General features: G+C 45.7%; 2 protein-coding genes across 5 annotated transcripts; one reads left to right on the forward strand and one right to left on the reverse strand.

Moving 5' to 3' along the window:
• Positions 1-4642: 4642 nt before the first annotated feature.
• LOC135908674 (endothelin-converting enzyme 1-like) lies at positions 4643-54743 on the forward strand. 2 transcript variants are annotated; one of them, XM_065440523.1, is made up of 7 exons: positions 4643-5145; positions 5485-5817; positions 11700-11872; positions 23207-24260; positions 29758-30189; positions 39633-39815; positions 53921-54743. In XM_065440523.1, the coding sequence occupies exons 1-7, from the start codon at positions 4732-4734 to the stop codon at positions 54107-54109; spliced, it is 2778 nt and encodes a 925-aa protein (XP_065296595.1). In that variant the 5' UTR covers positions 4643-4731; the 3' UTR covers positions 54110-54743. The 2 variants fall into 2 exon arrangements, with proteins under 2 accessions (XP_065296595.1, XP_065296604.1); XM_065440532.2 differs by lacking the exon at positions 53921-54743 and adding an exon at positions 43812-43947.
• A 1555-nt stretch (positions 54744-56298) lies between these two features.
• On the reverse strand, positions 56299-118763 carry LOC135908654 (glucoside xylosyltransferase 1-like). Of its 3 annotated transcripts, none has more exons than XM_065440503.2 (7): positions 118581-118763; positions 87204-87412; positions 85385-85532; positions 82187-82318; positions 76294-76486; positions 65432-65745; positions 56299-59104 (listed from the first exon to the last, which is right to left on the reverse strand). In XM_065440503.2, the coding sequence occupies exons 1-7, from the start codon at positions 118656-118658 to the stop codon at positions 58928-58930; spliced, it is 1251 nt and encodes a 416-aa protein (XP_065296575.1). In that variant the 5' UTR covers positions 118659-118763; the 3' UTR covers positions 56299-58927. The 3 variants fall into 3 exon arrangements, with proteins under 3 accessions (XP_065296575.1, XP_065296584.1, XP_065296577.1); XM_065440512.2 differs by lacking the exon at positions 118581-118763 and adding an exon at positions 96633-96834; XM_065440505.2 differs by lacking the exon at positions 118581-118763 and adding an exon at positions 92099-92216.
• Positions 118764-144179: the final 25416 nt, after the last annotated feature.

Genomic DNA, 144179 nt, shown 5'->3' on the forward strand with positions numbered 1-144179 from the left:
TCGCCGGTATGTCGACAAATGAAAGCGGACGAAACAATCAGATGGTGATGGTATCTCGAGCTCATCAATACAACGGATGCATAACAGCGGCTGTCTGACGAGAACTCAGTGACGATGATGGTTTGACAGCGGCGGCATAACCACGATTGAATTAACGAGCATGATTACAATAAAATGACGTCAATAGAACGACGAAGTTGTTATGATGACGATGGCGTGACGATAATGGCGTGGCGTTTCCGAGGTGATGACGTTGGTAAAATAACAGGGAGACGATCGTGGCAGAGTACAACGGCATGACGACGATTTTCTTCCGCGAATATAATGGCAAGGTGAGAATGACGATGGAATGAACATGAAGTATGACAGCGAGTGCACGACGACTGTATAATGATGATGACATGAAAACGGCATGAGGACAATGGAATGACGACGCTGGCGTGACGACGACGTATGACGAAGACTGACAACGATGGCACGAAGATGATGTTACCAACACGACAGCCGACTCGACGATTGCAACAAATGCATGACGTCTATATGACGAGAATGGCGAGACGCGAATTGCAGGACGGGAGTCAGATTGCGAAGGTCGAGTGACGACGACGGAAGAATCACGGCGGCATCGCTACGACGAGCCCATACCTAGTGGCCCATGCTGGCAGACAGGCCACTGGGTCTGCTTAAGATTCTAGATAGATATATAGATAGGTTCAAAGCACGTAAAGTAATAAAATAATGTTAATCGCTTTAAAAATCGACGTGACCTGTTCGCATTTCGTTTTGGTAAGAGACACTATTTTGGTAATCCGATGAGGATTCTTTGAAAACTTCACCAGTTTGCGGCCCGTGTGGGTGCGTGTGTGTGTGTCCTCAGCTAACGTCTTCATCTTTCATTCCAAACTGGGTCACTGGATAGTCCATGGTATAGACTGTAGAGCATCGACCTGTTGTGCTGATTTTATAGAATTACATTCTGAAGGACTGTCGGATCCACTTGAGTCTATGAAGTGACACACTCCTAAATTAATCTCTTTAACGCCAACGTTTCTCACTGCGTGCGGGCCACTGAGTATGTGCCTCTCTTAAATGCACGAGTTTCACACCAACTTGGGTCACTTGGTTGTGTCACTCCAAAAAAGCCTCCTTGATGCCATCTTGGGTCTCTGGATATGTTTCCCTGGGTATGTGTGCAGCACTTAAACCCCTCTGATGCCAACTTGGCTTACTGTGCATGTTGCATTTGGTATGTGTCGCTCTTCACAACAATCATCATAAGATATTCTCAAGAGCATTCAGAAGTACTCTTGAGGGTTTCAGGAGCAGCTGGCTCTTAAACGCGGGTCCGTTGGAGCCGGGCTCGCGAGCAGGAAAAAGGGTGGTCTTCTCATTCTTTTCGGCTAGACCCGCTCTTGCCTTCGACCCACTAGCTACATGTAGCAATATAAAGCATATTCATCAGCAATTACAAACTCATCACAATATAGATTGTTAATCGCATTAACGTTTTGAATTATTTAAAGAAGACGCCACATTCGCAAATTAAGTCTTTCTCACTCGTCACGCGTAACAAGATATACCAACCATTGATATGTATCCCGGCCGCGAACTTATTATGGACTGCAAGCATTGCGGTATATCCTTCCGAACACGTTGAATAACTTTGAACAGAGCGATGAAAGTTTATGCGTATTATCGACAAATGCTATTTTAAATGATATCAGTAATATTTTTGTACCTTGACAGGTGAAAACTGTGAATTATACATCTAGATGATACCATTGCTTTGAATTGTTCAGAGTGAGCCTGTTTTCGTTTCTGCCTTTGTAAGCAGAGGGAGGGCGGGCTAGTCACTGTACTAAAATGTAGCTTTTTCCCGCCATCCTCATCATTTAGGTACATTGCTATGTATTGATGTGCCAACTTAGCGGACATAAAGCTGAAATGTCAAAACGTAATACTACCGAGTTCGTGGTGTATCTCCCGCGGTGGGCTTGTGCCATTGTTGATGTAATTATCATCATCCCTGTTTTTTTATTGAAATGAAAATGACAGAAAGAGACGTAGTCACCTTATAATGGTTACGGTTACTCCTTTTCTTATAGCGGCAACAACAACATAAAAAATATGTAGGAAAATGAAAAGAAATCACTTCATACGGTTAGAAATCCACAGCACAGTCCTATATGCCCATGAACATAACATCATAAAAGTCATATGCAAGTTGCACCAAAATGAGTTCGTAAACAACGTCACAAGCACATACAGACGGCCGTGATGTTGGCTTCGATGAGCATATAAACATATGAGGAATTACACGTGTTAAAATAAATACCAGTGTTAAAACATTTCACGCACAGAACAATATGTATAACACGTAATATACAAGCACTAATAATTACAAATAATAAAGAAACCCTATAGTAACATCGTGCAATACCTAGTATTTGTTAAGGATGCCTGTCCATAAATATGTTCAAGTGCGTTCAATGCTTTTCGCTGGGCTATTTTCGATGGCCATGAGATCAGCAATTTTGTGAGGAAGAAAGGCTGGTGAGGATTATTGGAGTGTAGCTCTTGTTCTAGCTGCAGTCTTTGCATCTCGTATATAGGGCATTGTATCGTCAGGAAATCGCCCCGGAGATTAAATTTTCCAATTGCGAAATTGCAAAACCTGATGGAATTCTGAGGTTTTACGTGCCGAAACCATGATTCGATTATGAGGCACGTCGAAGTGTGAGACTCAGAGTTAATTTTGACTACCTTGAGATTTTTAACGTGCCTCAATGCACGGGACGTAGGAGTACTTGTATTTCGCTCTTTCGCCCCCAACGAAATGCGGCCGCCGCGGCGGGGATTCGATCCCGCGACCTCGTGCTTGGCAGCATGACACCAAAGTTGCTGAGCCACAACGGCGGGCTGCCAAATGTCAAGGCAACGTGCTCTGTAGCTACGCTTCGTGGCACAGCCGAGCACCTACGTTGTCCTTTACGTAGCCCAGGTGTGTTCGGCTCATACTATGTTACGATGTACCATGTAGACCATGTATATACCATGTATATACCATGTATATACCATGTATATACCATGTATATACTATGTATGTTCGGCTCATATTGAAATTGGTCGTGCCCTCTCTTCGCGTAGTTCAGAATTTGAAAAAGTAGGTCAAAATGCTAATAGCAATAACAATCGTATAACAACTCTAGATCCGGAGTTCCTTCCGATAATGAAAGTATGAAACTCTATGGCTGCAAAGGCTATGTGGGTACTAAGAGTGAACCTAGATGGCTGCTTAAAGCACACTGTGTTCCCAAGCACCTTGTGCTGAAGCTCGCGTAATATCTAAATTTCCGAGACCCGTTGAAACGAGATTCGAAACCAAGCGTTCGCCCCCCGTTGCTGCCGCGCACCAGTAGCGTTGTGATAGCGAATGTTCGCGGTCATCGAGTGAGATCTGTTCACGTTTGCCCGCGGGCGCACGACACCATCTTTCTTAATTATTTGCTAAGTAAATGTTTATTCCTGTTTATCTTCCTAATAAATCTACGAACCTTACTTTCGTGTAGTTTTCGAGTAAACTGTTATCGCTATCAGTGGTTCGCCTCTTGGGCGACACAGCAAGATTCTGTTACGGCATGTCAAAGTAAAATAAAAGCTTCTAGATTTCGCATGAACTATTTGATTGAGTAACAGGAAATATCTTTTGTTTTCGTTGTCCAGAAGCAATATACACGGCATTGTGCTTCACTGATCAAAAGACCATTAAAGTCTCAAAGAACACGCGAATTTTATGGTTTTGCGGGTTCGTCCGACGCGTTTCACGGCTACACGAAGTGTCACTTATAATTACGTAGGTTCCGAAATCACCTTCGGTTGTTCCTTCACAAAAAAGAAAGAAATAAATAAAATAGAAAGGGAAAGAAAGTATTGTCTCTTCGGCAGCTATAAGAACTCTCATGGAGACGGAAATTAATAACTGCAGTTTGTGGCTCTTAACAGCCTTGGCAACAAAGCCTTGCACAGTAGAGGCATCTTCTGTGCTTTTGCAACCCTCTCCCTATTGCTTGGCGCGTGTCAAGGTGATAACGTTCCGAAGTAATTTCTGGCTGGTCTTCGTTTCATTAGGTGATGATGATTGCATAACCAGAGTTGACGCACGAAGATCGCAAAAGTTTTTAAGGAGTTTATCTGTTACTGCTATCATTAGAGTAAATTTCAAGGGGACTAGAGTCGAACTTTTTACCTCCAAACTTAAACTTTAAACTCCACATCCATGACATTAGATGTGACTGCCCGAAACAAGGTGATTCATGAAACAAAGGCAATGACACATAAGAGCAATTATTTCTTTGTCGCTTACTGTAATGTCAGCACGATCGACCATAATGGAATATGGAGAAGTGCAGCATGGCTGCTGTCCCGCGGTCACTATACATCGTTCAATGCCCATAGTTATCATTGTTCACAGCATACATGTCTGAATCAGCTTCAAGTCGGAAATTTTCGTTTGCACTTAAATTTATTTGAATTAATTATTCCTATTATTCATCGCCTATGGCCCAGAAATCATTACCACCGCTACCTCGAGGAACCACCAGCCCCCTTCCTCGCGCCTGAGCGAAAGCGAGCGCGTGCACAAGGAATGCGCAGAAGAAGAAAACGTCAGATCGCAGGTCGCCAGCGTTCTTCATCTGGTCTCCCCACTAACCCGAGTAACTGAACCTCGCCATGTCGTCATCGCTACAGCAAGGTCCAGATGGCAGCCAGTCTCCTCCTCCTGCCATTCCTCCTGCTACCGTCGCGGCAGATTCACCCGAGGAAAACGCCCTAACCACGGCAGCTGCAGCAAGTGCTTCAGCAGCTACTGTCGCAGAAAGCCCGCCGCCCTCCAAACCCTCACCACCGGAAAAAACGGCCACGCGAAGAGGGAACAAGGAACGGCACCAGAAGCAGAGCAAAGCCCAGTCACCGGCACAGCGTGGGATCTCACCGGTGCCGTCATTTTCCCAAGCCGTAACAACAGCCCACGTGCTTGGCATCGGCACACAGCAGGCAACGACCCCGAACCTGTTGACCAGCACGGCAGCAGCTCCTTCGTCAGCGCAGACCGCCGCTGGTTCACGCGTCGTCAGGATAATGAGGGTATGCAAAGCACGCTATATTCGCTGGCTCTTCTATAAGGGTTGCTTCATGTCCACTTACGAATTTTCGGTCTATATTAGAAACTGAACATACTTTGTTTCGTGTGATCAATGAAAGATTCAAGCAACTCGCAACTGAACTTTCAGACTTTTCACGTAGAAAATTTTAGAATTATCGATCCGCAAACGTTGGGCATCCATGCCAAACTCGTGTTGCGTGCACATACAGGTAGGACGTTGAATGATATTCTTTCCGGATTCCTTAGTCGTGAGACTTATTTAATCACTTTTCTTGCTAATTGCACCTTACTAATGATATCTGAACAAACTAACCTTTCAGGCCCAGAAGAAGAAACGGGACAAAGAAGACTTCAAAGATGATGCGCCCCCGTCCACTGTGCAGTTGAAAGAAGCAGCCGCCGCCGAACCTTCATGTGTGCCAGCTGACGCGGGACCCGTGTACTCGGCGAGCCTCAAGGGTCTGAAGGCAGCGACGTCCACACATCCTCCCGGAAAGCGAAAGCTCAAGCAACGTTCAACCTCAACAGGCCCTGACATCCTCAAAGCCCTTGCGTCGTTGAAACCCGCTCCGGAGGAGGAAGCCGCTAGGAAGCACTCTGTCAAGGGCATGAAAGCGTTGCTGGACGTTCGCGCGGAGCCACCCTCTTCTTCGGTGAGTCGATGACTCTTTGCTGGTAATGTTGGTGAGCACCTGGCTCAGTTTCACGCCAATGACCCGTGCGAAGCCAGAGATGTGAGCGATAGAGGGGAGAGAGGCGCAAGAACGTGCTTCTACCAAATGCGGTGGAAGTGCTCGGTTAGGTAACACAGACTGCGGGCGGCAAAACGGTTTGATTGCTCCCGCTGTACCGTGAAAGTTCAGCCGCCATCGCGGTCATACCTCGCGTTTTTTTTTTCGCTAGTCGCTAGTGGCACGAGCGCTTGCCGTGGCGTCGCCTGAGCCAGATGGTAGACAGTTGGGCGTCCGCAACCATCCACGTACGCAGCCCGCGAGGTTGCGTGTACGCAGAGAAGCGCGCGCTCACGAAACGGCAATAGTTGGCCGGACGCAAAAGTTGAGAAGTGGATTGCTGACTTGCACGCGCAGGACCCGGTAGTGTGCTACTCAGCGTCACCATACGCCAGCTTCTGCAACTGTATAGCCAGTATGAGCCACCACTTAGTCAAACCTAAAGCAAGTGAAGCCACAATTGCTCGATTCACGCCAATGTGGTCATGTTTTTCAGCGCTACAATGCAGCCAGTGCTGTCGAGCGCTCTCTGGGACCTTCACCTGGTGTCGGTTTTGTCATAGGGAGAAATAGACGACCTTATGTTAAGCAGCAAGGAACAACGGCTTCTCAAAGGCGACGACTCCTTGGACGACATCGAGTACGAACAGAGGCGCAGAAGGCAGCGAGAACTGTTGCGGTACCGTTCACGATGCCGACTCTTCGACGTTGAGCGGATTGATGCTACGCTCTTAGAGGTGCAGTTTTGTTTAGAGAAAGAAGATTTCGGGGAACTGGCAAGTGCTATTTTAGCGCCGGAAGCAGTGGTCAGCGTGCAGAACGTCACTCTTCCGGGCGCACCACATTGTTTCTTGCTCTTCGGCGGCTCGCGTACGCGAACAGGTGGTGTGATATAAAGGAAAAATTTTCGCCTGCACCCCTCCCGGATTTCTTCTGTGGCGACAAAAATGTTTCGGCACATTATCTCCAATTTCGGCCATCCTCTGGATGACTGCAATAACCACAGTGGGTTACCTCGCCGCTGCCTCGGTGCACTTGCAGATGTAAGTCCACTTTTTCGTTTTCTATTCGCGCACTACTGCTCCCCAGCTTAGCACGCTGCTAATTTGACGTCGAGTCATAGGGCGCAGTTTGTCTCGCATTTCATGTAAGCAAGTTGATTGTAACGTTCACCTAACAAACCTATCCTTAAAAAAACACTGTGGTAGACTCTCAGCGCTTGGTTCGTCGTGTTGTGTTTCTCTTTCGGCCCTCGTGAGTTTAGCGCTGCCTATTAAACCTGAACGAATATTAACTTGTCCAATTTACTATTCTAAGAAAAGGCGTCTTCTTTTATGATTAGGGAAAAAACAATCACTATACCGAAAGCAGCAGGTCGTTTGTTCTTAGTTATTGAAAATGCCGCCGGTGTCATGCCCTGGAATATTCTTGAAAGGATGTTTTGTACCACATTGACACATGTTTTGTCAGGGCACTTGTTAGAAAGCTATAGCTTGTTTGTGTCAGTAGATAAAATAAATTGAAGTGACAATCCCTTTTCATTGTTTTCCGGTGCAGGCTGTGAAAAGGAGAGGACCACCTCTTCACAATTGTTGGGGGTTCATCGACGGAACGGCTAGACCGATTTGCCGACAGCAACAAAACCAGCAAACCTACTAATCTGGTCAGAAGAGATTCCACTGTGTGAAGTACGTCTCTTATGTGCTCGAATGGCATGATTTCCCAACTAGACGGGCCTTGCCCCGAAAGGCGACACGATGCAGGCGTGTAAGCTTTTTGCTCATAGCACGAAAAAAGAGGTAGTGTGGTGTGTACGCCTGCATTACAAGAGCGACGTCACCCCTACATTACTCATTGAGTCATGGCAGTGGATCGTGCCTCTTCTTTTCGTCCAACGAATCACACACCTTACTTTTTATCTCGTTAATCATTAGCTGAACCTTAGGGTTTTCTGTCACATTCGCACTTCTTGCATGAGCATTATACTAAGTGAAAATTATATTAATCTGCTTTTGAGGCAATTGTTCACCCATAAAGCAGTTCAACTTACTATGGCATTTGCGTAGATTTATGAGCGTTTACTATATTTTTTTCGTTTTGGTGCAGGAATTCTTGGAAGCAGTGGCATATACTCGTAGCTGGAGCGGCTGGTTAAAGACGAGGATTTCGTCATATAGGCGTTCACCCAGCATATCTCCTGCTGCCACTTGTAATTATACCATACGCTGGAATCGTGCTCACGCCAGCGCAGCAAGCATTCAACCATGGGATGAGCTCCGTTCGCCAAGCTGTTGAGGGGGCCTCTGGCAAAATAGTCGCAGAAATTGCATTTCTGGACTTTCGGAAAAAATCAGAAGCTTTTAAGACAGCAGTTAGCTGAAATGTACAAAGCTGCCACAATTCTCGTTAACCGGCACACATGTTTGTAAGGCAACCAGGTGTCGCAATATTTTTTCCTTACAACCACCTTCTCCACAGCAGTACTTGAAACAACGCTGCACGTAATTTAGGGTACATGCACATTACTTATTTGGACGCCAATTGGTACGTGCGCACAGGTGTCTTAACCCAGGATGTAGCATATTTTGTGATTTTCGCTAATGTAAGTAGGTGATCAAAGTTTACTTTTAATGTGCTCTGGTAGACTTGTGTCAGACCGGAAGTTATCAGGTGCGAAAAAAAGGACGTTTTGTATACTTTTGCTTCGTTTCGAAATTGCACAAATGGGCACATTTATGCATGCAGGGTGTAACTACATGACCACAATACCACCTTGAGTGCTTGCTAGCAAAATTACACTAAGGTCATAACAGTGTGTATCCACCTGTGTGCCACTGCCTGAGCTATAAGTATACATTGTGTGAGCAGCAGCTGGCCAAAACTGCTATACTGCTTGTATGCACTTCACAATGTACCATCACAAAGTGCTAAATTGCTATTCATGTAAGGAAATGCTTGAGACTATTTTTCTTGCATGTCAATAGGTTCGTGTCAATTGTGAAATAATTGTCCAATGACGAGGAAATAAATGCATTTCTTCTACTATACTGTGGACATCACCTTTTCGACGATGCTGGTGAGTGACTGTTGCTGGGCTGCGGCAAGTGCACGATCTTCAGCTCTTTCCTTCCTCTCCCGCTCTCGCTCCTCGGCTCGCAACCTCCGCTCTTGAGCCCACTGTTCGGCAAGCTGGCGCCTTGTGTCATCAAGCAAGTCAACTAGGTGACCCTCATTAAAAGTCTCATCTTTTTCCCAGGCCAGCCTGTCCTCTTCGAGTGCTAGATGGAATTCATAATATGCATCCTTCTCACTGCGCCTTTTAGCTGTGACGTTAGAAAAAGGAAGAAAAAGAAATTTTCACAGAAAATTAGAATGGAGTACGATAGCTGGGAGGCACATAAAGGAGTGTTAAGAACTGCGAACTTGAGAAAAAAGACAGTACTTCATTACATGAAGGTACACATGCAGTAATTCAAACGCACATACCACGTGGCACATTTCGTGCAGCCGGGAGGGACGTGGAACGGGTCGCCTGAAGCTGGCCAGTATCAGTTCCTGTGTCTTCTGTTTGGTTGGACGAAGCAGCTGTGCTGGGGCAAGCGAAGGGTGTCAAAGGCTTCTCACCGATTACGGCAGGCTGTTCGTCCATACTCTGGGATGTGGTGATGTCCTCAGAATCGCCGCTTCTGGCGTCTTTTATTGTTCAGAATTCTGCAAAAAGCTGCGTGGTGGCGTCTTCCGCATTGGCATCTGCCTATACAGTGACACGAGAAACAAAATTGTGCCAAAGGAATTATTACCATGACATTTGCGTAGCACACCGAGCACAGCAGCATAATGAAAAGTCGCAAGGAAAATTTACTATGGTGCGGCGTAACAGCCAGGCAGGTTGTCGACAGGCATATTGCCGAATACACTCACAGGCGCCGTCAACAGTGTTCCTGGTAACGTGCAGCTCGGCCGCGGCACCCTCAGCAAGTGCCGCCGAATTTCGTGCTGCCGCTGTAAGTGCGCCGTTAGGAAGGTGGACTCTTGCTGCTTGACGGGCGCTCGACGCGTCGGTCCTTCGTGGATCCCGAATCTTCACTCCTCTTTCCAGAGCTGGGTCGATTGTATCTTTCAAGAGGACCTGGCGCTGACCGTAGTCCTCCTCCGTCCCCGACCTAAAAATAGACACCAAAGAATGCGCATCAACTACTTAAGAGAACATATTTCGCGCAGTTAGCCGACACTCGCCTGCGGAGGGCTACACGGTATTTTGCGACGAACCGTCCGAGCAGCAAGTAAGTCGGCTCACGCACTGTAAGAATGGTGAATGGCTGGTTTATTAAATCCTGCATTTACGCTGTTATATGCGCCCACTCTCTCTGGTCGCACAAAGGGTTCGCGTTTCGCACATACGACAACATCTCCAGCTCAACTGCAGGACTAAATTCAACCCGGTTAGTAGTGCCGCCGCAAGAACTCGCACGACATAGTTCGGCTGAAGCCGTATCGAAAACTGCTCTCTCGTGGAAACGCGAGATAATGAAAACCACGCTCTCGTAGACAACCGAGAACACGCGAGAACGTCTCGCAAAGCCCGCAGAGCCCGCAGCTGATGCTAAGCAGCTTTCGAAAAGCTGCGAGCACACGCAAGAGACCATACGTGCTCCTGCGTGTGCATGCGCACAGTCGACTGCGCTGGTTTGCTGCGTACGCAGAGTTGTTGCGCATTCCCAACTGTCTGGTGTTTACCATTACGGCGTCGGGAGCGCCGGCGGCCGTACCTAACTCAGTGCCCTAATGCGCGCCCGACGCCAGTGTAAAAAGCAAGTTAGCGCACGAGTATCACAGGAGCGTAGTAGCTTAAAGTCGCGAGACATTTTTTGCTTCTTTTCTTGAAGTAGCGACAAGCTTTTAAGCACCGCTGACGAATCTCATCGGGCAGCGCTCATTCCGGCAGCCGTGTTCTTCCTAACCCTGTTCCCCTCGCATTCACTTGCATGCTGCTGCGAGCAAACTTCAGGGCAGACTGAAGACGCACTATAGTGAGCATGCAGTGTTTCTGTGCGCGTTTATCTTTTCGTTATTTTCCTTGTGCGATGCATTTTCCGCTGAAGGCGCGGCCGCAGAGACGCGGCAGGCGTCGTACTGCGCGACCGCGACGTAGCGCGGCAAGCGTCGCCGCAAAGATGAGTCGAGAACGGGTCACCATCGGTAAATACCGATGAAAATTGCGGCTACTAATTTAGCGTCCTGCCTCAACAGTGCAGCACTAAGCCGCTTTTGGGTTCGTGTTTCAGTGTCTCACCTCCTGCATGAAACTTACATTTGACCCATGCGGTGCAAGAGCAGCCGTTCACGGTCGAATGCTATCTACATGGTCATGCCGCTTCAGGACGTTAGGAAGAATATGGCGGCCGGTGGAGGCAGATGTCGCTACATAAAAAAAGAACAGACAATCCAGGCACTTTAACTTAGGTGAGAACGCTATAAGACATTACTTACCCCACAATATCAAGGAGTAAGCAGGAGCTCCTGACCCCCAAGTGATTCAGCGGGCTAGAAATTGAGAGCGGAAATAGCCCTCAATGCTTCCAACTCGTACCGTGAGTTTCTTTCTCGAAGACATTGGCATCACGAGATTTTCATGCATATACTCTGTTCAAATTGGTGCATAATGTGTCGCGTGTTTGCTTGAAATGGGCGCAACATTTTATAAGCTACTCTATTCTTTTTACGGCCACCTGTGCTAATTTAACGCCTTAAAGCACTCAAACCCTGTCGTTCGCACGTTAGCGCATTTTCTTTTTTTACCCCAGGATCGCACTTCCGGAACTTCTGTCCATGCGCACTTGAAGGTCTCCCTTGGGGCCAAGGTAGTGGCGACCGCGATAATAGCCATGACCATCCTGGCCTTTGTGTTCCTTCTGTACCCCAAGCCAAAGCAGGAGTCCGTGAAGTACTGTACGACGAAGGACTGCGAGGAACACATGTGAGCGAGCGATAGACTGCCATAGTACGGAAAAATGCTAAACTGATTTTGTTCCCTTTTTCGCGGGCTTTGAAGGTGCTGACCGCTGCTTCCTTGCTTATTAAGGAACAACTTGGAACGCTGGTTATGTGCTCGAAAGTTCAACTTCGGCCACTGCATATGCATGACAGGGAATGCGCGGTTGGGTGCGTGTCTGGGTAGACAACTTGGTCCGTTGGATATTTCCAACGGGGCTTGTGGCACTATCAGCAGAAACATCCGAGAGAGGACAAAAATGTTTAGTGAACGAAATGGGACGCTGTGCGTGCATGGAACAAGAAGCATCAAGTTGCGTAGCAGTCGAGGAGGAGAATTGAAGTAGATACACTTCGTTATACGTCGGGGTAAGCTTCGCGTACAGCCGAATGCCGCAAATGCGTGAGGTCCACCAGTTTTTAAAAATTTCTGCGTAATCAGACATGGCGCAACTAACGCAGTTCGTTAGTTCCACAATTTACGAATGCCGTTTGCATTCGATGACATTGACGCAATACGAAATATTCCCAGACATGACGTCGAAGTGGTCTGCGCAAAGCAGTGTTCAAATAAATTGCGAAACTTCTTTTCTTTTACATTTCGCCTGAATTCGACAAGTAATCAAGCTGGCATGGACCCCAGTAAATTACGACACAGCTCGCGCTTCGAGAATGAATACTACAATATGCAAAGTAACATGGCAGACGTGGCGAAGCACGATGAAGACGCTGTAAGGTTGTGCGTGGCTGTGTTTTTATTCAATTTGAAGCTTTGTATTTAAAGAAAGAGCGTATAAGTTAGTGTTTCGTTTTCGAAAGGGCTCATTACTTTATATTTGGTTTCGTATGTTGCAGCTATTGGGTGGAAAGTACAAAGTGGATCCTGTCGCCATCAAACAGGTTGCGTTACTCGTTTGATTGCTTATCAAGGTTAATAGCTGCAGACATGCCATTACTTGCAAACACATATCCATACTCCATAATATCATCATCATCATCAGCCAGGCTACGCCCACTGCAGGGCAATGGTCTCTCCCATACTTCTCCAACTACCCCAGTCATGTGCTAATTGTGGCCATGTTGTCCCTGCAAACTTTTTGATCTCATCCATCCACCTAACTTTCTGCCACCCCCTGCTACGCTTCCGTTTTATTGGAATCTAGTGCGTATCCGTTATCTTATGTGGAATCCAGTCCGTACCCGTTAGCTTCATTCCTCATTACATGCCCTGCCCATGCCTATTTCTCTTTCTTGATTTAAACTGAGATGTCCTTAACTCGCGTTTGTTCCCTCACGCAATCTGCTCTCTTCTTCCCCTTAAAGTTACAGCCACCATTCTTCTTTCCATAGCTCGTTGCGTCGTCCTCAGTTTAAGTAGAACCCTTTTCGCAAGCCTCCAGGTTTCTGTCCCACCCGCAGGTGAGTACTGGTAAGACGCAGCTGTTATACACTTTTCTCTTGAGGGGTAATGAAAACCTGGTGTTCATGATCAGAGAATGCCTGCCGAACGCACCCCAACCCATTTTTATTCTTCTGATTATTTCAATCTCATGATCCGGATCCGCGCTCATTACCTGCCCTAAGCAGATGTATTCCATTACCACTTCCAGTGCCTCGCTACCTATCGTAACCTGGAGGCTTACGAAAAGGGTTCTACTTAAATTGAGGACGACACAACGAGCAGTGGAAAGAAGAGTGGTGGGTGTAAGTTTTAGGGGATAAGAAGAGCGCAGATTGGGGGAGGTAACAAACGCGAGGTAATGACGCCTCATTTGAAATCAAGAAAAACAAATGGGCATGGGCAGGGCATGTAATGAGGAGGGAAGATGGTCATTAGGGGTTACGGAATGGATTCCAAGAGAAGGGAAACGTATCAGGGGGCGACAGAAAGTTCTGTGGGCGGATGAGATTAAGAAGTTTGCACGGACAACATGGCCGCAATTAGCACATGACCAGGATGGTTGGAGAAGTGTGGGAGAGGCCTTTGCCCTGCAGTCGGCGTATTCAGGCTGCTGCTGCTGATGATGATGAAATCCAAGTGGACGAGTGTTTTAAAAGCGTTAGCTCCTACTCATCACGTTGCTCGGTTTCTTGGGGCCTGCTACCACTTCACTTCGGGATGAAATTTTCAAAGTCCGAGGAACTCGAGATGGCGGCCGCCATAGTAAATCGATATAGCAACCCAATTGATGATTGATTGGTGACGTCATTCGTATGTAGAATTGTTGATAGATTAGTGACGTCACTGATATATCCGAGATGGTCACCAATTGATGGCGTCACCGATAAATACCAGATGTCGCCCCCATAGTAAATCAATAGCAACCAAATTGGTGACATCACGTGACTGTGACGTCATAATTCAAGATGGTGGCCAAATTAAGGTGCCAGTGATGACGTCATAATCCAATATGACGGCTAGAAGTAAAATCGTGTGATTATGACCTCATAATTAAAGCTAGTTTTAGAATCTGATATCCAAGATGGCGGCCAAATCCGGATGCCAGTGATGACGTAATGGTCCAGTATGGCGGAGAAAGCTGGAACCAGGTGATATGGGACGAAATGACGTCATAGTTTTGATTTCTGAAATCTAAGATGGCGGCTCTCGGCGTGATGTCAGAGCCGAGATGGCTGCCACTAAAATTAGTTGAACCCTTACCCCCGCCCTTACCCCCAAACATAGGTCCTATAACGAATCAGTAAAGCAAAAAAGTACGAAGATACCTCTGAAGAAAGGGGTCAGACAAGGAGGCACAATCACTCCATTGCTATTCACCGCGTGCTTGGAAGAAGTATTCAAGCTGTTAAACTGTGAAGGCTTTGGAGTAAGAATCGACGGCGAATACCTCAGGAACCTTCTGTTTGCCGATGACATTGTTCTATTCAGCAACAATGCAGACGAGTTACAACAAATGTTTGAGGCCCTTCACAGCGAGAGTGCAAGAGTGAGGTTGAAGATTAATATGTGAAAGATAATGATGAATATCCGGGCAAGGGAACAAGAGTTCAGGATCGCCAGTCGGCCTGTAAAGTCTGGGAAGGAGTACATTTACCTAGGTCAAATAATCACACGGAACCCTTATCATGAGACTGAAAATTAACAGAAGAATAAAAATGGGTTGGATCGCATACGCAGACATCGTGAGCTCCTGATTGGAAGCTTCTCGTTATCATTGAAAATAAATGTATACAATCAGTTAGTAAAGCAATGAAGGGGGCTAGTTCGTGAACGTTCATGGTTATATTGCGCTTGGTTTGCGTGGACGTGCGTTGCGTTACGTACGCCCACGTCCAGTCCTTCACTTAATATCGTCACTGTAAAACTAAGCGCAATATAACCATGAATATACAATCAATGCATTTTACCGGTGCTGACATATGGGGCAGAGACTTGGAGACTGACGAAAAAACTTGAAAACAAGTTAAGGGCTGCGCATAGAGCGATGGAACGAAGAATGCTAGGCGTATTTTTAAGAGACATTGAGAGCAGCTTGGATCAGAGAGCAAGTGGGTATAGACGATATCGACGTTAGGTGAAAAAAAAATGGTGCTGGGCAGGTCATGTAATGCGCAGATTAGATTAACCGTTGGAGCATTGGGGTGACATAATGGATACCAAGAGAACGGAAGCGCAGTAAAGGACGGCAAAAAACTAGTTGGTGCGACCAGATTAGGAAATTGGTGGGTGCTAGTTTGAATCGGTTGGCGCAGGACAGGGGTAATTGAAGATTGCGGGGAGAGGTCTTCGTCCTGCAGTGAACATAAAATAGGCTGCTACTGTTGCTGATGATAATACATACATTCATTCCGGTATATATATTACTCCGACAACAAGGAGTACCGACCCGGGGACAGTTGTGTACCGAATTTGTTATCTAAGTAAAACCCTGGGTGGTGGTCTATAAATAAAGCCATGATTGAATATTGCATAAACGCTGTATACATGGAATAACTAATTGAAACGTACACAGATGGCACCAAAAGCTGAATTATAGGCCCACCTTGACCCACAAACGAAGCAAATTGCAATTCCGGACGTATCTTGAGGGGTTCGTAGCTGGGCAAGGAATAGACGTATACAGATGGAACCGGTACCAAACCATTTTTCTTTACGAAGTCTATCGGAAAAGATGGATATATTGAACTAATTACGTGAGCGTAACTTCTGCTATAGTTGGCGCTAGGCGTAGATAGTTCCGATAGGCGGCGTGGCTGCACGCGTATGTAAAGTGCCGTCTGCCTCGGCAGCTCCGCTCAGATGCGCTCCTTTCGCCGAACAACATCTAACCCTCGTTACATCAACGTCTTCTAGACGGTGGTGTTAATTTTCTTTTTTTTTGCGTTTCGCAGTCACGAAGTTCGGCTGAAGCGGCCGCTGTCGAAACAGTCACCTCGAACTCATCAGAGCAGCTATTGCCCATGGGCTTGCGCGACGGGCGATTCTTTTGCAACGCCGTACAATTCTTCCGTTGAGATGTACGGATCAACTAGCTCCGAAGTGGCGCGGTAACAGTCATTACATCTTGAGGAACTAGGGCTTGACGTCCTTTTCACAATTTAGCGTGTTTACTCTCTTACCAAGACGATCTCACTGAGGTGTCTGGCGTTCCAAAACTGTAACTTAGAAATCCAACTTAACCTTAAACTTGTCCGTATTCAGAGCCGTTTTCAGCGAAAATTTATTCTCAAGACTCAAATGATGAGACAACGTTTTTTGAAGTCTCGGTGCGCCGAACGTTGGTATTCTACTGTCACTTATCTCACTCTTCTTTTCTGGTCTGAGCATCGCGTCTACCTGGCGTGTGAAACTTGATGCTGCTTTTGTTTTTGTCTACTTTGCCCATAATTTGTGAGAAAGACAAATTACAGTATTTTTTATTTTGCCTCCTAGTTCTTCTTTCGCATCCTTTCTCCTCCCGAAGCAAACTAGTAAGGAACCCTTTCAAACTTAACAATTAGCACTCTGTCGGCGGGTTGATGACATGGCCGAAGCTGACAAACTCAGCCTTATTCCTAAAGGCATTGCCAATTACTCATTTGAGTTACGTATACAAGGGCTGCCCGACCATGCACGACATCATTTTAGAGTGCCGAAGCTTTGAAGAAGCGAAGAGCCGTCGTCTTACACAACAATTCTTTCGGCCTCCTAATACCGCCGCAACCTCAACGTGGGAGTGCGTCGAGCCACCTGGGGCCAAAAACATGCAGTGGCCTGTACGGTGCGAGATCAAAGTTCCGTCTCCATGGATTTCTCATTCCCCTTTATGTAACGAGTTCTTCGCAGCATTATCTGTTATTCAAGCTGTCTTATGCGAAAGGTTGGCAAATGTAGGCATTCGTCCTATCTGTGTTATAACTAGGTCGCCTACCGGTCGGCAACTTGCTTTGACTTGAAAATTGATAATCAAAGCTCGTCTTAGACATCTGTTACCGGTGGCTGATCGGCCTGGTGACTGATTCTGAATAAATGTAAACGTTAGGTTTCTACTGAGGCAATAAAAAAAACAATAGGTTTGTCACTATTTGTACGTTACCCACCGACAAGAAAAAAATAAACTCGTACCGTAAGAGGAGGCTTGCTCAGCACTAACAGATTCCGAAACAAAAACGGTGGACGGCGCTGCCTTCAAGTTTGCGCACGAGCAAGCCGTGACGTCATAAATTTTGAAAGCGTCTTCTCGGGCCCCCGTCGTCTTTCATAGCCAGATAGAATATCGCATATTTTAAAATAGCCAGAACCTGAACTTCGGACGTTCCAAAAATATTCACAATGAGGCAATAGCCTACATACGAAAAAATAACGTATTTTAATATCCCCGGCGACACGCTGGCATGCAAGCGCTGTGGTTACAGTGCGAAAAATTAGAAGAAAATGAACTCTCACCTTCATTATATCTTCTCGCATTCAAAGTAATACTGCAAAATTAACGATATACAATTCTTGAATCATGCTTTATTAGCGTAAACAGACTTCGTGCATATATTATTTCTCCTGTTGTATCCTTATTATTATCCCGTCTACATGTTAATATTCCAAGGTTAGTTTCAGCTCGTTGACATCTTCAAATAGAGATGGGTTTGGAGGAGTGTTCTACAGCCGGTGCAGTATTGACGAGGCATTCATGCGAAATTCGGGGCCCTCCTATATAAATATTTCCCGTTAGCTGAGTGCACCCTCCGTCTTGTCGCCTCCTTCTTTCCTTCCTCTAAGATATGGAAATTAAAAACAATTGTTTTCCTTAAAAATGTTTCACCACCCAAGCAGCTATCTTTTTGAGTGCGTACATCAAGCAAGCGTATAAACGTTGTCAATTATGGACACCTAGCTGGAGGTAGAATACCGAGAAGGCTAGAGAAAGCGTTGCACTACAATTGTTGTGGAATATTGAATACTTTACACCAGTAATTTTTTCTTTAATTCATCGCACAGTTACCTTCAATGAGGTGTGCGGCAGATTATGTGTATTTACCCTGCCCATGCGAAATTAGGTTTGATATTCTGATTGAATATACTTTTAATATATTCTGAAAGGACATGAAATGGCGGAAATTTAAGGTTCAATACTACTAGCTCTGGCTGTACTGCGGAATGGCAACGAAGAACACGCGGCATGCACATAGCAGTGTATTTGTGTTGAAAAAATGTTTCTGTAAGATTTTCAATCATGAAAGCCGGAGCAGTGCTACTTGTTCAAAGTGTGACAAAACTGTCGTTGAGCCTAGTGCTGGCGTTTCATTTTGTCATGTAGAATATGTCTAGAATATGTCTAGACTAGAATATGTCTGAAGTATGTCCCCGTGCCGTTGAAACAATAAGCAGTATCCACAGTGATAAAATCTTGCATTTGAAAGTGGCTTTTAGCTCAATTCACGCGGTTGTCAAACTCAGTTAGCAAAGGACTTCAGCAGTTTCCACGCTGCGCTTGTTGGCCTTTGGCATCTGCCTACGTATCGCAAGTTATTCCTGGCGTAAACCTCGTGAACGAATGTGAAAAATAAAATGGTGGAATAGGAAAAAACATCACTGACAACTCATTTTGTTGAGTGCGGGCAGTTTACCTTCTATAATAGAGGGGCCAGAGGGCCGAAAATGTTTGCGCGCCGACAGCACACAAGGCAACAAAGTCATGGTATGTACAAAATGCGTTGTTATTCTAACCTAAAATCGAATAAGTGACGTTTGCTGCTGCATGAGGCCACAGTCGCATCTCCGATAGAAAATTTTTATTTCATTTTGCGGTAGTATGCCTCAACAAATATGACCAGTCACTGTTGCTTTTGCCTATGATGCGAATGTCATAAAAACTTCGCTCACACGTGCAGGAACTAACTTCTATTGACAAATGTGCAGTAATGTTTTTGTCAATACCTTTTGCTGCTTTACTCTCTCATAAACGCAGTGACCTGTTTTTCCAACATAAATTCCATTGCAAGAGAGCGGAGTCCTGTATACCGCGCCAACTACACTGCCCCCCCCCCCCCCCAACACCATATCGACTTTAATGTTTCTTCCAACCCAGGAACGGCTTTTGCGGTATTCTCGACTCCACGAAAATGCGCCCAGGAACAGTCGACCTAGGTTCAGCCGCAGGTTCTAAATTTTTATCACATTACAGTGTACTCTGCAACGTTGCCTCATAACTCTTAAATCATCGTGATACCGCCGCGCACAAGCCCGAAAGAAAAAAAAACAGAAAGAAACGGTCTCTGAAGAATTTTGCTGTGTACCATTATGCGTGTCATCGCGGTCGAAAGACCAGCAATTCACCATTTCATCATTTCGCGAAAGTAGCAGACGATGCGCAAAGCAGAGCGACATGGACAAAAAACTTGCGCAAACCACGCTCTTTCCAGATTTGGAACATTAGGTTTGGCCACAGCACCGCTAGTTTGCTGTCCAACACTGTGCATACAGCCAAATTTTATTAGAACTGGTCCGATTTATTTACAAGTGACGTATTTTACTAATACCAGTGACATTGCTAAGAAACCGTCCCTAAATTTCAGAAACCTACGGCAAGAAACACAACTTGGTCCGATTGGTGGCTGTTTTCTTGTCATGTCTCCCCGGAGTTTGAGAATTTCTACGGACGGGGGGTATCCGCTGTGTTTCCAAGCCACGACTCTACCTTGAACACTGCGTACAACGAGCATGAAGAAGCGCCAGTTATCAGACACAGGCAACCTTATCACACGGATCAGTTAACCTTAAAGACAAAGATACATCACGACTCACAAACGGAACTCACTATTTTTATCCGAGGACACATTCACCAGGTAGCTTAACAGCACTTAGCCCAGCTCCATCAGTGTGCAGTATCTGTATTTATGTTCTGCCTATAAATTGTGGGATGCTATGCGATATATATTGCAACATGAGTCGCAGTTCGGAGTTGCTTTGTAGTGATGGAGCAACGCCACCAGCAACCGCGGGCACCTTTCGGAGGCCCGCTAGGCACAAAAGCATGCATTTTTTCAAGCTGCGGCTCGCGTGAAAGGCTTTTTGTCTTTAACGAAGACTGATGTGGCTCGCTATGCAGACTGGAACTTGTACACGCACAGCGCAACGATTTCAGTGATTTAGTCACCGATACCCTTGAGACCGATCGAGATAAGGTAATTGGGAGCGGCGACCCTTTCAGCTTCGACGAAGCACCTAGATTCTACGCCACAAAAGATGAACTTGAACACAGCACCAAGCGAAAGTGCCACCGTGAACCTAGACTTCGTACAGACATCTTTGTTTATTTGGACAGTTTTGCCAGCGCCAGTAAAAGATTCTCGAGATGCCAAATGAAATGTTTGAGCAAGACTTTACCATCTTCAGCAGCGCCGACAAATACTAGGCGCATTGTTAAATATTAGCATCTTTTTTTCACGTTCTGAGCCGCAATGTGCACACCAGAGTCAAGCCTCAAACGACCTGCAACGATGTGGAATTCACATGTATAATTTAGTTCATCAAGCTCCGCTGGTTGAGGAAGCGTTGCGGGGAATCGTTCACCTCAGAAGTAACGCAGAGCTGGCTCCAAGGACTTGCCTCTGTGTGATGATTGCGGAGTTGACCTTGGCGAACGAGAAATGGTAAACAGAATATTTTCAGTGTGGAAACAGGGCTTTCAAATGATGTTTTTAACAATGAGAAAACTGGTTTCATTTTGTTTTCTCTTAAAACAAATGAATAGGAAAGGTAGAAGCAATCCATCCATGACGTGCCGTTTAGTCGTATTGATCACGGATTCTTTGTAATCTAGGTGCGAGGAGTATATGAAATTTCTGGAAACAGGAAAATGTACTTCAATCATGTTTATGCTATGAACATTGCGTTCGAAGTGTTTCATTGGCCTTTTCCTGGGTGATCATTTTATGTAGCCAAAGTGGGGCAGGGACGTTTAGGATGGTTGCAGGGCTGCGTGCTAGCTGACAGGAAGTATCTTGCCAAATATTTCCTGTCGTATTTGTGCGGTGAATGTAGTCGCAGACGGTGGAGCGTATACAGTGAAAGCGTATTTTTTTGAATTTCCGCTACGCATACAATGCGCCTATACCATTGTAACCCCATTCAGGAATCTCAGGCTCCCATTCTGTTCTCGATGTTTGAAAATGTGGAATGATTTTGGAGTCGTTCCCACTGCGTATTTGGCTCTCCTCGATTATAACCCCTAGACGTTGCTTTCAACGTGGTCGCAAGTGCACTGAATGCGCATTGCAGACAGAGAACATATCCTTGCACTTCACATTATACGCCTGAAAAGAGGTAAAAAGTTCTCGAATATAAGACGAAAAGCAAAGCAACGATTACCAAGTGAACTAATTCGCCAAAGACCAGAACGCCGAAGCTGCGCTCGAAAGGAATACTAATGAATGTTACTTATTTTGTTGCAGTTATAAACAGTGATGCGCCAAGTATCAAGGCAGTTTACTGAAGTACACTTCTAGTCGGGTAACTAGCAGAGGTGTACACATGCCGTAGAATCCTAATTGAATATGCAAGCGCGAGCTCGAAAGGAAATTGTAGATTACACAACATAAGAATATATGTCGGTGAAGAAACAATTAGATTGAAATTGCAATTTCAAGCATAAATTACTAGGATAATTTTAGACAGTTCCAATCTCAACACAACTAAATATGTCTGGTCACAGCTCATTTATCGTGTCAATAATGCAGTCAATGTTGGCTACTACTGCTTAGTTTGAAATAAATTATATTAGGATATTGTGCGGGAAAAAAGACAACGTCGCATATTTCGTCCAGCACGATATCTCTCATATTTTGGGCGCATGCGTTTTTCTCGCTGGTCTGAGACAACATGGTCGTCTAAGGTAGATGCTATTCTTACATTTATTCAAGACGTATAAAACAGAGTAGGAGAGCTTAACTTACTTCTTTACTGGCTTCTCTGTCATGCTTTCAATCCAGAAACATCGTTCGCTTCGGCGATATCGAGTTCAAAGTGAATATTGTTTGCTTGGAAATCTAGTTGACAGATTTTCTTATAGTCAATCTGTAATATCTTGGTGGGAATTACTCAGAACATTACGCGCGAAATAAAGCCGCCCAAGCGACTCATGCACAACTAGCCTTATATTTGTTGGGGTATTACGGGGTGTAGGCTTGAGAAGGTTGCGAAGGCAACAAGCTTTTTTAATGACTGTTTAATGGGAGTGGGGAAAATGAGGTTAACAAAGCACAAAGCCTAAGTTCTTCATTTCGTACACTCGTCTGCCAATGGTATTGCTAAGGGTGTAATATTTCATATTCTTGTGCCTGCTTTTTGAAAATGTGATATTACATTTGTTAGTACTTAATGTAATTTCCGTCACCTGATATACACTGTAACGCGGTTCGTGTCATCCGGCGATGCTTTTCTGTAATCACTACAACATATTGTCATGCACTCTGTGCAGTCTCAGCAAAGAACGTAATCGTGGTTGACAAGATTTGCGAAAATATCATTTAAGAAAATAAAAAAAAATAACTATGGGCCCAAGATAAAACGGTGTACCACTCAAGAAGCTGCTTCGTCAAAATCAGATGTCTGTATCGCCCACGACCACATGGGACATATTTTTACAGTGTATGCAGGCAGGAGTTTTAATTTTTTCTTGTGTGCCCTACAAATAAAGTTTCTTCCGTTTTCGAGTACTCTTCTACTTCCTGCTCTTTGCAGAAGTTCTTTGGCTGTGTCAGTGCTGACGTTAACATGTTACTCATGCGCCTAGACTGAGTAATCAATTGTTAATATCTAGAACTAATTTAGCTGTAATTTATGGAAGTACTGATCGAGGATGCAACACGTTCTGTTCTACTGCAGTTATCGCATTGCAAATCAGCTGGACAAAGGCATCGACCCTTGTGATGACTTTGGCGCTCATGTCTGTGGACGCTGGAGACCGCGCAATAAGCACACCTTATCACGTTCAGAGATGTCAGATATGTATCTGTCCTGGTTGCGCAGTCTTCCGGAAAGGTTGAACAAAGGTTTTAGACAATTTCCTGTAGGGAAAAAAGTGGCCGTCATGTATAACCGGTGCTTGATGCAGAAGGGGTCGCAGATCGATACCTTCAAAAAATTCATGCGCGCCCGAGGTATTTTCTGGCCGGAAAGACCACCCAAAACGGTTCCTCTAGTGAAGATACTGACCGACCTCGCGTTCAACTGGAACGTGAATTTCTGGTTCAGCTTGAAGATACTTCCATCTATCTCGAAAGAAAAACCAAGGCATATCTTCCTTGCACCGAACAAGCTTATGCTGCTGTGGAAGGACACGTTCAGTCAGCTATCGAAGGAAAACTTTGGGAGTGTCTACTCTACACTCTACAAGATCTTTTCTAACGACACGAGCAGACAACCCAATCAGGAAGGCATATCAACGACATACAACGTGCTAAAGTTAATATTCAACACCTCCGTACCACCGTGTCCTTGCGAAGCGCGCGTTCCAGGATTGTTCCCCTTGCGTGCCATAGACTCGAAATTTCGAATTCCCATTGGCTCGCACGTGATGGACACGTTAAATAACGCGGCGGGAATAGATCCGCCTGTCACAATGGATGACTTGGTGCTTGTGAGCGACAAGTCTCAATTTGCGAATATGTTGAGAATCCTAAACCAGTTCGACGACTTGTCCCTGCGGAGCCACCTGTCGTGGTTGTTTGTGCAGGAGTACGGGTCAGTGGCATTTCCGTCGGCCGTTCTGCTCGTCATTCACGGCAGTGAGAACCGTGCCGACCAAGAGCGTCCGCGCTTCTGCGCTGCTCAAGCAGAGTCGAGCTACAAGCTCCTTGTGGCTGCCATGGCCTCCGCAGGCCTCTTCTCCGAGGAAGAGCGGCACCGCATCAACGATCAACTGGCCAGCATTGTGAAGGCGAGTGAATAGATGCGTGCCGAAACAACTCGCTTCTCTCCACTATATGAACATGCACGAAGGAATGGAAGTAGGAAACCGGGTTCAATTTTTGAAGAGATAAACCATGCGAGAAATACTGATGGGGTGCACCACTTTGTAACAAAGAAAAGAAGCTTCCGTATCTTTCATGGTCTGACAAACGTTGGAGATGTAACGCTTTTGAAATGAATCTAAGGCATGGCAGTAATGTTTCTCCACTTGGTGCCATATGATCACTTGGTCCAAATGCATAGAGCAATAGATCGCACGAAAGTCTCATTCGTTTGCGGTGCCACATTTCCTTATAGGCGCGCAATTGCGCTGTATCATTTCGCGCGTAGAAAAGTGCGGAATTGCCATTTCAGTGCCTCTATCTAGCGCTGGTTTCGCATGACACTAATGTATTCTTATATTCAAGTTACTAGACGAAAATCATCATGCGCACATGAGTGCGTCAACAACGATAGATCACGGAGCGTCAATGGGTTGGTAAATAATTCAGATGTTCGTACAAGCCTACTGCTTCTTTGAGGCTACGTTCTGTCGCAAGGAATGCATGATTGGGATGAGCCACACTTCACGAATGGATCTGAGGCTCGTTTTCGCAGTATTGCGGATGCAAAAAATTCTTCAAGCAATTCGGTATTTCTTTATTGGTCCAATAAATAACTAAGTTAATTATTTAGCTGGCGGTAGTGACGCTTTAATATATTTTACCTGTTTAGCGACACAAACCTTTTAACCCAGTCGTTACCTTGTCCTCAATAAATACGTAATAAGGCAAACTAAGATGATCACGAATTAGAGACATTTAAGTGGAATGAAGAAAAGCTGGGAAGGAAGCACACAATGCATGTGAACCCGCGACAAAAGATTAAGTGTTGAATTTTAGCTATTTTGTTTCTAGATTTAGCGGCTGTACTCTCCGGTTAGCAAAAAAAATTTTCTGTTTAACCACTGGCGACATTTTTAACGAGATTTCACAAAAAATTGGCTACGTTTCAGCTAGAAAATGTTCTGAAGAAATCGCGTTCTAGGGTGCAAGTTATTTTTCTAAAGCTACATGTGAGTGGTTAGACCTGTGATGTAGGGGAGCGTGCTGATAACCTTTTCATCCGGACAGGCTACCACTGGAAATTGAACGTGCCGACATTTAACACGGGAACCCTCTCGACTGAAGCTACCTTAGCGGAAATTATAGCGGAAATTCTTTGAGAAAATCTGGCATTGCCCTGAATATTAGTAGCCTTAGTGAGGTTAGGAGAACAGTGAGGCTTATGTGGTGCTGATTATTCATGACGTCCTCCTTTCCGGAGGTTTTTATATAAGAGAAGATGCGGGGTAGATTTTCTTATTCGTTTGTACATAGCGGGCAGCACTGACCAATTCTACAGTAATAATTTGAGAGTAGCAGTCGTCATTATAAATGTAAGTAGGAGATATAAAATAAAGATAGTACACTGCTACGCTCTAACCACCAGTCATGAAGATGAAGGAATACAAAAAATTATGTGACGATGTTAAATTAGCTATGAGAGGAGTGCAAGCTCAGTATGCTGCAGTGTGGACATGGCATGGAGGGTGTCAAGCAACTGGTAACCGCGGCATAGACTCTAGAAATAGTAGAAGAGAGATTTTGGTAGAACTCGCGGAAAACAATAGACTCCGAACGATGAATGCCTTCTGCAGAAAGTGCAGTAACAGGAAATAGATCTGGAAAATGTCTAATGGAGAAACAAGAAATGAAATATATTTATTATTCTGTGCGGACTTCAGAGTGCAATATGTAGAATTGTTCGGTGTGGTATAGGGCAGTGATCACACGTTAGTTAGGTCTAAGATTACCCGCTCTTTCAACAGAGAAAAAGCAAAATTAGTTCAGAGCAAACTGGCCAACCTAGATGCAGTCAGGTCAACAGCAGATGAGCTGGCAAGACCGGCCGCGTCCGCCAGCTTCTCTTGGAGCGTAGTTGCGAAGCGCCTGTGTGTTGTGTGGATCGGTGATCATCGCGGTGTGATTATTCAGGACTCTAAAATGGAACAAGAGCCACCTTCAGTTTGCCCCCGCCTATCAGTGAAGTCAGGCCTAGTGGTTTTTGCATCATTGCATATTCCGTGGAATGGCATTTTCAAGAAGCGTACTGCTACTTTAAAACCGGAACCTTCACCGAGATTCGTTTCGCATTAACGTGGTTTCGGAGGTAAACACTCTAAATGATTCCTCATATGTTGTCAAATGTTTGAGTGACGCCTGTAAACAGCCCTCAGATTCCTTACGTCCACAAGACAATGAATCTCATGGAAGATCATGTGGATCACACGCACTGTGGGAATCGATAAATGCGCAGCCTTCTATGCTGTTTGCTTTGACTGAAAATAATTAGTGTTGATGTCGACGGCGAATGTTTAACTTCTTCAGCGTTTAAGGGATTGCGAGAGTGGTAAGTTGATGTTAAACGTTACTCTGCATGCACCACTGCTGTTTGTATGCGTAGTACACAGCACCCAGCGAGACGCGTTTGTTGAGGTGTTGTTGCACGCCATTGTTGATAACGTTACTCCGAGAGGGCTCGCATTATCGTTGCCTCACATGGCACATCGTAGCGTGGCAGAAGCGGTAAACTTGAATAAACTTGTTAATCTAGTTAAAGGGACTCTAAAGGCAAATACTAAGTCGATGTCGAGTGTTTAAATACCGTTCCAGAAACCTCGCAATGCTCGTTTCGTGCCGAAAAAAAAACTTAGTTTACGTGGAAATTGCATTTGATGGGTCCGAATACATTTTCAAGATTCAAATCTTCCGCCACCCAACCGGAGGAGTGCTGAAGTTGCACACGCCCTCACAACCCTTTGCTGCCATCAGCGAGTAAAACGGCGTACGTCAGACGGCGGTACCGAGCCACGACAGCGCGATGCATTTGCCACTGCAGCTACTTTTTGGTCAAGTAGGGCAGACCGCTCAGGCATTCCGCGACATCACGTGGAAGTTGAATTCTCCGCTGCTTGCAGTTTGTACGAGTTTTGCGAGCCAGCAATACCAGTGCAGCACTACACGATAAAGAAACTATTGAATAATTATGGGGCTTTGGGTGTCGATACCACAATCTGTTTATGAGCCACGCTAATGTGGCCGACTCCGGATTAGTTTTCACTCCGTGGTGTTCTTTAATTGCACCTAAATTTAAGTGCACTAGCGTTTTCACATTTACCTCCCGTCAAAACGAGGCTGTCACGATCGGGATTGAACCCGCGAACTCGAGCAATACCATAGCCGTCAAGCTGCCGTGGTGGGCACAAATGTGATGATTTGACGTGCCACCGCTTCCGTAATATCGTATCGACCCTACGGTGTTTTAATCCGGCTTTGCGTCTGGACACCCTGCGTCAGTTGTCCGGTTGACAAATTTGCATGGTATTTAATTTTCAGAAAAAGCAGAAACACGCCGTAACGTACCTCTAGCTTGCCTACAGCCATGGTTTCACTGCCTTGTCACGTCTTTTCCCTCTCCCGCTCTGTCTTCCTCTATGTGAACTGAGAGAATGGCAATGCTCTTCGCTCTTTTCGCGACAGCGTTGATTTTTCCATTCTCTGCCTCCTCTCTCCCTTCTCTCCCTGTCCATTCGAAAGTTCTATCTATGTGCCATCTGGCCTTGCACGTTAGTTGAAATGTAAGCGCCGCAATCTCTGCAGTGCTTTTGAGTGGGCTAATGGATAATTGCAGCTGTGAAGAGAATAATACGGCGGCACCTAGGGAGCTCTGGAGGGCATTGTGCAGCTACGATGTGATGGAAAGGTCGAAGCGAGTTTCTCGCTTTCACTTTCCTCTCTGCCGCACTCCTGCCATGCGCCTAAACGCTCTGAACCACCCCCTGACGCGGCTCACAAGACGACAGCAGCAGCAGCAGCAGTAGCAGCGCAAAAGTAGGAGGAAGAGGCAAATAAAACTTCGCTATAAAATTGGGAATATTGCATTTGTGTTGCGCGTGCCACCGGTGCGCTGATTGGGTTGCTTCTGTCATGTGACCTCTCACCGCCATACTCCGTCCAAGCTGATTCCAGGTACGAACGTTGAACACGCAGCATGGACAGACTTTGAGCACCACTTTGTCGCTTTATTCATTGTGTGCAAGCACAAGCGCCAGAAATTACCTCAGCATCCTACTTGGTTGCTACGCTTTCGGGTATAGCAACCGAACGGAGCCTAGAAACATATTCATTGCATTCCATGCAGGAAGTGCGATCAAACGCGACGTTTGGCGGCGCGCCCGTTTTCGTGGTTTTCAGCGATTGGTGGTCGGCAGTGGTTGCTGGTAGCGGGTTGGCCTTTGTAATACGAAGGCGCCGAGGGAAAGGCTGCATGCTTTTGCGCAACCGAGTTACGAGAAGGGACTGCGAGAGGGGACATTCATTCGCACGCTGTTTCGTTCGTCCTTTCGTTCGTTCGTTCCGTAGTTCGTTCATTCTACGTTCGCTCGCTCGTTCATTTGGGGCTATTCACTGGCATTAAAATTATCGTCGATGAGTTGTACACAATCGTTTGTTCAGTAATTACGCGCTGTTTGTTAAGTTTGCTGTCACGTCAGTTAATTTTTTTTGTGTGACCGATAAACTACCTGCTTGCTTCGCGCGGCTCACTATATGCCTCACGCTATCTATAGAAAACAGCGTGCACCCTGCTACATAAATAATTTGCATGCTTGAACATTGCCAGGAGGCAAGGCGTCTCTAAAGAGCTTCGTACGTCGTTTTGTGCCAACAGTGCAGTGACTACAGGGTGCGCTTTCAAATTAAAATGCGAAATCTGCATGAAATGTTAAGATTGCGCTTTTAGAGCTCGCTTTCATCTCACCTTAGATAGACCTCCGTCTAAAGTGCCTTTTTTGTGTTGATTATCTGATTCATATATATGGCCGTGTACACTGAAAAGAGTGCGATCAAAAAGATTATAGGGAGGTTGACTTGGAAAAAAAGCCGTATACCTGTTTTCGTACTGGAGACGTCAACAACAATATAACTTTGCACAATACGGGTAGCAGATCCGCAAGTGCACTACACGTTTAGTGACATCAGAGGAGCCTAAATAGAAAATATACAGCCCATATACATAATATTTGAGCCCTTATGCACACATTTACTTAGCCCTTATATGAAAATAGGCTTACGTCTCGCGTAAATGAAGCGCTCCTAAGGAGTTGCTTACAACATGTATCATGTTTTTCATAAGGCTTATTCCTAAGAATGAGTAAGAAAGCAACAAGCATGCATTCGCGAACAAAAAAATTTTGCAGAAAGCATCCACAATAACTGTCAATGTAAGCGAATAGCTTACATTGTCAAGTGATCGTATTGAGTATCTCGTGAGAGCGGCTTCCGCCTTCATTGTTTCTAGCGTATGCTAAAGTGACTGTGAGTGGGACTAATAACTGCCCAAGACTTGCGTCTTGTTGACAAGTTTTATTCGACAATCTTGCGCAGGAGGCCACGTACAAAACGTTGGCCGTCTCTTGGCTCGATAACGAAACCAAACAAGTTGCCGTGGAGAAGTTGGCGAACGTGCGCACTGTGTTGTGGCCTTCCAAGCAGTTCCTCGCGGCGGAGGCACTCCGCAAGGTTTACGCAAACTTCACCTTCAACGCTTCGTCCTTCGCCGAGTACTGGATCGAGACGCGTCGCAGCCAGCGCCTGATGTTCGGCTCCGAAGCGGCGGAAGAGGAGCTGCTCCTGGGTGACAGCACTCAGCTGCCATACGCGGAATATGAACAGGTGCTGAACCACCTCTCTCTCTCATTCGGAGCGCTGGCACCTCCGCTCTACTACAAGAATGGCACCAACGCCATGTTGCATGGCGGCCTGCTGTACTTTTACGCTCGGGCGCTGATCCCTGCCATCGACAACGAGGGAGTTAAGGTAAGGGGGCTTTGAATTGGACAAAAGGTTTGCTTGCATGTATCGATGATAGTCATGGACTGGCACTGATAGCACCACCAGACGATGGTGCTACATTATAGGTGACGAATAAAATTATTTCTCTACGCTTCTTTTGTAGGAGACTTCTGGGCTATACAGAGGCAGTTTTCAGTCCAGCGGTGTTGAAGTTAACTTCATTTTACAACATATGTAGGGCACACGTGACTCTATGCAAACAAATTGGGGTCAAAGTGCTTATGCTCACAGTGTTGTTGCACTGGAGTGTTTTGTCACCTACAGTGTGACATTTTATGGCGACTACGCAGGCACCCCAGGTGCTATGGATTGGCCTGCTACTACGAATGTAGCGCTTTATATGAAAATGGTTATAAAGTAAGCCAAGTTTTCAGTGTCCTTAAAACTGCCATTACTATGGATAATCTGTTATACAGCCCCCCCCCCTCTCCCCCACTCACAAACTAGGTCCATTTCTTAAGTGGCCACAGAAGGCTGTTTTTATGAGTTGTGCTGGTTTGGTTCCAATGCTGTCCTAGTGTGGGTGAATTGTCTCAGGGTAAACGATTCCTTTGGGTATTCGGCCAGAAAATTTCCCATTTTTTTTTGTGAACGTGAAGAATCGCGGCTTAACAGTCCGTCTGTCTAAATATCGTGACACTGGGTCGCGAAATGTTCATTATGCATGGTGTTTATTACAGAGTCATTGTTTATATAGGCATCAGCCACTCATACCATTCATTCCAGGGTCTCAATACTTGCCTCTGTAACACCATAGATACACGGCCGCGCTGACCGCTGTTAAGACGTACCTTAGTTACCGGACTGAAATATGGTTACCGGTAAATACAGAGAGGCATATGTTACACGGAAAACCGATCCTCACTCAGTGCCGCTGTATCGCTGTAAAGCAAGTCAGGGGATATTCAGTACAGCTAATAAAAACATATTTATTCGGCTTTCTTTCCAAATATATTGACATAAGAGCTGTAGTTTCTTTAAAATGTCCGTTGTCTTAGCATCTGGACTCTCTGATCATATTGATTCAATTGCTTTCGCGCTGTTTGGCAATAGTTAGAGCCAGTCCAGGCCAAAGTATTGTTCACGGCGGTCCGAAAGCCAAGACAATTCATTGCTGGATTGGTATTTTTACCTGAGTGTGTGCCCTGTGGTTAGTTGTGGTCCCTGCGCTTCCGGTACGTTTTTATTAGACTGTGTACGTTATTGCTTGTTCTTTTAGGCCGTTTCTGGCAGCTTTGATCTGGAGACGCGAACTGTTCGATGGCGTTGACCAAGATGTATTTTGTGATGGGGACGAAAACCACGAAGACTTAATTCTTAATTGTGTTGTCCGCTCAACGAACAGCGTCGCACGATAAGCAGATGAAAGTACTCCGTTCACTGCAAGGCATTGAGGTACTCGAATAGGAGAGAGAGGATGATGAAAGGCAATGTCGTCGACTCGTGGCCACAGCTGTTTGGCTTCTTTCCCGTGAGTGGCATGTGTGGTCGCACCCACCGACGCAAGGAAAACGTCTGACTCAATCGGCGTATACGTTCCAATGTATTGTGAGCGTGTGCAAAATCCATGGCATGGCAAGACACGAACATGCGCTGAGCCATCCCTCTGCAGAAGCGCTTGGTGATTACGTTGAATACACTGGCTACATCCGCTGAAGACAGAACCATGGTCATCTTCATTGCTGTCAGCAGTGCGTCGGTTAATATAATATGCCGTCAGCAGTGGGTCGGTGTTCTTGTGCGGCGCCACGAACCGCGGTACTTGCGGTTCCCTTCGGCACTAGGGCTGGCAGTGCATCTGTGTCAATTCACCGCTGTTACAGGGCATCCTCAAGGAACTGGCGCCCTGGATGGCTGTCATATAAGTAGATCATGTCACTGAGTACTTCAACTATAAGGGGTGGTACAGCACCATTCTTAGCTCTGCTGTTGATCGCCACTACAGATTAAAGTACACGAACGTTGTATCCCGGGTCCAATACATGATGCGGCCGTATTCGAGCGGTCATATCTGTCAAGTGTACTGAGCAGTAATTTGTTCAGATTAGATGCCAAATTAATTGAAGGCGTATCACTTGAGCTGGCCAGGCATTCCCTCTGCAGCTTCATTTGATGAAACGTTATGCAAGGCCGGGTCCTACTTGTTCAATATCGCAAATTTCAACTTAGAATCTGTAACGCGCTTGACCGGTTGTGCCACCTGAGTGCAACCTCACGGCCACCTGTGTGTTTTGATTATCCACATTTAGAAGACGCCATAAGGCAGTGACATACGGTCTGTCTATATCTTTATATGGCGCACAAATTCCATTTTGACAGTTTGTGAGAATTGTACAAGAGGTTGCATGTCTACTACAATGAAAGTACCCGCCGTGGTTGCTCAGTGGCTATGGTGTTGGGCTGCTGAGCACGAGGTCGCGGGATCGAATCCCGGCCACGGCGGCCGCATTTCGATGGGGGCGAAATGCGAAAACACCCGTGTGCTTAGATTTAGGTGCACGTTAAAGAACCCCAGGTGGTCAAAATTTCCGGAGTCCTCCACTACGGCGTGCCTCATAATCAGAAAGTGGTTTTGGCACGTAAAACCCCAAATATTATTATTATTATTACAATGAAAGTCTCGCTTTAAGTTCAGTGCTTGATGAGGAAAGTTTTTCTTATGCCAGCCATGGACAGTACTCATTACTTTCCAGTGTATTATGAGTATTATTTAGCGGGCAATGTAAATGTACTGTCTACTCTTCTTTTCTTTTACTCGCTTGGGTCTTGGTTTTAGTACTGCAGTGACAAAAGTGGCGAAAAGCAGTGCAGGGAGTTTCGTGGCAGTTGCACTTACACTTATAACTGCACTTTTGGTACCGTTTTCTATTGTGGATGATTGGTGGAAGAGGAGAAGGCGGGAGTGAATGACTGCTTTTTATTTTCGAAAGAGAGTTTTAAAATAGGGGCCCCAATAGTTTGGGGCCCCAAACAGCTTTGCGGGTGTTAGCGTTGGGGAACGAAATAGTGAAGAGTTTTAGAATAGGGTTTAATATTTGCGGATAGCGTCTTGCACTGACAGCGCCACTATACGGCGTCAAAGAAAAGCTATTAGAAATAATTAAATCAAATTTACCATTTTATGATAGGAATAATAATTTCTACTTGCGTGTATTCGCGTTTAATTACAATTTAGAGGTTATTCTGTAAGCAGCAAATAATTAGTTGCGCTTAGTTTTGAGCAAACCAACTTTCCTAGCCTTCACCAGCCAAACGTAGCCGTGTTAGGCCTACGAGCCATAAAATCCACAATCAAATTCAAAATCAGCGGCGTTTAATGAGTCAATCATCATAAGACACGCTAGTTGAGAGAAAGCGATAACAGAAGCCACTTCTCCTAGCTTGCGAACTTCACGCGTTACCGCGAATCGAACCCAGTTTTGTGCTAGGTTAGAACCGTCGCTTCGATGGGTGCCGCCATGTTTGCCGACGCAAAGCTTTTGGGGCCGCTATTTGGGCTCCCGCTAAACCGGTGAAATAGCGTTCCCAACGCAAAACCCAAAAGTTTGCGTCGTGCGCATGCGCAGTGGCTTCGACGCTATTTCTTTGGGGCCCCAAAACATTTGGGGCCCCTATTCTAAAACTCTCTAAAGTCATAGGTGCCGACAGATGGAAGCACATTGCATGAATGGAAGTTTCATAAACAGAGATAAAATGCCTCATAAAAGCAGGCTTTTTCAAAGCTTGATTTGCACGCAGTGTACTTTTTATATTGAAAACAAAATTGTCTTGTAGATTTTACACTGAAACAGAGCATAGAAACATTGCCTTGCCTATTCAGAAGAAAATAGTGAGAGGTCTGCTTAAGGGCGCTTTTTGTATAAGGGGAAATTGCCTTGTGGCTTTCTCACTGAAACAAGCGCATTAAGCAGGAAAACTTTGCCTCGCCTATTTAGAAGAAAATAGTGATCGGTCTGGTTTAGACATTTAGTGCCGCCAAGTACAGGCGGATGTATGGCACATAAAATATGAGTACTTTCATGAGCGACTCTGAGGAAAGCAAAACAAACATGATCTGGTGTCCCTCCAATTCAAGCTTTATTTTGCCTAGAAGCAAGATAGTCTTTCATGACCACAAGCATATTTTTGTTTGTCTCATTAGCCTACTTTTGGAGCTTCACAAGCTCCTTGTGCGGCTGAAGGGACTCTCGCGTTTATTGTGGCTGGCTCTTCTGCACGGCTGTGCAGCGCCATCACGTCTTTAATTACCGATGGTGGCCGCTTTCGCTTTCTGCTACTAGATGGGCAACAGGAGTTGCAGCATTCTGTATTGCTTCGCAGTTTTCATTTGTGGGCGTAAGGCTGTCTTCCGTACGTTCTGTGCTGAAAGATTCTTCCAGGACGGCTTCGCATGTAGGATTCCATGAGGTATCCACTTCAGTATCAGCAGGTGCCTCGTTAACTTTTGGCACCTGCGTATGAGAGGAAAAGACAATGGCGTTACATGTAAACTCAATGTGTACCTCTGCAAACTAGTTCATAAGTAAGCACCATATCTATTTCAAATCCAGCAGACCAACCAGCTGTGTTCTGACATGTTACATGCAGCATGATACACGTTGGAAGAAAGAGTTCTCTCCAGTTATGGCAACTACTGCTTCTAGCCCTTACATTTGAAAACAGACGAAATATTTCAATGCAAAGTACATTCTGGGAATTCAGTTATGAGGAAGCCCACAAGGTGGAGATAATTTCACGCAGGGAAAGACTTGTCATTCACTCGATGCAGCTTCATGCTACTCTGAGGTGGATGGCTGGTTTACTCTTTCCCTTCCTGTGCTGGGCGAAGTTTTTCATTTTCTCTGCCGCTTAAAATACTGATTTTTCCCAGCAATATAGAATCCTGACTGCGACATCGTTTGAGCAAATAATTTCTGCTCTTCACATAACACAAATGCGCTATGTAATGCTTACACATACATCTGCGTTCTATGCCATATTTAATTTGGTTTACGATAATGTCTTTCAATATTTATTGCAGCTTAAGAATCTTGCTTTCGTTGTCACTCAAATTATCACCCTCTGATGCATTTGTGCAAAAATATATAATGGTCTACCTACAACTTCAGGGAGATGTGGTTCGCTGTTCCCCACAGTTAAGGTATATGTCTCATCCAAGTAAATGTGCTGTAGGTATCTATTTTTATTGTTTCTCCTTTGAATAGCTTGTCTCTAATGATGGGAGAGCAGTTAGTCTACTTAAATGTCTAATTAAATTCTAAGTTACGACAGTGCACGTGTTACCATATTCTCGCTTTATAGTAATTCATTACATTTTGTGCTGGCTTTGTTTGTCGCTGTGTTCCTAACTCTGAGGCAACTTGCTGGTATTGCTGTGTGCCTCTCCAAGCAAAGCTGCATGCTTGGCAAGGTCAAGCATGCAGCTGGAATCCCTGAGATTTTTTTGTAAATTTGCAATTAAACTACTATTTTATATGCGCTAATGCATATACAAACAGCACATTTTTGCAGGCTGCGTATACTCACCAACACTCGTCGACACTCACGCCCAGTCATGCCCACCAACACTGACTCGCGCTCATAGCCTATTCACATTTACTAGCACCCATTCACTTACACTTGCGTCCGCTCGCACTCACCGGCACTCACTCACATACGCGCTTACACTCAGACTCACCGACAATCACGCCCGTTCATACTTCAGTTCACTCGAAATCACCGTCACTGAATTAGCTTCCTACTCTCATTAGCCAGCACACATTGCTATTCATCCTATTCAGTGCAGATCAAGCTCAACAACACTCATTCCTGTGAAATGAGTGGGGAGCAAGTACGAGTTACAGTACTCGTGAGTGAGTACACTAACCCATCTATAGCAATGCAATGATAAACAGTTCAAATTACCTCCACGCTCTTTTCCATAAGATCAGTGTCGTTGACAGGAAGCGTGCCCAAAAATGAGTGGAGCCGCCAATAAACAACCACTCAACACCTTTGGAGCAGGTCGTATGCCACTGCGCCTCAGCTATCTAAAAGAAACTTTCTTCTAGTGCACAAAACTTCTGACAGCATACGGATTTACTTGTTATACAATTACGCGCTTTATTGGGGAAAATGAATTGTGTGCACTGCTATTTATTACACAGATAAAAAAAAACTGCTCACAGATTGGCACTGCTTTCGGAATTTACATATCCCCAACCTCTTTGGAACTACCCAGAGAGTGTAGCTACAGGAAAGCGTAGAGCACTGCGGTGGCACTTGAACCTTTGGTGAACTGAGAATGTGAGCCATGTCAGTATAGCTCAATAGTACTTCTTGGGCAAGTTGATGAGCCTTGGTAAAAAAGATTTTGGCCACACAATCCTGGCCGTTGCGCCGCTAAAGAACACACATTTATTAATTCAGTTCTGCTAAACACCCTTTTCGATGGCATAGGCATATTGTCACGTAGTAGTGACGGTGAAAAACAAAGCAGCGAAGCTGTAAATACCTTTTTATTAGGCGAACCTGTGCCCAGTAAAGCAAGTTAAGCTCGAAGCACAACGACAGGCGGCGAATGCAGTCGGCAAGCACCGAAACCTGATCTGCCGGTCAAGCACGTCGACATTTGTACATGAGTCATCGAATTTTCCAGATTAATCGCTGGTTCCTGGGTGTCTTCCACAAAGTACTACACAATTTGCGTCAGGCAATCAGATTATACAAGCTTCGGTGACAAGAGACAACGCATACAAACATCGATAACATTCCAGTAAGGTCCAATCATGCAGGCGCGTCTTGCGCTGAGCGATAACTTTAAGTTGTTGGTGGTTGGAAATGCAGTCCCCGAGAAAATGGTAAATAAGTACGCGTGTCTGTGTGAAGTAAGAACACGTAGAGAGTTGATTGTTAGCGCTTTGTGTGTATGTCCTCCCTTCGTTTGTCTCCTTTTGGGCACATAAACAATGTGTACAATGCCAAATGTTTAGTGTGCACTCGGAAGAAACGCAGACTTTGTGAGGTCTCGGTTGCCAGGTATTTTGAAGAAGTCAAACAGATGTAACGAAAAGGTCGGTGAACACGCGGAGGCACCGAGCATAAAATGGGCACGCCTTGGCGCAGCTTTAGTCGCTTGGTTGTTCACTGGCCAGCTTCCTGTTAAAAATGATAGAATTTCCGTGGCATGAACGTGCTATCACTTTTCAAATACCTAATTCAAATTTTCAAATACCTTTTCAAATTTGCAAATAATTGCAAATTGCAAGGAGGTTTTCACGACATCTCGGGCCGCATTCGCGCGTTGCTTCTGGATGTGATCGGCAGTAACTGCCATGAAACAAAGAACACGCTATGCCTGTCTCTGGGCAGCTGCACCACGCGTACGTGGGAACAAGCACGAACATTGAGCAAACGGCGCGTTGATATTGGACAAGGGATGCACACGTATGGAAAGAACATACAGTCCTGGTGAGGCAGTGTAGTCGCACAACGGCAGGTAGGCAACACAAAGGCGAATAAAAAGGCTATGTTTACTGAAAATAAAACTCAGTGCCCTTCAGCTCTGTGCAAAGGGTGACCAGTGAAGCTGTGTATGTGGGCCCCTTAAAGGCGAACTGCGCCGCCGCCGCGGGTCGGCTCGACATTTCACTAGTTATTTCTTTTTATTTATTTTACCCTCAAGGCCTATCGGCATTACAGAGGAGAGTGGGTTGTTATGCGAAAAATAGTTGAACAAAAAGCAGTCAGTACAGTTCCTTCATACCAATGAAGCTCGCAATTATACGATGTACTCAGATATAATTGAACGAAATTACCTGAAGGAAAAGAAAAAGGCAGTCATTGCAGTTCGTACAAATAAAGCTTGCTAATACAATGTTGGTTAATGCATCATGGAACTTGTGATTATCATTATTAGTAACAATGTCAACGGGAAGTAGGATCCACTTCTTTGATGTACGAGGCACAAATGAGTTCAAGAAGGTCTTTGTGTTGCATAACGGAATACCTACTTTGTGATGATAATCGATGCGGTGGGATATATACTGTGGGCGAAGGAGTAGTTGGTCATGTAGGAAAGAATGGTGATACAACTTCTGAAACAATGTCAAACGAGAAACGTTTCTGCGACATGCTGAAGGAGGAAGGGCTAGGGAAGTTTTCATGCCAGATATGCTCGCAGTTCTGTTTATACCTTCGGGATCGGCCCACGTATGGGAAGTTCTTAACGCCTACTTCACCTCCGCCGCGGGTCGGGCCGGTCCTGCACTATCTCGGGTATCGCCCCACGTATAGGGAGTGCTTAATGCCTGCTTCATCTCAGCCGGGGGTCGTGCCACGTATAGGGCCTTTTTTTCTTAGCACGCCAATTACGGCAGGAAAATTCCCTTGGACGTTAGAGGCATACAGCTTCGCTGTACTACGCAATCACGCGGTTCTGTTATCCAACCTTACCCCAACAAGACCAAACCTTTCAACTATAAGGGCCATTGTCGCAGATGTGGTTACGGAGCAGCGAAACTTGGTAATTCATATCAAGGTGTATATAATCATGCATAACCCTAAATGCATATATATGCCCGTCTGCCTTCATTTCAAATGCATATTGATAATGCCATAGAAGTGGGCAAGTGAACAAGAGTTCAAGATCGCAAGTCAGCCTCTAGAGTCTGTGAAGGAGTACGTTTACCTTGGTCAACCAATCACAGGGAACCCTGACCATGAGAAGAAAACTCACAGAAGAATTAAAATGGGTTGGATTGCACACGGCAGACATCGTGAGCTCCTTACTGGGACCTTACCGTTATCATTTAAAAGGAAGGTATACAATCATTGCATTTTACCAGTGCTGACATATGGGGCAGAGACTTGGAGACTACAGTACAAAGCTTGAGAGCAAGTTAAAGACCCCGCAAAGAGCGATAGAACGAAGAATGCTAGGCATAACTTTAAGACACAGAAAGAGAGTGGTTTGGATAAGAGAGCATACGGTTATAAACAATATTCTAATAGACATGAAGAGAAAAAAATGGCGCTGGGCAGGTCATGTAATGCGCAGATTAGATAACCGTTGGACTATTATGGTGACAGAATGGGTACCAACAGAAGGCAAGCGCAGTAGAGGAAGGCAGAAGACTAGGTGGTGCGATGAAATTAGGAAATTTGCGGGTGCTAGTTGGAATCGGTTGGCGCAGGACAGGGGTAATTGGATATCCAAGGGAGATGCCTTCGTCCTGCAGTGTACATAAGATAGACTGATGATGATGATACAGATGATGATGACGACAATGGTGATGATGATGATTGTAATATGCTTCAGTGGCATCATTACGCTGCTTTTTGGTGGGACACTGTGCAACCATTATTACTTACGTGCTCTGGATGCATGCGTGTAATCGAATCAAGCATGAGGTAATCGCTTCCTGCAGATCGACCCGCAAGGCAATATCGTGCCGTCTTGGTTGAGTAACAGCACTCAGGACATTTTCGACCAGCGAACGCAACGCTGCCTACCCGGAAACACCAGCATCTTCCCGGAAGTTCCGGCAATGGAGGTGGCCTATGGAGCATTCAAGCGACATCACCTCGAGAATAATAGCCGGCTATCTGAGGTGGGTAGCATTGAGGAAGCAGCATTGCCTCCCTTACAAGCAACATGTGCTAGCCGTAACACCATAAAGCTCCTGTCATCGATGAAGGTGGCACTTACGTGGCGTGAGAGTATTTGTATTCGGCGCTGAGACGGCAAACTTTGTCAGCCCCCCATAATGTACCTATGGCGGCAGAGGGCACAACTTCTCTGTGCGCTAGAAACAACAACGGTAATGTTCTATGATAGGGTATGATTTCGTTTTCAAAAACAACTATAGGCAAAGCATGTAATTATAATCGTCGCTACCACTCTTATTGATTCCCATTATTTTTTTTTCGCAGCAACGAGCACAAAAATGTTACAACTGTGTTTCAAACACCCTAGATAAATGGTGTTGGGCTGCTGAACACGAAATCGCCGGCTCGACTCTCGGCCACGGCGGCTGCATTTCGATAGGGGAAAAGTAGGAAAACACCCGTGTACTTAAATTTAGGTCCACGTTAAAGAATCCCTGCTGGTCCAAATTATTCCAGAGTCTCGTACTATGGCGTGCCTCATAATCAGATGGTGGTTTTGGCATGTAAAACCCCATAATTTTTTCACCCCAGATAAGTTGCGCCACAGCCATAGTTCTAACGACGGACGCTTTTGCTTGCTTTACCCGATGATCTGGCCGGCACGGAAAACACAGGAGCCGATGCAAGCTACGAAAGGATGCTATATGTAATGCTAACAGCAGCGAGACCAAACTTTAGTGAGACCTAAACGTTGCCGTTTGGTAGGATGGGCAAAGTTATCGAAAGATCCTTTGCATACGTATGCAAATCTGAGCAACGCATACATTAGAGTAAACCAGCACAAGTGACTTTTCACATTTTTGAAAGTCTAACAGTTCTTACTTGGTTGTCGCTGGCAGAAATACGCCCAAGATTCGAACGCCCTTCATCATGTCCATTGCAATTCCTTCTTGTGTCCGAGTGTTTTCCAACGCGTCAGTATATCAAAACATATTACAGAGCTACATTGTCCGGTATAATGGATGCATGTTGCTCTATGCTGTGTCGGCTCTGCGACGGCGGCTCTCCTTTGTATAGGGCGTGTGTGCATCCTCGATAAGGATGACCCAATCACATGTTACCGCTGCTGCCACAGAAAAGCCGTCGTGCAAATCCCATGTGCGGCTTCTCCGTAGGAAACCGCTTAAAATATTTGTGCATATCGTAATCGTCCATATACAGTGTACTTCATTGTATGCATGCACTGCTGCCGTGTTCCTTTATCATTCTACGCGCTTGCGTTTACGCTGAAGCTTGTAAAGATATTCTGGAACTCTTTCCGCCGCTTAGACTGTATTGTTGACGCAGGACAGTCGACAAGAAAGGTTGGGACAGTGCATGGGAAAAGTGAAGTTAATATTGTTCGGGAGACGATGGCACGCACAGGGGCATTTTGGTGGTGGATGTTACTTACGCTGGTTTGCCTTGAAAACCTTCATCGCTTTTATGCAATCTAACCACGTTTAGCTCTAAATGCGACAATGTTTATTTGATCACAACGTGTTGTTGTGTTAGTTGTGTCATAGTTCGCATGTCGAAATCATGCCAAAACATATGGGAAATGACTGTACAGAAAAAAAGCATCAACGCCGCCAGGAAATTGCCAGCGTGCCCGAACAAACTCTAGCACCGAAATCCGACCAGATAGTAAAGGAAACAAAATTGCTGAGACGCATCTTCATTTAATGTACACTCTAAACATTGATGCTAATTCATGCGGCGATGCAACAGTATATCGCTTATACAGAACTCTCGCTTGCTTCTGATAGTATCCATATCTCATATGCAAGGCGACCGTTGTTTTGCCGAGTGTGCGGATGCTCGAAAGACTTGGCTCACACTTGGAGGCACCACAGTGGATAGGCAGATGTGCCGAACACTTTTTCTTGGTAAAAATGCTGATTCTCTCTTGTTTAGTCAATAATTTAGCTACCTATTTGGCCAATAATACAAGCCGTTTATCTAGAAATCACGCAGGCAACATATGCCCTAGCATGCTTCTTGCCGTGCACACAGAGGCAGCTTCAACGGTCATAAAATGAGCGTACACAAGCCAGCCAGTTTCCATGGCGTAGAAAAAGCAACAGGCACCTAGTGCCGCTTGTTCTTTTCCACTAAGCTTCATGGAATTTAATTAAGAGTGTTTTAGCTTCTGCAACCTTGACATATCACTGAAATCGGGCTTAGCCTAGCCGTGTGTCCTTGTGATTCAAACTTTCATGCATCATCAGACAAAACTTCAACGCCACCTCAAGACATAAGGAGCCTTCTTGATAAGTTCAGTATCGGCCGAGTAAAATGGGAAAAGCTGCTTACGTGTGCGTCAACAGTTGACTCGGCTGATGTGGCGCTCATGAAAGGTCAAGATCAGGTTTACAAACTTAGTTGTCATCTCTGGGAAACTCATTCGCAGCAACTTGCACATCACAGAAGAATGAGCTTTTAAAAGCAATAATTAGTCGTCAACACAGCATAAAACCTTGCATCTAGTATCGTTATAGCCTTGCGCGTATCTCGGTTAATAGTAGGTGGCGGCGCATGTGGCAGAACAAACTGACCAGTAAAGATGCCGGTACGTTGGATGTAAATGTCGTGATTGTAAAAATCTAAATGTCATGATTGTAAAAAAAAAACGTATGCGCATAAAATAATAAACTCCAGCGCTGTCAGGAAGTTATCGATCGAAATGCCTGCAGCCGTCGCAAAAGCGAAAATATAATTTATCATCCAATACACGACCTAGCCGTAGAAAACTGTTCTGCATATGGCAGAGAAAGAGCCTTCATCGTCAACTGAAAAGGCAAAGCACTAGTATCACTAGTAGTATCACTAGTATCACTAAACACTAGTATCAGGCGTTGGAAAAACTTCGTGGCATTTATCGCCTTTTGAATAGCCAACGCATTTTCCAACTCAAGCACACTATAATAATGAAAGTTCCTCTTGGGCAAGTTGGTGCGATTCGGGAAAACGTGATACTTAGGGCACTAAAGAAACACACGCAATTAAGGGAGAAACACGCAGAGACATTGAGCGCCAACTACCATCTGATTTATTGAGATAGAAGATGGGACACACTGCAACTCCTGCGCACACGCGCCACAAGACATACGACATGACATTGAAGTACTATCTCTGCTTTTATTATCTATGCTTCAAATAAGTGCATCTCAGCGGGATTCAATGTGACTGAGATATGGCTCACACACCCGGTAGCTTTCTTTTCTGATGTAGCCAGCCTCTCGAGAGTTCGCGGGCAGTTTTATCAGCCATGCTACCCTGTATGGCAACGCACGTAAAGTACGACTCGCACGCGCTGGCATTGCAATGCGCGCTAAGGTGCGCAGCATTCAAGTTGTTTAGTTTGTTGGAATTAGTTGCTTAGGTTATTGGTGTTGGTGCGCAGGAATTGCACCATGCCCCTTCTTCATTACAATGAATTAGTTGGCAGTTGGCGCTCCGTGCGTCTGTGTCTCTGTCTTGCGTCTGCCTCTTCAGCGCCCTAAAATCATGATTTTCAACCACATTATGTTGTCTCTATAAACAGCATGCTAACTTTTTGCTGTCATGCTGTCAGGTAACCCGCTCAATGACAGTACACAGAACAGCCATAACTGATTTAGGCTTCCTTAGAGTGAAATACTGTGTCGTATCACCATGGGACGATCCCGGAGATTGGCCCACGCGACTAGTTGCGGATAATGTGTGTTGACATGTTAACCCATGCACTGTGCGTGAATAATCGCACGCATCACGTGTTGACTCTATCGGTATGTTGCTGTCTGGCCGGGCAGGAACGTAATCAGTATTCTTGGAAACGCTGTGCAGGAAATGATGAGCCGAACACAATTTAATCACACGCTTTATATAGATTCCGATATATGTGGTGGGTCTGCAGATGTTTTATTTTCAAGAAACACTTTCGCAACACCTGTGCACCTTTTTAACCATTTTCGCAGGGCGCGGTAAGTCACAGCTTTGCGCAGGCGGCCTGGACTTCATGCCTGAATAAAATGAACTCTATGTAATCAGCGCATACGCCACGCGAAAATGAAGTCATTGGTGGATTCTCAGCCTGCATGGCGACTTCTGTAGGTGTGAAACTGTTCAATAAAATATGTATGACTGTATAAATGCCGCAACGATTATAAAGTTTTACTCGCTGCTAGAAAAGCGTGTTGCAGCCTTCGACGGCGTCCCAAAAATTTGCGGGGACAACCTGAACTTGCTTACATTGGTATATTTTAAGCATCGTTGCCATTACGGAGGCTTTATTGCTATAATTTCATTATAGTGATTCGAATATTTTAAAGACGTCCAACATTTTATTTTGCCGGCAAACTTAGAAAAGGGTCCCAATAGGCAAAATTAAAGTATGTAGGGTGAACCGGACCCATATAGGAGTTAAAAAATTTCCATTGAATTTGTCCAATGCATATTTTAGTCTAGCCAAGTTTCCTTATGATACTCTCTGTACTTCTGCAATAGTGAACAGTTTGAAGCGTCGTAAAGATGCATAGCGGATTTACCAGATTTTTTGTAATTATCCATAATTCCTCTATTAAACCAAGACCACATACGCTTCACACACACGCCTAAAAATTTCAATGAACCGGAGTACTAGAATTCATATATTTCTCAGTCATTTGTGCTTTCGCATTTATGGACGCTCTTGCTGGTTTTCACCTTATCGGCAATAACAGCTTCAATGCAAGAGAAGTGTGTTCCCATTTGTGGTTATTCTTTCATGCAGGTTAACAATGGGCCTTCAATGCATCGTGCTCAGTACAAGCTGCTTTGCATATTCTACCTCCTCAGGTAGAGAACAGAACACGAAACTGCAGCAAATATACCACGCATCTCCATTTTACTTTGTTCGAGCAGATATTTGATGTATCGCCTGTCACAGGTAGCGCATTCCTAAATAGGTCCCTGAAAGCGGCGAAGACTATCTGCAGCGCAATTGGCATTTGTCCGCACGCTTATTATAAAGATTCACTATTCATGATTCTACTGATACTGACACACGTTGTAAGTGGCGAACTAAAGCCGACGTAAACTAGCACTGAATGGCTAAACTAAACTAAGTGCTAAACTAAACTAGCACAAGCTTTGAGATTTGTTCCCAATGTTTGCTGGAAGTTGCATCGGCGTTGAAGTCACCATCGACGAAAACTTCCAGCGGAATCGATGCTATAGGGAAACTAGTCTAACATTAAAATATTTCGTTGCTCACATTAGTGATAAATGTCTCGAAAGCGGTGCTAGGGTTAGAATCTTTGCTGTGCAGGCATGGCTTGACTCTTGCTCGAGTTAGACTGTGTCATTTCAGCTTATGTCTAGAATTGAATAGTTAAGAAAGAAATTATTAAATGCGCATTGTCACGCAACAAATGTTCGCCTTTTTAGGCATAGTCCACTTCAAAACACGTAATAGTGATATGGGCTCCAAGCGATTCTTGGCAATGTGTTCAAACGAAGCAATAGAATATGAGACGCAGAGAAGCACGCGCATATATGAGCACTGTAAATTATTCACACACCGAAGCCCATTGAATCACGAAGCAGATGGTATTCTATTACGCCTTATATTATGCAAAATTTTACCGATCAACAACCGTGTCTTTCGCTGGAGTATTAATAGAGATGTCAATTTATAACAAAAGTTAAATTATGGGTTTTTACGTGCTAAAACCGCGATATGATTATGACACACGCCGTACTGGGGGACTCCGGAAATTTCGACCACCTGGACCTCTCAAACGTGTACCTAAATCTAAGTACACAGGTGTTTTCGTATTTCGCCCACATTAAAAAGCGGCAGCCGTGGCCGGGATTGGATCCCGTGACCTCGTGCTTAGCAGCTCAACACCATAGCCACTAAGCAACCGCGTCGGTTCATGTCGACGTAGTTCCATAAACGGACAGTTGGCTTAAAATTACAGTATTTCAGAAAAGCTGAAGTTCCGAGCCCTTCGAGACCGTAGGCAGGAAGGATCCATCCCCACAGGTGACTCTCCAAGGAGCCCCGAACAATTTAGCCACAAAGCGACCGGTAGCAATTGTTCACAATTGCTTGCTTTAGTCCATAAGCGACGTATTTGAGGGGTGCACTGTACTTTTGGCTCAGTCACTCACTACTAGATTTTTCACTGAACCAACCAGCAGTGCCGGAGCCGTGCCTCTGTACATGCTGTCGCTTATTTTACGTGGCAATGGCGGTGCGAGCAAATGTAAAGGGCATCAATCGCGAGACAATTCCGTGTCGGATCGGGTGGGTTGAGCTTGCCTTGGAGAACAGACGCTGTGAGTCGCTCCTTGGAGTTGTGGTTGGTCGCGCTATTGCTGTCAGTCACCGCTGTAAAACCGCCTTAAAACCAACGCTTTTGTTCATATCCAGAGAGGGTGTTTCAGCAAACACTTTCGAATTTTTTAGAGATTGCCTATGGCAGATAGCACAATTCTAGTTCTTGATCTGGTCCACTGAAAGAGGATGCCATTACCTGCAAAAAAAAAAGAAATTCATAATGAATTTATCAACAAAAACTCACTAATTATGTTTTTAACTAATTACCATATGGCACAAATTGTAATAAACAAATTATAGCGGGTGAGACAGCAACGCATATCCAGTTGAAAAGTATTTTGTGGATGCCATCATTTACGAGATATGCGGCGTCAAATTTGCGGCTAAACCTCACGGTCGTTCCGTTTACATTCGTAAAGTGGGAATGACACGGTCAACCAACAATTCGCCGTTGTTCGGGAGAAATAATCGGAGAGAGTCTATTATGGCCATACGCGTGTAAAATAAATTGCAATAAAAGCACATTTCTGTCCGAAATATGAGCTAGAACTCGTCGGCTCTCAGCGCCGCTCTTCGGCGCCGACCGCCATATTGCCATGCCATGTGTGACGTACAGTCGACCAAAAAAGTTTACGGACCATAGGGTCTCAGAAAATTTGAAATATACGAGCAGCCTTTAAAAACAGCCACTAAAACCATACATCACAATGTTGTTCACATATACCAGTAAAGGCTGTAAATAGGAATACCAGGCTGCGTTTTGAGGCTGCGGAAATATTCAGATTTTTGTCTGATCTCTTGGTCCGCAAACTTTTTTGGTCGACTGTACCTTGAGGCAAAGCGCAAGAAAGCACGTAAGACAAAAGAAGGAAACGAACACACCGCCTTCTGCTGCCCTACGTGCTTTCTTGCAATTTAGCTCAAGTTGCGCAGTACCAACAAGGCCATCAGTCTGCTCCCTGGATGTGTGACCTCATGTGCTGCTTGGAACCCGGCCTTCGTCTGCTACAAAATCAGCCACCGCACCACGTGAGGTCGGAGCACAGCTGCCGTTTGTTGCCGTCGATTGCTCCAGATATCGCTTGCCGTGTCTTTGAGACCGCCAAATTCCCATGGAAGCGACGCATCTTTGAGAAGCAGGATCAGCGATGGCGTCGTATACGCTGCGCCATTTTGACTTTGATCCTATCGCCACGAGCTCAAGTGACAAAACGTGGCCTCCGAGATTCGCGCGTGCCGGCGTGCGCACGCGAATCTCGGATGTCATGAACCAAGGCAGCGTAGTAAACGAACATAGATAGCTACATTGGCGTGGCGCGAAATGCTGCTGATACCATTCCGCACTGTCGGGTACTATAGATTTACCGCTTTGTTTTAACATATTTTATGCGGGCAGCGCTACTTAGCCAGCCGTTTATGAGAGACGAAGTCTAGCACTGCTTCCTACAATGCAAATTGTTATGCGCGTAGATTGTTTGCTGGCATGCCTTCCGTGCATATTCAGATCCGTACTCTCGGATCCGTACTCAACAAAACTATCATTTTGTCAAGCTGCCCCGCGTTCCCATCAGTTTTTTTTTCTTTTCCCCTCTGCAGTTGCATACGTAAACAAATGCCCTCTCAGATGCGTCCTCGACGCAAGGATTTTGCGCGATGTACGCTTTGGCTAAACCTTTACTGGAACTTGCTTTATTGCGCCCGATATTGGTAAAAAAGAAATGGCATGGCGGACGGTTAGCCGCGGCACTGCCTGCAGGATGGGTCGGTGCGCGAAGACGATCGACATCGCATCTGGCCGCAGCCTCGGCATTTTCACAGGGAACCCCAAACGTGGCAAGCAGGCGCATATAGTAGTTGTAGCTGTCTGGCCGGAAATGTTCCGAGAACCAAACAAAAGCTTCGGATGAGTGCCAATTCTTCAGGCCCACATTCATCTTCCAAGCCTTACGCTTGACGGGCTCCTTAGGGAATCTGAAGAACGATACGGAACAATCATTGTTCCGTTCGCTCTGGCACCTCGCAGCGCTACATCGGCACCGTGGTGGCATTTTTTAAGCCGCGGCAAGTTGAGTAATTATATGGCAAGCTGAACAAAGCAGAAGTTTCCCACATGCGCGCACAGTTGAAACACGGATCCTTCGCAGTAGTACACACGCTCGCTTGTCAAGCGTGCAGCTTGTAACGTCACAGCTCGCGAGCGTGCCAGTGTTGCGCGACTGTTATGCCGTTCGATTGTAATGTATACTCTTAAAGCATTTACACCCTTTAGGGTGAATATTTGTCCTGCAATGATAATCTACATCCGCCTTGCTTGCGTTTCCGTTCTTGAAAACACTGCGCTTGCCACTTTCTTGTCGAGAATGCTGTCTCACGGTGATAACGAGCAAGCCGGCCGCTACATCGAAGTACCGGGCTCGCAGCGTTAAGAAAAGGAAGTGCGGGCAAGGCAGATGGCGCTTATTGCTGTGGGACAAGGTACGACCGGCTGCGTCAGCCGCATTAAGATGGGGGTGAAATGCAAAAGCGTCCGTGTCCCGTTCATTGGGGCACGTTAAGTATCCCCTGGGGGTCAAAATTAATGCGGAATCTCCCACTACGGCATGCCTCATAATCAAATCGGAATTTGGGCACGTAGAAGTCGAGAATTAAATTCAATGTAAGCAAGCGTGTTGACACACTTTGCCAACGTCTAGATAGCACAGGAGGCTTTGGCTTAGCGCGTTTCTATTTGGGCTTACCGAGGCGCAGTTAGAACGCAGGCGAGAGCTTGCCCGGACAAGGAACGCGCGGATAACACAGCCATCTGAGAGCGAGGGTGACGTGGCGTCGCGGCGATGATTTTTGCCCTCACGCAACACATGGCGCGCTATTGCCCCAGCAGGTGGATTGCCTTTCGCCCGTTCTGTTCCGTCAATGAGAATTTAGGTGCTGTTTTACGCTTGTCCACACGACAGACGCCGCTTTTATCGCTCTTTGGGCCATTTCATGCATTCCAATCAACAATTTTAAACATAATTGTCGACTATAGTACCTGGGCCAGTCAGTCCACCAAAGAACTATCGAAGGTAACATATTAAGCGTAACTTTAGATATATGAACAGGGAGGCGTTCATAAGAGACCGAACACGAGTGTTCGATATTCTAGTCGACACCAATAGAGTTGGGCAGGTGATGTAGAGCGAAGGACATGTAACCGGCGCTATATTGAAGTTACAGAATGGATGCCAAGGGATGGCACGCACAGTGTAGGTCGGCACAGAACTAAACATTGTGATCGAAGTAGGAAACTTTCAGGCATAGGATGGTGTGAGCTTGCGCAAGGCGGGGTTGTTTTGAGGTCTCCGGAGCAGGCTTTCGTTCAGCCAGTGGTCATAGAAGGGCTGGTTATTATCATGAGGCCGATTGCCGTGGTGGTCGTACAAGAAACCCACCGTCTATATGTCGGTTGATGACCGAAGTAGCGTTGTGGCGTAAATGAGCATTTTCTAGTTCACGCATTACTTTCATTTATTAACTTTGAATACAAGGTATCTGATGACAAATATTTCAAAGGTTGGCACGTATGCTGTATATTTAGGAAATAGATCATATTTGTTTAGATTATTAGGGGGCTTAAAAGTGAGCTGAGGGTACTCTGCTATCACTGCGTTGTACGCCTGTCAAGCGGGCAAATGTAGTGTCTCTTCATACGAGTGCAGTTCATCGACAGTATCATTCACCTACTGTCACACAGAAAAGTTTACTGGCGCTGCCTGTAAAGCCCATTCGCTGCAAATTCGATTGCCGAACTCTGATTTGTAAGCTTGTACCCTCGAGAGAAGTGCTCTACAAATAAATAAATTAATAATCACTGCAGAGCAGGGCTGGCATTAGTAATAGAAAAATCTTTACCATATTCTAATGCTATTTACTTCGCCGTTTCTGAAATGCGGTATTCCTTTGTCAATGAAAGCCACCTCGTTTTGTAGACGCCTATTTTTTGCCAGTCTGAGCACCGCCAAACGCGCCGCATACCGATGACTTTTGAACATCGTCCCATGTTGTTTTTATTCATGATGATTGATTGTGATGTTTAAATATTAGATCAATTATCAAACGTTATATTGCGCAAGCTGATTTACTGATTGATCTGGAATCAGCTGCAAATGTTAACCACAACATCGGATCAACACCCTCTGTATGAAAATGCGCTTACTCGAAGTGTCATTAAATTAGTCTGCCTGAAAGCAGTATTACTTGGGAACCTGCCAGGGCCATTAAACCGGTCTAGCTACATGCAACACAACAGAATTCAGCCACAGTTAGACATTCACCCGCACAAGCTTCGCTTTGGAAGCTGCATACCGGGCGTTTCAGCGAACACTTTCAAATTTTCTTAAATACTGCCTGTGGCATATCGCATAATTCTAGTCCATGAGCTCGTCTACTAGAAGGGGCGGACACTACCTCTACCAAACAATTTTGCATCCACTTCGAACAAATTCTGAAAATGACACCAGTTTCGAGATATAATTCCCAAACTTTGCGTAGAAATACACTGGCGTTCCAGTTTTGTTCTCCAATGCATAAAACGACGTTTTGTTAAGAAAGTATGGAGAACGAACGTGCATTTTAACCGCAAGTTTGACGACGCATATCTCGTAAATGGCGTCATCCACAAAATTCCTTTGATGTGGATATGCCTCGCAGTCTCACCAGCTAGAACTTGTAAATTGCAATGTGTGCCATATGGTAATTTGTTGAAAACCTAATGATTTTTACTGAATAAGTCGATTATGAATTTCAATTTTTTTTACAAGTCCTCCTCTTCCAGTTGACCGGCTCATGGACTTCAATTGTGCTATCTACCGCACGCTTTTAAACAAAATGGGAAGTGTTTGCTGAAACATCCTGTATATCAGGCCAGATGTGGCACATTCCACTGTGGGTCCGATATATGCGGTTCACAAGAGAAACTTTGAATCCTCGGTGCTGTCTGCATTCGGAATCGGTAGCTGAGAACCCTTAGCACAAGCAACTTTTGTTGGGTTCGGGGGTCGTGGCCTCGGAGTCGGGCGTCAACTGAGAGTCCCTCTCACACACAGACTAGGCGAGCCCACGCCGTTGTCGGAGATCATGTCGAGAGTTGCTTCTTTAGCGAAGAGTACGCGGTCGAGAGGCAGGGCAAGCGGAACAGGTGCTGATATGCGTAGGAGAGGGAAACTTATCTACACAATAAGCGATACTCGTACTGGGTGGAGCACAGCACTGCGTGCTGTGCTCCACCCAGTACGAGTATCCTCCCAATACGAGTATCCTTCCTGTACGAGTATCCTCCCAGTACGAGTATCCTCCCAGTACGAGTATCTACCCAGTACGAGTATCCACCCAGTACGAGAATCCACCCAGTACGAGTATCCACCCAATACGAGTATTTCACATGGAGCGTGAGCTCTATGTGAAAGCAGACTGCATATTACTGAGGGCATACCAGGACAAGCTAGTATGGTACCAAAGGTGTCCTTTTTTTAAAGCAATCACTTCTCCAGGAGACTAGACTAGGTAATCTGATGACTGTGTGTTGGCCAATCATACTCGTCGAATCCTCCGCAAAATCCCTCCCATAACGTGGCACCGTCCCGCTAGGCTGCGCCTCGCGATCGCGCCCTGCATATGGTGCAACCACGTGGCAATCTCGGAACCTGATGTCGACGGCGTTCCCACGGAAGGCGTTGGCCCCTTGCATCAATTTGTGTGCTCTGCGTGACGGCAAGGTTTCGACGACCTGGGAAACCTGCACAGGTAGTCTGCAGAAGTCATGCTAGTGTACATGTCCATTTCGTCTGCTGCTGAAGTGCTGATTGGCTGTGGCACCTCGCTGCTGCGGACGTGCAGCCCAGCCAACCCAATAATAACTTCAACAGCAGACGAAATGCACATCTCCACTAGGTGGACTCTTAAAGAATACTACCTCTGGTCCATAGTAAAATATTTAGCGCGCACAATTCATAAGGACACAGTGAAGGAGGACACACGAGCGCTTACTCACAATTTTATTCTCGGAATGATACAAAATATGTATATATATACCCCAGCTATCTGCGCTCAGCATGCGCAACAAGAGTGGTCAGTAAAACAGAAACAGATTAAAAACAAATTAAGAAGGTTCATCCAGTATTAAAAAAATGGCTGTGGCTTAGCTAAGGTCAAGCCCAGGATGCGAAGCATACTAGCCTTTATTTTAATTGCTGAACCACTGTTTAGCCTTGTGAACTGCTGTTGCTTGGCTATATTTGGTTCGGCTAGACGAAGAAACAACTCATGCGTTACTCTGCTTCGCCTTCAAGAGTGGAACGCGACAGCGTTCCCGTCGACCCGCCGAGGGGTGTAAGACAATGGGCTACGGCGCAGCGACTACGCGCCCCGCATTGGACGCGGTGAGCGTCGAGCAACGCAGCGTTCGGCGCGGCAACGAAATGTGCGCCTGAGCAAGCGACGCACGCCTGAGCCTTAGAAACAGCTCGTTTCTAAGGCAACACCGCAATCACTAGAGGCGCTTTTGTACCGCTTTGAAGCATCGTAATAAAGAAAAAAAAGTAATCGTGGCTCAGTGGTAGCGTCTCCGTCTCACACTCCGGAGACGCTGGTTCGATTCCCACCCAGCCCATCTTGCAAGAGTTGAGCCCGGCTTGCAGCTGTTGTGACGTCAGTGCACTAGCGGGAGGAGCGGGAGTTAGGCCGCAGTACCATCTGTGCGACCGCAGGCGAGCGCACGAGCTGAGACCCGGCTATGTAGCTACGCGGCCGCAAGCGAGCGGACGAGATGAGCCTCCACTTTTGCAGCTGTTATGACGTCATATGGTAGCTACGCGGCCGCGCGCGGCGCAGCAAGGAAGAGCGTGGTTGTGCGGCTAGTATGCTTCGCATAAAAGCAAATTCATTTTCAGTGATTGCGACCGATGGTTGGCTTATGCATTTTTCAGCGCATTTTTTGATATGAAATGCTTCTGTGATTTCCCGTGATAGTTTGTTCCTATATGAAAACAAGATGTCAGTGTCCTTGACTGTGTCCTTGTCAATTGTTCGCGCTAAATATTTTGCTATGAATTCGTACCAACTCGCCCAACTATCAGTTCTACTACCTCTGGTTTTCATGGTGGTTTTCGTGGTGGGAGCTTCCTCGTTGACCCTTCACAGTATATGTCGGGCTTCATCGCCGTCTGGGCGATGCTGGTTGGACGTACTGTGAGCTTTACAAGGCTGATTCGTCGCAGGAAAGCAGGGGAGGCTCGAAGGTCGCTTCCCCCACTAGCCGATCATAACGCAGCCTTGTTTAGTCAGTTGTCTTCCTAACGCTATCGTTACCAACTGCAGTAATACCAAGGTAGCGAATGGTGTGACAGTGGGTAGAAACTATTACGACCTTTTTTTTAAGAGTGTGGCTGGTGATTCACGTCCCAAGCAAGAGTGCACCTGCTAACCTTGCCGCATTTCACATGTTTATTGAATTTACGATATAGTATGCACTATTCCAGCTTTTGCATACTGGGGGGGGGGGGGGGGGATCGGTTACAAAGCAAGTTAATACGACATCTAACATTTTAATTCGTGGAACTAGCGCATACAACAGATGATAAATCATTTCACAAGCACATATTACTCAAGGTGACAATCTTATTAATGTTTATGCTTAAATGCAATAATGGAATAAAAAGCAGTAATTACGTGCAGTCTTTGGTGCGAACGGTTGAAACAAAATCTCATTTTTTTTTCTTTTTTAAGGAAATGACCGAGGAGAAGGTGTTCTTCATAACCGCCTGCCTCGCCACTTGCGCTACGACACCTGCCGACAATCTCTATGGTGGTGACTGCAACAAGGCTGTGATGAACTTCGCGCCATTCGCCAAAGCCTTCGATTGCCCCGCCGGTTCCAAGATGAATCCTGCGTCAAAGTGCACTTTTTATGATTGACGTTGTCGGTGCTGCTTATTTGCACAACTCCTCCTTAAATAATGCTGTCTTTCTTTGCTGCTTGCGCGTGTACGTGTGTGCCTTTGATACGAGCTGTTTTATCAATGAACTGTTGCCGCCATTTGATTTCGCCGTGATTTACACTGTGGGGTTGAGCTCATCGTGGACTGTTTCATTCGCAAAATGTGCCTTGTGCTCCCGCCTTCACGGCACTGCTCGACTGTTGTCTTTTGAGTTATGTGGTTTTCATTTAGTCACAATTTCGAACATTTTATGCACCAAATATTCCGTATTGCTTCGTACTTTGGGATCGCTAATCGTAGAAATGTGCCGCATTGCGCTTTCGTATGCGAACAGCCTATGGTTGCTGTAGCTTTGAACATTGTTTTTTTTTTTTTCAGAGACATGCACACCTGTATGGAAGTTGATTAAGTTTCATTATTGCCGTGGTCATTTATGAACATTCACACCAAGTTGCTCAACACGATTTTTTGTCCCAGGCGTGAAGAGGAAATACTGTTACCTGACACGAAAACCCAGAATGTCACATCAACATGCCAACGTATCACGCGGCGATGCACCTTCGTCTCTGTGTGTTTATGCCAATAAAGAAAGCAGCATCTGGCGCAGACAATCTGTCTCATGCGGCACACTGCAAACGGAGCGAAGTGTGGCGCGACTGCCTCGCTAATCGGGAGATGGCGAGAGGCAGCGCGTGGGTGATGCGTGGGCGCGATTCACAGCAGCCGCGGCAGACAGACCTCTGCTCATGCAATGCTTTATTTGTATATATGATATCGGTGGACCCGCTTGCCGCATGCCATCGGTAAAAAGACCATGGCGCTCTTCTCTGGCGCCATGTCGTATAGCGGTCATCGCGGCAGGGGCCGTCTTGCGCGGCAATACACTTTTCTTCTCACGCTTTCACCATACCCTCCTCCTCAGCTTTCCTCATCGCGCTCTCTTCGCTATTGCCGTCTTTCATCCCGCGCTGCGTTACGCGTTCGCTCTTCCATCCTTCGCTGTGTTCGTTCGCTCGGTTAGGCAGAGAGACGACGCCAACACGAAACGCAGGAATGGGCGCCTAAGAACTACGCTCTGAAAGGCTTTTTCGCTTTTATTAGACACTTGTCACTTTCATTAGGAGTAGTCCAATAAGAAATGTCCCTAAATCCTCAAGTAATGAAGCTAGAGCAAGATTCTTTATTTTGTAACTGCTTAGCCCTTCAAGCCTCCATCTTCTTATGAGCTTCTGTCTTTGCAGGTAATAAGAACCAACTTGCAAAACAATTGTGTTCCGCAGCTGTGTTTTGGTCACAGGTGGATAGTACCACGTAGTATTACAATAAATATTACGCGGTAGCCAGCTGAGCCCTTACCATCTTTCGGTTTGCTGCCTCAGTGTCTGTTTGCTTTGCGATATTTAGGTTTTTTATATTTACGGCAGTCCCGCTGTAAAGTAGCTAAGGTGCAGCAGTCACGGTGTTGACCGCCGCTATTGTGCGTCGAAATTGCAGACAATGTTTTAGTCGTATGCAAAATAGTTTTTTTCTTTACCAATGTTCAAAACCACTTGTAAAAGAAGTACCAGAGCATGGTCTATAAGCGGTACGTCTTTATATTCTCAAAAGTGTGACTTCATCCTCCTTTGAAGGTTACCTGGAGTTGTAGGTGAACTTCGGACAATATTAGCACTACTAAACACTCATTTACGAAATATGAAAGATTAGATTGTAATAGAAGTGAAAGAAAAATAAACATCAACAACATTTGGCGACGACATCTTGTTTAGGCACAGTAGTATGTGTTACCCAGGACGGCTGAAGAATTCCACGTCTGTTCGGCAGCGTTCTTGTCATATCACGCTTTCAGGAGTCCTCACCAGCTAATCCAGTTCACCACTTCATTTATAATAATACAATATTACAAAACATAACAAAATTGAGGTACAGAAAATACAGACGCTGGCTTTGAGGTTACGGCTTGTAATGAGCAGTCGCTTGTGCCACTTATTCGACGCACCGTTCCCTGTATTTGTTCATGACAGTCGTATTGAACCATTCCGCGACATTTTGTGCCTCGTTCCTGCGCGGCTGATTACTATGAAGTGCATTATTAAGAGAAAGAGCTCCTCTTCGGAGGGGAAAATTCGTTTTGCTCGGCATACACTGAATCAATCAGGCTTTGAATGAATTTGATTTTATTTTTATTACACACGATACACACAAAAAAAATAGTGTACAGGAGAAGGGCCAGCGGTCAAAGATTGTAATGGGACCTCCTGTATAGAGCATAAGTAAAAGTATAAACCACAAGTGCAACGATTAATGTAAAAACAAAAAAATCGTAAACATAACATTGGTTTACGACAGTAATAACACACATCAGCTACAAACATGCAAGCACATCTGTTAATTCATACAGCACATGAAAATACGCCATATACTAGAAATATTATCATTATTATTACATTCGACTAATTAAACAATTATATCAATGCAGGTGGAAGTAACCATAACGCCATTATAGAAGTAAATGGATAATGAGGCATGATCAGCTAGATTTTTATTCGTGTAGCTTAAGTGCTAACAAAGTGTACGTTTGGAGGCAGAGAGGGAACAAAAGGAGACGTAAATAACTGAGTGATTGCAGCTGCTAAAATATGGTTTTTCAGTTTTAGTTAGAATTCAAATGATTTACATGCCTTAATTGTAGGATGTAGTGTGTTCCAGGAAGAAACAAACAAAGAAGAAAAAATGAAGGGGCCCTCTGCTTAGCATAATTGGAGCGTACCTTGAGAACAATAAAATTATTGTTCACTGAAAATTGCGTAAGATTGGTATTCAGTAGAAAATGTCTAGGTATCACACTGTTGCGCAGAGCGTCCTCTGGTTAACATCGTAAAGACGTACCAAGATTACAGTTAATGAGTTTGTCTGTAGTAAGAATGCTATAGTTAAGCAGTAACCGTTTGGCATTGCAATCATTAGGATGAAAACTGATTATTCTAACAACCCTGTTTTGCAAGACTTGTAAGGATAGCAAGTGGGTAGCATACGTATTGCCCTCGCATGCATTGCAATAGTTTATATGAGAATGGATAAATGAGTAGTATAGAGAGAGTAATGTTTCATGGCTCCACACATAGCGAGCTTTTAACGTGTCCTTATTTCGTAGTTTGCCTTCTGTCTAATGTTGGCTTTCTGTTGATGAAATTTAAGATTGCAGTCAAGTTCTACACTCAAATAATTGCAGTAAGAACTAAGGGCGATAGGATTATCACCAAGGTAAAGCGGAGCCATGAATGCGGATGAACGTTGCTGGGGCGCGAATAAAACAGATCTACTTTCAGACGGGTTCATATCAAGCTGGTTAATGTTGCACGAATTTAACATGTTGCTTAACCCAGCATTAGGTTCCGAAAGTAGTCTACTTACACAACGGTCAGAGTTAAAGATATTTGTCTCAGCTGCATAAAGGATGCAGTAAGGAGAAAGCTGACAATTACGTAGGCCGTTAACATGTATTAAAAACAAAAGTGAGCCAAATAAGTATCCCTGTGATACACCAAAGTTTGTTATAATTGATTTAGGAAGAACATAATTCATTCTTACTATTTGCGTTCTATCTTTTAAGTAATTTTGTATGAATCTTAGAGTGGCTACGACCTGTTATTCAGATAGATTCAAGTTTAAAAGACAAAATGCAGTGGTTAATTCCATTGAAGGCCTTAGTTAGATCAACTAACACTGATACAACATACATGGCTTTGCCAATTGCCATCTTTAATTGTTCACTTATGGCCATGAGAGCAAGTTCGGTTGAATAGCCCTTACGGCTGCCCAATTGGAAAGGTAAAAGTTGTACTAAATTTCGTCAGGTAAATAGTTCGGCGCTTTTTTACCAGCCGTTCAATAACTTTGCTGAAACAGGGTCGAATGCAAACGCGTCTATAAGTAGAATTCAACGTACGGTCACCCTTTTTGAATACTGGAATTATTCTGCCCTCTTTTGATCAAGCCAACAGTGTTCATATCTGGAGAAAGAGATACGGTTACTCGGTTTGTTGCTGTAACTATTGCAGTGTGTGTTTTTGATCATACCTTTGACAACAGTGCGGTTCATGGACATGAACCTCTAAATGTTTTTTTTTGTTGTCTAGTTTGTTACCGCTCCTTCGGTGTATATTTATCGATGTGTGCGAAAATAAAATCTTCAGTTGAAAGTAGCGCTGTCTCTGTGTATGTTTCTTTCTAGGTCGCCGTTTAATCGCGCTTACACGCTCTATCATGTATACTATTAAGTCTAACACTCTGTAGCGCAGCAACAAAAAAAGATATTCTATATTGTAAACATCGCCTAAGACATCTACACTGAATAAAATTGATGTATGCTAGACCAATATGTGATATACTACTGATGAGTAGAACTAAACGGCGACGTCTGTCCTCAGTAGATAGTTGCGGATGTGGAAGCGTCGTGCTTCTACATGTTAGAAGCTTACCGATTTCTCACTATTTCTTTTAAAATGAAGATGCCTTAAATGAAAATTCTGCGCCTTGTTGCCCGTAAAATGCAACTTCCTCCCTTGAATGCAAAACAGTTCGCTCAAGTCGATTCAACGGTTAGTTTTGCGAGATAATTTCAGCGTTTGCATACGTTTGAAGATTCCATTGGTGTTTCGCTCTTAGTATAGCGTCCTTTTAACTAGCGACTGCTCCGGTCATTTGGCGGAGCAGTGGTCACAAGACTATCGGGGCATAGTTAATATGGCCACCGGTGAGCGTCACTAAAGGCGCACGGAGATGCACTTCACCGCTACGTTCTATTCACCGCCACAGCTCGGCCAGTCACGTTGTCGACACGACTTGCAGACAGCGTAAGTAGCGGCAGCTGCTTGGTTAACTCTTTGGTGCACCCCGTCGGACGCGCCTTCTGTAGGTCTTCTCTCACAGGAACAATGAAGCCATCCACGAGACTTTGTCCAAGCTTGAACTGAAATGTGGAACAGAAAGAAACATTACGACAGAACTCATCTCCCGATGCGCTGCAACACAATGTGGCCGACGCTTGCAATAAGGTCATAGCCAGTTGCAGCCCATTACTTGGTATACACAACTGAAGGGTGAGGGCTTGGTGCACGGTTTATGAACATTATTAGTATCTGTAGTGCTGGAATCTTGTACCTATTATTGACGTTCCGCTAAGCATAGTGACAACTCCATCACCAACGGCACTACTTCTCCCAACAACGCAGCAACAATGCCAATGCCAGAGAGCTTTATGCATACCAGTTGACACATTCGATATTTATCTTCTGACGTAACCTATAAACATTTGTGGTTTTGTGGATTCTTACCTTCAAATAGTACAATCTTTACCAGCACTTTTGAGTGTGTGTCAATGTTTTATTCCTTCTTTAATGCCTTAGCTTTAGGGGCTGATGATATATATGCTTGGTGCACGTCAGGATTGGGCGGTTTGCACACGTTATTCGCAAACCGAGGGATTCGTCGGTGCTCTGACTCAAATATAGGGGGACGGACTCAGGGAAACAAATTTTGCCTTGAGATGCAGTTAGAGCTTTTAATTGCATATGCGTCTCCTTCAGGCTTATGGGAAGAGGTTCTTTAGATTTTGCATGTTAAATAATGCTTTGTTTTGCAGGAGAAGTGACACAAGCCCATCCTCGTATTTTTTTTTCAGACTTTCTTGTGCTTTGTCCCGAACTGTCTGTTCTGTTTTGCCGCTGCCTCGGCATTGTTCTCCCTCTTTGCACGACTTCGAAGTCAACGAATACTTTAATTTCGGAGGAACCAAAGTCAGTTGCAATTTTCTGTCGTGAAAATAGGCACAGTACCAAAAAGAACAAAAGGAGAGCGGGGTTATTGATTCGTGCAGTAAAATTTTCTCTTGTACAAGTAGATTCCGTTTATAGTGGTCGGTAGGACTGTTGCTTGTAAGCGCGCATTCGATTTTATCTCATGAATGCACGGTAACACTTTCACTGCTTGAAATACGTGTCACATTAGTCGCTTTTTGGTTGCATTTTCACTTCTTGTGGTCAATTTGTCGTGCAGCTGATTGCTCAGCTTACTTTGAGGATTGAGTTGAGAAACGGCCTTCGTCCGTAGCTCCGCATGATGTTATTTCGCTGGCTTTCACGTGGCCGTTGACTACGTGCCGCTGAGCCTGCAGTTGAAAGCACGTGATTATGCAGTGCGCGCGGAATCTCTTGCCAGGAACCCGACTCAAGGCTGGCTCTTTGCGCAATATATTAAGAGTTAATAGAAGTTCTGCACAGATTGTTCTGACATTACGAGAACAGATCTAGACGCATAATAAACATATAGCTATTTCTTAACCTCTTCATAATGATAATAGGCAGCACAAGTGGTGCAAGCACTGTTCTTCCGTCATTTTGCACCCGCGACAAGACGTTGCTCCCGTACGGCTGCTTTCTTTATTATAATATAGATTTTCTTTTCATGCCCCGTTGGCCTGCCGTATCCAACGTCGCAGTTCGTCTGCAATGGAATACACGCAAAATGGAAACAGGCCGAGTGATTTTTCCCGTACGTTGAAAACATACTGTTCTCTCCAACTCAAAATAAAGGAAGCCTACATTGAAAATCTGCGAGGCTACGTGTGAAAGTGAGGGAAATCATGTTATTCATTCTGTCAGGAAAAGTCGCAGTTTCACCCGACAGGCGAAGCATCGATTGCGATAGCAAATTAGAATACAGTGTTGCGGCTACGGTAGCGTGCAAAGCATGGAATGCAGCAAGCCCATCGAGTACGACGTTGTAGCAAATGAAGGAAAAAGGGTTTGTTTAGCTTAGTTACACGGCTACAGTACGGAAGCCCAGTCCATGCAGGAGCAAGTTAAAGGTCTCAATTCACATCAGGATCTACTGACATCACGCTCCAAAAGTATCTGCTTTTGATCTCGTCCTCTCCCCTAGGCGAGTCGACTAGGGAATGTGAAGTCTGTCGAGCAGCAAATCCCCATCGTCGACTTCGTTGCGATACCACGCCCATGCTCGCCATAACCCGCAGTAATTCCGCTCTGAAGAATTTCGTTTAGAATCTGAGGAAAGAAATCATCCGGCGACACCTGGTTCGTTCGTCGTTGCCTCCCCTCCCCCGTTCACCCGTTTCTCCAGTTTCGTGGTAATGGTGGGGTGATCGCTTTTAGTCGTCCATGTCTCGCTGACGTCCGGATAGCAGGTTTGGTGGCTTGATACATGGGAAAAGTTCAATTACCACCCTTGGTGAGGTTGAGGCGTAACAGCTATACCAAGGACAGTAATTTTATATGACCGTATAGACTTGTGAACATTGGCTTACTAAATAAATTAAGAAGCATGGTGTCAAGCGCGCCCAAGCAAACATGAACACATCTCACTCGATGACAGCGCACACTTGCTCTAATAACGTTGCAGTGAGGAAACGTGGTAGCAGCAGCCACTGAATTCAGCTCCGTGCTGCCACTCGCTGCCTTGTGAACTAAACGGTCAGAACACAGCGCACACGAATCTATCAGCATTTGGCGCACTCTGTCTAAATCGCATATGGCTTTCGAGATAGGGCATGTGCGGTCGCTCCATATGCAGCTGCCGTCGGAGTGGACCGCTTGCACGCGATGCAGGAAGACGGCACGCTACGTCTCCGCTTTCCTTGCTTGCACGCTTGAGATTGAGCCACTATCGTCGGGTAATCCTCAGATGCTTTCACTCTCACATACAGCTTACGGCGTGCGCCGGCGATCTTATCGCACTTGAACTTTATACGGAACATAACGACGACGCCAATGACGGCGGCGGAAATACGCCTGGAGCGTCCGAATAATTGATGTCACAATAAAATTGTTTGGACACGCAAGGAGAATGAGAACATGTCGTATGTCATAGGTAATACGCGAGGTAGGGAAAGCGAACCATCGTGAACGAAGTTTCCATATTCGTATATTAGCATATTCGTGCAAGACAGCGGCCGCATCTGTCTCATTTGTGGCTGGTGATGGATCGGTAGGCGTTGCGGAGAAGGATGGCAAATAGGCGGCCTCGAGCTCGTGGCGGAGACGATGGGGATTATGTTCTCGCTCGTGTTTGGGTGACTGTGATGGTACTCACATCTGGACGTCGCGGCGGTATTGGACTGACGAGTGAATTGATGCGTGATACAGCAGCTTTTAGTTTGTTGCTAGCAATGACATTCCTCGATAAGGATGTCGCCAGTGGGAAAGATCCAAAACGTCGCAGTTTCGCCCGAAAGGCGAAGCATCGATTGCGATAGCAAACTAGGGGACAGCGAGGCAGACGAAGTAAGGGTAGCAGTTTCATCCACCGTATAAGCTTGCAAGATAGGTATCCTAACTAAATTAACAAGCATGGTGTCACGCGCGCACAAGCAAAGATGAACAGACCTCACTCGATGACCGCAGAAACTCGCTTTCAAAATGCTGCATTGAGGAAACGCTGCAGCAGCCGCGATCGACTTGACCTTCGTGCAGCTGCTCGCATCAACACGAATTCGCGAAAATACAGCGAATTGCGAACTCTCTGCCCGTCGCTGATGGCTTTCAAGATACAGCGTCGGGGCCGGGCGCGCGCGGCCGCCCAGACCGCCCGAAGTTGAGCGCGCGCCCCTGTTCTCCACCCTCTCCCCCGAAGCTTTGTGCGTGACGGAAGGCGGCGCGTTTCCTCCCCACTTTCGTCCGTAGCGTGCACGAGCTTGGGCCGCGATTGTAGGCTCAGCTTCGCACGCTTTCACTCGCGCATACAGCATACGGCGCGCGACGACGATTCCATCGGCCTTGGACATTATACGGAACCTCATGGCGATGCCGATGGTGACGCCGACAGCAGAAATGCCCCTGGTGTGTCCATCTATTTGCTATCGCAATAAAAACGAGATCCTCCGAACCATTGGTAAAATCAGCTATGAAGTCTGGATTGATGAAACGTATCTGTCACAGTCAGACCACGCGCTACGGCGGGTCGTCCATGTAGTGCGGCTAAAGTTGTTTCATGAGCGTCAGCGCAATGCACAAAATTTATTAGGTGCATATGTTGTAATATTAAACCGAATAGCTTTCTTTGCCTCGTTCGGCCGTTTTCATGGTAGGTCGGGGGCACTATGGCATGTCAGAGAGAGAGAGAGAGACGCGTCTCTTTGGGCAATCGATTTACGAAGGTGGCCGAGGAGGGAACGTGGAAAGTGGAAGGGAAGGGGCACATGTTCGCTCGTTCATCACGGCTAGGAGAGGGAAAGGGCGCGTGATTTTGGGCAAGAGAGTGGCGGGGAGAAAACCCAGAGAGGAGTATTTTATGGAAGGACTTGTTCATTCATTCATTCATTCATTCATTCATTCGTACTGTCAGCCTTCTTACGGCTATTACAGGAGTGAGTAAAAACAACAAGAAACATAGAATGCAACCGAGTTGCAGGTTTTGACGCACAAAGCTTGTCGTATAATGGAAAAAATGTATGAAATACAACATACATGGGAGAATAATAAAGAAACCATTCACAATTTGGCACCGCGTCGTCATAGACACAATAAGTGTCACTCATGTAAAAGTAAATGCATACACATTGTGCAATTCACTACGTGTTATTACAAAAATTGTGCTTTTAAGGCAGTTAAAATACAGTTAAAGACATCGAGGGGACAAGAGAGTCGGGCAACAAATTCTATTCTCTTATCGCCCTAAGAAACTGAACTTGAAGCAATAATTGCGGCCGAGTGGAGGAGGAGTGTACAGGCGCCGAGAGAAGGGGTATGCTCCACGCAGCGGGAGCTGGAGCAACGGCAAACTGCATCGCAATGCCATCTACAGGCAGCATCTGGGATCGAGACAGCCATTGGGTGCCCTTTATTATGTGCAAGCATGTCGCTTGAGTCGTGTCAATGTTTCGTGCTTCAACTCGCCAAAATGCCGAGCGACGCCGCTGCAGTAGCAATCTGCGTGGAATATACCACTTTTGTCGGCCCCTGTACATACTATGCACATGACGCACACGATACACACATGCACATGATGCCTCATTGACGCGTTCATAGGAAGCTCAAGATAATCATATGGTTTAATGTCTACTTGATTGTCAATAACTTCGAAGAGTAATTGGAATCTGTCGTATATTGTTTTGAGATCAAGTGGTGCTAGATCAACTAATTGACATATCTATGTTGGACAATGGATGTGATGATATTTATTAAATATGAACCTTGCAGCTAGCCTCTCTCTTCGGTCAAGTTTAGAACAGTTACTTATGGTGTGTGGGTCCCAAACAATTTTAGCATATTCAATAATTGTTCTAACTAGAGTTTTGTAAGCAAGACATTTAATTTTAGGGGTTGCCCGATTGAGGTTCCGCCTCAAAGACTACAGGGCTTTAAGCAATTTGGTGCACACATTTTGCGCTAATTGGTGTCCATTCTGTCTAATTGTGTCTTCGCGCTACATTATATCGGCAAGCAGAGAGAGAGGAGGAAGGGATGCTGTCGCTTGTGCGTTCATCGCACGTCTCTTTGGCCACCTAGCGGCGGCCAGCCGATCGTGAACTGTATATGCCCTGGCAGAAAATTCATAGCGTATTCTAGCCCATGGAAAGCCCAGCGCAAGCGCAGGCGAGCATTCCGTCAAATGTTGACGCCGTTCACACGGATGCACCAAGGAGAGGAACAATTGGATGCGTTCGTTCTTCACGGCTGGTACGAAAGAACTACACGAAGGCACCGAGGGACAGGGCGCGCCCTTTCAGTCGACTGAGCTTCTGGGTTGGGCGGCAAAGAGGTGGGTAGGTCACTGTCGATTACTCGTTCATTCATTCGGGACACTTGCTTAAATTGACAATCATTGTCGATGGTTTATGCATAATTTTTTTCCCGCCTTTCCTTTCTGGTGTGAGCACCAGAAGGAAAACTTCTATAGAGCGGAGTTAAACGTATGCGCTGCTTTTCATTTTCTTCTTTTATCGCATTACCGGAGCTGTCATCCTCGTAACTCTTTTATTTAACAGCGAGGCCCGTACGCTGTATCGGATTACGTAAAATCTGTTAGGTCTCGGCTGATGTAGCGATAGGAGCGGGCTGTGGCTGAACAATTGGTGCAATGAATGACTTGTTTAGGGCGCCGTCACCACCTCCACCAACAACAACGACAACGACAAAAACAAGAATGACGGCGAAGACAACAATCAAGTTTCGTTCAACAATCAATGCACGTTTCCGAGCCCCCCTGCCGCATGGCTACTCCCATGACCAATAGAGAAAACCCCCAACGTGACTGGTCTCATCACTCACGATGCGCTTACCTTCTGCATGGCCTGATGGAGCACGACAAATGCCGGCTCGAGCTTCTCCAGAATCATCTTGCGCGAGGCATGCACCACTGCTACTGGGCCGTCAGTGCAAAGGCCGTTCCCCTGGCAGTGCTCCCCGCGGAAGTTCCAGCGGCAGGTGAACGTGAATATCCCTTGCGGGTACCGATAGAACAGGATGTTCAGCAAATCCTGGTCAGCCCACGGAATGCGGCCCTCGAACTCCCGCTTGAGCTCCAGTACACGACTCTCCAGGCCAAAGGCGCGCATGCGCGTAAGGTTCATCATCAGCAAACCAGCATTCAACCCTGCACCATCAAACAGAAAGGAACAGGAGTAGGAGGAACTTCGTCGCAAATACATCTGAAATGACAGGTACACAGTATACGGAGAGGCATGGTGCCTCATGATTCCACATTAGAACACATGTGAAACGCTGATATGCTTTTCGGAGACAACCATGGGACCGATTAGAATGAAATAAGAAAAATTACATTCTCGTAGCCGTAATGAAGAGAAATCCTGATTTGAGATCTCGCATTTTTTTTACGAAGATTGCCAAAAATCGGTAGGAACGGAAAAAAAAGAAAACAGCATGAGATACGGAAATTCGTGACACCGCACTAACACACATGTCGTTGTTCTGTAAACTGCATCTGTTAGCGCGCTAAAGTGGACAAATGTGATTACTGGATTTACCATTTACGTAAATTTATTTTAAGGTTTACGCGGCTGCTGCAACATCCTAGGAAGCTTCCAATATTACATTTTAGAGCATACATCAGTGCTGCCCACTTTAGATCCATTACTACGTGCAGTTTACACAACTGCCCTTTAGTTTTTGTATGCTGCGGAAATAGAGTTGTAAACTGCATTACATAATTTTGATAAACTTTTACAATTTCAAAGAATTCCTCTAAAATGATTGATGTGCTAAGCAAAGAAGAAACGCTCAATATATTTGCTAGATTTTAGCTGTTCCTTTCGGCAAACTTCATAGAAACTGGTGTCCTTGTTGCTGCGCAACATGATATCTCCGTTGATATGCATTTACAGATGACGAGCTAAAGCTTCTTTCTCTAACCGAAGCTCTACTTCGGCACGAAATCGTATTTATCTGTTCAGATAGTGCGCGTGAAACGCTGAGATGCCTTCAATAGATAACTACTCAAGCAAATGCAATAAACTTCGCTGCATTTAAAAGCGAAAAAAAGCTTCAAACTACAATACGCAGAATACTATTCTGCGGCTTCGAATGTTTACGAAAATTGCTGCAAATGCTTAACTCCTAAAAAATAAATAAAGATAAAGCAAGTAAACTAAGCTGATGCAGAAGCCCTAAAAATGGATAACTTAGTTCCAAAAACAGATACCGCACTTTTGTCAGCAAACCTGGTAAAACACCTGAAGTGCACAAATGTGGTGCACGGTACTTGCGCAGAGTGGAGTGAACGCCTAGTACAGCAAGTGCATCAGGTTCTGCACATGTGGAAGCGGTTAAGTGCAAGTCCGTACTGGGAAAAACATCAAAGCACAAAAAATTAATGGAAACCACTCTTTACTGTCACGTAATGCTTTCTTTTCCAATGTATGGCTCCTCCGCGTATACAGCTCTCGACGAAGGAGGCCGTGCTTCTCAAGAGCCGGTGGATAGAACTGGCTGTTGCTCCATATGCCCGAACACGTGACGTACAAGCCGCAGCCATCGACAATACGTTTGAAGAAAGAAATATGCCGCAAAACCCACATCACGGTGACTCTCGATGGTAACGCGTTTAGCATTGAGTAAATATAGCGATACAACGTATTGCCACCGTCGAAACAAGTTATGGATAAGTGTGTCTTGCCGCAGCATTCCTCTTTCGCGCATCCTTAACAACTGTTTTCCCTATGCTCGAACACATGATGTACAAGCCGCAGCTATCGACAATACGTTTAAAGAACGAAATATGCCGCAGCACCCATATCACGATGGCTCTCGATGGTAACGCGTTTAGCATTGAGTCAGTATAGCGACACAGCCACACCAATTTGCACGAACCCAGTACTCCAAGTCGCTGTCAAAGAAATCCTTCGAAGAGTGGTGCCCACCGCTTCCCACATCTACAGCGACCCTTGTAGGCGTGAAAGAGTTTCGTTGAAGAGCTGCACGCATGTTATTTCACGTGCAATATGACCTGCAACACCGGTGCCCGCGGTCGAATCGGCTCCAAGACTGTACGGCTGCGCAGACACCGGGTAAGTTCCAGACCTAAACACAGCTTCAATCAGTGGTATTTATTAAACGGCTCTTTCACATGTCAGAGTCATTGCTCAGCTCTGTAGCCCATTCGACCACGAACAACGGTGTTGCAAGTCACTGCACGCGACTGTAGATATTGCCACTTACTGGGTGATCCAAGTTAGTCCGATTGTCGGTTTCAAACCCTGTTACCTCAACACATCAGTCCGATGCGCTTCCTATTTGACCACTGAATGCCCAGTGACCCAGGTAGGCGGGAATATATGGTTAAATACATAGATACATAGATACGTAACCCCCGGAAAGTGCGGGTAGTACCCTTAGAAAGCTAATACATTAAAAATTCAGCGCTTCACTAGGGGGACGCTGATAACTTATAAGTGTTTTGAGAGTGGCGCTTGCTTCAAAAACATTGGCGCTAGTGAAGTTGAAGCGGTACGGAAATACTTTGCAATTGTCATACAGCACTCATGTGTGCCGAGCTGGGCGTTGGTGTTGCGTGCCTCGATGACATCGGTGGCGGTGAGGGAAGCTTTATCTGACTGTCAGGTTGTGCTATTAATCGTTGGCATAGAGTAGCGCAAGCGTGTTCATTTGCAATACGTTCAATTGTTTGGTTGTGTTGAACAGCACCCGCACGTGTATTCGCTTCAATTTCTTCGGTTTATGTATCTTTAATTTCACGCGGGGGGACATATTGAGAAATTTCCAGTTTTAGGCAGACGCACTTGTATGATATGCTGGTCAGTTCGGCAACGAGAGCAGTCCTACAAAAAAAGTATCTTGAACTTCTGCTTCCTGCTCTCGCAAAATGGTGGCTTGTGCTGCACCCGGCGTGGTGGCGCGGTGGCTTGGGCATTGCGCATTTCTAAGCCGAAAGATGTGGGATGAACCCCCGGCCCCGGCGGCCACATCTAAATGGCCACAATAAATCCGTGTGCCGTGCGTTGGGTGCACGTTAAATTACCTCAGGTGGTCAAAACTAAACCGAATTTCCCACTACGGCGTGCCTGAGAGTCACATCTTCGTTTTGGCGGGTAAAACCCCAGAAGGTAATTTTGTCGTGGCGCTGCTAAGCCCAAGGGCGCAGGATCGAATCCCGGCCGCCTCGGCCACATTTCAATTGGGGCAAAGTGCAAAAATATGGGGATCCCACGCAATGTGGGAATCGATGCAAGCGAAGCTTTCTATCTTCTTTGCTTTCAGTGACGATAATCAGCGGTGGTGTTGAAGGAGAATGTGCAATTTTTTCAGCGCTTAGTGGTGAGTTGCTGTTAAACGTTACCTTGCGTGGGCCACCGCTATTTGCCTGCGTGATACACGGAACCCACAGCGAGACGTGTTCGCTTGAGGCGTTGTTGTGCGCCATATTTCATAACCTCCGAGTGGGTTGTGCGTTGTCATGTCATCACATGGCACATCGCATTGCGGCAGAAGTATTGAACTTTAATTAACTATGGGGCTGCATGTGCCAAAGCCGCGGTCGGATTATGAGGCACGCCATGGTGGCCGATTCCGGATTAGGTTTAACACCCTGGTATTCTTCAACGTGCCCCTAAATAAAAGTGCACTAGTTTTATTGTACTTCAATCCCATCGAAATGTGGCTGGCACGGTCGGGATTCGACCCACGACCTCGATCACTGGCCGTAGCCCTCAGGCTAGCGCGGCGGGCACAGAAGTGTTGCTCTGACGTCCGACCGCTTCCGTAGTGTCACCAGTGGCGTAGCCCGAAATTGCGTTTGGGAGGAGGGGGGGGGGGGTGGGGGGGGGCTCACGTTGCGGCTCCGCCTCTTCCTTATACAATTTGTTGAGGGACAAAATACATTAATAATAACTGCATTGTCATTGCGAAAGATGCTGCAAACGAATTCTTGAATGCTACTCACTGTCAAGAGAAGTGCAATATGTATTTTTCATACAAGAATATGCTCGTACGTCTAAGAAATTGTCCGAAATAATTTATATCAATGCTTCCATGTTTTCTTTCTATTTGATACGTAAAGAAAATATCACACGATCTTTAGAACTATACCAGTTTGAACAATATGTATGAAAAATATAAAGGCCATGGAATGAACTTGTCGAGGACAAATATTTTAATTAAACTTTGTTAACCTCCCTGCATTTCTCTCACTTGCATATCTCTATCTCTGTCAGTCAAGAACGTTGTTTACATATTTGTACATATGTAACGACCAGGGAAAAATCTCAATTACGCTGTCCTTTGTTAGAATGTATTGCCCAGAAGCAGCTGTCATCGGTCGTGTACTGTGAGTTATTGTACGGAAATTATTGTCGCAACAGAGAGCACATGTCTTACAAACAGCGGAACTTGAAGGACTACAAAGAAGTACGGAAAGCATGCAATTCTTTTATTTAGTTTTTCGTGACAAAATTGGAATTGATAATGCATCGTACATAAAACCATCATCAACATGTACAGTGCGCTCCTGCCACTCTAAGAAAGTTCTAGATTTAATAAATCCCACCGATACATTCAAAACTTCATTGTTTTCGAGAACAACTCGTGAATGCAATTGTCTACAAGCCGATGTTGTAGAATGTGAAACAGTAGAACTATTTATAAATGCGCTCAGAAACCAATCCTGATTTTTTTCTCATTGTGTTGGTTGTACAATGATGGATTTCATGAAAAAATTATGCAATGCTTTTTTTAGGTATTTTTCTTTTTTTCACCTTGTCTTTGTGATGTTATATGTTACAACTATTTTGCAAAAAAAATATCTATGGTCACTCCTGCTTAAGGCATGGCACCCGTGCTAGCAGTATATGGAATAAATAAAAAAATTATAAAAAGCAGGAGTTCTATAAAAAAAAATGGCTGTGGCTTAGGTAAGGTTAAGCCCAGGATGCGAAGCATACTAGCCTTTATTTTAGTTGTTGAACCACTGTTTAGCCTGGTGAACTGCTGTTGCTTGGCTATATTTGGTTCGGCTAGACGAAGAAACAACTCATGCATTACTTCTTCGCCTTCAAGAGTGGAACGCGACAGCGTTCCCGTCGACCCGCCAAGGGGTGTAAGACAATGGGCTACAGGGCAGCGACTACGCGCCCCGCATTGGACGCGGTGAGCGTCGAGCAAAGCAGCGTTCGGCGCGGCAACGAAATGTGCGCCTGAGCAAGAGACGCACGCCTTAGAAACAGCGCGTTTCTAAGGCAACACCGCATTCACTAGAGGCGCTTTTGTACCGCTTTGAAGCGTTGTACTCGTGGCTCAGTGGTAGCGTCTCCGTCCCACACTCCGGAGACCCTGGTTCGATTCCCACCCAGCCCGTCTTGCAAGAGTTGAGCCAAAGCCACTTCTCCTCTGTCGTGACGTCACGGTGTCACGTGATTTCATGGTCACCGCCGCGCCTGAGGAGCTGGGTTGAGCCCTCGTAATATGCTTCGCATAAAATATACGAGGGCGAGTCAAATGAAAGTCAGCAAATGCGAACATATGACCAACGGCGTACCTTGTTTAAAAGTAGTCTCCATGAGCATTCGGATATTTGTCCCACTGACTAACAAGTAGCGTGATTCCCGTCTCATAAAGCTCCTTCTGTTGCTGCATCAAAAGTCTGTAAGTGACTTTCACGTCATCGTCCGACACGAATCTGGTTCCCTTGAGCTGTATTTTTTTAAATGCTCTAAAATGTGGAAGTCACATGGTCGCAGGTCTGGGCTGTATGGCAGATGTTGTAGCGTTTCCCATTTGAACTTTGTCAGTTTTGTGTTTATTTTTATTTATTTATTTCATACTGCAGACCTAAAACAGGTCCAAGCAGGGTGGTTAAACATAACAATATTACAATGCATTATTCAATCAAGTGAGGTGGTAAGATACAACAGTAATGCAATGAGTCAATCAATTGAAACAGGCAACAACGCGTTATTCCAGTCTGTTATAGTTCTGGGAAAAAAAGAATACTTGAATACATCCGTCCGTGCAAAATAAGGTGTTAGTGAATTGGGATGATGGTGTCGAGTAAGCCTAGACGTTGTACTGAACAGATACGATGCAGGATTAATTGATAAGTCTCCATTAATAAGCATGGTAAGAAATCGAATTCTTAAGTGTTGCCTTCTCTGCTGAAGGACTTCAATGCCATTATCACGCATTATTCGTGAGGGGGAATCATAGCGAGAGAATTTAGAATATATGAATCGTACGGCTTTTTTCTGTACCCTTTCGAGACATTTAATATTTTGTTTAGTTAACGGGTCCCAAACAACACATGCATATTCAAGTTTAGGTCTAATTAATGAATAATAAGCCAGCAGTTTTACATTGGGTGGGGAATTTCTAAGTTTATGCCGCAAAAAGTATAATTTACGCAAGGCTGAAGAACAGATATTATGAATGTGTAAATTCCATGATAAGTTGTTAGTAATTGTGACGCCCAAATACTTATATTTTGTTACTTCCTGCAAGGCCAACGAACCTGATTTGTAACTAAAGGTTAGTGGAGCTTTCTGACGAGTGAAGCGAAGAAAGACAGTCTTTTCAGCGTTAAGCCGCATTCCCCATGTTTTGCACCAATCAGTAATGCCAGCTAGAGAAGCATTTAAATCAGTTTGATCATTGGCTGAAGTGATTTCCCTAAATAGCACACAGTCGTCAGCAAACAACCTAATTTGCACGCTGGGATAGATTGAAGTAGTAATATCATTTATATAGAGTAAAAAGAGCAGTGGCCCTAGGACACTTCCTTGAGGAACTCCCGAAGTGACCGGAAGACAGCCAGATTGTTGCTGATTAATTTCCACGAACTGGCGGCGATTTGTTAGGTAGTTTGCTATCCATGCGATTAATATTTCAGGGAGCTCAAAATGTTTAAGTTTTAGTATTAATTTGTCATGTGGAACTGTATCAAAGGCTTTGCTAAAATCAAGAAATACAGCGTCAATTTGACCATTTTTATCGAGGCATGAGGCGAGTGAATGAATTACGGTGACAAGTTGTGTAACTGTTGAATAGCCTTTACTAAATCCGTGTTGAAAATTAGACAGTATCGAATGTTTATCTAGAAATTCGTCAATCTGATTGGCAATAATATGTTCAATTAGTTTGCAACATGAGGATGTTAATGATATTGGCCGGTAATTTTCTAACAATGAACAGTCGCCCTTCTTGAATACGGGTACAACTCTGGCTACCCTCCAGTCATCCGGTAATTTTCCAGCAAGCAACGAAGCATGAAATATAATAAGAAGGAACCTTGCAATAGTTTCAGCATAACGTTTCAAAAAAATGTTTGGAAGGTTGTCAGGACCGCAAGAAGATTTAGTTTTTAAGTTAACTAGCATCGAAACTAAGCCAGGGTATGAAATAAAATTAGCTTCGGATGGGTGAAACGTTTTGTCTGTAGGTGAACTAATGCGAGAGTTAGAAAATACACTATGAAAATAATAATTGAAGTGACTCGCAATTTCCCTGTGATCGGTAATGATTGAACCATCGATGGAGATTTGTGCTACTGGCTTCTTTTTTTCGCTCAAGTAATTCCAGAACTTTTCGGGCTGTTCAACAATAATGTTTGGTAGTACTATATTGAAATAGTGTTCCTTCGAGGTGCATACTGCACGCGCAAGGTTTTCTTTCATTTCTTTAACTCGATCAGGTTGTAAACGTGTTTTCTTTAACCTTTTTATCTTGCGGGTCATATGGATAATATCACGTGTCATCCACGGTGTTTGCTTGCGGACTAGTTTGTACTTATCAGGCACAAATTTATCAATACAGAAATTACACATGTTCTTAAAACGGTGCCAGAGTGCTGTCACATCACTGTCGCTAAAGTCGGTGAGACATGTTTGCATATGTTCTAATATGGCTGCATCATTTGCGCGTGAGTAGTCCTTGAAGGAACGCTTCACAGGTTTTTCAGATGGGGTGGAAGAGACTATTGATACATCGATACTGACAAGTAGATGATCAGATATGCCTTCTACAACTGCAACGGTATATTCACTTAACATTCTGGGCAAAAATACCAGATCAAGCAAAGATTGGCAAGGTCCTTGCACACGTGTGGGTTCCTGAACGACCTGAATTAGGTCATGCGTTAGCATTATGTTAAGCATGCTGTTTAAATGTTTATTGTTCCGTGAAAGTGCTTGCAAACGCTCCCAATTGACGTCAGGTAAGGTCAGGTCACCCACAAGTAACAATTTGTTTGACTGGAATTGGGACATGCTTTCTTGTAGCTTGACTAGATATTCAGGTGATGCATCGGGAGGTCTGTAAATTGCGTACAAAAGGAATTTGTGACCCCAACATGTGATTTTTATGCACAAGCATTCAAGACTTTTATCGTCTTCCAGTAGAACAGCTTCTATATGGTGTTTAATAAGGACTGCAACACCGCCTCCCCTAGAATGCCTATCCTTGCGGAATATTTGATAACAAGGTGGGAACACATCCTCGTCACCTATTTCGGATCGCAGCCACGTCTCCGTTATAACAGCAATGTGTGGGCTGTGCTCTAATAAAGTAATTTCAAGATTTTCTGTTTTGTTTAGGACGCTGCGAGCGTTTAGGTTAATAATACGCAAGTGTTTGTCGCATTCTTGGGAGGAGCATCAGGTTTCTTGCTGCGAAGAGCGTTTATTCGTTATTTTTACGCGCATGTTCTTTGTCTCATCCCAGAAAAAAATATCTTTATCAATCTTAAGTTTATCATGAATCAGGCTCACTTTTTTACCCCCAAGTTTCTCAGCTTGCGCGCTGTCCCACAAAAGCTTCCTTTTTTTTAGTGTAGCTTGTGAGTAATAGTTCCTAATGCTTATGCTCGTTCCTTTAAGTTTTGTACAGTTATCAAATATCAGTTTCTTTTCATTGAAATCTTGGAGATATATGATGACTGGACGGTCAGTGTTAACCACATAAGCGACGTGGGGACGGGCGTTGTGGAGAAAGATGACCCCATTCCTCAATTTCCACGTCGTTTGTTCTTGTAGCGACACGCAACCGATCCGACGTTTTACAATATCGGAAACGATTGAGTCTCTCCGGGTTTAGCAAATTCGATGAGTAATGGTCCCTGACGACTGCAAAAAAAGACAGCACCTTTCCGGCAGAAAGACGGCCTTTGCTTTAATTGGGGGTTGTGAATTCAAATGTTTTCACTATAAGCTTTCCCCTCGTGTTTCACGGGGTAAAGGTTTCCAATCGATCTCCAATTGGCATTTTTATGTGCTATCGAAATAGTGGTAATGCTACTACTGAGGTTGAAAGTTCGTCCTATGCATGCAAGTGCGGGCAAGTTGTGCTAACAAATGCTAACAAAAGTTCGCCAATATAAACACTTAGGCATCACTCTAACTTCTGACCTGAGATGGGACGCGCACATTGCCAACGTGAGCTCGAAGGCATTACGCAAGCTATTTTATCTCCGAAGATGTCTCCACCACGCACATCGATTAAGTTTCTAGCACATACTACTTTCGTTAGACCAGTTTTGGAGTACGCTAACACAGTTTGGTTTTCCCACTCAGTAACTAATATAACGAAACTGAAAAAAGTACAGCGAAATGCGCTGCAGTTTATTTAGATCAAGTATAAGCGCACAGATTCACCATTAACCTTGCGGCTATATCGGGTTTAGCGACACCTTCATCAAGAACGAAACAACCGAGGCTCAAACTTTTATTTAACGTGATTCACAACTACTATAAGATAGACCTAACAAAATGCATCTGTTTTTCGCAGTCATGATCATATAGACATAAACATGTTCACGCATAAGAGAATATTCATTCATAATGACACTTTCATATACTCCCATTTCCCCCTCGTGATAAAGGAATGGAATCGGCTGGATTCTTAAGTTATTTCAGCAGACTCAATATCCCAGTTCACATCATGGTTATAATCCCTATCAAGCAATCCGTAACGCAGTCTTATTCACATAATATGCTTTGAAACTCTTCTAGGCCATGCTGAATACCTGAAGGTGTTTACTGTTATTTTTGTTCTCGTTTGGTGTCTTTTCATGATGTATTTTCTGTATTGCTGCGGATGTCTCCTGCATACGTGATATTTATATTTCTTTTTTTAATATGCATTGTTACCTTGTTCTTTCGCGTTTCTTGTTTGGCTTATTGACGCGCAATTTGTACGTGCACATTTATTACTATGTATTTCTGTTTTGTATGCCCACCTGCTATGGTCCCTGATGGGACTGGCAGTATAGAACATAGATAAATATATCAATAAATTAATAATAGTTTAGAACATTGGATAACACGCAAATGTTCGCAAATTTATTTTCTGCTAGACACTGCAATGACACACTTGCTTGTACTAGACATTCTACAAAGCAGTACTGTTTAAAAATTGCATCGGCTTTGATAATTAGACATCAAGAATTTTTTTTTACTTAGCAAGTTGCATCAGTATGCACGCAAGATGTCGATTCTACGGGCTCTTCGTCCCACATGATGGCAGCGATTGCTCTATTGGGCAAGCCTACAACGCTGTCCGCTTTTATCAATGCTCTCTATGGTATTTCGGCACAACTGCAACAAAGTAAACGTAACCACAGCTCTTTCTGGGTTAACGTGTTGCATGTGTAAAAGTTTACAAGTTGAGTAACAACGGTCCTTACCAAATGGTTGCACAAAAGGGTGGAGTCCTTTTGTCAAGTAGTAGTTCTGTGTAAAGTTCTCTGTTTCCGGTGCCATGCCGGCCATCTGCCACTCGTTCATGGCGTAGAACTTTCTCCAAAAGTCTTCGACCGGATGCAAAAATACCACGTCTGTGTCAACGTAGATGACGGCATCTTCGTTAGGAAGCATACTCTGTGAAAATGATGTTAAGCTAGCTTGTAGAGTTCGCACATTCGAAAGCTCCTCGGCAGGTTTGTCGCTTTACCTGTTAGCGTCAACAAGGATAGGCATTCTTAATAGGGACCTTTAGCGTGTCCGGTATTCGGGAAAGCGCGGGCGGTTTTCCGGTTTAGCGGGGGCGTCAAGGTGAGCGGCCCGAACGGTGGCGCCAGCTGGTGGCGCAAAGCTCAACCACACAAACACAGAGCTAATTACTGTATTCTGCTTAGCTGCTGGGGTAAATTTTCGACAGTGGCGTAATCGTGTTCACAATTACGCCGCTGCCAAAAATTTGCACGAGTGGCGAAGCAGGATATGGTGAGTTACTGCAGTTTTAGCTATGCGTTTGTCTGGTTCAGCTCTACAATACCAGGCGGTTTCACCGCTCACGTTTACGCCCCGACCATCCGGTAATCCGCCCAAACCGCTCCCGTTTACCGGAATAGCGTACAAGTCAAGTCTCTAATAGCTGAGTGCTCATGCACGTTCACTTACTGTTAACCCATGAGGGCTAATAATGCTATCTTCTACGGTCGCAACATGTTGAAGCTTGCGCAAAATGTGAGCGAAATGAACCGCTGCTTCAAAATGAACACCTTGAAAAATAGCATCCGGCAGGCAGCCGTCTTCTGCGGACGTCAGTCGCAGAGCTAACATACAAACACAGATATATGACAGGAGGAAAGTTTTAGATGAAGTATTCAGTAAATAAATTGCAAAATAATTCTTCATCTTCGTATCTAAGTCAATGTCAAATGAAAGTTTACAGAAACATGAAATAGGAAGCTCGCTCTCGATTATTATATTTTTGAACAAGTATTCAAGGTTATGACAATGAACAAAAGTTTTTGATAGAGTTCTCGCTTGATCAGCTCCCAGCAAGTTATCGAAGTATCTAGTTCTCGTATTATGAAACATGGCCTTTACTCCGAGCATAAGTAGAACACTATTCAGTTTGGATGGTGTTCTTCCAATAGTTGTTTAGTTGACTTTGCTACAGAGTTTTTGTAGGACTTCATGTGTTATAAAGCCTTGTATGATCTCATTTTTTATGCTGTGTGGCCACTACCAGAACAATGGATTGAAATAAACGACAAGCAATTATGAATAAAACCACCCTTACAGTTACGTTCTTGTCATAGCTGTTTGAAATGAACTTCTTTTCAGTTCCCATGGTGTGCGCACAAGAACCAGGAAGGCATGATGCGAAGCCAACATTGGTGCGTCAGCGTTCTCGGTGGAAGGCTGCCAATCGCACTGGCTGGCGTTTCTATGAATGAAATAATGGCTTTACGTAGAGTGGTAGCTCGGGGTATTATTTTTTTGCTGTCATATTCGTATATCTCTCATACCAAACGGGCGTCAAGGGATGGTCTCTACAATACAGATTAAATGGAAAGAGGAAAAAATCCGCTTTAGCCGTCCGCGCATCTAACACTCTGGGTGCCCTGCGTGTTTTTTACAGCCCTTATTTTTGTTACCACGCCAGTTAATTAAACATCGAGGTGTGCTCTAACTTGATGCACATAGTGTCCGAGTACGACGACGCTGCATAGAATTCCAATATGGCAGTGCCATCACGGCTCGGCCCAGCCGTACAGCCGTACCACTGCCACTTGTTCGAATGGCTATTCAAGAACACGTGGTGCAAGTTGTGCTACAGTATCGCCATCAAGCCATCCGGTTGTGCCCTCTACGTGATAGCACGCGCTGCCGTCAGAGCGCAATTAGTGTTTTCTGTGTTTCTTACCCATGTCACACCTCCACTACGTTCCGCTACATCAATTCGCCATTCCTAAAAATCATGCAACCATCGTTACCGTCGTCGTCATCTTGCTGTTGCCACATAAACGCACTATACAGCTAATTCTAGTGCGCTGTACTCGCGTCACACACACAAATAATGAATTTACACAAGCACATTGGTAAACCGGGCTACGCATTGCGGAACCGCAAACAATGCTGCATAGCCAGCTGACTGCAAAATAGTTTGCATAACGTCGATTCCCACCGTGTGTGGGATCTGCACAACTTAGTTTTAGACGTGGTGAGGCAGATGCCAACATAAATCCTATACGTTTAATTATAACTAGGTGATAAAGGTTACCGAAGTGCCGAGCATCTTTCACCCCTGCAACAAACCCTCCCATGGAGCAGAAACACCAGCTATGTCCGGGTTAACTCTCGTCCATCTGGCCAGCCGTACGATTCGGGGACGGCCTCCGGATGGGACGACGTTTACAGCAAGTGAAGCGCGAAGGATAGGGACAGGCGCAGGGAACAACACATGCGCTAACCCTCCGTCTATCTCTGTATTTTTTTTGTGTTTCACTTTCAGTATGCCGTACCGACAAGGCCGAATTAATAGCCCTTCTCAAGTTTCCAACTATACCGAAAGGTATACCCAGCGCTGCGACAAACCACTACAAACGGCAGAGCCCAGGGGTGCTAGTCGTGAGTTGCATGTAGAGATGAATGAGTGTTTGCCAAGTTTAATCAACGTCTACCACACTTTTAACCCAAGGCACAGAATCGTACTGTACAATGACGAATGTCCATTACACTAACAACGCTACCTCGTGACGAGAAAAAAACGAGAACTGAATTTTACCTAAGTGCAAGAGATTCTCGATTACAGCGTTATGAATGCTTTATACAGCTCATGGGCGCCTACGGTCGTGATAATAACAGAAAAAAAGACAGAGCGCACTATTTCGTGACTATTTCAGAAAGCTCAAGGCAGTAACTAGATAGTATGTCTGCCTAGTGCCACGCACCGATGACTCCGAAGACAAAGTTCGACGCGCCCTGCGTCGTTTGCTTATCTATAGTCCATAGATAAGCAAACAACAAGTAGTCTATAGACTATAGACCATTGTCTATAGTCTAGAGAGGTAGACTAGCGTGGCCACCGTCGACTTTACCGACGAACACAGTGTGCTTTTGTTTGGTTTGTGCTCAGCCCCCGCTACATCCCAGTAAAGGGCGGACACTGTTCTCTTCGAAATGAAATGGCAGAACTATCCACTATACCTTGCTGACGTAGTCGTCTGTTCCAAACCATTTATGAAACTCCTGAAAGCGACTGCACTAAGTTGAGGAAGCAATAGGATGGGCTAATCTCACGCTTAAGCAGTGCTTCGGGTTCGGACGGCTCAAGTTCCTCAGACATATCGTGACTGCCAGATAGAGATTGGCGGTCCGGCAAGCTTATCGCGAACACAGGTTTTCCTGAATTTAAAAGGTGCTTCTGCAAAGTACTTGAGCACCTTATATTACAGTTCCCTGCTTTCCTTTCACAGTGCGTGTCGCTACTAAGGGACCATATATAGCCTAGGATACCTGCAGTGTATGAGCCTTGAGCATTGCATGTATCCGAATGGCTGTTCTCGGCACGACCAAGCTCACGGTACCATGCTGGCTTTTCTTCAAGAAACTGGCTTGGCTTCCCGTTTGTGAGATACTTTCGAAGGAACGAAATCGTTATTGCTACCTTTTAATTGTAGTTTTACGTCCTTCCGTAATTAGTGCGATAAGGTTGTTCTTTTTCTTTTTGCGCCTGCATGTATATTACCTTCCCTACTTGCTCACTGCATCACTGAATGGTAATGCAAATTCTGTTTCTGCTTTCCGGGCGGATGCCTACTTGATAACCTGTGACCTTGGCTCGTAGTCTGCACTTTAGTGTTTCCTGTAGCCTATCCTTGTAGCACTTTCATCTTTTACGTTGAAACCCGTGATTCTTAAAGTGGCACTTTAAATGTTTCGACGGCACACAAGCTTTTCAGCAGCATCTGTTTTTTTTTCTTTTTCCACAGCCTCTGATTTTAATGAAGAACTATTTATTTTGCGTTTTTCGAAAACTAGTCACATCGCAGCGATTTATTCTTCGAAAGCTTGCGGCAACTACGCTCTAATGATGTTGAGAAGCTATTCCTGCAGTTATTTTAATTACAGTTAGTATTAGTGCATTTATAACCGATGTTACATGCCGGAAATAGCTTGGAGTAATTTTTTTCTCTAGTCAATACAAGCGCGGTACCTGCTTATGCCGAAATAAATATTTGCACTCTATATCTATACGTGTTCGTCTGACTATTCTACTTCGATTCGTATTCGAAAAAAGGTTCATATGCACCCACCAATAGCAAATCTACAAAATGCTGCGCTGTTGACGATGCGCAAGTTTATTTGGAACCATGCAATGAAGCCAATAAACCGCTAGTTAAAATTGATGTTTTTGGCGTTTACAAGTCGTTTCAGTCCTCGTTCTTGTAACGGATATTCAAGACTAATTATCTCCTCTTTAATTAGTCGAACGTCTGTTCAAAGTAAACAACACGGGCGTTATGTGCCCCCGCGCACAACTCTGTACGAGCCAATGCAGAGGTTGCAGAAAAACACACTACATTGGAGCCGCGATGGCGAAGCTAACACTAGCCCATGGTACGTGTATTTCGCCTATAATTAAAATAGCTTTAGGAGAGGACCATGCATGAAGAATTTGCCAGTGCTGTGGTGTTCTTGTCATGCAGAAATGCTTGGCTAATATGAATAACTGTGCTGACGCACATCATATCTGCGTATCCCAATCACACGTATTGTGCGACATTGTGCACGCCGAGATTACCCATAAAAGGCAAACACACTTGCGAAATAATTTTACGTAAAACGTGGCTGCAGCTTAGAAACTTCTAAACGCACTTGTGCAGCAAGCTTGTATTATATGTCCAAAGTGTTTTAGGAAACTGTGCTGAAAGGTAGAAGACCGTGTTTTTTTTAATTCATGCAAGCATGACTTTATGCAGTGGGCTCACTTCGTTGTTTTCAACCCTGTTTTACGTCAAGTGTATTTTCCAAGGTGCTGGATGGGTGCTTTGCAATACACTACAAACTAAAAAAAAAGACAGCAATAAAATTGGCAGTTCCTGCCTTTATCGACAACGATGGCAAGCTTCAGCGTTCTGTTTGGACTTCCTTGACATTGTTGACGTGTAGGCGGGTACGACGTCATTGCACGACGCTGCAAATATTTAATTGGATTTTATTTGTTTCAAACACAGTGACGTAAGGTGAGTCGCAACTCTTAAGGCGACCCCTGCTGGATAGAAGTAACAGCGCCCTGCCTCTTACTAAACCTCTGACAACGCTGGCGTGTTGAAGGGCGCCGCCGGAGGTGTTGCCCATGTCGCACATGTCACACAGGTCGCACATGGAGAGTGCAGAAGGTAAGATCGACTGCAGTCCGTCGACCTTCGGCAAACGCTCCAAGCGTCTCCACGCGCTGGCTTGCATTACGGACATTTTTAATGATGCTCTATTGTTATCCTTCAGGCATGTGCATGGGGCGCAACGGTTAAGGTAACGGGCTTCCGTGATCGAGCTGTCATAATCAAGTCCCGCCGGCGGACGTTTCATTGATGTTTATTTATTCATTTAATTATTTCTATAAATATATATATGCGCAACATTAGGACAACGGCAAACATTTGCCTGGAATGCGTTATAATTGATATTGCAGTATTCATCATCTTATAGTTCACGCACACACACAAAGTGTTCTCGCATGCAGTCCAGTCTGTAAGCTGGACACATTTCTCTGAAGCACTGATAATGTACAATCTATTCTAAAGGTTGTACTTGAAGGAGATGTACCTTCAGACGCATACTTACCGGTAAGAAAAGCCTCTGTGTTGTGCAAGGTCTGAACATTGACCGCCAAGTGTGGTAATTATCTTTGGGGAACCACTCCAGCTTCACCTCACAGCTCACACGTTTTCTGACGCTATCTGGCCAGGAGGAGTACTTGAAACAAGGGAGGTGTGGCAGCCAAGGCAAAAGAAAAGACGATATCAAAAGCTAGAAAAGACATATTGTCTGCGAAATGCCCATTAGCACGTTAACCTTAGTCTGTAAGCACCTACACCAAGTACACACGACGGATCAGCAAATATTTCATATAAACAAAAGTTTAAGTTGTTGTTGCATTTTAACATAAGGGAGGAGATATTTCAGACTAATTATTTCGCAATATCAACAATATTTCTAGCTTAAACAACAGGGAACCAACCACCTTGAAAAAAAGATTGGCCGCATGTTACACTTGTTTTACACGTGAAGGGGAAAGCCTGTGGCACACCTTGTAATTCATTAAGTTGTCCGATCGGAGAGGTCAGACTTCTTGTATATGACATGACGAGCTGCACTATAAGGTAAACTTAATTCGCTGTATTTCGATCTCCTCAACGGCACATGCGGACACCTAATGCACTATCTAAAGGTTATTTCGTTCTTTCTTACTTGCAGACTTTTCCCTTTCCTTTTTCTTTCTTTTTCTTTCTTTGTTCCTTTCTTTCTCTTTTTCTTTATTTATTTATTTCATTCGTTCTTTGTTTCGTTGTTCTCGGTTCCTTTGTTTTTCCGTCCTTCCTTTCGTTTTTCTTTCATTCCTTGTGATAAGAATGAACAATGCAGGGGTGCCTCATTTTATCCCGGCTAGGATACCAAACACCAAGACAGCCAGAACCGGAAAACCGCATACCTCTTCAGCTCAGCATTCACAACAGAATTCACGTGGCCTCATTTCCCCGGAATATCCACGCTGACCGTCATAAAGACCGAAGAAAGGCAAGAGCACAAGCCCTGGCTCGATTCTTTGGCTATGGCACATCGAACACACCGGTGGTCCTATGCACCGACGTGGCCGACTACTTCGGAAGACGTGGGTACAGATACTCTCTGAGGGTTCACTGGGGACAGTGGCACAGTGGAAGAGGTTGATATCGCCCTCGCCATCGTAGACGCTTCAGCCATACCGGCACCGAATGGACCCATCACAATGGTCACGGATTCACAGACCACTTGCAGGACATTGGCACAAAGATAGTGACATCCTACACAAACTGAATCATTGCATGATTACACCTTACATCTTTACACAGGGTGCGTATTGTCTGCACACCTGGACACGCCTCTATCCTTTGTGATGAACGCGCTAATGCGGCAGCTTGGCAGCTCACTAGCCGGGCGCCGTTGGAAGAGCTGTCCAATCGAGACGACGCACGGACAGAACCACTGAACGACACTGAAATTTTACAGCATTACAGAGATAGCAGAATACACTCCCCCCATAATTCCCTTAACCGAGAAGATGCCGTTGCGTGGCGACAGCTTCGAATTAATTTATTTCCCTGTCTCTTTTATATTCGTCCACCCCGCGCAAAATGCCTCATACTGTCCCTACTGTGGAGCAAAAGCCACAGTATATCTGTACACCTTGGAGTGCCCACACCCTGCAGGTTAGTCCCCTATTCCTTCACCTTCACTTTCCTCCTGGGAGACTGCGCTGACGAGCTTAGACCCGCAAAAGCAGCGACGGCTGATCCGGCGGGCACGTGTAGTGGCGTGAGCCAATGGGGCCCTGAAAGAATGGCTTTTACCAACGAGGAAGTCACCCAACCTTTTCAGAAGTGAATGTTTTCTCTCTCGCTCTCTCTTTCATTCGTTTCTTTTTTCATATTCCGCCATTGTATCTGCTCGTTTGCGAGGGTATAAGCCATTCCTAATTTTGATATTTTCTTTCTTTCTTTGCCTCATTCCTTTTTTTCCGTTGTGCCTTCATTCATATTGAGCCATTGCATCTTTGCTTGCTTACGGTGGTATGATGCATTCCAGATTGTGTAATTTGTTTTTTGGTATGAGCCATTGCTAATGATGATATTTTTGTGTCACTCGTCTGCTTTTTTGTATCTCTGGACAAGACTCCACTATTTGTCGGGTATGGGTCATTGCAACGAGCCCTTTGACGCTTTCGCCTTATTTTTGATTTAACGCATATGTTGGAATTTATTTGAAGCAAAGGCAAGGTGAAGGCGGTAAAACACGGCTATGCAATTAAATGCTGGGCGTACAACTGTGCGCTCATGTTATGCAACTTCCAAAATATTCTATGCGTTATCCCAATATTTACATTGCGGCAATAAAGCCTAAAGTTCGGAACAGAGCCCACAATTTTCTTACCAGTTACTCTTACAATCATGCTGCACGATCCTTATCAGCAGATGATCGACTTTATGTTCTTTGACCATTTCACAAGTGAACTAGTTTGCACAGCTTCAGCATCTTATCAATATAGATGGTACACGTTTCACCAGGTAGCGAAGCCTTTCGTGCCATGGTGTGCTTGGTACGTTTACTTCGCATAGCAGAGACTCGAAAATAACTAGGCGGGCTCTTTCTGTGGATGCGTGCTTGCCGATGAAATTCTTGATTGAGGATCTTGCACATCCGAGTCCTGCATCCCACTGAAGAAACAAAACCATGGAGAAAGGAGCGGACGTCATGAGGAAGAGTCCTGTTCCGCTGACTGACGCTGCGATGAGCCTAGCGGTAGAGCAAGGACAGGAAATACACCCTCAGAAAAGTCCATTTTTTTCGCTTTTACATTATATGTTTGTACTACGTGGAAGGCCGTAGCACCCAAGGCGTAAAATGAAGTCAAAAACATAATATATTGAAATACATTTCAAAAGAATCTATGTGGTTTCAGCGATTTGGCAATACAACCTGCGGTATATAGGTAGCGCGCAATAAACGAGGATCAAATGGAGAGACTGGGACACACGTGTGCCGCGAAATTTCAACTATTCTTTGAATAACTATAATTTCGCATCATTATATAGGTTGTTAAGAAAGCGAATACCGCTTTGCCTCTCGAGTATATGAGTAGAACCGATCGTTAATAATTGCTGCTAGACTCGGAAAACCACCGGCATTGTTTTTCCCTAGGGCGCCTGAAAATCTCGTGACTCTCAGGAAAAGCTGACGCATCTGTGCAACATACGGCATTTACGACATACGTTACCGGCTTACCTCATTTCGCATCTTTGCCTCGTTCTGTTTATCTGTGATGACGACTAGGTGTAGCCTTGTCGTTGAGTAGGCGACCGCTGATTTCACAGCAACGATGCCGAGATCAAAATGGCTCTCGCATATGACGAACACGAGGGTCATTCGCTCGCTGTAAAACAAAGTAACTCGTTTTAGATCTAAAGTAAGCTTTCGCCTCGGAGAAAATAGTTGTGTACTTGAGATAACTTCCTGCTCTTCTTTCACGAGCAGCAGCAGCAGCAGCCGCCACCACTGCAGCAGCAGCCACCGCCGCCTATATTCATGTCCACTGCAGAACGACAGCTCCTCCTAGCGACCTACATTTACCCTTGTTGTGTACTTCCTGATTCGAAGTTGTCACTGCAAATTTCCTGATGTCATCACACCATCCGAGTGTCTCCCGTCCTCGAACGGGCTTCATTTTTTTGCTATGTGTCCATTCTATAACTTTAACAGACCACCAGTTATCTGCCCTAGGGATAGCGAGGCTTGCACAGCTTCATTTTTTTTTTCCTTTTAAATGTCGACAAGAACGTCAGTTATTGCCGTTGGCCCTCTAGTCCACATCGCTGTCTTCCTGCCTCTAAACGTGACGCACAACGTTTACGTCTGTCGTTCGTTGTGCGGTCTTTACTTCGAAAGTTTCTTTAAACCTTCAAATTTGTCGCCTTAGGTTTGCGCCAGTAGAGCGCAATGGTGAAGCACTTCTCTTTTTAAGGATAGCGGCAAGCTGCTGGTCGTGACTTGGTAACGACTGGCGTGTGAACTCCAATGCACGTTTTCCATCCGTAAATTGTCTTCTCATAACCAGGCTCTCTTCTGACTAATTAGCCTATATAAAGGTACTCTTGCCCTGGCTTTAGAGGCTGACTGCCAATAAAAATATTCCTATTCCCCAGCTAGGTTAAAAAGCGAGCAGCTTCTCGCTTTCACTCAACCAATGGTGCCTCTCCGGAACAACCGCGGGTCCCCTGTAACGTAAGCATTGAAAAATGTCTCCAGTTGGATGGGTCTTTCGCTTTGTAGACATTAAATAGGCGTCGTATCGATTTGTTATCACCCATATGAAAAAAAGGAACGAACATTCGACAAATTCGAGTAGTGAACATCGAATCAACTATGAGTCTAGTCGAAAAGATGGCTCGATTTGTATTCAATATTCCAATTACTGCCACAACCCTTAGAATAAAACAATTGTTACACTGGGCATCACCCTGTGTGTGGCATCGCGTTTCTTCGTTCAGGTCTTGTTGAGCTGTGCAGCGGAACTTCTCAACCGCAAATTATATAGCTGGTTGACATCTCGCATGCCCCAAAACCAAACAAGATATACACGCCCGCACACTTTGGTTGTGGCACTCCGCTCATTCTGCAAAAAGGACAAAAACTACGTAGAAGATACGGGCATTATGGCACCCTCCAATAATAAAAAAGAAGACACTTAAAATTCCTTTAGTGATGCAGACAGCTACATGCTTCAGCGCTGGGCTACGAACGCTCGTGGGCAGCAGGAGATCGCGGGCACCGGTGAGCCACCGGTGAAATATCGCAGGCCAGGCAAACGTACGATGGTTTGGCGTGAGTAGCGGTAGATGGCGCAGCGTCCCCAGTGGGAATCAAAACATAGAAGCCCGGCTGTTGTCGGCTAAGCTGTGATGCGCTTCGGTGGCGGCGTACAGGACGTCACTCCACTGCTTGAATGCTAATAGCGTTAACCCCGACAGTGATATTGAGTTCGGTTCTAGTGGATTTTTTTTTTCAGTTATCTGAACTTAGAGGTAAGAAAGTGAGAAATGTTCACCTTGCAGCGGGCTTGACGAGTGTTACGTCGTTGAAGGTGACAGAATCCTGTACTTTGACCTCGGCCTTGTTACGGAACAGGTGCAAGTTGTCATCCGAGATCATGTAGCCAAAGCGGGTGAGAAGAAATCCGGCAAATGCTGCTAACGCACACAGGCCGAGTAAGAGGTGCGCAAGACGGATATCCGCCATGATAGCCGTTGTTCCGTACTGCACAAGAAGAGCACATCCAATAAACTCCTAATTTACAATTTTTTTTATTAATTGCCAAAACCTTTCATTTGCACCTTATTTTAAGGAATGGAGTTTCACATTTATAAAGGTTTTGTCTAATTATCCATGGTTGTGTTACTGCATTCGCGTGCGCGTGTCTAGATTGCCTCGTGTTTATTAGCTAGAATTTGGTACGTATCAGGAAGATCAAGCTACGGTCATACAGTATCTGCAATTCTAAAAGCATGAATACACTTCGTCTGTCTCAAAAAGTACTGTTTGCACAAAAGAAATTGCATCACTCGAAACAGCCCCATCAGAAGCTGTACTTTCAGCAAGAGTGAGCCTGTATTCTTGACTTGTTCACTGTTAGCTTCGCAAGTTCGCGTCAAAAGGTTGATAAGAAGTTTAAAATTTATCCGTCAAGCTTGCTGAAAGATCTTGTGACAGATCACTTCGTGTTCAAGGTTCCATTAGTGAGACTTCACGTGTGTGTCTTTTGGCAAATATTCTTCTGTGGAAAAAAATGTAAATAGAAAAACAACGAGGCACTTCTTTAAAAGGGACGTTACCTAATCACGCTAACTTATACTAGACTATGTTACCTCCGGTAAATGCGTCTACTTGAGCGCTCTTGGACCAGTTAGTTCTTCACGACCCACTTGGAGTACAAAGGAAGAGGGCAAAAATAGACACACGACATAGAGACAGCGCTGAGTGGCAGCTGAAAGCTTTATATTAGGACCAGCCTGTTTGCGAAAATCACATTTGTTTATTATCACCCCTTACAAATTTGCAAAAAGATATTTGAAATAATTACCAGGAGAACACATGCAAGGGCCGCTGACATTCATTCTTGCAATGCCCATTTCAAAAGAACTTGCAATATTGACCTTGTCAGCTTTGTTGGATGCTTGTGACTAACGTAATTTCGTCAGAAGTAGAGGATAACCATCATCATCATCATCATCATCGTCATCATCAGCCTGTTTTACGTTCACTGCAGGACGAAGGCCTCTCTCTGCGATCTCCAATTACCCCTGTCCTGCGCCAACCGCGTCCACCTAGCACCTGCGAATTTCCTAATTTCAACGCTCCATCCAGTCTTTTGCCGTCCCCGATTGCGCTGTCCTTCTCTTAGTACCCATTCTGTAACCCTGATGGTCCACCGGTTATCTACCCAGCGCATTACATGACTTTCCCAGCTCCATTTTTTCCTATTGATGTCAATTAAAATATCGTCTATACCCGCTTGCTCTTTAATCCAAACCGCTCTGTTTCTGTCTCTTAAGGTTATGCCAAGCAATCTTCGTTGCAGCGCTTTTTGCATGGTCCTTAACTTGCTGTCAAGCTTATTTGTCAGTCTCCAAGTCTCCGAGTCTCCAAGCCCCATATGTCAGCACTGGTAAAATGCACTGATTGTACACCTTCCTTTTCAATGATAATGGTAAGCTTCCAGTCCTGAGCTCACAATGTCTGCCGTGTGCGATCCAATCCATTTTTATTCATCTGTTAATTTCCTTCTCATGATCAGGGTTCCCTGTGGTTAACTGACCTGGGTAAACGTACTCTTTCACAGACTTTAGAGGCCAACTGGCGATCCTGAACTCTTGTTCCTTTGCCCGGCTATTTATCATTATTTTTGTTTTCTGCATAATAATCTATAACCCAACTTTTACACTCTCTCTGTTAAGGTCCTCAATCATTTGTTGTAACTCGTCTGCATTGTTGCTGAATAGAACATTGTCATCGGCAAACCGAAGGTTGCTGAGATATTCGCCGTCGATCTTTACTCCACAGCCTTCCCAGTTTATTAGCTTGAATACTACTTCTAAGCACGCAATGAACAGCATTGGAGAGATTGCGTCTCCCTGTCTGACCCCTTTCTTTATAAGTATTTTCCTGCTTTTCTTGTGTAGAATTTAGGCAGCTGTAGAACCTCTGTAGATGTTTTCCAACGTATTTGCGTAAGCGTTCTGTTATCCTTCATTACGTAATACCTCTATGACTGCTGGTATCTCTGCTGACTCAAATGCCTTTTCGTAATCTATGAAAGCCATATAGAGACGCTTATTGTACTCTGCGGATTTCTCGATAACCTGGTTGATGACATGGATGTGATCCAGTGTACAGTATCCCTACCTGAAGCCAGCCTGGCCCCTTGGTTGACTAATATCCAGTGTTGCCCTCATTCTATTGGAGAATCTTTTGGTAAATGTTTTATATAATACTGAAAGTAAGCTAATGGGCCTATTATTTTTCATTTTTTAACGTCTCCCTTTTTGTGGATTAGTTTAATGTTTGCATTCTTCCAGTTTTCTGGGATCTTCCAGTCGATCAACACTTTATATGGAGAGCCGCCTGTTTTTCAAGAATTATGTCTCCTCCACCTTTGATTAAATCGATTGTTATTCCATCTTCTCCTGCCAATCTTCCTAGTTTTATGTCTTGCAAGACCCTTCTGACCTCATCGCTAGTTATAGGAGGAGTTCCTGTGTCCTATTCATTACTGTTGCTAATTGAGGTATCCTGACTCGTCTGGGTATGGTACAGGTCAGTGTAAAATTCTTTGTCACGTGATAGTTGCCAATGTCTCTTCGCCTTGTGAGATCAGTTTTGACAGTTCCGCGAATTCTATCCTATCTCTTCAGTTGGACACTTTCATTTTTTGTCATTTCTTCATTAGGCCCTTTGTTACTTGGGAGAGGTTGCCCACCGGTTGCCTTTGTGCCTTACTTTCCACTTCAATTGCTGCCTCTAAAGCCAACCTAGTTACGATTCCATTCATTAGTTAGGTAGTTAACCATTCTCCATAAACTTTTATGCCCAATTCTTCCCAATCCAGGTCTCTGAATACCTCCTGTAAACACGCTGTGAATAGCATTGGAGAGATCGTATCTCCCGGCCTGACGCCTTTCTTTATTGGGATTTTGTTGCTTTCTTTATGGAGGACTATGGTGGGTGTGGAGCCGCTATAGATATCTTTCAGTGTTTTTACATACGGCTCGTTTACACACTGGTTCCGTAATGCCTCCATGACTGCTGAGGTTTCGACAGAATCAAACGTTTTCTCGTAATCAATTAAAGCTATATATAAGGGTTGGTTATATTCCGCACATTTCTCTATCACCTGATTGATAGTGTGAATATGGTCTATTGTTGAGTAGCCCTTACGAAATCCTGCCGGGTCCTTTGCTTTGTCTAAGGTGTTCCTGATTCTATTTGCGATTACCTTAGTAAATAGTTTGTAGGCTACTGACAGTAAGCTTATCGGTCTATAATTTTTCAAGTCTTTGGCGTCCCCTTTCTTATGGATTAGGATTATGTTAGCATTCTTCCAAGATTCCGGTGCGCGTGAGGTCATGAGGCATTGCGTGTACAGGATCGCCAGTATCTCTACACAATCTGTCCACCATCCTTCAACAAATCTGCTGTTACCTGATCCTCCCCAGCTGCCTTCCCCCTTTGCATATCTTCCAAGGCATCCTTTACTTCTTCCGGCGTTACCTGTGGGATTTCGAATTCCTCTAGACTATTCTGTCTTCCATTATCATCGTGGGTGCCACTGGTACTGTATAAATCTCTATAGAACTCCTCAGCCACTTGAACTATCTCATCCATATCAGTAATGCTATTGCCGGCTTTGTCTCTTAACGCATACATCTGATTCTTGCCAATTCCTAGTTTCTTCTTCACTGCTTTTAGGCTTCCTCCCTATCTGAGAGCATGTTTAATTCTATCCATATTATACTTCCTTATGTCAGCTGTCTTACGCTTGTTGATTAACTTCGAAAGTTCTGTCAGTTCTATTCTGGCTGTAGGGTTGGAGGCTTTCATACATTGGCGTTGAGCCAATGTTACAAAGAATACGAAGAGCCATGTTACAGTGAGTCAAAGGTAGTGGAGCAGCACCAGCAGCAGCAACAAGAACATTAAGAGAGCAGCGACGAAGAGAAGCATGCTGTGCAGTAGCGGCAGCCACTTGCGAACCCGATAAGAGCTGACAACGTAAGTGAAACAAGGATTTCAGTTCTTCCCAGACCGTCACATGTCCGCAGTGTAGGCAGGTTCTGACGACATCTCTGGAGGTGCGCAGCGTTCCCTTCGATAGTTGACATTAAAGACAGACAAGGTGGATTGCAATGACGTCAATAAATTTTCGCTGCTGCAGATTCTTGAAAATGTCATCTTTGTGCTAGCGTTCTCTCAGACAATCGTGCTTCGTTATGTACTCGTTTTACACTGACGAATATGCCTGCCCTTTTCATGGAGCGTCAAAGTGCAAAAAAAGCGTTCGCGGCGGTGCGCATTCTCTCTTCATATAAAAGCGGTCGTTTCTTTCCTTCCTGTGCTTTCCGATATTTTGAATTCTTTCTCATCAGTGGATGGACACTTTCTCGATGTCAGTGGCATTACATTCTCCGCGATAGCGTGTTGCCCTTTCGCTTCCTTGAGTGGTACTCGTTAACTGTGCCCGCGCTTCTGCGTGGGTGTGCTTACTGTCAGACTCGGCCAAATGTCTACGCGCCGGCTAAGTATAATCTCAAAAACCAGTTTCGAGAACTTGTAGGGAAAAAAAGATCAGACGAATCAAAATAGCCCTCTCTGTGCACCGTGTCTGCGTGTCTATAGTGTCGTGCGTTGCGAATGTTCAAACGGGAAATTGGGAGTAAATGAGGGTACCTTGCCTAACCCTGTGGTGCCGCTAAGATACATGCTCCGCTCCGCTGCTTCGAACTCGTCGTTGCGATCCTATTCCACCACCAAGCCATGTTTTGCAGAATGAGGATTTGTTAACCTCGATATTCCGCTCACTTTGTAGCAACTTGCGCTGCGCAGCTGTTGAAAAAAAAAATGTCGGAGTTGCTGGTGATTGCTTAAATAAATAAATCAAACAATTTTCAATTCTAGAAAAAAGAAAATGTGCAGTGATTACCCTACACATAAGGGAACTTTAGAATTGATCTTGTGTGCCAAAGCTAAAAAGGACGCACACCAACGAGTTTACAAGGGAGCCCGATAAGCAACAAGAGCGTACAGTAAAGCGTCAGTTACTGCATACACTGTAGATATCTTGTTTTCTTTCTTTGGTGAGGCGAGGGTGTGGGAGAAGGAGCAATACTTCTTTCTTCAGCAGGCGCGCGCGTGCGCGTGCACACACACACACACAGCAGGCACGTACCCAGGATATATTCTCGGGGGGGGGGGGGGGGAGGGCAATCCAACGTAACTCATTCTATGAAAATGAGGGGAGGAGGTAGCTTTACTACTAAATAATAATAATAATGCCCATCATTCGCCATAAAGACGCGCAAACCAGCAAAGGAGAATTGAAGTAAGGTGTACCTCTCAGATACGCCTGTGAGACGCACCTTTCCATTACTTGGCAAACAAGGAACCACATCAAATGGACTCGCGCATGGCAGAAGCGCAGGAAGAACGCTGCCAAGAACAAGTAAACAATCGATAGTATACAGTAAAGATTTCTAGGAGCGTTTTTTTTTTAATTAGCCCTTGAAGAATTATAGAGAAACATATATGTTTGCGGAACAATCACAGTTCTTTTGCATCGCTCGTTTACTGCTGAACCAATTTAAGCGCCTAAACCAACTAGTGTTGTATTTGGGAAGCTGCGTAACGGTGTGTGGTCACAAGTCCCGTACAGCAGTGTAGAGCGCAGGATGCTGCGGTTCTAGACGTGCTGCGCCCGCCGCGGAAACTTAGAAAAACACTCACATTAGCACAGCAGAGAAGTGGCTAGGTCAGGCGGCTCGACTGATTCACGATTCATGTTCATTCACGACGAAGCATTAACGATGATTCAGAAACAACGGTTAAATTCGTTAATTTTCGCTTTTCATTCCTGTTTGGCTGTTGCCTTGGGTTTTTCCCTTGGTAGACCGCAAAATTTCTCTACATTTGTGGCACTTCTTTCCAGTTGCCAATTTTACAGGACAGTGCTGTACAATTAGGGAAAAGCCAGATGAGATAGCGGGTGAGAATCATATGGCTTATGGTTTTAACGGTTATCACAGGGTTTGACGATGGACGCTGTTTCGCATAATATTATTTTCCACGTTATCTAACCCATATCGCGGGTATATGCTTCCGAGGATATGCTAGCGTCGTGACGAGCTGTCACTCGAGCAAATAATGAATCAAAAGGAAACGTTTAACGCCACTGGCGTTTCTCCGGGCGCAACTCGCTCCACGAGAATACAAACCAGCTGCCTACGAACCGAATTCGATCCTGGTCCCTGGATCAGTCTAAACAAAGGTTGAACTAACAAAGCTACAGCGATGCGCGTGATCGTTAAATAGACGGTGACAACTGAACTGACATCGAGTTATTCGCGTGGGCACCGAATCGATGAGAAACCTGGCCTTCACACCCAAGGAGATGCCGATAACTACGGCCATCCAAAACTCTGTGAAGATGGAATGACGGCGAGAGCTGACGACAGTCAAAGCTCTCAAACGAAAAGGAAAGTGCTTCACCTCCACCGTGGGTCGCCCCGATAGTAGTGCATTGCCGGGCCTACCCACCGCGGAGGTGGAGCAGCCGTTATGCTCTCCGCATGCGTGGGCCCATCCCGAAGATTTTGAAGGGCGCGTTACAGGTTCCCGAGACCACAGGGGTATACGCCATTGAGCTTGGTTCGTTTTGCACTATCACCAGGATCGGTCTACGTGATGATTTTCTCTGTTGACGGATGGCGACAAAAGTATGCAAGGTTAGTCATATAGAGATCTCGCGGTAAAAGGCAGCAAAATGTGGACCACCGAGTAGATTGATTTATTTTTCAGCGCTTTAGGAATGTGTGTTTCGTGTGGTGGTGTAGGCATGTTGCGGGGCGGGTATGCCGTTTAATTTTGCACCCCCCCCCCTGGATACGTGCCTGACAAACACACATATATCTAGCAGTGACAACACAGACAGAATAGGGTACATTACCTGTAGTCTTAAATTGAACTAACGATAGGATAAATAAAAAAAATGAAAGTGGATGAAGAAACAACTGGCCGCAGATTGGGGGATACGAAGGCACGTGCTGGCATTACGCGTGCGATGCTCTTACCTATCGGGCTACCACGGCGCCGTATTCACATGGACTTTGTGGGGTACGTACGTTTTATATAGTCGAACAAATCCCGTGAAAGTTAGCCATCGCCACCAGTTAAGGCATTGTCGGCAGATGTGGAACATAGTTGCTGCCGAAGGCGTGACGTCTACGTGAGCTTTTCTTTTCTTTCTTGGGGGAAGGAGGTAAAGGCCATTTGGGCAATAAACCTACACATGCAACGAGAAGGCATCAAAGCTGCCGGATTGGAGTCCCTCACTGTGTAATAAATGGGAAGAAAGCTATCCAAGGGCGTCATTTTTTATTAGTGATGTCATAAGAAGCTAATTATGACATCAAGAACTGAAACAATTCAGTTAAGGACTTCAAGTACTTTTCTCTATGCTTTCCTTGATGTCATTGCTTGTTAGGTGTGTTGTCACGATCCCGTCCTATACGGGAAGTGCTAGACTACTAGTGTCACAAGTAGCGACAACCGCAATACAATGCCAATATAAACGTGGTCTTGTGATCACGTGGAATGCGGGAGAGGCGTGTCTTGGGTGGGACGGCAACGTTCTGTTGCTACGAGCGTGGTAACTTGCCTTCTTGGAATGCGTGGGGGATGGAAGCGCTTGGCACAGCGTTGATAGTATAGCTGCTAGTAGACTATGCGTGCAAGAAACCATGCGTGCCGACAAACGCAACCTCAAAACCCGCGGGAGCGACGCAAGAGGAGCCATTGATAGACGCAAACTTCCACGCCTATCAGTAACCGTCAAAGGCGTCTTGAATCTCCGCGCACACTGTGGCCGACCCCACTACGCAGTTCTTTCTCTATTTATCTCGCACTTTTCTCCAAAAGCAACGCGCTCCCTGCGTCAAATTGCAGGTATAGCTATCCAAATCAATTTGGGGGAGGAGGCGACCACCCCCACGGTCCCTTCCAGCCCCCCTGAACACCGGCAGTGAACGGAGAAAGAACTTGGTCTCACGTGCGCGTATACTTGCAGTTATTCAACACATCATTGTTCGTGAGCTAGAATTGAAAATACAGAACAGCCGGCAAGCCAGTCTGAGACACAGCCCTCGTCAATTGTATCATAGCAGAAATGCACTCGGTTCCTTACATGAGATAGGCGCTGTGCTTGTCAAAAATCTACAGGAGAGTGTGACAACGTAATAATGGTGATAGAGTGTAGTAGAATATGAGAAAAAAGTGTCATGCATACCCAAAGTACGTACGATCTTTATGGTCTTGCATGTGCGCGTGGAAAAGAACACACTCTTCAAGCCTACAGCAAGGATGGCCAAAGATACTTTGCAGTTGTATCATGACGCAAGATACTCGGGTAACAAGTATTTGAGATGCAGATACAAGACACTACCGCAGGTATTGTGTCCGACATGATATTTTCTATTTTTATCTTAGGATATTTTGATAAATTGGCAAATTTCTTATTATAGATCTATATAGTGAAGCAACAAATACGTATGAAATAGAATGTTTCATTTGAGCTAAATGTCGGTTAGTGTCATGAAATTTTTGTCCTTCTTGCTCAAAGTGTAGTATTTTCATTCCGAAACAAGTTATGGGGTTGCGTTAGCTACTTCACTTCAGCTGCTTTAGCTCTTTGTACGCTGTGCCGTCAGCGATTGTTGCTTGTTGCTTTTGTAATTGATCGACGCTGCTGCTCTGCTTGCCGAGTAGCTTGGGAGACCACCATCTAACTACAAGAACGGGAATAAGAAGCCTGTGCACGATGGCGTAAATACCGCTGTGGAGTTTTACCTTAACCTTAAAAATATTACCGTTTCTGCAATACCGGATTATCGCACAGCTGTACAGCTGTACAACAGAAACGAACTTGATGGCGAGATTCTTTGTGACGCTTCGTGTATGCAGAGAGCACATCAAGCTGCAATGATGATTCATATTATACTTATGTACTGGCGTGATGCGTTCGTTAGTGACATATTCATTACCGTACAATTATTTTAGGATTTTTGTTCTACGAGAAAACATCTGCTGCGCAAGAAACTTTCACGTAACGTTGTCCAAAAGAGTGATTTCACGTTCACAAAACAACCGCCTTATGCACAAGTCTTCAGGAAGCAGCGCAAAGCATGCTTTTGTTTACAACAGTCAAACTTACGTCCACGAGACCTTTCAAATCGCTGATGTGTGAAAGCCACTGTATGCAAGGCAGTGCCGTTCTTGCATTCTTCAGACTTCGTAACAAAGCACCACGCAAGAGTAGCTTCTATGACGACAATGTGGCTGCATCAGATTTTGCGGGAAAGACGCCGAGCACATCAGTATGCGCAGCATGGTACGGTGGCTGCGAGAAGTGTCAATTGCTCCGACGAAACTAAACACGGAAATATCAAGAATACAAAAGGTCGGCTGCGCGCTGACATTTGCGCGCTTGTTTTTGTCGAGGCGGCGCGAACGCCTGCTCGGAGCTCTGCTATACCAGTGTGGCCGCGCCTGACTCATCGCCTGTCCTCGCTGGAGGGTTGTGACGGAAAGATAAAAGAAAGAATGCCACTGCCTTTAGTTTTACTCGGGGGCTTAGCTACAGCAGTATCGTCTTGAGAAGAAAAGTTCAGCCAACCTATACTGTTTCGCTCGGTGGCGTTGTGACAGCTGTCCTTGTAACTTGAGAAACGCGACACATTCTTTCCTGTATCGGAAATACCGATACTGATTAACTGAATTCGATGGGCTAGTTGGTTGCTGGCTTGATGGAACATGGTTATACCGGCGCGATTGCGGGAGAGGACGCAGAAAGAATGCACAAACGGCAAGTGCCGAACTTCAACTAAGCTTTACTGTCTAAAAATTGCACGAGTAGCAGTTGTTGCGCAGGGACATTAGAAACAATATTGCCACAGCGTACTTTGGCAGCATCGAGAAAATGTGCAGGTTTCGTAGTGGAGGGTCACTTGACTGGCCATTGCAAAAGGTGCCCGTTTACTCCAGTATACAGAGGCACTTGTATACTCGGAAGTTTCAAGGCAAAATAAAGTGGAGAAATTGTTTGAGACATGTATAAAAAAAGAGAAGGTTGATTTAGCACAAGGTCGCTCAATTTATCGAAACAAGAACAGATATATTTGCACAAGAACTATTGAAGTCCACGGACAAGAGGGGCGTAGAATGTGTGATAGCGTGGTTACAAATGGGTTCATTATGCAAACTAGAAGTGAGGCGTGCAGACAGGACACAAGAGTAGAGAAGTGGACAACACGAACGCCGATTATCAACTGAAGGGAGCATAGAAGCGAAAAATGAAAGACACAAAACTCATCTGCGCATGCTCAGGAATGGAACACCACGTGTCAATCGGGTACACGTGCTGGTCTACGTGAGAGATAGCTGTTAAGGCACTTCATCTCTTCCTTATGTAAAGTAATCGAAGGCTGACTCACGCACGCACTTCCACCATTATAGATACGCCATGCCTCTACCATGGAGGATGAAACCACCGGAGCTTCAACAAAGTAAGAGGAAACACCTTTCTAATATTTCGCCGTCAAATAATGTACTGGTTCTTGGAGACGCCATAGTAAGTGATAACCATAGAAGAACCCTTGCTTTAGGCCCTAAGCACTGTTTTAAGCCAAACATAAAACCCGTTGAAGTTTTAAGCTTACCGCGCTGCATAACCAGGTTCGTTCCGGAAGAAGAACGCTCACGCTGTATTTCGGATTGCATTGCTAGCCTTAAACAATCTAATTCCCATTTTAAGACGCCTGACCCTGTCCGACCGTTAGTTGATTACCTTGTGGAGCATAAACTTAGACCTGTAATATCTGACAAGGAAGGTTATTTTGTAATTATGCCAGATGACGTGTTTTCAGAAAAAGCGATTTCAGCCATAGAAAAGAATTTGCAACCTGTCAAACTCAAGCCTTCGATAGTTAAGCAACGTGCAGTTGACCTCTTGTCAAGACATAATCTTGATAGGCTTGTTTGTAATGTCAAGAAAGCTAAATCCCTCACATTAGAACTGTTTTTCTCGGCCAAGACTCATAAACAAGAAATTCCTTTTCGTGCTATAGTGTCAGAGAAAGGGACGTGGCAGGTCTGTGTCGCTAGTTACCTACAGAACTGCCTAGCTTCACTAATTTTTTCAGATCCCCTTTGCCTACGTAATTCTCAGGCGCTAGTTCACTATTTAAGAGAGGAGAATCCGGGTGATTGTACAGATTTTAGTATGGATATCGAAGACCTGTATTATTCCTTGCCGCATGACGGGTTGCTAAATTCCGTAAATGAGTGCATTAAAGAACAAGTGCAAGAGTCGGCTTTTATTGACAGATGCGGTGTTTCCACGGGAGCTTTTCTAGAAATTCTTTCAATGTACTTGAAGTCGAGGCTGATTGGGTGGAGAGATGGCGTTTTTCTGCAGAAATCAGGCATTTGCATTGGCTCAAAGGTTGCCCCCTATTCTTAGCAACATTTACCTGAGTAAGGTTGACAACTGCTTAGAGAAAGCCTTAGGTGATAGCGTTATCAAGATATTTCGTTACGTTGATGGTTACCTGATTTTCTGCAATAGGGAAGAATTAGACTCGGCTGCTACCTCAGTAAGTGAGCAATTTAAACTTTATGGGGGAGGATTAAAGTTTACCAAGGAATTACCTCAGCGACGCGTAATTCAGTTTCTTGACATTTCCTTGATCTTCGAACAAAATCATGTTTGTTGGCAGTACTCCCCAAGATCTTCGAAGCCGTTGCTAAACTTTCAATCCAAGCATTCTAAATTAGTAAAAAACGGAATCGCCATGTCGTGCCTTAAGTCTTCCCTCACAAGATCCTGCATGCACAACATGAGCGCCAGTTTTAATGCGCAGGTCCGGCGCCTATTAGAAGCAGGTTATCCTAATGTAGCGGTGGCCACTGTAGCTGAGCGCCTAAAGAAGTCGGTTTCGAGGGGGACGGACGTAATTACAGAAAGCAGTAATCGCAAAAAAAGAGTAGTGGCTATTCCGTATATTCATTCAGTGTCGCACAGGCTTAAAAAAGTTGCTAGTAGATATGATGTTAATGTTGCTTTCACTGCTCCCAATAAGCTAGGTAAGATATGCGCTGCCGTACAGAATAAAAACGAGCGGGTTAAAGGCAAAAAACGAACAGATATTTGTCCAGTGAAGCACAATAAGAACAACAGTTTTACAGAATGTCGTATGGGTATGGTATATCAAATTCCCCTTAGCTGTGGCCAGTTCTACGTAGGGCAAACGGGACGGTGTATCAATCAGAGGCTTATGAAGCATAAAAGGTCGTTAACCGGTGGATCGCCTTCTAATCTTTCGCTACATTGCCGAGATTGTAACTGCAAGCCAAAGTTAGATGAATGCGCGATACTGTACAGGCATAAGAATGAAGATACGCGTCTTATGGTAGAGGCATGGCATATCTATAATGGTGGAAGTGCGTGCGTGAGTCAGCCTTCGATTACTTTACATAAGGAAGAGATTAAGTGCCTTAACAGCTATCTCTCACGTAGACCAGCACGTGTACCCGATTGACACGTGGTGTTCCATTCCTGAGCATGCGCAGATGAGTTTTGTGTCTTCTTTCATTTTTCGCTTCTGTGCTCCCTTCAGTTGATAGTCGGCGTTCGTGTTGTCCACTTCTCTACTCTTGTGTCCTGTCTGCACGCCTCACTTCTAGTTTGCATAATGAATCCTTACCAACTAGCTCAGCTTTCTGTCGTTCTACAAATGGGTCTTTACTCTTGCGCAGATCAGGATTTTGAGTAGTGAAGTGATGCATGATGAACTGCTTTTGTGCTGACAAAGTCCGCTGCGGCAATATTGTTTCTAAAGTTTCTGCGCAGCAAATGTTGCTCATATATTATTTACGCTGTAAAGCTCAGTGCAAGTTTGGCGGCTGTCTTGTGAGCGTGTCTCTCTGTGTCATGTCCTCAAATCGCTCCGTTTTAACCACGTTCAATCAATACAGATGCAGATACATGTCTTGCCAGACGTATCATGACACAGATACAACATACCCAAAGAGTATCTAACATAGTATTCGAGATACATCTATGTTCAATGCTGCACAGCACTGCCATACCATAACTTTTAAGCCTTGATTCATTCATTCATTCATTCATTCATTCATTCATTCATTCATTCATTCATTCATTCATTCATTCATTCACTTATTGATACTGTCAGCCTTTTTCAGGCTATTACAGGAGTGGAAAATCCAATAAATTCACATTCTAAACAAGGTACATTTGATAACTACAATAACGACACAAAAGACAAAGGAAAAATCAAACAGTACAAAAGAAAACGCATGCAAGTGCTGAGGTACAACTATTACATTGGTGTACTACGCTCCAGGTAAGATTTCAGGCATTCTAGAAAGGCATCGAGGGAGTTAATATTTACAACGGAATCAGGCAGCATGTTCCGTTGTTTAATAACACGAGGAAAAACACTGTACTTAAAACAATCGTTATAAGAACGCAGCACAGGAATGTACATGGAATGGCGATGTCTTGATCTCTCATTAGGGTGTATTGTAAGATATGGTGATGTGTTCATATTCAAGTGGCCATGAATTATAAGGTAAAGAAACTTCAGCCTATCTATCTTAGTGCAGTATTCTAAACTTTTAAGGTTTGCTAATTTACATAATTCGGTTGATGAATCAGTTCGGCGATATTTATTGAAAATAAAACGGGAAGCAAGTTTCTGAACTTTCTCAAAACCGCCTCGGCATGCGTGGCAGAGGCTGCAGCCATCGCCTTGGCTATTCAGGACGCCGAGCGCCAAACCAATTCGTCTGTCATATTATCCGACTCACAAGCGGCTTGCCGCCTGTTTTTACAAGGAACGGCACCCAAATCAATAATCAAAATTTTAGGCACTCAACTAGAGAGGCACCACACTATCGTCTGGTGTCCGGCACACGAGCGACTGGCAGGAAACGCTAGGGCAGACCGTATTGCTCGAGGTTTGAACGTCCGAGCAACGGCATGGCCTAGCGACGACCTTCCACCGAATTCTCGTGACATCCTCTTACAGCAAAGGCAGGAGCGGAGACGTTTTGGACATCTTCACTCCGATTTAAACTGCCAACAGGAGAGGGACTGGCGTCGTATTCAGACGAATACATACCCCAACCTGCACCACCTACACAGAATACATCCCACGAGGTTCACTGACGAGTGCCCGTGGTGCACAGACACACCAACACTAAAACATATCACATGGGAGTGCCCCAGGAGGCCTCCGCACATAGACAAACCCATATTACACGAACATCCACTATTGAGGAATAGGCAGTGGGAGGCATGGCTTGCGGACGAGGGTCGGGAGAGCCAGTTGGCTCTTCTGGACCAAGCCCAGCGAGCCGCTCGTGCCAGTGGGGCCCTGGAATAGGGGTTCCAACCATCGTTCCTTATTTTATTTCCATTGAATAAAGTTTTACTCTCTCTCAATTTTTAGTTTGTTAGACGCAGTGTAAGGATCCCAAACAATTTTGCCATATTCAATTACAGGTTTTACAAGGGTGCTATAAGTGAGTGTGTTTACATCGGGAGTTGCATTACGGATATTGCATCTTAGTGCCCAAATTACTTTGCATGCCTTGGAGCATACATTGTCTGTGTATTCCAGTATAGGCCAGAAGTGAAGGTTAAGCTGAGATACTTATGCTGATAGACTCTATTAACTGGTTTACCTGCAATGGAATAAGGTTATATCATTATATTTTTCGTTCCAGTAACAGACATAATTACGGATTTGTCAGAGTTAAGCACCATCTGCCACTTAGCACACCAATGTTCTATTGCCTGCAGATTAGCGTTCAGTTCTTCTTGATCAGTTGGGGTCCTAATTGTTTTGTATACGACACAGTCGTCAGCGAAAAGTCTGATTGGGACCGTGATAGCTTTTGGGAGGTCATTTATGAAAACCAAAAATAAAAGGGGGCCCAGGAGACTTCCCTGTGGAACACCTGAAACCACAGGGGAAGAAGACGATTGAAAACCTTCGAGGTGTAGGAACTGTTCACGGGAAGATAGATAGGAAGAAAACCAGTGTGTTATTTTGGAGTTCCTGAATATAGCATTAATCTTTAGCAGCAACTTTGTATGGGATACCTTATCGAATGCCTTTGAAAGTCCAAGAATAATATGTCAGTTTGACCACGGCTGTTTATTCCCTCGGAAAGATTGTGAACGGTTTCTATGAGCTGGGTAATTGTAGAAAGGCCTTTTCGGAACCCATGTTGAGAAGGATGAAGTATGTTATTGTGTTAAAGATATTCCATAAGGTGTTTAAATACAATATGCTCAAGCAACTTAGAACATGTACACAGGAGAGAAATTGGTCGGAAATTATTGACAACCGATGTAGAACCACACTTATTGACCGGAATAACTTTGGCATGTTTCCAAGCGGACGGGAAAGAACTCGAGGTAATGGATATTTGAAAAATTTTTGTGAGGTATTTGGCAACCCACTCTGCATATCTAAGCAGGAATTCATTGGGGATTCCATCAGGGCCTGGGTTTTTCTTTCCAGACATTTGAAGCAGCAAGTTAAGCACTCCTTGCTCTGTGACTTCTAAGTCTTGAACTGGAGGGCAGCCAGGAGCGTCTGCTACTTTTGGTGACAAGCCGTCGTCAGAAGTGAAGACGGATGAAAAAAAACGAGTTAGGGTTTTCAGCTCTGTCTGCATTATTTTTGCCTCCATTTTTTCGAGGATGCGAAGGAATAACGTAGCGCCAAAATTTGGTAGGTGCTTCTATTAAAATTTTTTTTAGTGTTACATTGTAGAACTTCTCCTTAGACACCTTGACAAGATGCTTGAGTTGCTTACTCATTTGGCTAATGGCACTGCTATTGCCAGGAACAGACTTAATCCTGTTTGCCCTCTGTTTTCTTTTTAATTTCCGCTTCATGTGTATGATTTCTCTTGTTATCCAGGGATTCTTCTTCCTTGTACACTTTGAAAGCTTGGGAATAAAGTGTGTAATACAATGTTCCACCGTGTTTGAAAAGTAGGCCCATAATTTGTCTACGGTAGCACCATTATCGGCAAGATGCATAAAATCAACAAATGAACCCTCGAGGCATTCCAACACGGCAACGTCGTCAGTGGCAGCAAAGTTTAGAAACGTCTTACGTTTACTATGCGAACGATCTGGCACCATATCTAAAACCATTATTACAATTTTGTGATCAGATATACCTTCGCAGGGTTCGCAATCACAAAGATGTGGTAGCAGTTCTGAGGATATAAAGACTAGGTCTAGAAGTGATGATGTTGTTTCGCATACTCTGGTGTAACCTTCTACAACTTGAGTTAGGTTATAACAGAATGCAAGCTCAATTAGTTCTTCACAGCTAGGCATATCCGTTGCACTAAACGAGAGTGTATTCCAGTCAATTCCGGGCAAGTTAAAATCACCTAAAAGTAGGATTGAGTCGTCCTGTTTTAAATTCCTGTCCATGAACTTTCTTAAGCTAACAAGCATGTCTACAGGGGAGTTTGGGTCTCTGTAAACACCACCTGCTATCACCGAGTGGTTATCTAACCTACCTTTTATCCATACTGATTCAATGTTACTTGGACCATCTAAAACAGAAAATACCATACCGCTTTTGACCATTATTGCCACTCCACCCCCTCTTTCTATCCGATCTCTTCTTACTATTAGATAATTTGGCGGCGTGACTTCCTCGTCCGATACATCCTCATGAAGCCAAGTTTCAGTTATTACTAGGGTATGTGGTTCGTGCTCCAAGATAATGCTTTTAATGGCGGTTGTTTTGTTTACAATGCTTCTGGCGTTTATATTTATCGCCTTAAAGCCTTCGTTGGGAGAATTATTGAGTCACACTTGATCGTTGTCTGCAGGGGTACGGCACTTCACTCTCTGAGCGGTTACTTCACCCGAAATGTAAAGGTCGTCGCCAGTTTTAATCTTATCGAAAAGTAATTTAACTTTCAGGCCATTGCTCCTCTCCGCATCTGACGAATTCCACAGCTTTTTGCGGATATCAACAACTCTTTTAGAATAGTCCTCTGATATGCTCGTTTGACTACCTTTGAGCTTGTGGCAGTTCTGCATAATTTTCATCTTATCTCTAAAATTATTTAGCTTCAAAATAACAGGACGATCCGCGCACGGCGTTTTCCTTCCTAGTCTATGAATTCTTTCGATAGAATTAAGTTTGTGTACGAGTTTTTCTCCGAATATATTGTCATTTACCTTCTTCAGCAAGACCTCTTCAGATTCGGGCCCTTCCTCTTTCACACCTCGAATTATGAGGTTGTTGCGACGAGATCAGTTTCTGATATAAAAATATGTGGTACAACATGCTACAGAAACAGAATTTCCTGATTTTTAGAAGAAGGAGGCAATAGCAGAAAAAGGAGAAATAATAAGCGAAAGAAGTGCTACGAACTGCGGGTCGGCGCCAGCTTCTGCAGCCTTTCTCTACAAACGGACTCCGCAGGTGATCGTCTTCTTTTCAGAAGTCGTGCGAGCGCCATAACAAAGGCATTTGCTCCCTCGTGAGCCTAGTTGCAGCTATGTTTGACGTGAGAGCGACATCTTCAGCAAGCGGCAGCAATTAAAGAAAGATAAAAGCCCCAGTGAGGTCATGGCGGTGGTGCGACAAATGCGAAAGCAGCATATGCTATATTCTCCCCGAAGTAAACGTCGTAGCTTCAGTGACAAAAAGCACTGCAATATACACAAGCTAAGGAAGCACGTGCAACTTGGCTTGCGCCGATGCAAATGAACTAGGAGAACTCGAGGTCTGCGTGGCGGTTCCGTTAGAGCAGTGACGTGATGAGCAGCGTCTGCCATGGGCAGCGCTGGCTTGTTCCTAAAAGGTGTATGTTGCGTGGTACCGCTTTCGTCACCATTGCAAGTGTGCCACGTATCTGAAACTGAGCAAATCACACCAGCTGTATCATACACGGCGTTTATAAGACAGCTTTGATGAAGGTAGCCGGCTTAAAGCGTGCCCGGATCGCTGTCGGCTTGGTGTGGCCGCTGTCGAAGCGTGAGCAAACCACGTGACGAGCAAATCTTGGTCAAGCGGGCCACGTGTGCTATGAGCCGCGTACCTGTATTGTGCCCACTTCTTGTAGTCAACTTTAAGGAAATGTTACTCTTGCCGTTCAGGGAATATCATGATGCACTTATACCTAAGGCCGGTGATGTAGCAAAAATTGCTGGTTCTCTCGTAAACGAGAAGGCTTTTGACTGTGTACACCGTGTTATTTTGTTCCCTATTCTCGATTACATTAATATTGCGTCCATTATCACAGAGGGAATAGCCTTGGAGTACCGCAATTGCACCACACGAATAATTGTTACCAAAGCATTGAGAGCCCCGATTAAATTCCAGCGCTTTGTGCGTCAGGGTGCCTCCTACCCAGTGTTGTTTTGTCTTTATGCCGAGAGCATGTGCTTGTCATTTATTTAAAATGAAAATGTTCGGGCCCACAACAAGTTCTGTCCACCTTTCCTTGTTTTCACTCGCGGAGGCTCAAGCATCGGGCGATGAACTTCCACTATTCCGAACTTCTACATCTGTCTGACTGGAGAAAGTCAACTTTCCTGACCACGACGTCACAATGTGGTGTGACATTTCACCTAACAGTACCCGCATCTATGTTCCTGCTCTTCGTCGTACTGTTTCCGATACACTGCATTAAATCTGCCATCCAGGAGTACGTGCCAAGCAAGACCTTATTACCGAACGTTGCTTTTGGCTGCGCATGCGCGCTGATATACGAGATTGCATAGATCCGCACTTGTACAGCGTGTCAAAGTATCAGGATACAACGAGACAACAAGCCTCCATTGGGCAAACTCCCTCTCCCAGGTGCACGTTTTAACACCGCTAATTTAAAGATCGTTGGACCATTGTCACCATGCGTTGGTTATGCGTATTTGCTTAAGTGGCCTGAAGCAGCTCCGATGGCTCGCATAATAGCGTAGATAGTTGCCCATATTTTTCTGTCTACACTGAGTAGCTATTTTAGCACGCCATCAAAGGTGATCAATGATTGAGGCAGACAGTTTGAGCAGGCACTTTTCACGTCTGTAACATCCCTTCTAGGTTTGTTGCGCTTTCGCGTAACTGCTCACCATCCTGGAACTAGCGTCACCGTCGAGAGGATACATCGACACTTGAAAGCTGCACTCGCCGCTCAGCCTCACGTGGAGAATTAGGTATCGCGCCTTCCAATGACGATGCTCGGTCTTCGTTATACACTCCTACCAGAACTCGCCTGCTCTGTAGTTGAGTTGGTTTACGGCTTTCGTCCTGCAATGCACAGAAATAGGCTGATGATTATAGTGACGATGGTGATGACGGCTGCACTATCCGTATGCCCGATGACCTAGTCAACACCTGAACTATGCCGATTGTTCAAGATCCATCTTCTTTCGTCGAGCTTCTGCGCATTTTTGTACCCCACTTGCGTTTATCGCCAATCGCTGCTCACACGAGCCAGCACGACATTTTCCTGCCTCAAGCCTGCAAACATACTCTCAAGATTTTGTCTGTGTCTACACGCCTCGTCGTTCTCTTCGGGTCCGCTACGACGGTCCTTTCCCCGTCATCAAAGTTTCTGAGCCCCACTTCACAATCCTGCGGAATGGCCGTGAAGACACAGTTCTTATCGCAAGAATCACACCGGCTCCCCTTATCAAAAGCTCCGTCTAGCCACCTTGTCCGCAGGAGGGGGGGGGGGGGCATCTGTGGCAAACTTTATTTCTTCTTATGGCGTGTCGCTGGTTTTAGACATGAGTGAGCAGTGGGGTACGGCGTAAGAGATGAGCAAGAGAGAGACAGAGGAAAGGGGAAAGGCAGGGAGACCCGGTTTGCTACCCTAGGCAGGGGAGAGAGGGGAGGGGGAGATAAAGTGACAGCAAAGTAGAGATAAACAAAGAAAGGAGCATATACATACAATCACAGTTGGTCACTGTCACCGCATACTGTCACAGTAGAGCAGAGTAGCTAGTTGCAGCACTATAAACATCTGTTCAGGCTGCAGCCACTTGTTCAATTCTGCTGCCTTTAAAAACTGCAACACTGCCCTCGTCGCCCTCTGCTGCGATGGCTTGTGATGGTGGCATTTTAAAATGAGTTCCTCTCTTAGAGGTCTTCGGTCAAAGCGCACTATCGCGAATGCGATCGATCGTCTCTGTAAATTATAGCGAGGACAGTCACAGAGAAGGTGTTGAAGAGTCTCCTCGTTACCACAGTCATCACACGAAGCGTCGTCGGCCCATCCGATTCGAAAAGCAAAAGGCTTGGTAAAGGCCAGCCTTAGCTATATACGACAAAGCAGAGTGGATTCGCGCCAGCAGATTCCAGCTGGAAAGCAAAATGCGTGGAGAGGAGTCTAGGCTGTGCAGCTGGTTGTTTTGAAAACTTCCTGCGTTCCAAAATGAGAACGCGATATCATGGCTGAACATTCGAAGTTTTCTAGCGGCATCTGTCCTTGATAATAGTATCGGCTCTTCTTCGCCCCCTTGAAGAGCCGACTGAGCAGCGTCATTGGCGTGTTCGTTCCCTACGATGACGCAGTGACTTGGAATCCACTGAAATGTCACCTGCTGTCCATTTTCAGTCAAGGTATGGATTAGTACTCTAATCTTGAATATTAGAGTTTCGTGTGGTCCGCGCCGCAGGGCTGATAGCAAAGACTGCAGTGCTGCCTTCGAATCACTGAATACTGACCATCTTCATGGTTGTTCTTGGCTGGCGAAACGAAGTGCAGCGCGAAGAGCTGCAAGTTTCGCAGCCATCGGTGTCGTTGGTAGACATGTCTTGAAACTGATGCTGGTCTTTCATTGGGAAAACCGCAGCTACAGAGGAACACTGGAGAATTGCCGATCCATCAGTATAAATATGTACGTCGTCGGAGTACCTCTTGTGAGAAAGGAGCATCGTTAGTTGTTTAAGAACAGGTGATGACAGCTCAGATTTTTTCCTGATTCCTGGAACTGTGAGGTGCAGTGCAGGTCGAGCCAAACACCATGGATGAATGGATGGCTTAGTTGCGGGGGTGAAGCCTGATGGAAGGCATGTGTAATAATCTGAAATCGTATTACAAAATGATGCCTGCGGCCTTTCTGACGGTAGTGTTGCCAGATGGTGGGAACGGGCACGGGCAACGTGCCTAAATTTCACTCTCAACACTTCCACCGCAATTTGTGTTTGTATGTGTTGCTCCCGGGCGATCGCAATAGTCGCGGCTGTCGATGTGCATTTTGGCAAACCAAGACAAACCCTGACAGCCCGAGCTTGAATAGCCTGCAGAGCACGAAGATTTGTTTGGCAAGTGTTGGTCACTACGGGCATCTGTAGTGACCAACACTATATCTGTAGTGACGGTCACTACGGGCAACTGCATCTCAAGAAGCCCAAAAAAGGAGCCCTGCACAATTCCAACATTGCATGCACTGACATTCCCCAAGTATTTCCGCCCAGAAACTTGAAAAGCTTCGAGATTGCTGTCAGACTCTGTTTCAAGTAGGTCACGTGAGGGCTCCATGACATCTCTGTAAAGGATTATGCCAAGACATTTGTGAGTCTTCTCATAAGAGTTTATCTGGCCATTTATTGTGAGGCCGTAGGGTGTCATTGGCTTGCTAATAAATGCCGTCAGTGCACATTTGTCGCACGCGATTTCAAGATCTTAGTTGCGGGTTTATAAAGCTGTTAGAGAAGGAGCTTTTTGAAGTCTGGCGCGTATCTGAGGACGTGTCACACCTGAAGTCTACATACATAGGTCGTCTGCATACGTTGATATCTTGATCGCTGCTGGCAGATGATCAACGAGATCAATGAGTGTGTGGTTGAATAGGATAGGGCTCAGTACACCGCCTTGAGGAACACCTTGGTAGGTGTAGTGCCGTGAGGTTTTACCATCGCCGGTACACACAAAGAACGGCCTCATAAAACGGTAATGTGAAATCCACTGGAAAACTCCACCCCCTAGGCCAACCATCTCAAGAGCATCGAAGATAGCATCTTGACATACGTTATTGTGTGTCTCCTTGACATCCAAGAACAATGCTGCAGATAAGCTTTTCCGTGACTTTTGATGCTGGACATACGGAGCGAGATCAACAACACTGTCTACTAATGAGTGATCTCGACGAAAACCAGCCATGCAATTAGGTAACATGTTGTAGTGTTCCAGGTACCACTCCAAGCGGACAAGGATAATCGCTTCCATTATCTTTTCCACACAGCTGACCAGCGCTATTGGGCGGTATGAGGTGAATTCAAGTGGGGATTTGCCTTGCTTCAGGAGAGGGACCAAGCTGCTTGTCTTTCCATTCTTCGGGAACCATGTCATCTTGCCAAGATACGTTGTATAGCTGTAGCAGTTCTCTCCGTGCGCCATCACTCAGGTTGATCAAGGCGTAGTAGGATATTCCATCTGGTCCCGCGGATGAAGAACGCCTGCACAGAGCAAGAGCCGCCTCTTCTAGTTCCTTCATTATGAAAGGAAGAACCATGCGGCAGTCACGTAAAACAGGGACGTGACTGGGGGCTGGAAAGCCTGGACCGGTTGCTTTGGCCAGCGATCCTTTCACAAAAGTCTTCTTCAACATCAGGATCCAGTCGCCTCTGGAAGAGCAGCAGCACTTTGAATGGGAAGCGTTGTTCAAAGACGGAACGTAGACCACGTATGGTTCTGCAGATGTGGGAAGTGGCTTTCGGGGGTCAAGTGACTGGCAAAACGTTGTCCAATGCGGGGATGCCAATCTATCCATGCGACGTTGAATTTTATTTTGTAGTTGTCTGGCTGTCCTAAAGCCTTTGATAGATTTTGTACGCCGGTAACGCCTCTCCGCACGTCGACAAAGTGCACGAAGTCGCTCCAACCCTATATCCAATTCCGTGTGCTTCAACGAAACCGTTACCGGCGCCTCGCATTGCAGACTTGGTTGTTTCATCTAATCCCGAGGACAAGCCCTCTCGACAAGCATCTTCCATTGTGGAAGTAAAACTAGTCCAGCCAATTAAGCGAAAGGTGTTCCGAGGAAGGACCTGGACATGACGAGGTGCATAGGAATGTGATCACTCCCGTGTGTCTCGATACCCGAAAACCATTAAACACATCTTGTGAAAGAGCTGGAGACGAAAGCTAGGTCAAGACAGCTGCCATAATTCACGTCTCGTATAAACGTGGGGCTGTCATCATGCAGGAGTGAAAGGCCGTGGCTGCAGGCGAAGTTTGCAAGTCTTTGCCCTCTTGCATTTCTCCTTGCGCTTCCCCATGCCGTATGGTGCGCATTAAAATCTCTGATGATGAAATATAGAGCCGGACACATCGACAAGAGGTTTGTTGATCTTTTCGGATCAAAAATACTTGAAGGCGATATATAAATGCCTACACGTGTAAACATGAGTTTGCCCTTTTTAGCTGTTAGGCAACCATATTGATTGATATCATGACAGGCGGAATCGGCTGGCGAACATGGGTCAGAGTTCTCGACGAATAAAAACGATGACTTTGCCGCGTGCATCAGTTGTTGCGGATATCACAACTTCGTATTCGGACACGTTAGGCTCATATACGACAATGGTTAGGAACACATCAGTATATATATATATATATATATATATATATGTGTGTGTGTATATATATATATATATATACATAGTTATATATATATATATATATATATATATATATATATATATATATATATATATATATATATATACAGACGACAATCTTAAAGGCATGATTTTAGACATCGTGCGCTCCACTGGATGATTGACGCTGCCTTGATTTCCCCTCGAAAGGATGGGCGATGTTTGGCCTTGTCCCATGTCTCTATTCGAGAGACTCAAGCACTGGGCTTACGGCGTCGAGTACTTTCAGTGCACTTCAAACAGATGTAGTTTCTAGGTTCGACAGGATCACTGGAATGGCATCTATGAGGGGACGCAGCATTGAAATGACTTGACTATCTGCTTTGGGCGTATCATCAGAGGCAGGAGTAGACTCCCGAGTGGGCTTGACGATCTGTGGTTCTGTGGGAAGTTGCTGGCTCGGAAGCGCAGGCCATTCTTCATCAGACAGATTCCTTTCAGCTGATTTTCTTGTGCTCTTCAGCCCCTTTTTTGCATGATTGGAGAATGTGGGTGCTACAATGGAAGGGCCCCTCTCCTTACGCGTCTTTGCCTTTTTTGAGGAGGTTCCATGACGCGAATGCCGATGCCGGATCGTTTAGCAGCCTCCCTGTGTGTCGAATTGCCCCGAACCATTTGCTTGAGAACAGTGACCTTTTTCTTGACGCAAGGGCAGTTCTTAGACGAGGCAGCATGGCAGCATAGCAGTTGCAGCGCTTTAGGACAGTAGCCCAGCATGTGTCCTCCACGTGAGGTTCAGCACACCGGGGACAGTAACGAGTTTAGACAGACCCCCTTGACATGTCCAAGGCTAAAGCACTGACGGCATTGAAGAGGCTTTTGTACGAAAGGCCGAAGAGGGTGTCGAAAGTGACCGACTTTGACGTGAGATAGTAGGCAATCTCCTTTGAAAATCAATTTGACGCAGCGCGAAGTTCCAAGGCGGCTCACACGCGCGATGACAGCACCCTCACTTGCTGGTTTGATGAGGATAGGCAAGTCTGCATTGGGAATGGCGACATCAATGTCATAAATTACACCTGCTGTGGATGCATCATTCATAGGGATATAGGAGCGCACTTTGATGCGCCCTAGCTCCGAGATATGCTTCAGAGATATGCGAGCGCACTCTCGTTGGAAACATCGATTGCGAGGACATTTTTGCGTGTATTTATCCGAATTTCCTTAATGTCGTTCGGCACGACCCCTTCCAAGAAAACAGATAGTTCTTGCCTGTTCAGTAATCTAAGGTTACTTTAGGGTTCCTCGGGTGCGAACAAGATGGCGTGAGGCCAGCGTTCAGGCGTTGAAACAGAGTCACCGCGCTCGCTTGCGTTGATGTATTCGCGTTGACAGTCCTCCTTTTGGCCCTCTTTCTGCAGACAGTGATGAAGGTATCATCCCATGAGTCTTCATCCTAGACGGAGTACAGCTCAGTGTCATCGGTGTCACTGAGCACCCTTCTCTTCCTCGTGAAGGATAGCCTTGATGGCCTCTGGCCAGGAGGGCCTCTGGAAGGCTCCACTTCCATGGCCAGAAGACCGGGAGCCGAGGCACCAGGAAATTCCGAAGATTTCGCCAGAAACCAGAGAACACAGATAGAAGCGTTCTACTAAGAAGACACTTCGTTTTTTTGAAGACGAATCCCCCTGCTCTTTATTAACTGTGGCTAGTGGTTCCACACCCTTTTTCATTCATACTACTCAACGTATTCATGGAGGGGCTTGGTGGATTCTTGGCCGAAACGCCACCTCGATCAGCAACAAACGCATTGGTAGCGGTGCTAGTAAGAAGGCCATCCTCAATGTCTGTGTTAGGCTGACCGGAGAACGCGGCTCCGGGAGGCACGACCTTCGCAAGATCGAGGTGAACTGCGGACGGAAGAGCGAGTTCTGCGAATCCGGTATCAGCAGAGCTTCTCTCCGTGGCTCATGGAGACGCAACCGTCGCCGTAATGGCGTGAAGTTTTGAATGACTCGTGGGAAATTGAAGGATGAGAAGCAGAAGGCATTTCCATGGTATGGGATCGGCGGGCGTTAGAACGTAGCTCCAGTAGATATGACCTTCGCAAGCTCGAGGTAGGGTGAATGTTAGAGCGACTACTTTATGCCGGACAAAGCGGACAGAGTTCTATCGCACCTTTGACTTTGGACCGGGCGCGAGGTCAATACAGGTGAAGTTGTTGCCAGTTCTCAGAATAGTATGGATATCACAGTGTTAAGCAAAGAGGTGATGCTGCTTTAGGCAGCGGAGCTCGTTATGGATAATAATCATCAGTAGAGGAAGCCGATTGAGGAAGTGGGTTTCGATGAGGATAGACAAGCTCACGGATGCCTGGGAAGATATATGTCGCGAGCAGAAAAAAAATGGAGGAAGAGAAAAGGAGGCGCGATGAATTTGAGCTTGCGAAACTAAGACTGGACCAAGCTTAATTAGCGCGTAGGGCGGATTCGGCGCCGCCACGAACGGCAAGCATGGAAATGAGGAGTTTCCTTCAGCCGTACGAAACCGGCCATGACATTCGTCTCTACCTCATTAATTTTGAATGACCTTGCGAGAGGCGATCATTTCATCAGGACGCATGGCCTGAGCTGTTGCTTGAGTTCCTGCGGGGCGAAGCCTCGCAAGTCGTAGCATGATTGAGCGCAGCCGAGGTATGCGTTTACATTTCCGTGAAGTGAAGCTTGCTCGCAAAATACAGGTTCTTAGCAGAGCAAGTTCGAGGAGCTTTCGAGAGCAAAGACAGCAGCCTAATGAAAGCTTTGTTGAGTTTGTGTGTCACCTGGAGGATAATATTGCAGATTGGGTGAGTTGAACAGGGGCGGAAAACGTGAGCCAACCGGGAGATTGAATCTCCTTAGAGAGGTTCGACGAGACCCTGACGAATAACGTGCGCCTTTCGGTCAAGGACAGGCAAGATGGTGTGTCTCTAGGGAGTGCAGCACAGCTGGCCGATGAGTATGTGGCAAGTCGTGGCTTCAAGCCACAGCGCAGTAGCGCACAATACGATCAAAAGCCTCCCCCACGGCCACAATCTTGCCCTGTGGGGCGCAAACCGCAAAGAAATACAAAAGAAGAGCCAGCTCAAAAGAAGTAGTTCAGCCGGAGGAGGAAATCTTTCCTATTTCCGCGACACAAATTCTGGAGGAAGGTCAGGCGCTGTGTTACGACGCTAAGCACAGTGCAAGGAAAAAGGAAGAAACAGCCAGCTCCGGAGACGTAGCTCAGCCGGAGGGGGACATCTTGCCAATTTCCCCGATGGAAATTCACGAAGAGGGTCAGGCTGAGGAGCCACCAACTGGAAAACATGCACTCGCAAATACGTACCACAAAGTGTGCTCAGAGAAAGAGGCGTCAGAAATTCAGGAAATCGGCAGAGGAGGCAACGCGGCCGAATATATCAAAAACCACTAAACCATGTGGGGAACGCAGGGAAAAAGTTTGAAAGGCGCGTTTACTGTTTCGAGTCAGTGCGCCTCCGAGCCGCCTGACGTGAAAGAAAAGAAAGCGCCGTTCGACGCCGAGAAGGGTAAAGGCCCATGGGGGCAATTATGTTTCCCCTCCTTGAGTTCTTTGCGAGGTGTAACCTGTATGACACGGGAAAGCGCGATGGTAGGGTGACGCGAAATGGTCATGCCAGACAGCGATTTCATAGTTCAATGCCCAGAAGGCATGTCAGGGGTCTGTAACGAAGGGAATGGCCTACGTGACCTTTGTATTCCCTGGTTGACATGGTTGACAAGATGTTTCAGACCGCACCCCCTTTGCGTACGGCTTAAAGAGATGACGGAACCGTCGGTTATTCGGAATGAATAACGACGATCAAGCTTTGCAGACACAACAGTTTCTTTGTTTCTTTAATTTTAGAGTTAGGTTAAATGTTGAGAGATCTCCGAGAGTAGATACCGTTTCGATAAGTAAGTTTTGAGCTTTCTTTAGATTGTTTTAGAAGATCGTTGATATTCTGAAAGAGATGGCTTGGGCGCACATAGATTTTTGAAACTTTGTTTTCTTAATAGGTAGTTCTTTCTTTAAGCAGATAGGCTTCAATTTTTTTTTTTTTGTAAGATACGCTGGCAACGCCATGTCTTGCAAGAAGAGTGTAGTGTCGTGCTTGAGTATCAGTTCACTTTTGGAAAGGCTCGTCAGAGTGTCTCTTGAAAGCAAAACACGCTGTTTAGAGGAGCCATTGTTAAACCTATTAAGGCCCAAGAAAAGAATAGAATTTACATTTTGTTGATTTTAAGTGTCAGACGATCTTTTCACACTGTAAATACATTGTGAAAGTTTTTTGAAGGGCGCTTTATTCTTCAAAACGTTACGATAGTGTACTTTATAAAGTACGCTGGCTCTTTATGGAAGCGAAACCTACTATAGGTTACGATATGTATATGCGACATCTTGGAGCTTCGAAAAGCAAAAAGGCTTGCAGCGAAGAGGCAAACTAAATTTTGCGCGTGCCTGTGTAACCTTCTGGCAATTCAAAATTAGCATTTTAGTAAAAAGTAACAAGCTGTGCTATTGTTTTTATAGGCGCGCACAGCGCAAATATGTTATTGATGCAGGTCTAGACGCGATAATTGGTGATGAATACATTCATTCAAAACTAAAGCAACCAGCATTGGGTTCAGGGGTAATTGACACGCTCAAGAGACTGGTAACAGCTCCTCCAATGACAATCGGTTGTAGCATTACAATCCTGTTGTATGATTTCTAGGTGTCATTTTCGCTGGAATTTCATGTCATATGAAGAGGTGGGGTCTTCATCTGGGTCATCAATCTTGGCTGCCCTTGGTTAGTTATCCGAGTTACCTTTTAAATATTATTCATATGATGTGCTAATCGTTTCTATTTACACTATATTACTCTAACACTTCTCGCTGTTATATTCACTCAGATGACAAGAGCATCATCACTTTTGTCGGCAGCAAGAAAGGAACCAGGAGGAAAAATAGCAATGTTGATGTAATTCTACATGCATTTCTTTCCTGCAACAGTCTCTGCAGTTCCTGTAGCCAGCAAACAAATATTTTGACTAAATAAAAGTAAAAAAATACCATCGTGTGTGGTTCGAGATCAAGTACACCCCTCTAGCATACACATATAGGCCCACGTACTTTACAAAGTACACCTGCATTCATGTTCTTGCGACGGTATAAATATGTATTGTGTATGGAATATCTTGAGTTCATCGTTTACACCCTTCTTTTCTAAAGCTTATCCGAAAACATCGGCTTTGAGAAGCATATGCAATGCTTGACAAAAAAATAAAGAAACAGCAATTAGAGCAGCACTTGCTATGTTCAGTATTTTTCAAGTTTAGCAATGAATACATTGTACACGTCTTGCAGCTGACAAAAACTACAATGCGGTCGTCTACGCTGGACCCTTCTGAGCAATGTGGCGTACCAAGAAACACTGTGTGTTTTGTCTTTAATTATTTACAAATAAAAATGGTACTGTACTTTTGAAGGTACGCTGGGCGCTAATGGGTGAACCGCACAATTTAGAAAGTGCTTGTACTGTTCATTTAAGTCGCGTCTCGCACGTTTAGTCATAAGCCGACAGCGTTTTGAGTAACGCTTGGAGCGTGCGTGGTAATGTTTACAAATGAGGTAGAATCTTCGGGTAGTTTCGAGCGCCTATTTTACGCAACTTTTTAAAATTATTTCTTTAGTGCGGGTCCTTTGTGTACAAGAGAAAGAAAATGTTAGTGCGTGAGTAGCACGAAAGCCAAAATTTGCAGAGCAATACTTGAAATATGTGAATTGTGTTGAGAGGGAAGCTTTGTCTACGCGACCTGTGCTTGTCTCGCCAGACTTACAGAGAATTCATTCTCTAGTGTGGCGCCAGCAACCCTAGTCTAGGTGTCGTCCTGGCCCAGCTTAACAAACGCGGTGAAGAGCATTCCGTGATGTACCTCCGTCGAAAATGGACACCATGATAAGAGGCGTCTAGCACCTCAGAGAAAGGATGCTTGTGCATAGCATGGGCTCTTCGAAACCTAAGATGCTGTATTCAACGAATTTCAAGGTCGAGAACGATCATGCGGAGGCTTATTTAGCATCATTAGAGGTGTAGTGCGGTATGCGGTATCCCGCCCATGCGGTATCCCGCCCTTGATGCGATATCATGGGCGGGATATCGAGACGGATTCGACGATTGTGATTGGCCGGGATAAAGTCTTCAGATTCCCCAGTCGAGTCGCCTGGGAAAGACAGTGACATTAAAAACGGAGACCTTTAGCGCAAATGGAGTGCTGCTGACGTGTGCTGATGTGAATTCAGACAGTAAATATGCTCCTGCATAGAACGGGCTTCTACTTTTGGATCCATTGTAACTAATGTAAAATAAACCCCTCTTCCTTCATTCCTGCTACCAGACGTATTCGTAGATGGGCTTGGTGGATTGCTAGCCTAACCGCCACCTCGCAACGAAGCTCAAAGCTCAGCAACAGCTCAAAACAAGCATCCAAGCCATCAATAAATCATTGCATATCCCCCTCAACAGTAGTAGTGGTGGTGTTGCAAGAGCTTCGCTTGACAGCCTGTTTCGCAGGGCCGGGTTGTCGAGTCTGTTGACCATTACTGTCGACCATTAGATCGGTAATATACACGCTTGCAATGTATCCAAATAAATTAAAACTGCAAGCATGGGCAGAATATAACAGCATATTAGGAGGACTTCGGTAGTCGTCTGGATCATAACTTATTTGTTCTTACTTAGTGCATTGAAATAAACTGACATGAAAGGAGATCATCATATGTGGCTTTTTAGATATTTTAGGACAGCGTGCCAAGTTTAACCGGAACATTTCGGAAGGAGAAGGCTGAGGCAACGACTGTATACGACTTTTGAGGGAGATTTACCTGAAAATACCGTTTGCCTTGAATGGGAAAGGATGACGCTAAAGTTGACATCTCCAAAGGACTCATACAAGGGTGGCCTTTAACTCCTATATTGTTTATGATGCACACGTCAAGGGTGAAAAGGGCGCTATAAGAAATAAATATCGGGTTTCAAGTTGGATGCAAACAGGCGGGCACGATAATTGAGAAGCAGCTTGCTGGTTTGTCTTCTGTGGACGACGTTCTGTTGCTTGCTAACAGGCGAAGTGATATACAACGTCTGGCTGATATCTGTGGCCAGTAAGGTGACAATTTACGATTGAAATTTAGCGTTAGAAGTGAAGCTTTTGGTATTCAATGAAAATAGGGAACAGAAAGGGACAATACAGGGTCATAAAATGCCTCGGGAATGAAGTAACAAATGCATTGGAGTATGGATAAACGAGGGCCATAGATACATATAAACACAAGAAAACGTCTCTACAACCAAACGGGAAGAGAAAGGCGGATGCAATGAAACATATCACTATGGGGATCCAATAGATATGAGGTGCTCCCGGGTATGCAGAAAAGTGTAATGGTTCCAGCACTTACATTCAGAAATGCGGTTGCTTGCTTGAAGTCAGACGGGCATTGAGAACTCGATAGCAACGAAAGGAGAACGCCTCGCATTCGACACTCACGGGCGTACTACAGACGAAGCCCTACAGGGTGATATGGACTGGCCATGTTATGAAGTGAGGGAAGCTGTGAGCGAAATTGATCTCAAAGAACGACTTGGGAATACGAGAGAATGTAAATGAGTTGAGAGAGGGTTTAGGTATTTGTAGAAAAAAAATAAATAGTTCGGCAGAGACAGTTAAGACAGCTGCAGCTGTTTTCTATTCTAGGCGAGATATGTTCGATCAACCTTTTCGCCTTGTGGCCTTTCTGCCGATTGGGCGATCGGATTCCGCCCACCTGTGCTCATCCAGACGGCTGCGACGCGACGTGCGAAATGTCGCAGGCACTAGGCGCAGCTTTTGTCGGCAAGAACCGTGGAGTCGAACCTCGCAGGCTCGGGTTCGAAATTTTTGCAGCAAAGCTTTGGCGTTTTTTCTTCGCTGCTTTTACGTTGTTTTGACGTTCCGATTTTTGCGTGTCGACTCCGTGCGCGCTCTCAAATCCACGGACACAGTGTTCGCAAGGATTACGACGATTGTGTGGTTATGCGCAGAGAATTCTTCCGCAACAAATTTAAACTGCACCATCATCGTTTTTTTTCCTTACTTTGTTGTTCTATCTATTTTCTTTTGGTAAAGTGTTCCAGGTTTCGGTAACTTGATTTATTTCATTACGCTGAGATGATACTCTGGTCCAAGCACAAGTTCATTCGTGACAAAAGCACCACTAAAACTAACAACAGTAAAAAGACGTACTATAGAAAAAAAACTGTTCTTGAAGAAAAACTAACTCCACCAGATTGACAACGCCTGCTTCCACGTGGAAATTTAATAACTGGTTGCGTGTAGAAGACGACACACGAAAAGAGTATATTCACAAACACGCATCATTTTGCGAGTGTAATTATAGTTTGAATCTCCGTGTTTCTCTTTATTGTTGGAACTATGCCTATGGCAGAACTTAGCCTGGAGGAAGATTCCTTGCAGATTGTGTTACTTGAAAGACTACCTGACTCATTTTTCCACATAACAGGGAGGAATAAAAGATACGCTCTAGTTTTTTATAAACGAGAGAAAAAAAGCGCAGAAAGAGAAGAAGTTTAAAAAAGCTGAGCTCTATCAAGAGGCGTCGCCCGTTTAAGAAAAAAAAAGAATAAATGGGAAATAAAAGCTACCAGTAATGATGCATGTGTCGAAGAAAATCGATAGATAGAAAATAGAATGAGGAAATATTGTCACGTGGTAGTGACGGTGAAGAAAGAAGCAGTACGGTGGAATACAAAACTAGGTTTTATTGGGCGAACCTGTGCCCACAAAACAGGCTACACTTATAGCACAACGAAAGCGGCGAACACGCTCGGCGATCGTCGAAAATCTGATCAGCGGGTCAAGCGCGTCGGCTTTTATACAGCAATCATCGAATGTTCCAGATTAAACGTTGGGACCCGCATGCCTTCTAAAATGTTCTACACCATTCGTGTCAAGCGATGAAATCAGATAACACAACGTTCGGCGACAACAGACAGCGGATAGAAGCATCGATAACTTTCCAGAAACTTCGGACACATGCAGGCGCGTCCCGCGCTGTGCGATAACATTTGTTAGGCGACAATACTTGTCGCCCGATAAAGACAAGTACACGTGTCAATACCCCCCTCTTAAAAAGCATCGACCCGATGCTGCAAACAAACGAAAGTAATAAGTAAGCACTCATAGCAAAGAAAAAAAAAACAAAATAAGGAAAGTTCGTTTGCGCCCGTAAAATGGTTTAAGACGCACCACGTGGACCACTTCAGGTCGTGCGCGACGTCGCTGTGAATGCGAAATGCCGTCTGGCACGACCTCATAGTCCAGAGCGCCAATACGTCGGATGACCTTGTAGGGTCCGAAATAGCGTCGGAGTAGTTTCTCACTGAGTCCTCGTCGTCGTATCGGTGTCCAAACCCAAACACGGTCGCCGGGCTGGTACTCAACAAAGCGTCGTCGGAGGTTGTAGAGTCGGCTGTCGGTACGCTGCTGGGTCTTGATCCGTAGGCGGGCGAGCTGTCGGGCTTCTTCGGCGCGCTGGAGATAGCTAGCGACGTCAACATTCTCTTCGTCAGTGATGTGGGGCAGCATGGCGTCGAGCGTCGTCATCGGGTTCCTGCCGTAAATCAGCTTAAACGGCGTGATCTGTGTTGTTTCTTGCACCGCCGTGTTGTAAGCGAATGTTACGTACGGCAGGACGGCATCCCAGGTCTTGTGTTCGACGTCGACGTACATCGCTAGCATGTCGGCGAGGGTCTTATTCAGCCGCTCCGTAAGGCCATTCGTCTGCGGGTGGTAGGCCGTGGTCCTCCTGTGCCTTGTATGACTGTATTTCAGAATGGCTTGGGTAAGCTCCGCTGTAAAGGCCGTTCCTCTGTCGGTGATGAGGACTTCTGGGGCGCCATGTCGAAGCAGGATGTTTTCGACAAAGAATTTCGCCACTTCGGCTGCGCTACCTTTCGGCAGTGCTTTAGTTTCAGCGAAGCGGGTGAGGTAGTCTGTCGCCACGACGATCCACTTATTTCCGGTTGTTGACGTCGGAAAGGGTCCCAGCAAGTCCATCCCGATCTGCTGGAATGGTCGGCAAGGAGGTTCGATTGGCTGTAGTAATCCGGCTGGCCTTGTCGGCGGTGTCTTGCGTCGCTGACAGTCTCGGCATGTTCTGACATAACGGGCGACGTCGGTGGTCAGGCGCGGCCAATAATACTTTTCTTGAATCCTCGATAGTGTCCGGGAAAAACCGAGGTGTCCAGCGGTCGGATCGTCATGTAGGGCGTGCAATACTTCTGGACGAAGTCCTGACGGGACAACGAGAAAGTAATTGGCGCGGACGGGCGAGAAGTTCTTCTTCACGAGTAGACTGTCTTGAAGCGTGAAGGAAGATAATCCGCGCCTAAATGCCCTGGGGACAATGTCGGTGTGCCCTTCCAAATAATCGACGAGGCCTTTAAGTTCCGGGTCCGCTCGTTGTTGTTCGGCGAAGTCTTCCGCGCTTATTATACCAAGGAAGGCGTCGTCATCCTCGTCATCTTGCGGCGGCGGGTCAATGGGGGCACGTGATAGGCAATCGGCGTCTGAGTGTTTTCGTCCGGACTTGTATGTTACAGTGATGTCGTATTCTTGTAGTCTGAGGCTCCACCGTGCTAGCCGTCCTAAGGGATCCTTTAAATTCGCTAGCCAGCACAAGGCGTGATGGTCGCTGACGACTTTGAATGGCCTGCCATATAGGTAAGGGCGAAATTTCGCTGTAGCCCAAACGATGGCGAGGCATTCCTTTTCGGTTGTAGAGTAATTGCCTTCCGCTTTTGACAACGACCGGCTAGCGTAAGCTATCACGTGTTCATGTCCATCTTTTCTCTGGACCAGGACGGCGCCGAGGCCTAGGCTACTGGCGTCAGTGTGGATTTCGGTATCGGCGTTCTCGTCGAAGTGCGCAAGTACGGGCGGCGACTGCATGCGTCGTTTGAGTTCTTGAAATGCCTCGGCCTGCGGCGTTTCCCACTTGAACTCGACGTCACATTTAGTTAGCTGCGTCAGCGCCTCAGCGATGCGTGAAAAGTTCTTGACAAATCGCCTGTAGTAGGCGCACATGCCAAGAAATCTACGCACTGCCTTCTTGTCGATGGGCTGTGGGAACTTTGCTATGGCAGCTGTCTTCTGCGGGTCGGGGCGGACTCCAGATTTGCTGATGACGTGGCCTAAAAATAGAAGCTCCTCGTAAGCGAAGCGGCACTTTTCCGGCTTCAGAGTAAGTCCTGATGTCCTGATGGCCTCTAGTACTGTTGCCAGCCGCCTAAGGTGAACGTCGAAATTTTCGGCGAAGACGACGACGTCATCCAAGTATACGAGACAGGTCTGCCACTTCAATCCTGCTAAAACCGTGTCCATCACGCGCTGGAACGTTGCAGGCGCCGAGCACAGTCCGAATGTCATAACCTTGAACTCGTAGAGGCCGTCTGGGGTGATGAAGGCGGTCTTTTCGCGATCTCTTTCGTCGACTTCTATTTGCCAATAGCCAGACTTGAGATCCATGGACAAGAAGTATTTAGCGTTGCAGAGCCGATCCAATGCGTCGTCTATCCGTGGGAGGGGGTATACGTCCTTCTTCGTGATCTTGTTCAGACGCCGATAATCGACGCAGAAACGTAGGGTTCCGTCCTTTTTCTTTACCAGAACAACAGGGGATGCCCACGGGCTTTTCGATGGCTGGATGATGTCGTCGCGCAGCATTTCGTCGACTTGTTCTCTTATAGCTTCACGTTCTCGCGCCGAAACTCGGTAAGGGCTCTGACGGAGTGGTCGAGCGGTGATTCCTCGGTGATTATGCGATGCTTGGCGACTGGTGTTTGTCGAATCCTCGATGACGTTGAAAAGCAGCCTTTGTATCGTCGGAGCAGACTTCTCAGCTGCTGTTGCTTAATCATAGGGAGATTTGGATTAATGTCGTAGTCTGGTTCGGGAACCATGGTCGTCGGGGTAGATGCGGTGGAATCCGATAGGACAAACGCATTACTTGTTTCCAGAATTTCCTCGATGTACGCGATCGTCGTGCCCTTGTTGATGTGCTTGAACTCCTGGCTGAAGTTTGTCAGCAACACTTCAGTTTTCCCTCCATGCAGTCGAGCGATCCCTCTTGCGACGCAAATTTCACGGTCTAGCAGTAGACGTTGGTCGCTTTCGATGACGCCTTCTACGTCAGCGGGTGTTTCGGTGCTGACCGAAATAACAATGCTGCAGCGAGGCGGGATGCTCACTTGATCTTCAAGCACACTCAAGGCGTGGTGACTACGAGGGCTCTCCGGCGGCATTGCTTTATCTTCCGACAGCGTTACTGACTTCGACTTGAGGTTGATGATTGCGCCGTGTTGGTCCAGGAAGTCCATACCGAGAATGACGTCTCGTGAACACTGTTGGAGGATAACGAAGGTGGCAGGGTAAGTCCGGTCATGAATGGTTATTCTTGCCGTGCAGATCCCAGTCGGCGTGATGAGGTGTCCTCCAGCGGTGCGAATCTGAGGGCCTTCCCATGCGGTCTTCACTTTCTTCAACTGGGCGGCGATGTGTCCACTCATTACGGAGTAATCGGCCCCTGTGTCGACTAAGGCAGTGACTGCGTGGCCGTCGAGAAGCATGTCGAGGTCGGTTGTTCTTTGTCTGGCATTGCAGTTAGGTCTTGGCGTTGGATCACGGCTGCGTCGTGTTGAAATGAAGTTGGAACGTCGCGTCGTCAAGTCGTCTTTCGTCGGTGTAGTTTTGGCTTCCAGACTTCGTCGGGACGGCGGCGTGTCGTCATTAGGTCGTCGAGATGGTTTCTTCGTCGTCTTCGTCGGCGGCGGAGGATCTTCGTCAGTTCGACGAACAGCAACCGCACCTCCATCGGTTGCTGCTTTTAGTTTTCCGGGTATGGGCTCGCTGACCGGCTCCGGGCTGGGCCAGTGTATGGTCGGCGCTACGGCGACAGGTAGCGGCCTGGTGATGGCGAACGAGATGGCCGTCGAGGGCTCCACTGAGTAGCGGCGAGGTAATCGGCGATGTCACGTGGGCGCTCGCCAAGCTGTGGACGCGGCGCGTTGACGGCGAAACCTCGCAGTCCCATCTCCCGGTACGGACATCGTCGGTAGACGTGACCCGCTTCTCCGCAGTGGTAGCAGAGCGGGCGGTGGTCAGGAGCACGCCAGATGTCCGTCTTCCTCGCGTAGGTGCGCTGGGCGACGGGTGGTCGTGCTGGCGGCGGCGGCGGCGGACGACGAAACTGTGGCGTGACAGGGCCCTGGCGCGGCCGCGGAGGGGGTCCTTGACGGCGTGCGACGGCGGCGTAGGTCATCGCTTGCGGCTCACGCTGCGGCGATTCAGGGGCTACTCTAAGTTGTTGTTGGAGCTCCTCACGCACGGCGTCGGCAATCGAAGCCACTTGAGGCTGTGATGATGGGAACAGCTTTTGTAGCTCCTCCCGCACGACAGCTCGGATAGTCTCGCGTAGGTCGTCGGCGGCGAGTGACTGAACTCCGGCGTAGTGGGTAGAGCTTGTACGGCGGTTGAATTGCCGGTTCCGCATTTCGAGTGTCTTCTCGATGCTGGTGGCCTCGCGAAGGAACTCTTCTACGGTCTTCGGTGGGCTTCGTATCATTGCGCCGAAAAGTTCTTCCTTCACACCACGCATGAGAAGGCGGACTTTCTTCTCCTCAGGCATATCCGGGTCGGCATGGCGGAACAGACGTTTCATTTCTTCCGTGAAGATGGCGACGTTCTCGTTAGGTAGCTGCACTCGGGCGTCCAGCATGGATTCGGCCCTTTCCTTGCGCACGACGCTCGTAAAGGCGCGCAGGAAGCCGGTACGGAAGAGGTCCCATGTCGTCAAGGTCGACTCCCGGTTCTCAAACCACGTTCTGGCGGCATCTTCTAAGGCAAAGTATACATGCCGCAGCTTGTCGTCGGAGTCCCAGTTGTTAAAAGTCGCGATTCGTTCGTAGGTCTCCAACCAGGATTCTGGGTCTTCAGTCGCTGCTCCATGGAAGGTCGGTGGGTCCCGAGGTTGTTGTAGGATAACGGGGGACGCTGGGGCAGCCATTGGGGTTGTTTTGACCACGATCTTCTTTGTCGACTCAGGTAGAAGTCCGTGCTCTGGGGGCAGTCCTTGCAGTCTGCGGCTAGCACGCTGGTCTTCGGCGATGTTAGTTTTGTCCTCGGGCTTTGGGCTTGGATCGCGGCTTTGCGGGGGCGTTCGGTACATGAACGCACAAGCACCTCCACCAGACGTCACGTGGTAGTGACGGTGAAGAAAGAAGCAGTACGGTGGAATACAAAACTAGCTTTTATTGGGCGAACCTGTGCCCACAAAACAGGCTACACTTATAGCACAACGAAAGCGGCGAACACGCTCGGCGATCGTCGAAAATCTGATCAGCGGGTCAAGCGCGTCGGCTTTTATACAGCAATCATCGAATGTTCCAGATTAAACGTTGGGACCCGCATGCCTTCTAAAATGTTCTACACCATTCGTGTCAAGCGATGAAATCAGATAACACAACGTTCGGCGACAACAGACAGCGGATAGAAGCATCGATAACTTTCCAGAAACTTCGGACACATGCAGGCGCGTCCCGCGCTGTGCGATAACATTTGTTAGGCGACAATACTTGTCGCCCGATAAAGACAAGTACACGTGTCAATATAGATACCCCAATAAATATACAACGGATGGACATTGAATTTCAGCGGGAGGTGATATAAAATCATTTACTAAATAATAATAAAAGATGCCTTGTAAGGAAAAGAAAACTTATCAGGGCCTGGAATATAGATTTATTTGTAATTTTTATTCAGTTTCATTTCCCTCTTTTTTCTATTTTTGAACAGTGAGAATTATCCTATCTTATGCTAATTTCTGTTTTCTGGGGAAAACTAAGCACACTTCATTTACGAAGCCTGTGCCCGCGCTAACATTATCTCCCGTTTCGGTGTTTCTTCTACTTCGTTGAAGAACCGGCAGCTAACACGCCTTTGGTCCTGAGGCACCAAACTCTTCTGCTGAAAAATTTAGTTCCAGTGCGGAGTTCTGCCTCACGTGCCAGCAGCTTATGCTTAACGAACTACGTTCAACTACGTGTGCATGCCGGATGAACAAAGCTCAGCGCAATTGTTATCGTCTAACATAATAACATACGCTTGTGTATTTAGTGGTTACAGTGCAAGACGTGCCGCAGGCCATTGTTTCCCGCCTAGCGCCAAGTAGCGCCCTCCCCCTCCTCCCCCCTCTTCCCCCTCCACCATTGGGCGGATGGACTCTATGAACGTCCTCTTTGAAACGGGCCGGTAGGTTGCACCACCAAGCGCTTTTTCTTATATTGCTTAATGTGCTACCTATCTTTATTTAACAGACGAAAAATTCCCTGCACCAAGCTTTCGGAACCATTATAGGGAACTTGGTTTTTGTACTCCTGCGTTGTTTCTGGTCTTCCTACTTTTCTGCTTCCAAATCTCCAATAGCCTTTTACTAATACCTGGTGCATACATGTTTACCTGATCACTGCTGTCCCTGAACCCAAGGGATTCAAGGATTTCAGCGGAGCCTAATTTGACAGATGGGTAGATTTCTCCACATTCTAATAAAACATGTTCGAACTACATATCGCCATGGATGGATGGATGGATGTCATGAGCGCCCCTTCGGAACGGGGTGGTCGGTTGCGCCACCAAGCTCTTGTTATCTTATTGCCTAATGTGCTACCTATGTTAAAAAAAAGAAAAAAATATGCACGATTTTCTGACCCGCTATTGTGAACTTTGTTTTTGTACGATTCCGTTTTGTCGTTTCCCTACTTTTCTTCCACCAATCTTCCAATCTCCTTTTACTAATCTCTATTGCGGACATGTTTACTTTCCCCCTGCTCTCGCTGGACTCAAGGGCTTCAAGGAGGTGAGTGATTCCTATGTTGACCACTGGGTAGATATCTTCACATTCTAATAAAACATGCTGCATCGCCTTCCTAGCTTTGTCGCAGCTAGCACATGCTTCTTCTTTCTTCTTATATCTCGCTTTATAAGTGCGTGTTCTAAGGCATCGTGATCTCACTTCGAAAAGTAATGAGTTTCCCTTTGAGTTATCATAAATGGTTTCTTTCCTTAATGGTTTTTTTTCTTAAGTTCATACTCATGGCAGGTTTCTTTTCCATTACCGTTACTATTGTGATTGTCTGAGCATCTCTGACTCTCCGCTCGACCTTGCATGTTGCTCACCAGAAAACCCGCATACTTGCTGGTAATATTCCTAGTTCTTTTCCTCCACTGTGAATCAATATTATTCCTCTACAAATACCTGAACACTCTCCCAGCCCATTTACTTTCTTCCATGTTCCTCAATCGTTCTTCATAATTAATTTTACTGTGAACTTCCCTCACTTCAAACCTTACCCAGCCCATGTCATCCTGCACTTCATTTGTAGTCTTCCCGTGAGCGCCCAATGCGAGGTGTCCCACTGACCTCCGGTTCCCATCGAGTCCTCATTGTACCCCTGATTTCAAGCAAACAACCGCATTTCCAAATGTAAGTCCTGGAACCATTACACCTTTCCACATGCCTCGGGGCACCTCGCACCTCTTGTATCCCCATAGCGATCTGTGCTTCATTATGGCCGCATTGCTGTTTCCCTTTATGGTTATCGTTTTTTCCTGTGTTTCTATATGTCTATTGCCTTCGTTTATCCATATACCAAGGTATTTATATTTTAGGCGAGGTTTTTCCTGGTCCTGTATCGCCACTGTCTGTTCACTCTTTTCATTGAATACCATAACGCCTCATTTTCTAACGGTAAATTTCAAACCTAAATCGTTGCCTTCCTGTCCACAGATATTAGCCAGACGTTGCAAATCACTTTGCTTGTTAGCTAGGAACACAATGTCGTCCGCATAAATAAAACCCGGAATCTGCTGCTCTACTACTATACCCGCCTGTTTGAGAGTTTAAAGACGATATTACTTCCTTCTAGCGCCATCTCCATCCTCACCATGTACATCATAGACAGCAGTGGGGATAAAGGCACCCTGCCTCAGTTCCTTGTTGATATCAATTTTCTCCTCGCTCCTCACCCCTTCCCATTCAACACAAACGGTATTCCTCTGCGGCCAGTGCCACTGCAGCGGGAGAGGCAAATTCACCGACTACGCCATGGCCTCCCAGATTTACGCGCGCCTGCAGGTTTTGCTCCAGCCGTCCACAAGACGTTCATTTGAGGCATCGCCTGCCGTTTGTGCGCAGTTGTGAGTAATAGCAGGCATGATAGAAAATCTGGGGGCTTTTGCTCCTTGAATATATGACTCTGCCTAGGCATTACGGAGATTTCGTAGCGCGTGTTGTATGCGTTTGTCACCTAGACATGCCTGCATTGCGGAGTGTGGTCGAGTTTGTTCACGCTCCGCCGTTGGCTGCCCGCGCGGTGAGGGTGCGGGCACGGATGCCTGATTTGGTGATTGCTGTGTCTGAAGCGGCAAGGTTCCCATTGGTGTTGCATAAGTCGCGGGTCGCTCTTTTCGTCGCAACGATAGATTGGATTTTTTACAAGCAGTGCTCCAGGAGGGCACATGTAACTGGCAAACGGAGGCCTCAGGAAAGCACCTGAGATTATAATAAAGCAGGCGGCGCAGGATCGCTAGGGCATCCAAGGGGTAGCGGGGCGACCAAAGCTGGAAGCGGGACGGCCCGTGGGTTGGGGCAGCGGAGGCCGACGCGTGTCAGGGGGTGTTCACATTAAAAATTTGTTTGTCCGCAATAGCGGGCAGCCGATCTTATACACCCCTGGTACGCGCAGGCCTCGGCGAGCCCCAACCCACGGACCAGTCCGAGTTCTATCTTTGGTGTCCCCGTTGCCGATTTGGTGTCCTGGAGGCGCCGCTAATAATGCGATAGAATCACGCATTGTTGCATTTAATGAAAACACGATTGAATAAATATAACTACGTCCAGCCGTCAACGTGTGACGCTAAGTTCAGCACTACCACACCCCGCGACTTCTGCAACACCAGTCAGAAGTTTGCCTCTGAAGGTACGTCGGGCAGACTTTCTCGCACCTGTGGCGCTGGTGCTGAATCAGTCATCCACTTGCCACTTGCGTTCAGCAACTTGCGTTCAACAGCGGTTGCTAAGGCAGTTGCTACTGCTCTCACAGAAACATCTGCGAGGTTATTTTCAAGGTACATCGCCGTAAAGCGCGAGAAAGCTATGATCCGCCACGACTGACTTAGCACAAGCGCCGCAGGTGCTAGACTGTCCGTCCAACCAAGCGGTCGCCACATCGGGCGTCAGTGCCCGCTGCTTCACCTGTTTTAGCGCGCCGGCAGCGAGCGTCCCAGCGTACTCGACCTTACTCCGCAGTGCCGGCACACCTAAGGACAAACGCGTATAACACGAGCTAAGAAACTACCTCCGTAGTGCCTAGGCAGAGTCGCATTCAAGGAGAAGGAGCTCCCAGATTTTCACTCTCACGCCCGCTCTTACTCGCGTCTGCGCACAAACGGCTGGTGATCCCTCAAATGAACTTCTCGTCGGCCGTCCCATTCGAACGCACAGAAAGAGGGTATGTACTGTGGTCGGCATGGCCGGCTCCTTCTCCGCACCGCAGCGATCGCCACTATACGCTTTTACATGCCTTCCACGCGGCGACGAGCATTTGAGGTGCTCCGGTGCTATTGCTGCGACTTGAATACGGCGAGAAAAAGAAATTATTTGGGGCAGCTATACAACCTTTACTGATTTGGACATGACGGCTGAATATGTGCAAGGCTTGGAAAGGAAACGTGCTGGAGCGTATACATTTGCTAATGCGCTTTCTTCCTGTAGACGTACTCACACTACATCGACTTGGTCATGTATACGTGGAATGCCTCTGGATTGTTTAATGTGTCAGAAACGCATTATGCTTCAAAATATGCGAGCTGTATTAAGTTTATCGTTTCGTGAGCCGCTTGGCAAGCATGAAACGCGTATCGTGCTCATGACGGCTCTGCTTGCGGCTGCTCGTTTCGCCGACATGTAAGGGCACGTGCGGAGCAATACGTAGCATAATCCGCGCACAGAAACCTGCCGCAATCGCTCGTGTATACTTAGTTTGAGGCTCGCGTTGGAGGGCCCCTGGTGACTAAAATTATTCCGGACTTCCCCGATACGGCGTGCCGCGTGATTATATCGTGTTTTTCGCACGTACATCTGGGATTTCTTTTTGTGGCAATAGCCACAGTATACACGTCGCAGGGCTAAGTCACAACTATCACGAAGTTTTGAGTTTCCAACTGTGTTTGCAGACAGGGTCACCAATGTTTCGCGTATTGACATACATCACCGCCAAGGCGAAACAAAGAACAGAAAGAAAAATTTAGCGTTTGAGTTGCCTATGAAACTGTTGATTGGGTGGGTTCGTAGCCTACCTATGTAAGGCGTTAGCACATGCCTTACTAGTTTGTTTTGTCTCCTCATAGAAGGCGACGGAGCGTTGAGACACGGGAGTTGCACACACACAAAAAAAATTCCAGGCCAAGCACTCCGTACAGATGGTTAATCAGCGAAGCTGAGACGAGCGGACCAGGTGTTCGCCACTGGCTTCATCCCAGCAATTCGTTAAACGACGGCTTAGTAGGCTGCCGGATCCTCGGTACGCAGTTGCTGCTTGCGCTCGGCTACACGAGTCTGTTCTTGTGCCCGCGCGGCAGCAGCGGCACGGCGTAGACGGGCTCGTTCACGGTTCTCCTCGTGGCGTTGCTGATCGAAAGCTGTTGCTCCTCAGGAGTACGTAGGACGCATGACCTACCCACTTTGGAGCCGGAGAGAAAGTGTTGCGCGTGCGCTCGGCTGCGACTTAGAGAAAACACGTGAATACTGGCGCAGCTAATCTGACTCACCTAAACCCCCTAAATAGCACAAGGCCTTTTCAATCCGATCCATGACGTCACGTTACCTTGCCCGTCTGCCATAGAAGCTAATGGTGATGTTTCCGAGTAGGCAACGAAATGTTGCTCAGTCTAAGCTTTGGCAGTCCTGCATATAGCCACAGTCCCAGTCACATTTAGTCCACAGGCGATCGTCTTGTACTTCGTGGTTGAGCCAGCACCCATTAAAATACATTTACTCTCACATAACCCCAGCTGTAGCTATGTTTGACGTCAAAGCAGCAGCGTCAGCAGGTGGCAGCCATTCCAGGCATAGAAAAAATAAAACGCCTTGGTGACAGCTTCTGCGCTGGGCCACGCCCTCGCAAGGGCTGCAGAGAAGAGCGCCATACTTTCCGTTCTCACAACGAACTACATCTCTTGGTAACACCCTCGCTCTCATAACATAGACAAGTCTTTCTCTTTCTTAGTGAAAGGATACGTCTTGATATATATGGAAAGCTAAGTCCAGATATATCAATTAGTCGGAGGGGAACACATGTGCAAATGCTTATTAATAGTAATTCTGAAAACATAAACGCATCCATAATTAAAAAAGAACCACCTGATTCCTGTCGCAAAAGCTCAACAGCGTCGGTCTCTCTTCATGATAAAGATAAATGGTGTGTGCAGGGACAAACAGCAAAATTCATCTGATACATTAGAAAGCGGTGATTAAGCCATTCGTGAGAAGGGAAGAAGTGACACTGGTTCAAGCATAAAATATTCAACGTCTACTTTCCAGCCAACCTGCGTCAACGACAGTGTTCTAAACGGATCCGTTATCGAAATGTCAACATTGACGCAGAACGTTGACGTAGAGCGTTCGTGCTGCGTGTTTTCCAATTGAACTGCATCAGCTAAAAATGAAGTTCAGTGCTCTGCACGTGAACGATGGTTGACCTTTCGAACGATGAAAACCGCCGGCTCACGAACAGGTTTAGGCAAACATATTTGCGTTCGCTATTGCGAGCGTCCCCGAATATGAAAATGGTGAAAATTATGCTTGCGGTCACGCGCCACAAGTGGTGCTTTCGAGCGTAGTCCATGAAAATTTTGGATCGATAGCACTGTTTATCTTGTTTTGGAAATAAATTCTCGCTGTGAAAAAATTCCTCAGAATTCGAATGTTTTGTGAAAATTCCAATACTGCAATGTGGAAGGATGTTTTCGGCAGCAAGAAAGCGGTGGAACCGATGGGTAACCATCCAGTTTGGCCTGTAGAGTCTATTTTCCCGGGACATATCTGTCACGTTGCTTGTACATTGAAGCGAAGATTTCTTTACCTACTCGACCGTGTTCGGCTTCTGACGGGATAAAGTGAGTAAATCCTGGAAACAATGTAATCGAAACTAGTCTGCCCGTTTTCGGCGTAAGGTGATAACTCTCACCAACAATAAATATTATGTTGGATTGTAAATTACAATGTGATGAAGAGGACTGGTATTTGAGATACTGACACGGCTGTGTAAATAAATACGTCTAGAATGGTCAATCGCTGCCCTTGTACAAGCTTTGCACCCTAACAAAGGGTTTTACGTGGCCTTTAATTTGAGCCATCCATGAAGGCAATGCAATCCTGATAATGCTGTGGCAATACAGTCGCTCACGTGTAGGAAGTGGATCTAGCTTCCCTGCCTCTCCCTCCGTAACCTGCGTCGGATCTCGGTGTTTCAACGAGTAGGCCTATGGCGAGGGGTCTCCCAAACAGCTGCGGCCTGGGTAAATAATTACATAGGATGTAAATAAAACATAATTGCAGACATAACGCATACCTTTGCACAACATATATTTGATGCGATTTAAGAAAGCTGCGCCTCACGTACGTGTGGACTTGTGCGCTGACTGACGCGTTCTTTTAATCGGGATAAAGGCACTCCTTAATGTTAGCCGTGCCTGTATCCCGCCTCAGACGCCTGAGGTAGACAATTGCTAAAGTGCACAATAGTGACACGTGTTGAGAGATTAGAGTTCATTAAAAACGATGCTGCCTTCTACAAATATAATTTTAACATAAATGTGCGATTAGTTCCTTTATGAAATTTATTAACAAAGTATAGTGACTTTAAGTTTAAGGAATACCTTGTCACAGATTAGCAGTAGATCATGTTGCCTTGATGTCCAAAATAACGTCAACAAATACATATCTCTAGCGTATATACGCACTATTCATCGACGCGAAGACGCGGCAAGAGTATGGAAAGTTACGCGCACCAAAAAATTGCGTTGTTATTGTGAGCACAGCACGAAACGAGGCAACAACGTAGAAGACATCGCGATGACAAGCATAACATGTCCGCGACTTCTTATGCGCTGTATTTTGTGCGGCCTCTGTGACATTAACGAACAGGCAAGGCTGCTGCAATGACCTTTATGACTGAATTGACACATTAGAAAGACATCTAGCAGATGCTTAGACAACGTTGTCATGGTCACGATGCTAATACTGTATTTTATGCGCAGTCATATGCAGTTAAGACTACTTGTGAGTCCAGCGTTACTAGGCCGTGGACCGCGTTTTTCTCAATGCCACGTCCATGTTTTCGGGCTGCTGTTACATTGTCAATGCCAAGCAACTATCCCTAATGCCGATCCCTTCCTCGAGTTATAATTTACAATTCTAGATAATTGCAATGATTTGTAACAGTTCATATCCGACGCTAACACGAAAAATATGATTGTTGCGTTTTTACAGGCGAGGTTCATAAATGAGCTACTCCAATAAATGCTCGGACCCGCGTTGCAGTGCTTTATCGAAGCTCCTTCCACTGCGGTCGCTGCGACTGCGGTGTAAACGTAGAGGTGGCGTGCGCAAGCGAGCTAACGGAGTGTTTCAACGTACGCTTTGTATGTGGATAGTCACTGTTTACCTTTTTTAGAGGCAGACGTGTGGCCTAGGCTTTATATGGACTGATGGTGGTGTACTATTTCCATAATATGTTCTGCCAAAGGCGTGTTTGCTTGTTCTACAAAAAGGCTTGGTAATTTATCAGGCCTTAATTTCTTGATGCCGTAAATCCTAACGATTTAGCTTTGGAATTGGACTTTGGTGTAGTGATCCTAAGAAGAATAAATAAAGATTGTGTAAGGCCCAACTTTTCCAGAAATGATACAAGGCAAGGGAGAAAAATATACACCGTGGTATTCACAAATAATTTCTAAGAAAAGAACTGTTGATATGTCAGCCCACTGTGTGCGTGGCCATAACAATTTTATCAACGTCGAACGTTGAAAACGGTCTGGGTCATTGAACGCCGCACCCTTGGAGGTTTCTTTGACCCGAGCGATCCTCGTTAAAATGCTTCAACGAGCTTAGATTTACACAACATCTTTGAACACAATATATTTTCGGCTGTGTTTAACAGATGTCTGCATCCTGATTTAATATGCGCACATAGATGGCGTACTCAAGATATAGCTGCCATTACTGTTCCTAGGCACAGTAACTGCCGACTTTGGTAACAACCGCGCAAATACAAATACGAGCAGCAATGCGCGCTACATAAAAGCTACACCTGCACCGCGAGTACCATGAACAGCGGGGGCTCAAGCGATGAGAACCGCTGTTTTAGTCTCTAGTTCGTGAGCGCTGTCCCACTAAAAAAAAAAAATACGTCTAGCAATACACGTAACTTCAGTACGCAATACGCATCACTGAACGGCGGGGCCGAACGAACGTACGAAGCGCAACTTTCGTGCCTGAATCCAGCAGTGGTTTTGACTACAACGAAACGAGTGCCCCAGGCAATGTGCGCAACATCATAATGAAGCCCGCCGAACCAGAAGCGTGAACGGCGAGGCTCAGACAACACGACGCACGGCTTCCGTAGCAGCGAGTGAACCTTTCCAACTACACCCATGCCGAACGTTATTGAGTGCGAAGAAGGGCTGCAGACGCTCGGGCTTCTTACCGTATCGTCCGAAAAGATACGAGGGACTTCTGATGGGCGGCCACTTTACTCACAATGGCGGGGGTCCTGCGCATTTTCAATATTTGCCCAGCCGATCCTGTGCAGCCAAATCTTTCGCCGAGCCGCGTTGCTTCTTCCGGAAGGAATAACGAAAAGTATTTTTCCCTAGCTTCCTCAGTTGTTACACCCATAAGCACAACATAGGCTATGCAACGCCGCAATACGTAAATGGTGCCAGCACTAGCGAAACGCTTCCCGCCAAAACCCCACCGCCAGAAACCAACCGCAGCACTATTTTGATACCCGAGAATGGTGCTGGCGTCTGCTACGGACTACTACGGACGAAAAAAGGGCGCGCGGACGTGATCGCAGCGCTTCGACCAATAGGAGGGTCGACCCTCCGGAGGCGCGGCAAGCGAGAGAGAAAGCGGCAAAGTTCAGAGGAAGTCGTTACTTGTTTATTTAGAGGTTTTACCCGGGATTAGTGTTCCGGTATATGGTTCCGCAGGGAGCAGGGCTGCGCATAGGTCCGCCATTATGTTCCAGCTATGCAGTGAAGCCACTACTCGCGCGCGCAGGAGGCAAATGCAGCGCGGTGTTCTGTTTGCTTTTTTTGTCTGCTGGTCGCGAGGCACGTGCGGCAATTGTTCGCAAGTGCTGAGCAAGATGGCGCCTTTTAACACAAGCTATAGGCTCTAACCATTGGCGCAGTCGGAGCGAGGTAGGGTTGTAACCACCCGATATTTTAGTTTGCATATGTGCGTGTATACAGGGTGTCCGAGCCTACTTGGACAAAGATTTTGAAAAACCTATGCGTTCTTCAGAACAGAAATCGCGTGATGTTGTTAGCGTTTATCTAAATTCATAGTACCATTCTCCTGCTCGTATATTTTGAGTAATTGGCCGATATAATTTAATTGCCTTTTTAAATATAGCTTGAAATGTTAGGGTGTCAATAGGAAAGTTGTAGAACTCCAGAAATATTGCCCAACCCAGGCACTTCCAACGAGCTAGGCTTAGCTTGGCTGTTTTTATTCCGGAAACACGTAAGCCAATGGAGTTTAAAAAATGCCACGTGACAGCGTACTCTGTGCGCCGGAATGCGCCACAATTACAGCGCTCCACAACCGTGCTTCGTAAAAAACATCGCTCGCTTCGTGCCTTTCATGATGCCCACGACAGCGCTTCGCGTAGTGCTTCGTTCCAAGATAAACGCCAGTGGGTTCGGGCGGCAGTTGAAATACAGTGCGGCTCCCGTTTCTACGGCGATAATTGCACTCTCACGCTAGCAGAATGCATGCGGAGGAAAAATGACAAGCTCATGAGTTCGAATTTGGGAGCAAGACCCCAACAAGCAAACAGGCATCATAACGAGCTTGATAACGTCGTGTGAATTACGCTGGTTGTCACAAAAGGAAGAATTGTAAACTGACACGGAAGGTTGCTTTTTAGCTTGCTATCCATTCCTTGTCGGCATTTCTCAACATTTATAACTACCCTACGCTACATAAACACTTTCAAGAACCTATTCCAGGAAACGCTCAGAGTTGCTGGAGAAAATCTGGTAGTTATAGGGGAAGACATTAATGCCCCACACACCACGTGGGGATATTTATATATCAGAGCGAAAGGAAGGGACTTGTGGAACGACTCGCAAGAATCAGGCCTCACGGTCATCACGGACCCCGCTACTCCAACCAATGTAGGCACGGCGCCAAACAGGGACACAACCGCAGACCTAGCCTTTACCAAGAATATTGAAAAGGCAACGCGGGACAACACACTGGAAGATTGGCGTAGCGGCCACAGCATATAGGAGTTACACGTCATAGAAGGGCCGAACAGACCCAAGGAACGACAGATCAAATTAGTAGACTGCGAACTATTCCGTAGAACGCGAGAGACGACACAGCAACCATCACTCGCCGACATAAAACAATGGACTAAGGAGCTCAGCAATGACGGCAAAGCTGCAACAAAAATGTCACCACCTGAATCTAACTTGGAGAAATGCGACAGCAGACTTCTCCAGATGTGGGAAGCAAAGCAGTCGCTTCAGAATAGACTTAGCGGTGAGAAGCATAACAGAAAGGTAAGAAAGCGCATAGCGCTCCTCAAAAAAAAAAGAAAGAAGATCATGCTAAGCAATTTACCAAACAACAATGGGACGAGATATGTAATTCCATGGACGGACAATTAAGCACCGGCAAAACATGGCACATTCTCAGGTTCCTGCTTGACCATGAGAATAACAAGAAAAACCACGTGCAAACCATTAATAAGGTAATACACGCATATGAGGGAACAGAAGAGGAATTTCTCAATCAATTAGAGCAAGAATACTTAACACAGGCACCCCCTTGCAGCTATCCTAGCTACAACGGGGATAAAAACGCAATATTAGACAAGGAACTCAAAGAGACAGAAATCCGTGCGGCCCTACAAGAGTTAAACACCATATCACCCCCACGCCCGGACGGTATGAACCAAGAAGACTCTCAGGAATCTCGATGGTGAATCGATAGCCAAACTAACAGAATAAGCAAACGAGTGTTGGGTAAAGAGAGAAGTGCCAACACAATGGAAGAAAGCGACGATAACGCTCCTTCCAAAACCTGGTAAGAAGCATGAGATCGGCAACCTCTGACCAATCTACCTAACAATATGCATCACAAAATCAAAGGAACATGTCATTTTAAATAGAGTAGATAAGTTCTTAGCGGATAATAACATATACCCATATACAATGATAGGATTTCGCAAAAACCTTTCGGCAGAAGATGCCATGCATCAAATAATCAATTATAAAACGTGCTTTATAAGGGGTACCTTGGGCCTTGGTCTTAAAAAGGCTTTCGATAATGCCAACCATGCAATCATATTGAAGAACATCGAACGAATAGGACTAGGGCAACGGACGTATAACTACATCAAGAGCTTCCTATCAGATAGGAAAGCAGTCATGTCCGTCGGAGGGCTCACATCGCCCAAGATCGACATGGGTGGGGGGGGGGGGCAGTTTGCTGCTTAATCTCGTCTTGATGGGGCTCCCCGAAAAATTAAATCGCATAGAGTCCCTGAATCACACAATCTACGTGGACGATATTCCTATCCGGACCTGCGATGGCAGCAAAGCATCAATAGAACAACGACTACAGACTGCAATTAACACAGTAGAGGAACACCCCATAGGAAGAGGACTCACATGCTCTGGAGAGAAATCTGAAATCCTCTTGTACCACCCCACACTTAGGGGCAGGCCTCCCAAAGGATACGACACAAACAAGGCTCATGAGGAAATCAAGCTACACGCAAAGAACGGGCGGAATATCCCAATAGTCAACCAGCTCAAGGTACTGGGCCTAGCAATCGAGAATAAAGGCACAAATGGGGACACCATAAAGAAGTTACACACAAAGGTAACAAACACCATGAGATTAATCAAACGAATTACTAACAACCATGAGGGTATGAATGCAGAAAGTATCATACGGCTGATACAATCATTCGTAATCAGTCAGATCACATACACAGCAGCCTTCCACAATTGGTTTATCCACCGTGGTTGCTTAGTGGCTATTGTGTTAGGCTGCTGAGCACGAGGTCGCGGGATCAAATCCCGGCCATGGCGGCTGCATTTTGGTGGGGGCGAAATGCGAAAGCACCCGTGTACCAAAGCACCCATGTACGTTAAAGAACCCCAGGTGGCTGAAATTTTCGGAGTCCCCCACTACGTCGTGCCTCTTAATCAGAAAGTGGTTTTGGCACGTAAAACCCCATAAAAAAATTCGTTTGCAGCAGGCTGAAATGAACAACCTGATAAAAAAGAAGGCATACAAACTAGCACTAGGGATTCCCCCCAGTACGAGTATGAATCTCTTGCTAAAGTTAGGACTCCATAACACACTGGACCAACTCATAGAAGCACAACAAACATCTCAGGCAGAACGACTAACCAAAACGGGGACGCCATATACTAAGCAAACTAGGAATGAATTACCACAATCTATACGGGGAAAAGAGGACGATAACGAGAGAAATTCATGACAAACTCCTAGTACCAAATATACCCAGAAACATGCACCCAGGTTACAACGACGGCAGACGGAAGAGTAGAGCAGAGAAAATGATGCGAAGTTTTGGGTCAGACGGCAGAGCAACTTCCGTAGACGCGGCTCAATACCCTCACAGAAATATCTACGAGGTAGTAATCGTACATCAAACCCATAAAACCTTTACAAGCGCATCAGTTAATAACAAACATTCCGAGATAACAGAGGAGGTAGCCATTGCACTAGCATTGGTCTTCACGAATGCTCAGTACATCATCAGCGATTCTCAAGCGGCCATTAGAAATTATGCAAAAGGCAGGGTCTCTCCTGAGTCATGGCACATCATCAGAGTCAATGAAGGAAAATTCTCTAACGCCGCGCAGAACGGCAGGCGATTGCTCTGGTTCCTGGCGCATACGACTCCAGGCATTCCCGCAATCAACCTCAACAAGGTAGCACACCGCGAAGCTCGAGGTCTTACTCGCCGAGCTGAGCATAGAGTGACTTCCATCGGTCAGGAGAGCGCGGAGGAAGAGATCTGGAGATAAAAGGATAGATTAGCAAGATTTAGCGATATTACCAAATTCTATCATAATCGGAGGTGAGTATTACCACCGCCTCACACTAAACTGAGCAGAGCTGAGTCCGTTAATTGGAGGCGATTACAAACAGAAACTTCTACGAGTCCCGTGCAGCTAAAAAGTTTCTACCCCGATATATACGAGAGCGATATGTGCAAGCTATGCAAGTCTGTTAGTGGCACCCTTAAACACATGTTGTGGAGGTGTGAAATATATCAAGATAAAAGGCAGTCTCCCCAGAAAATCTACGGGCGCGGTGGTCGGCCGCGCTGCTCAGCTCAGAACTCCAAGGCCAACTTTGGGCCATCCAGCGAGCCATGGAGGCCGCACGGGAGCACCATCTCCCAGTGGCCATCTAGGCGGCCCTAGGCCCGGGCCTAACAATCACCGGACTCTAAATAAAGTTATCACATCACGTGCTTGTCGGCAGAGAATTTGTGATTTCATATAACGTGCCTTTTCCACGTTGTACAAAAGTTTCACACAGATGCTTCTTTTCATGAATAACGGCTATAAAGATTTATTCGCTGTGATGTCTGTCTAAAGAATGTGTTCAAACAAGTCGTCTTTTGCCATGATGCAGTACTGGCACCTTTTCAGTATGTCCGATGCAGCTTTTTTGATAACTCAAGACGGTATCTCGCTGCAAGCCTTAGCAATCACTGCCTTTAGCGCTTCTGGTGTAGTTGTAAGTTTTGCGGTACACTCGGTCTTTCACAAGTCCCCACAAGAAGAAGTCAAGAGGTGTCAAGTCCGGTGACCTTGCAGGCCATGCCACTGGACCATGTCACCCGACCCACTGGCATTTGAAGGTTTCGTCAAGCCAGGCTTGGGCAAGGCCGGTGCGGTGAGCTGGTGCACCGTTGTGCTGATACCATGTTCGCTTTAAAAACGCGAGAAGAAGATCGCAGCGAAAATCTTCGACTGGGCCTTCCAAGATGTCGTTCACGTACCGCTGACCAGTGAGCCTGTGGTCAAAAAATATGGGGCCAAATATGCTTCCGTCAAAGATACCGCAGTACACACTGAATTACTATTGGTACTTGTGTCCGGTATGCGCCACCCAATGCGCGTTCGTATCGCTCCAGTAATGCGCATTACGGATGTTGACTTGACAATTTCTGGAGAAGGTTGCCTCACCTGTCCAGAGCACTTTGTCAACAAAGTCCGGTATTTCGTCGCTGTTCACAAGGATACAATTTGAGAAATCAAGCCGCCATGGAAAGTCCCTTTTTTGCAGCTTTTGATGACGCTGGACGTGATACGGATGCATTTCAGCATGTCTAAGCACTGTTGACAATGAAGACTTTGAAATGCCGACCTCACCACTCACATCACGCACGCTGGAATGAGTGTTTGCAGTCATGAAAACCAAAATGTCTCCTTCAGCCGCTTCACTGATTGTCCCCTCTCTGTGCCGCGTCTTCTTGAAGCTGCCTGTTTCTTCCAGTGTCAAGGGACTCCTCATAATTGTGTTCGCGCTAGGTCTTCCACCACATTGCCAATTTCGGTATACCTTGGTAGCTTTCCTCTTGTCGCCCCGTGCCGCTTCTAAGGCTAAGACAATGTTCGCCTTCTGCTCGCTAGAGTATGCATGCTTTAGGCACTACAAACAAATTCTTCCAAACGGTTGCGCGGCATGACAGTATTAGATAGTCGAGCTCACATTCATCGAGCTCATATGCATCGCACATGCATGTTTTGTGTGTATTTTTTCTTTTCCACATCGAACGCTGAAAAGAGAAAGCAATTTTCTCGTCATATTGGAATAAACGGCTGATAATGGGGCGTTCACCGGCGACAAGCGCGGGCGGCTGCTGACGAAGCGCTTTTTCGAAGCACAGTCGCCAGCCGCTGCCGGCGATGTCACAGCCTAGCAAAGGTTGAAGCCCTCTCTCGTAAGTGAAGGGAAGGTGCGGCGCTGGCGATGTTTTTACAAATCACTCATGAGAGCGCTGTAATCGCGGTACATTCGGGCGCACAGGGCGCGCTGTCACGTGGTGTTGTTTAAACTCCGCGGGCTTTCGTGTTTCCCGAATAAAAGCGGCCACGCTAAATCTCGTTGGAAATACCTGGGTTGGGTAATATTTGTGAAGCTCCACAACTTTCCTATGGACGCCTGAACGTTTCAGGCTGTATTTAAAATTTTATTTAATTTATCTCGGCTAATTATTTTAAAAAAACGAGCAAAAACGGTAGTGTAAGTTTAGATAAATGCTAACAACATCCACGCGATTTCTGTTCTGAAGAAGGCATAGGTTTTTCAAAATCTTGGTGCAAGTTAGATGGGACACCCTGTAGATATGTACATATAAACATACGCACGAACTTGCATATAGGGGATAGGATCCCCCTCGATCCCCCAAAATAAAATCCTGACTACGGCCGTGGCTCAAACAGCTCAAAAATTCGCGTGCAAACGCGCATTACCTTGCAACAAAAAGCGGTACAATGTTTTTCAGTATGCATATAAAGTTTTCTAGCCGGGGTTGGAAGGTAAGAAACGTTTTAAAAGGTGTTTAGAGAAAACTCTACACACGTGAAATGGACAATTATGTGAGCCCATTTTGGCGACCGGAAAGCCATTTAATGATCGTCACCAAGCGAACTATCGTGCATGCAATTATGTCAGCGACCGCTAACAGAGCGTCATTTATCACTAACTTTTGTTTAAAGCAGTTGTACGTTTTGGATACATGCGGTGCAGGGACGTAGATATGAGCGCATTTCAAATGTTCACATGCGCACATTTTATGCACAGCCTATTTTTACGATTCAGTCATCCTGCATACTAAAGAGCTGCTTCGTAGCAGGAAATCTCCAATTAGAAAAAGGTTCAAGATACAGGAGTTTCTCGATGAAATTTATTTCGTACAAGGGAATGGTTGACCAATGGCTGCTGGCACCAGGGAAAGATTGTTGGCCCTCGGAGCCTTGAGGGCCGGAATTCAAAGCAACTGGAAAGGCAACACGTTATTAACAGTTACAAGAAGTCATTTTTATTGCAGTAATCACAGTAAGATGGCAAACTTGCAAAGTACTTATTTACGCATTGCAGACTGTAATACGAGAATACATATTTCTTGAATTCCTCATACCACTCAGGTCAATTTACTACATCACAGCGCTTATTAAGCATAAAGGCCGAAATTTACATTCCCCATGTCGCCTAAGGCCGATGACAAGAAGAAAGATATTGCAGGCGGTAAATACACAAGCTCTCATAAGCGAGAGCGCGCGAAGTTTTCGCGTACTATAAAAAGTAAACGATAGCACATCGAGGTTACATGAAAATTAGAACGCCGACAAAAAATAAAATAAATTATGACAGACAAACCCGGGTGCATCGGGCGAATTGTATATGCTAGTCCTCTGTTTTGAACACCCTATTCGATACCTGCATAGTCAGAACAATCGTACAGGCAGCACAGCGAACTGGACGAGTTGGAAAGTTAACATCCTTGGCGTATATGTGGAGCGCTACACAGACGTGTCGTTAGTTCTTTCTTCCCCATCTTTGTCGCGCTGCACCTATACACCAAAAATCGTACAACCTCTCATGCCCGGTGAACTCACCTGAGAGTTCATAGAGGTGTTACTCAATATAAATGTTGCTTTAGTCTCACCACTGTAAACAACGCAAACACACCTCGCAGATCCTGTTCCCCTTCGGAGTCGGACAGCCTCCGCGCATACACAGTAACCTGTATGTAGTCGCCGGCGCACGTCTGTCGGTCCGCATGGCACCGCGTAAAAAGCTTTGCCACTTTCCGTGAGGTTTGTGCACTTTGGTACGCTGCACCACGTCATACTGGTATAGAAGTGTCAATATTATGTGTTTCGTATCACTTCGCTGAGGTCCTTGACTTTATATCGTCGAATACCGAACCTATAGCCCAGAGCCGATGAATGCAACGCACGTTCGACGGTGCGCTCACTGTAATGTCGATGGCAGTGACGGAAACGACGAGTTGGCGTCCCGTCCATGAAGTTGGCTTGTCAACGGCGCAGTTGAACATTTGACGTCATTTTGCACCACGTGACAACGCTCGGCGAATAGTGGTGCGAGCGGCGCCGGAAAAGTTGAGCGCCAGTCTGCTCCCTGCGAGAGCATAGAGACCTCAGACTCTGCCCAGGCGGGGCTGCGGAAAAACCCGTCACCAGCGCCCTCATCGCAGACTTGGCGTGAACTGAGTAGTGCAAAAAGAGCTGTCCACAAGCGAAGGTGCATAGGCCACAATGGGCCCTCCGCTTTCGGTTGTATTGAGACACGGTTTCCTAAATATCAAGGCGCTACAAAGCTTCTTCCACCCATCCACGCTTCGGAAAGGGAGGAAGCTCAGCAGGGCGACGTACGTGTACAATATAAAAGAAGTCTCAGCTAAGTGTTATTTCGGCGTGTTGCAGCTCGCAAGTACAGAGAGCATCAGGTTTGTTTGTAGGCATATCAGCATAATGATCTAAGCTTTTCAAAGTGGTTCATATTGAAAATGTCCTGAACACAAGACTTAGGTATCTCCCATATTTTTATGCATGTTATTATCGT

The sequence above is a fragment of the Dermacentor albipictus genome, chromosome 7, assembly GCF_038994185.2.
Source record: "Dermacentor albipictus isolate Rhodes 1998 colony chromosome 7, USDA_Dalb.pri_finalv2, whole genome shotgun sequence".
NCBI lineage: Eukaryota > Metazoa > Arthropoda > Arachnida > Ixodida > Ixodidae > Dermacentor > Dermacentor albipictus.

Coding starts and splice junctions, on each gene's coding strand:
- LOC135908674 (XM_065440523.1), top strand. CDS start 4,732: ATGTCGTCATCGCTACAGCAAGGTCCAGATGGCAGCCAGTCTCCTCCT. Junction 5,818..11,699: donor CGGAGCCACCCTCTTCTTCG/GTGAGTCGATGA, acceptor TTTTTACCCCAG/GATCGCACTTCCGGAACTTC. Junction 30,190..39,632: donor TCGACAACGAGGGAGTTAAG/GTAAGGGGGCTT, acceptor CGCTTCCTGCAG/ATCGACCCGCAAGGCAATAT.
- LOC135908654 (XM_065440503.2), bottom strand. CDS start 118,658: ATGCGAGGCGTTCTCCTTTCGTTGCTATCGAGTTCTCAATGCCCGTCT. Junction 87,413..118,580: donor AAGCAACCGCATTTCTGAAT/GTAAGTGCTGGA, acceptor CTTCTTGTGCAG/TACGGAACAACGGCTATCAT. Junction 59,105..65,431: donor TCCATCAGGCCATGCAGAAG/GTAAGCGCATCG, acceptor TCCACATTTCAG/TTCAAGCTTGGACAAAGTCT.